Source organism: Haemaphysalis longicornis, unplaced genomic scaffold, assembly GCF_048455015.1.
Source record: "Haemaphysalis longicornis isolate Haplotype H1 unplaced genomic scaffold, Haemaphysalis longicornis Haplotype H1 scaffold_3, whole genome shotgun sequence".
Taxonomy (NCBI): Eukaryota; Metazoa; Arthropoda; class Arachnida; order Ixodida; family Ixodidae; genus Haemaphysalis; species Haemaphysalis longicornis.
Genome location: NW_027526335.1, coordinates 3,151,743 through 3,293,890, shown reverse-complemented (window position 1 = coordinate 3,293,890; position 142,148 = coordinate 3,151,743). Strand labels below are relative to the sequence as shown.

Sequence of the window (142,148 nt, the reverse complement as noted above, 5' to 3'; positions counted from 1 at the left end):
TTAGAGAGTTTTAGCTCACCGTCTCTGACGGCCCGCTCCGCTCCGATAGCAAGCGGGAGCACCATTGCGCATGCGTGGCACGCTAGCGCGCTACCGGCGATACCGGGCGGGGCCCCGCTCCGTTACCGGGGCCTCTTAGCGGACCGCCGCGGCAGCTTACGCTACCGTGCGGAAAACAACATGGCTGCCCCCACGATGCGAGCACGCTACGGCGAACTTTGTTTCTTCAGTGCAAACACGACCGACGAAGCCGCGAAACCGCTTCCGAATAGGCAAGGTGCCACACACCTCAAAGATCTGTAGAACGGAAGCGAAAAACGTCGCCCGAAGCACGGGGCTGCTTCTATGCAGCGCCGAGAAAGACAGCCTTGGCTTGGCTATTCCCAAGTTTATCGGCTTGTTTATTGATATTTAGAAAACCTATACCATGTCAGCGACTACATTATACAAAAAAAGGTTAAATGAGGACAAGAAACACGGTATTTTGCTTTGTTTGGGCGACCAAATACAAATTCTTATGTTTCCTTTAGGATGAAGTTTCGGTTTACACGCGCACGCGAAACGACCAGTCACGCGGATCATTCCTCGTTGAGGGGGATACGGTTATCGCTCAGCTAAGAGCCTTTGGGCTGCTGACGCTCCGGTTGTGCTGAGCGGGCTGTCGGGAGCATAGCGGAGCGTCAAAAACGCTCAGCTAAAGCTCTCTATTATTCCGGGCTGTTCACGTTAGATCGGGATGCTCTCCGTATCAGAACAGATAGCACATGCGGCACAGAAAGAAAGAATGGAACACGCGCTTCCTTGGCACACAGATAACACAGACCGGCGCCGCCGGGCGGTAAAAGCAAAACACAAATACACAAACCCAATGCATGGTTCGCGGCATTACCCCCCCTCTAAGAGTGCATCGACCCGATTCTATGCATAAGCGACAGTCCTAACAAATAAAAATAAAAGTTCGTCATCGTCTGTAGAAAGGTTTTAAGCGAACCACGTGGACGACTTCGGGCCGCGTGTGTCGTCGTGATGTGCCGGAGTCACCATCGGGGATCACTTTGTAGGTAAGTTGGCCAACACGTCGTAGAATCTTGTAGGGTCCGAAATATCGTCGCAGAAGTTTCTCACTCAGTCCGCGTCGTTGGATGGGAGTCCAAACCCACACACGATCCCCTGGGTGGTACTCGGCGACTCGGCGTCGGAGGTTGTAGCGGCCGGCATCCACCAGCTGCTGGTCCGTTATACGAACTCGAGCGAGCTGGCGGGCCTCCTCCGCACGCTGAAGGCATCCTTGGACGTCGGCGTTCAGGTCGTCGTCTTCTGCGTGAGGCAGCATGGCGTCAAGCATTGTATCGGCAGTCTTCCGTAGACGAGCTCGAACGGTGTCATCTGCGTGGTTTCTTGGATAGCTGTGTTGTACGCAAACGTGACATACGGGAGCACTTCGTCCCAAGTCTTATATTCAACGTCCACGTACATGGACAGCATATCCGCAATCGTCTTGTTCAAACGTTCCGTTAGTCCGTTCGTTTGGGGGTGGTAAATCTTGCCGGCTGAGGCTGGCTCTTGTTGGACTGGCTTGGCGGCTTTCAGAGGTTGTAGTGGGCATGAAGGGTGGTACCCCGCACCCCCACCAGATGTCACGAAGCCAGGGACGACGCAGTTGTTTTGGAAAGGAAACAAGTTTATTGGAGCGAACTTGTGCTCCCCTAACAACTCAAAAGAATACAGAGGCGGCGAAACAGTGGTCAACAAAGTGACGCGCGTCGGCGAACTCGCAGAACCGAATACCCCGGCGTCTGCTCTGCCGGCTTTTTTTTTTTTTTATCTTTCGGCGCGCGTCGTTCTCGAACCGTCGATTTGCATCGGGAACATTGTAGATCCAAGAAGATTATTCCGGGCTGTTCACGTTAGATCGGGATGCTCTCCGTATCAGAACAGATAACACATGCGGCACAGAAAGAATGGAACACGCGCTTCCTTGGCACAGAGATAACACAGACCGCTGCCGGGCGGTAAAAGCAAAACACAAATAAACAAACCCAATGCATGGTTCGCGGCAATAAATAAATAAATAAATAAATAAATATATATATATATATATATATATATATATATATATATATATATATATATATATATATATATATATATATATATATATATATATATATATATATATATATATATATATATATATATTGAAGAGGTGTTTATTGGCAGGGAATGGTAGCGTTCCAGGTGACGGTGTTCAGGTAGGCACTGAGACTAGCCGGAGCGATGATCACGTTGCAGCGAGCTATCAGAGATCGTGGCGCGTTCTCTCCGAGGCCGGTGCTACCTTCTCGTCGTCTTCACAGTCCCCATTCACTACGTACCCATTATTGCCCATGGCCACCGTATCAGAGCATACCCACACGGGGCATAGTGCGTCCTTCGCAGTGCCTGATAGCATACTCTAAGTGGGCAAATCTTTTGCACTACAATTACCCCCCGCGGACATAAGAAGCCATCCTGGCGACCTAAGGGCAAGATAAAACCATCGGTTCGTGGTAAGCCTTGAGACGGTCAACGTGCACAGTTTCGCGACCGCGACAACGAAGGTCCGGAGACAACGTGAGCGGCTCAACTACGTAGTTCACTGGGGATGCGCGCTCGATTACACGGTAAGGACCATGATATTTGGACAGAAACGTCTGAGCAAGACCAGGAACAGTCGAGGGTATCCACAGCCACACAAGAGAACCGGCAGCGAACTCATGGGGCGGTGTTCCATCGTCGTGACGCTGCTTCTGGCGAGATTGCTCCTCAGAAGTCAGGGCCCGGGCGAGCTGGCGACACTCTTCGGCGTGTCGAGATGCCTGTGACACGGGGGTACATTCAGATGCATCTGGTCGGTACGGCAGGATGGTGTCGAGCGGACATGACGGCTCGCGGCCGTAGAGGAGAAAGAAAGGCGAAAACCCCGTAGTTGCTTGAGTGGCGGTGTTGTACGCATAAGTTACGTACGGAAAAACTTGGTCCCAGTCGGTGTGGTCTGCCGAAACATAAGTTGCCAACATATCGCCCAGTGTCCGATTAAATCTTTCCGTGAGCCCATTGGTCTGTGGATGGTAAGAAGTAGTGGTGCGGTGGATAACGTTGCACTTTGCGAGCAGGGCTTCAATTACTTCAGATAGAAACACACGGCCTCGGTCACTGAGCAACTCTCTAGGGGCACCGTGACGAAGAATGAACCGGCGTAGGAGAAATGAGGCGACCTCGCGGGCGTTAGCGGCTGGTAGTGCGGCGGTTTCAGCGTATCTCGTTAAGTGGTCTACAGCGACGATGGCCCAGCGGTTTCCAGAAGCCGTGTAGGGGAGCGGCCCATACAAATCGATTCCTACGCGGTCGAAAGGTCGTACTGGACACGGCAGGGGCTGCAACGGAGCCGGTGGTTGGTTTGGTGGGGACTTGCGGCGTTGACATTTTTCGCAGGAACGGACGAACTTGGTGACAAAAGTGTACATTCTACGCCAATAGTACCGCATGCGGAGACGTCGGTATGTCTTCAGTACACCAGCATGACCACACTGCGCATCGGCGTGAAAACATGCGCAAATGTCTGAACGGAGATGGCGGGGAATAACGAGGAGCCACTTCCGGCCGTCTGCGTTATAATTCTGGCTGTACAGAAGCTCGTCACGAATATCGAAGTGAGTGGCCTGTCACCGTACAGCTCGAGGGGCGTTTGGCGAAGCGGGGTTTGTCAGACAGTCCAAAAGAGAAGTGATCCAGGGATCCTTGCGCTGCTCGCGAGGCATGTCGTCAAGTGACAGAGAGGACAGAATTCCGTCTATGGATGACAAAAAGGCACTGTCGGCGGTCACAGGAGAGCGTGAGAGCGCATCGGCGTCGGTGTGTTTGCGGCCAGATCGAAAGAGCACTCGAATATCGTACTCTTGTAAGCGAAGGGCCCACCTTCCAAGACGACCAGACGGATCCTTCAAAGAAGATAGCCAGCATAGGGCGTGGTGGTCGGTGATTACGTCGAAGGGCCTGCCGTACAAGTAGGGACGAAATTTGCTTATGGCCCACACAATAGCCAGGCACTCTTTCTCCGTGACAGAGTAGTTTTCCTCCGCTCTTGTGAGTGTCCGGCTCGCATAAGCAACGACGTATTCGTCGAAGCCAGATTTCCGTTGGGCGAGCACAGCGCCCAGGCCAACACCGCTGGCGTCAGTATGAAGCTCAGTGGGGGCCGACGGGTCGAAATGGCGGAGGATCGGCGGACACGTAAGCACAGAACGGAGCTTTTTGAAAGCCTCGTCACAGTCTGAAGACCAATGAGCGATGTCGTTGGACCCGTTCACGTTCAGAAGCTTCGTTAGAGGTGCCGTTATCGACGCAAAGTTCCTGACGAATCGTCGGAAGTACGAGCAGAGGCCGATAAAGCTTCGGAGCTGCCTGGTGGTGGTGGGCTTAGGAAACTCGGCGACCGCACGAAGTTTGTCAGGATCAGGACTGACGCCATCTTTGGACACAACGTGACCTAAAATTGTAAGTTGGCGGGCAGCAAAGCGGCACTTCTTGAGGTTAAGCTGAAGTTCTGCATCAGTGAGGCATTTCAAGACTTGTCGGAGGCGGGTAATATGCGTGTCGAAATCGGAAGAAAAGACGACAATATCATCAAGGTAACAGAGGCAGGTTTTCCACTTTAGGCCGCGCAAAATATTGTCCATCATGCGTTCAAACGTTGCAGGCGCGTTGCAAAGGCCAAAAGGCATGACGGTAAACTCGTACAAGCCATTTGGTGTTACAAAGGCCGTTTTCTCCCGATCAGCATCCGCCATGGGGACCTGCCAGTAGCCAGACTTTAAATCAAGGGAAGAAAAGAACTCGGCTCCTTGCAAAGTGTCGAGGGCGTCGTCGATTCTGGGGAGAGGGTAGACATCCTTGCGTGTTATTTTGTTGAGTCGGCGATAATCAACACAGAAGCGAATGGATCCGTCCTCCTTTGTGACGAGAACAACCGGTGACGCCCACGGGCTGTTCGAAGGCTGTATGACGCCACGTTCAAGCATGTCGTCCACATGACTGTCAATAACGCCACGTTCTTCGGCTGACACACGATACGGCCGTTGTCGTAATGGCGGGTGAGTTCCTGTGTCGATGTGGTGAGTAACTGTAGATGAGCGTCCCAAGGAGGATGTCTGGCAGTCGAAAGACGAGAGGAACTCTTGAAGCATGGCGAGAAGTCGGTTTCGTTCAGGCGCAGGAAGACTCTCGTCGATTGAGCGAAGGAAAATCGAGGTATCCGGGGCTGGAGCGGAGAGGTCGAGGAGAGCAAGTGAAGCGTCCGATGAGTTATCGGGAACGTCGGTGACGAGGAAGGTGTCAATCTCTTCTACACGACCCAGGCACTCACCACGAAACAGTGTAGCTGGAGAGGAATAGGGGTTGCAAATAAACATGGAGCTGAACCCATGCTGCATTTCTAAAACTGCGAACGGCAGCGGGAAGCATTGTCGGAGGCAAAACAGCTCGGAAGGGCTGAGCAGCACTGTGGCGTCCGGAACTGAGTCGCACAGAACGGGTACAAGTACGGCAGAGCTAGGAGGAACGTCGGTGTCTTCGGCGACAACTAGGCGAAAAGAGGCAGGGTGTTCGTCCGATGAGGCGTCTTAAACTGAAAATAACTCCAGCTGAGCACGGGCGCAATCGATGACGGCGTGGTGGGTCGACAGAAAATCCCAACCGAGAATGACGTCGTGGGAGCACGAAGTGAGCCCGATAAACTCAATGGGGTAAGTGATGTGTTCAATGGTGACCCGTGCTGTGCACGCAGCAACAGGCCGGATGTGTTGTGCGCTGGCGGTGCGGAGTGTGAGGTCGGACACTGGCGTCGTCACTATGCGTAATTTGCGGCAGACCGTTTCGCTGATTACTGACACGGCAGCACCGGTATCGACAAGGGCGATTACGGCGAGTCCTTCAACAATAACATTAATGGCGTTATGGTGTGAAAATCGAGGACTTAAGGTTTTCGACGTGGACGCAGCTCTTGCCTCAGGAACTGCGGCGACTAGTTTTCCTCCTGTGTTGGGTCAACGCGGGGACGCATTGGCGAGATAGATCGGCGACGCGGCGAGGACGACCTGCGGCTGTTGAATGTCGGTCGGGCGGCAGGAGGCGAGTTCGACGGCGGCAAGGGGGACTGCTGACGAAGTGGCGGCTCATACACGACGTAGGACGGCGAATGAAACGACTGATCGTATGAGACGGCTTGGCGGCGACAGTAACGGGCGACATGGCCGGCGACACGACACACGAAGCAGATAGGGCGGTTATCAGGCGTTCGCCACACGTTGGGCGCATGAGGTGCTGGTCGGGGCGGCAACACTGACGGAAGCTGCGGCGATCGTGGGGCGCAAAGCGGTGCCTGCTGGCGAGGTCGTAACAATGCTGCTGTGTAGGTTAGCGGCGACGATATGGGAGCAGCCACAGGCCCGGATGGGCAGGCCGAAGGGAGAGCATCGGCGACTTGTTCCCGTATCGCTTGCTGAAGTGTTGAAGACAATGGGGGCGCTGACACCGTAGCGGGTGCACACGATAGAAGAGATAGTTGACGCGCGATTTCTTGGCGAATAAAATCTTGAATGCGGGGCATCAGGGAAGACTCCTCGCTGCCGACGACCAATCCCGAAAGGGGCTCTCCCAGCTGTGACGCTGAGCGCCGCGTGAGAAGCCGCTGCTTGCGGAGCTCGTCGAAGCTCTGACACCAGTTGATGACGTCCCCGACAGTCTGTGGATCCTTACTCAGCAACATCTGAAAGGCGTCGTCGTCTATCCCCTTAAGGAGATGCTTGATCTTGTCAGCCTCGCTCATAGAAGGGTCTGCCCGCTTGCACAGGCCGATAACGTCTTCTATGTAACTCGTGAATGTTTCGCCTTTGTTCTGCGCCCGCTCTCGCAAAAGTTGTTCGGCGAGATGTTTCCGCACGGCTGGGCGGCCAAACACTTTCATAAAATCGGTCTTGAAAGCTGACCAAGACTGCAAGTCGGCTCCGTGGTTCAGGTACCACGTCTCAGCGAGTCGCTTGAGGGAGAATGGGACATTGTTGAGCTTCATCCTGTCATCCCATCTGTTATGTGCGCTCACCCTTTCATACGATGCCAGCCAATCCTCGACGTCCTGGTCGTCATCGCCATAAAACATGGGTGGGTCTCGCTCGCGGATTGCACCGGAACAGACGATCGGGGGTTGCGAGGGAGACGTCATTTCCCGAGGGTCGTCAGTGGACAGGACACGACGGAGATTTCTGCTTCGTAACTCCAGGCTGCGGTGAGGACGGGAACCCGCACACTCCACCAATTGAAGAGGTGTTTATTGGCAGGGAATGGTAGCGTTCCAGGTGACGGTGTTCAGGTAGGCACTGAGACTAGCCGGAGCGATGATCACGTTGCAGCGAGCTATCAGAGATCGTGGCGCGTTCTCTCCGAGGCCGTTGCTACCTTCTCGTCGTCTTCACAGTCCCCATTCACTATGTACCCATTATTGCCCATGGCCACCGTATCAGAGCATACCCACACGGGGCATAGTGCGTCCTTCGCAGTGCCTGATAGCATACTCTAAGTGGGCAAATCTTTCGCACTACAATATATATATATATATATATATATATATATATATATATATATATATAGGGAGTAGTAGAACTTTGAAGATGGTAGAGAACACAAGAGAAGAAAAACTTCGAACAAGGTAAAAGCACGATTGTGGCCTACGTTTCAGCAAAGAGGAGGAAAGCAAGTTCTCTTTGCTGAAACGTAGGCCACAATCGTGCTTTTACCTTGTTCGAAGTTTTTCTTCTCTTATATATATATATATATATATATATATATATATATATATATATATATATATATATATATATATATATATAACATCATAACCACACGCGGTCCACTCCACCCCTCCGCGTTCTGGTAATATCCCTCCCCCCCAAAAAAATCGAAATTCTGGATAAATCCCTGGCTTTAACAAGATCTGGCGTTCAAGGATCAACAGAGAGGATGAGCGCGGGTTCTGGCACCTTCGAGACACCATCAAGCGAGGCTCTAGTGCCCCGCCACAACTCCCTCATTAAATTCTTCTGAGGGAGGTAGACGGACCTGTACCTTTGACATATCTTCATTTATGCCAGAGGGAATAGTCTCGCTATTAAAGGGACACTGAAGTGATTTGTAAAAATTGCGGGATTACTAGCGCAAATTGTAGTCCGGAGTCCATAGGCCATGTTTCGACCACTCTGAGAGCGTTTACACGAATATATTTAATAGAAAAAATCAATTCGAAAATGCTGTCCTCCTCTCTGCATCCTCGCCCATTTTCTGTGGCGTTTCCGTACGACGTCAGGAGGAGATGACTTGGCTTGACTGCGCTACTGTACGGCTCGCCGACCTTCTGAAAGAGTCAATCGGCCGAGCGTTTAGTCCGCCGGCCGCCGATGGTCGTCGCAATTCGCTCGCTCAGTTGAAACTAAGCCACAACAAGTTTGTGAATGGAAGAATGGGCCTTCCTTTACTTAGTTAGTTTGTACACTTTATCAAGCTCTGAGTCCGGGTCGCTCCACACAAGCGCTGCACAAGTGCACATGCGACGCTTCGCTGACTGGTACGCCAGTAAGAAAATCTATAAGGCCACTTGAAGGCGGTAGAAGAGTAAGCGAAGTCAATATAGGTACTAATGAAATAAAATCAACTGAAACTTTTGCCGTACAGCGCAAAACTAGGGAGCAGGAAGCACTTTTTTGCGCTGGGTGAACAAGCACAGTGGTGAGCAGCACGACCGCACATGTGCGAACGCTTTTCCGTCAAAGAAATGCAATTGCTAGACGTGAGATATTGTGGAAGTTTGGGGGACGCTTACTGCACGAGCGCTATACAACAAATAGTCACATAAAGTACTTGAAATGCTAAAACTAAATAAAAGTGTAAACTGGTTATACATTATATACCTTATATAGCCAATATATATATCCAAAGAAAAAAAAAGGCTCGTGGCCGAGTGGTCTGAGGCGCTAGAGATATTGTTTTGCAAGTCGCAAGTTCGAATCCCCGAGGGTACGTGCTTTTTTTTTTTTTTTTTGCAAGTTGATTTTTTCGTTCTCGGCCTATGTTTTATGAACTGAGTTCACCAGTTTTGTGCCGTAACGTTCACTGCTCCACGAGCGAGTTCGCAGAACGTGCGCAGACTGACACTGACGCACTAGCGCGTTCTCGTTGGCGTGCTAGCTGTTGCCACAAGAACCGACTGCTTACGGGCAGTGGGCACAGGCCTGAATCAGCACACCCTTGGCCTAGTGCGAACACGCTTTTTACGATACAGGCATGAATGAGGCAAGCTCCGAATATGCGGGAAAAGCGCATGGCATGTGAGCGTCTGCGGTGACGCGGAGGGCGTTCATCCACTGTCTAGGCCTCGGCTAGTGATTTCTACGATTCCAAGCCGTCCTGGGAGGCTTATCTTAGGCATTTTACAGCCGACAACATGGCAGAAGCGTGGTACGACGATTACTGAGATATTGAGAATGCCCATCCAACGATGCCGTCGGATGTCAAGCATGTTGTTTTACAGAATCGAAACCGAAATTTGTTTGAATGCTAACCTTGGACATCGTCCAATCACAGTGCCACCTCCTCCCGACGTCACAGCCTTTAGTTGGTTCGGCCGCCACAGAACGCGCATGGTAGTTTTTCTTCTTTTCCGCTTTATAAAATAAATAACGACTTATCAATCGGATAAACGATGAAAAGTGTGCTAATTTGAGCCAGTCTACGCAGTGCTAGCAAAACCGGGAGCTTGACGAATTCACTTCAGTGTCCCTTTAAAAACAAGCCGGACGGAAGACGGATTGTTTTTCGCTTCATGTCAACAACACAAGATTCGTCTGCCTAACGATTTTGGTGGGTTGAACAAACGCTACGGCCCGTGTATCGACATGGACCGTCAGCTTCGCATAGAAGACAACGCGGTGTTTATCATAGTCTTCTTTGGTGGCCACAAAACAGTACTTACGGGATTTCAAGGAACGCTTCACTTGTGAGTTTGGGTGTGTGGCCTGGTACCTAAGAGAAAAAATGCTTATACGGGACGTTTGTGATCCGCAATCTGTGCTTCGCTACCTATCTCCTTACGTAGTGTAAATATATTCATTTTGTTTGCTTGTTATATTCAACTGTGGAAGCACTTGTAAAAAAAAATTCACCATCTTCCCGTAGGGAAACCCTGAGTAGTCTGCGAAGCAGCCATGGGGTCGAGGAGAATGAGGGGCGGGGCAGGAGGAGAATTAGGAGAGCGGAGCGCGCGCGCGCGTCATTTATACCGCGGAGCTACAGTGGCGCCCCCAGCGGAGTATGCAGCGACTACCGTCGCGCCTCTAACCCTAAGCTGCTTCGCATTATCGCGCGCGAAGCCGCAGGTTTTGCCATTCATTGCGCAATTCCGGAGAGGAGAGGAGAGGAGAGGAGGAGAGGAGGATGCGCATGCGCAGTTGGGGTGTGGACGCCGCACAACGGCGGAGGGAACAGGCGCGACCACAAGCTGCTCCGCATCCAAATATTGGCGCAGTTTGCACTAGTGGTGCAAGGCAGGAAAACAGCAGAGCTGGCGGCCCGCCTCCCTTCGTCAGAGACCCGGTTGTTGCACGTCACATGGATTTTCGAACTTGCCGCTCAAAGTTCTCCATGACTGGCAGGCCCGGATCGTTTCGCCCGCAGGCTTTTGACTGACAGCCCTGCATGTGACGGGTGCACCACGGACGAGACAATAGAACACCTCTTGTGTCACTGTGTCCGGTTTGCAACGCAGAGACTGCACCTGTCAACCGCTTTCCAGAAACTCGACAACCAGCCATTAACTGCGCAAACTGTTCTGTGTCACAGACGTAGCCCATCACAGTCGGAAAAGGCCACAAAAGCACTACTTCGGTTCTTAAAGAACACAGGCCTGTCTGAACGATTGTAGAGACACTCTGCACCATTGTTCATTTGTTATTTGCCATGGTTAGTTTACCGTTTCAGTTTAGGCTTTATTAGCGCCTATTGTTTTGTTTTTGTAGTTATCTTTAATTTTTTTTTCTTGCTTCTCAAGCTCTATTCCTGTCTTTTCAATGCTCTTTCTTTCTCTTTAAATCCCTCCTTCCCCACTTCCAATGTGTAGGGTAGCCAACCGGACTGTAACCTGGTTAACATCCCTGCCTTTCATGCACTGTATTATCCTTCCTTCCTTCTCCCAAAGTGGACCACGTCAGCACGCGCTAGAACTCGCGGCAACCGGCTTCGCGAACGCGGCGTCTGTGCTCCCCACGTCAGGCGCAAACGCGCGTGAACTGGCGAGGAGAACGGTACGCGAGACATCACGCCACGAACGCTGGGCAGAGTGCTCTCGAAGGCTGAACTGGCCGACTCCGGTCGCTCCTCACGAGGCGCCCGCTGACGTGAGCACGGTATTTTTTTCCTTAGTATATTTTTGCGAGTTCCTGACGTGGCGCATGGTCACGTGCGCTCGTTATTTTTTCTTGGTATTTTTTACGGTAAAGCTGGATGGCTGAACTAGGAGCTTAAACAGCTCTGCCGTTAAAACAAAAAGTACGAGTCGAGCAAGAAAACTTTCTTTGCTTTGAAAGGGTGCTTCACAGCATACACTATTGTTCAGCGGCGAAGACTGAATGTAGCAAAATAGTGTTCGCAAGACGGGTAGCAAAATGACAGGCGAGGCAAAAGAAACAAAACACATTAGAAAAAAAAGCTGTTAAATAACGTCGTCACAGATCTACAGGGCAGATAAAGTTCGTATCAGTAAGAAAATTTTCCGTGATAACCTCAGGGGCAGGGCTTTGTATTTTATGCGAGAGCAGGTTGCCTGAGAACAAAGGGCTTTTTGGAGAAGTATACACAAAATGATAGGGCATGTCTGGTCTGTGAGCCTGACAACGAAACCATTCTGCGCAGTGTGTTAATATATGATTGCATCTATACAAATATATATGAAGAAAATATTCGCCTTCACAAATTCCTGGGGTTCTGATGGACCTGAATTTTATTTCCAAATAGTGTACATGATGTAAGAGCTATTAAAAACACAGTGAGTTCCTAAATTTAGAACCGCAGGCAGGCCTTTCAATGATGATGGTTGAAGAATAAATACAGAGCAGGATCCCAAGATTACTCATTACGACGAGCCACGAGAAAACAACCACTCAGCACCAAAAAGAAACAAAAACAAGATCAAAGAAAGAAAGCATGGAAATGCTTGTTAACCGGCCGGGAAAATATGCTGCTAATTACAACTACACTCAACTCTTGCAACAAGCACAACGCCAAGGTTTAGTGTCTCAAAAAGATAGAAGATAAGTATGAAATTATTCCCACAAATAAACACAGATTCCTCTCATTAAAATTCACTCGGCGGTCAAATATTGAACAAGTTCCAAAGCGAGATAGAAAAAAATTTCGCCACCTTCCCACGAGGGGAACCCTGGGGTGATGCAATGCATCTCACGGGATTCAATTCGCGTTTCCGTTATGTTGGTTACCCAAATATGGTTGAAGTGTAGTGAAACTTAAATGATGCTTAATCACACGTAGAGTTCCAAGTACGTAAAGACCGTCTTCATCGGAAGATTAAACGGAGTCGTCGTCGTCAAGCGAAGCACGAGCAACTGTGTCAAGCGAAAGCGCGCGCTTAACTGAACGGGCGCCGAGCGCTCACCGCTTTATGTGCGCGCTTGAAGGAGTGGAGACAGCGGAGGAAAGTTGCGCATGCGCACACATGCGCGCACAAGCGCGCCGGAGCACATGCGAACGTAGGCGAAGCGCGCCAGCTGTTGTAATGATAATGAGCCGGAGAGAGCGCATAACGCACAGCTGTCGGAGAGAAGAACGGAGGAGAGTTTGCGCATGCGTAATGAGGAGTGCGGACTACGCCGGTCAACGCGGGACAGGCCGAGTATAAGAGATGTCTTGCATCTAAAAAGTTAAATCATATGTTTACCGTAGTTAAGAATGTCTATGCGGGATCCAGAGAAAGTTAAACGTAACGTAAAGGAAGTAAAAAGGCTGTAGAGCTGACAAAAAGATTCGAATGCTTGTGAAGGAACAGCAGGGACGGCAGTATAGCGCAGCAGAGCTACCACCTGTGCTGGGCACGATTTAATTTAAGACTACTGCTGATATCAGCGCTGAAAATAAAACAGTAGTGCAACAAAGATGAATTAGCTGATTTGGTGAGGTCACGCACGTCTTCATCCCTATACAAGGGGGGCCAAAAGGTGTAATGGCACCCCTTATAACAAGGTGTCATTTTAATCAATCAATCAATCAATCAATCAATAACTCAAAAAATCAAGCATTCAGTGTACTTCAGTTTGGTCGAGCATCAGTTTTGCATTTTATTCTGCTGGGCACAAAGTGATTTCGATTAAGTCGATATCAAGTGAGAGCTCATCAATTTTGTGAACGCTGCCTTCGTCACAGATTGCTCAAACAACAGCGGCAGGTTTCGCGTATTCGTTGCGCCACTCGAAAATGCTTTTCTGTCAAACCTTACAGTCATTAACTGCTACTGTCTTAAATCGATGCCGTTTAGTAAGAGTAACGAACAACGCTCTTTAAATCGGGTCCGCGGTAACTCGACGTTGTTGACACTGCCTGTCCCTTGTGTTAAACGAGGAGTGTAACGAGGCAAGAACGAAAGCCTTGCCTGGAGCAAACAGCGAGAGATACGGTAGCGAGAGAGTTGATTATTCAATTTCGTACGTAACACGGAGCAATCGGCGCATTGCTTCTCATTAGCGCCGTTTCTTCTGGACATTACGAGGCAAACGCATTCGCCCAAACCAATTGTTTCCAACCAGTTGAGTGTCAGCTTAATTGGCTCTGTCTACAACGGAGGCCGTCCTTCACGAAAGAGAAAATGCGCTCTGAAAAGGGCGCCCCTTCCTCTTTCCAAGAACGCCTGTCTCTAGAATGTTCCTGCACGTGTTGAAGTGTTCGCGCGTTAGCTCCTCTCTGCTTTGCGAAAGCAGCTTTGAAAGGACGCTAACATAAAAGAAGCTTCTCTCTTGGGCGAAAATAATGAACTATTGTCTGGAAAGTCGTGTGGCAACCGTGGCTCCATCACGCAGAAGAAATGTGGAGCTTTATGGTCTTTCCTCTGATCGTGTCTTGTTTTGAACAGAAAGAAGTAATATTAAACATCCCAGAGTACCATTCACATCTGTGCATGCGTGGCTGTGTGGCCCCACGTGTGCATTTTTGTGCATCTTGACGATGTCATTTCAACTGCAGAACCTCTATCGGAGGCAAGTCTCTTGCTGAAACAACCGGGGTCGCTAAAGCGCCGTGTCCCATTCACTTCGTTCGTCCTTGTTCATTTCGCGCTTACGTACACGATGAATGACCAACTCGCCCAAGAAACCACTTCGCTAAAGAAAACTCCGAACATTTCAGCAAAGAGACTTGCCTTCATCAGGGCGAAGGCCCTGACGAAGGCAAGTCTTATTGCTGAAACGTTGGCAACAATCATGGTTTCTACCTTGTTCGAAGTTTTCTTTTCTTGTGTTCTCTACCATCTTCAAAGTTTTATTGCGGGAGCGGGAGGCTTTGAGCCGTCGTCAACAAAAGGCGTCTGAGCACCTCGCGGATATCGCCCGGCGAGCTGCTTCGCTGAACAGGGTCCGGAATGCCAAGTGCGCGAAGCTAGCGTCCGAGACTGAGGAAGAGCAAGCCGTTAGGCTCGCAAAACGCCGGTAGAGAGATTACAGCTAAATCAAAGGTTAACAAAGTAAAACCAAGCTTCGCCAGGCTAAACCAAGTTTTCGCTTTGCATATCCAGGGTTAGTTAAGCCAAGCCGCCTGCAGCCTGTTTTTTTGCGTGTCTTGATAGCTGCCTGTTTCCGTGGCGCTCTTTGCGAGGTTATCATTGCAAAAACTATGCACATGGGGACCTGCCAGAAACACTCCAAGTAGAAGACACGACGCTAAGAAAGGAGCAGGAGACACCTTTTCGACACTTCCACGACAACACCGTCCCGCATCCAAAAAAACTCCATGCCACACATCCCGCGGTGTGCGCCCCCATGTGCAGGTATTGCGGTCTACCGGCCGCCTTATATCACATCGTATACGACTGCCCAAAACTCAGCACACAACTGGACCCATTTCCTTCTGTTTCAGTACGCTTTGCCCCCCTACGCATCTTCCCTTGTGAAAAACTGCAAGAAAGACACCTCTTCGCCTTCCTGAAAGACAAGTATAAGGTGCTGCTTTCTTAAACGAAAAAAAGAATACAGGATAAGGCATATCGCAGAGTACATAAACTATAGGCGGGGAAAGTCTCCCGCAGATTTTTGGAGTCTCTTGGCGTTCCTTTAAGGAAAAGCGCGAGATTTAATGAGCCGTGCGGCTCTGTTCCTCCGACGGACGGCGAAGAGGGCAAGCTATTTGTGAGGATGACGAGGGTGCTCGAGAAAGTGCGCCCAATCGACCCAGTGACAAGCGCCCCTTACCCCTCCATCTTCGCCTCATCAGAGCGTGTCCCGGATAGCGTCCTTGTTAGGGTCTCGTAATTGGCCCGCAAGCTTCGCTGCCTCAAGGCTTTCGATAGCTTGGGAGCGAGCCTTGGGTTACCCTTCGCTTAATAGGCGAGCATGTTTCTGGAAGTTCCACTTCGTTTTGGCGATACTTTTTATTTGCCGGTTACAAGGAGGACGGCTTTTTGGCAAGTTGTAAGGAGTGTTGTGACATTATCCAGCCCTGTTGTTGGGACACACTGCTCAGACTTTAGAACCATCTTGGTTGGAGGAGGAGGAGGAGGAGGAGGAGGAGGAGGAGGAGGAGGAGGAGGAGGAGGAGGAATAAACTTTTATTAAGCAGCAAGGTGCTGGTGTCAGGGGCACCCGCCCGGTGAGAGGAGTCCTCAGTCCAGGACCCCTTGGAGTCTACCGGCCTTCTTCGCTCTCTCAACCAACGTTTGCTGGTCGGAGAGGTCAGAACTCATCTCCACCCACTGCTGAAAGGAGGGATTGGGGTTTGGTGTGAGCTGAGGCGTGTGGGAGCACTCCCAAACGATGTGGTATAGGGTGCCTGTCTGCGGGCAGTATTTGCAGTTGGCAGTGTATTGTGTCGTGTACATGGCGTGAAGTATGCTGTTGTGAGGATAAGTGTTTTTTTAGAGTCTCCGTAGCGTGGTGGCGTCTTCTTTGGCTAGTCGGTGGTCCGGCGCTGGATATTTGCGACGAGCCTGTCTGTAGTATGACAATATTTCTGCGTATGTGTGAAGAGGCATAGACTTGGGATACGAATCTCTCTGTTGGTGTTGTTCCCTCTCTGAGACGGCCGAAAAGAAAAAAACTGGCCGCCCATCTGCTCACTTCGCTGCAAATGTGGTCGAAAGACGATAGCCTCGTGCCGCGCTTGCCACGTGAGCGCCTCTCATCTCTTTCCAGCCCACCTCTCACGCCTGGCTTCTCCCGCGATAACCCCGGTGGAGGTTTGCTCAAGCGAATTCAATTTTCCCGCCTTCCACTGCTCGCACGTTATCTATTGGAACCTTTAGTTGCTGCTGGTCTCTGGGTGCCGCCCCGAGGGTTACGCTCTGGCACGGGTTTTCGTATTTTCGGGCCAAAACAGTGTTTTAAATACGCATTTCTTTTTTTTCATTTCCTATCGCAAAAAGCAACCTGCCGTGTATCTTCCCTTCAATATTCTGAATGTTTTCTTCTTTCTCAACAACGTTGATAAGTATGAAGCATGTTTCCAAATTTACTGGTATCAAATGTTCTGCCTATGCAAAGTGCTTGTTCAAAAATTTCGTTTTGGCCATGCGGCTGTATCGGGGTACAGGCAGACAGGCAGACATACATAGACCAAAATTTTCAGGTTTAAATAGCCCAAGAAATACTGCCGTCTTTAAAGGTGGCAAACGCCCAGAGATGAGGTCGGAGCCAAGAAAAGGCTCATTAACGCAAGATCAAACGGAAGCCTGACCCGTTTTAACCTTAGTTCCTTGCTTTTTTGTCCGAGTTCCCGGCATCTCCTTACCGATTTTCCCAGCGGTAACAGAAACGGGGCTTGGAAGAGCTCAATGGAGACAGCAGTGATAAGCTATTTCATGCGAAGCAGCAGCAACGGGGGTACAGATGCACGAAGAGAATCTTTTAGAAAAGGCGGATTACGCTTTATTCATTCATATTGTAACATTTTTAATCAATTGGCAAATTAACATGACCACATTTGTCTGCTTTGTTCATTTCCTTACAAAATTCGACAGTTGTTTTGTGACGTTAAAAAAGAATATCGGCTGTGATTTGTCTCGCATCTTTCCTCATCGTGAGTCCCTTGAGGAACGAGTCAGACCTATTCTTGTAACCTCCCATAAGCATATTAACCGCAATTACCGCAGAAGTTTCTCGGTTAGAAATATCTGCAAGACTTATCCAGTACGACTGATCATTGCTCCCTCCCTGCCTTCCTTCCTTCCTTCCTTCCTTCCGATCACTCGTTATTAAGGCGAAGCTTTCTCGGTCTCACTGAGGGCAGTGCCGTAACCAAGACACACGGCAGGAAAGCCAAGTTTACACAATGGGAGAGCACATGATGATGATGAGCATCTACTCATACTCTAAGCCACTTGAACTTCTAAATAAATCGAATTCGAACAAATCAATCGTAAACGCCCTCTTACTGATTGATTGTGGGATTTTAATGCGCCGACGCAACGCAGGCGATGAGGCACACCGTAGTGGAGGGCTCCGGATTAATTTTGGCCACCCGGGGATTTATCACGTTACGTCGAAATCTCGAACGCACGGGCGATTTTCATTTTCGCCTCCATCAGAAAAGCGGCCGCCGCGACCGAGAATGAAACCCTCGGTTTCAGCGGCACAACGCCGTAGCCACTGAGCCACCGCGGCGGATGCGCCCGCTTACTCAATTTCGCGCAGAGAAAGCTTCGCGTTTCAACCGCCATTCTCGTTACATGAAAGGGGCTTTCCATGTTTGTACGTGTGCTTCTGAGCGCGCGCGGGTGTGCGCGTCTGTCTGTCTGTCTGTCTGTCTGTCTGCCTGCCTGCCTGCCTGCCTGCCTGCCTGCCTGCCTGCCTGCCTGCCTGCCTGCCTGCCTCCTGTCTGTCTGTCTGTCTGTCTGTCTGTCTGTCTGTCTGTCTGTCTGTCTGTCTGTCTGTCTGTCTGTCTGCGTGCGTGTGTGTGTGCGTGCGTGGGAGACACAAGCTGAGAAACCTCGCAATTACATTAATGCATTCTGCAACTAACAAGGGGAACAATGGGTAAATATGAACACTACGGTGAGTTTTCTTCATATCAGTCGCTTTGTTTTTCTAAATACAATTATTTGTCTTTTTTCACGGCGAACTGCTACTGAACTGTTGATCAGACATTCAAAAATGTGTTGAATGTCACCTAATTTTTCGAAGTTACAACAAAAACAATGCGATACATTTCTAGCTTTTTAGAATACTCAGTTATTGAGTGCCATTTTGTGTACATATCTCGAAAACTGAGAAACATTGTTTTTTTAATGACGTTGAAAGGTGGCCCTTTTTCCAATTTGTCATTTTTCGTCGCACTTTACGAAGCAGTATTTTGATTTTTTTTTCTAGAGCAATGAGCACAGTATGAGGTGTTCAACAGCTCCTCGTAAACAAGTCTAATAGAATAGACAGCTTAACCATCAGGTCGATGTGGAAAAGATGTTTTTTTTTTAAGAGTGCCACTTTTGAACGACAGTGCTTTCGCTACTAAGTTTGAGAAACATTTTCTCAAAAAATTTAAATATCACAAATTGAATTTTCCTGAATCGAGCAGAAAAGTTTACAAGTATATGGTCAAAAAATTAGGACAATTTGAAAAAAATTTCGATTCCTTTTACAGATTCCCAAAGTCGCCACACCAAGCAATGTGGAAAGTAGTGCGACTCGATCGCGTTCTAAATATTCTTTCTATTGAATCAACTATGGTGTTTCTCACTAGACTAATACCAGTTACATGGTGAGGATACAGTGCTCTACACAATATTAAAGTTTCATCTCAAATAAAAAATGGTCATGGCACCACTTTGGCTGTCCTTATCTGAACACACTCATAGTTATTTTATATTCTTCTTATTTTCTTAGTTTTTTCAAAATTTCCCCCGAACAATTATCTCCACTGACGTTATTATAGCGATTACGGTGGAATTATGGTGGAACTGAAGGGCGTTACACGGTTCACCATTTTCCGTAATTATTTCATATTTTTGTTATTTTCTTAATTTTTCAGAATTACGTCCGACCAATTACCTCCATTTTTCCCTTTTCTTTTTGTTTATTTATTAGGCTATCATAACGATTACAGGTGAAACTTTTGGAAAATCTGCATCGTGGAAATTCCATGCGTTATACGTTGTCATTTCCCATAATTTTTAATACTTTTCTTATGTTTTATATTTTCAAAATTTCTTCCGCCCAATTATCTCCGTTTACGTTATTATAACGAGTGAATTTGGAACTTTTGCGAAATTTCCATCATTGTTTAAATGCAGGGCGTTGCACGGTTCGCCATTTTTCGTAATTATTTATTATTTTTCTTCTTTTCTTGGTTTTGTTCGGCCAATTATCTCCATTTACGCTATTAACGTTTACAGGTAAAACTTTCGGGAAATCTGCCTTATTGTGAAAATGCAAGACGTTACACGGTGCTGGCTGTGGGGTACTCGGCAAAAAATGCTACGCATTAAAAGTAATGTGGCTAAATACCGGGGCGCGTACTGAAGCATATTTTGTCGGTAACAGCCACAGGACGCGACAGATGCGCCGTTACTCGAATGCCCTGTGAGAACGGCTCGCCGCGACTACTCCTCCGATAAAATCACTCAAGGGGAAAAACAAATTTAAAAGGAAATCAGATCAGATTTTCGCGGGTCTTATCCCTCATCCAATCAGTACCTTGAAATGTTTTTAAATGACAAAATGCCCTCTCCCCCTCAAACAAAAAAGAAACTCCATAAGGTGACGTCCTTTTCTTTTGTAACCCCCCCCCCCCCCCCCCCAAAAAAAAAAAACAGATTCACCGGCAAGGGCTGTCTTCGATAGATTTCAGTTTTGCCATTCTTACAACTTCTCAAAGCGCTTTTTGGATCGCATGCAGTTGATATAGCGCAAGTGAATAATATACGATGGCCTTTAGTTTTGGGGGGAAGATGTTTTATTTTCTTCGCATTGCATACGTAAAGCGTGAATCATATTTTGCGTTCACTGTGATAAGTTTTCCGTGTGTAGACTGCGTTGCTTCGTATTCCGGCTTATAAACCTCCTAGCACGCCAAATACTGCTCTGTGTTCATTTTTCGCTTTTTTTCTCTCTCTCTCGGCAGGCGATACGTTAACCGTTAGACGACAATCCGGGCGTGAAATAGAATCTTTCAGAGGTGGACCATAAGAACGAACGAAAAAGAAGAGTTCAAGAAGACAGTGAGTACCGGGAAATGAAAAACTCGAAAAGCTATTCTAATCTCCACAGCAAAGGATTCGGCAATAGGAAGTTGCAAGTTTGAAACGCGAGTGATTCGTCGGCAATTTGGATTCGACAAAAAAAAAGACGTGCGAAATATACAGTCTAACTTGTTCGTACGCGTACGACCTGCTGAGGCATTCCAGACTTAATTTGTTTTGTGCACAGCTCTGGGTGCAATAAAAGTATCCTTTATTTCACTCCTTGCCTATTTATACACATCAAAATACCGAGCGGAGATAACCCCAGGGCAGGTAAGAACTATTGAACAGGCTGGCTCTTTTCACGCAGACGTGAATGTCTTTAAGTGGAATAAATGCCATTTTTGTTTTTCTCTCTGTTGGAATACACTTTTCAAAATGCCGATTGGAGATAACCTATGTCAAAGAATAACTACTGCACAAGGCAGCTATTTGCACACAGACGCGATTGTAATCTCAAACCTGCCCAATAAGGGGCTTTTCGTTTTTCTCTTTTCTGTATACATGGTTCTGCTTTCGCACGCTTACAAGCTTTAAATGAAGGATTTTTTCTCATTTCACCGCTTTTTTTTCTTGGCCGTTCATGTAGGATACGCTTAGTCTAACTACTCGGGCTGGAAAAATATTGAACGCCGAGCTTCCGAAGCAAAATTACAAAGCAACAATCTGCAACACGCGGCATGCCGTTCTGGGGGGTTCCGGAATTATTGATCAATCGTTCAGCGTTCTTTACCACCTATATCGAACGCGCTTATGCACAGGTGCGTACTCGTGCTCCTGCTCTACCAAAAACCACACTCCCGCTACGTGATTCCAACCCACGACTGCGTGCGTGGTAATGCGACGTAACAGACGCGTGGCCGCAATGACGCGCCATTCCATTTCCAGACAGCCGCTATCCCGGAACTTCCTGTACGCACCCAGCGCCACCCGCCCGGAACTCGCCCTCGGTCCTTCTGAACAACGGCTAAAACGAACTCCGCCGTTCAGCCTCGGTAGCCTAGAGAAGCAGCCTTGGGTTTTCGTTCAAACGGCCCGGGTTCAAGTCTCAGCAGTATTTTTTTTTTCAAAAACTTCACGGAGATTTTTTTACAAGTGTTTTATGCCGGGGTCCACCAAGATCTGACTGACGTCATATCCGTCACGACTGACGTCATATCCGTCACGGAATCGACATCACCAGAAAACCTTCGACTTACGCGGCTGCGCCGGGATTATAACCACGAACTCTTTCGCCGCAGCGGGAGGGATGAAACGCGCTCCCGACTGCGCTATGAACAGACGCGTAAACAGGACGAAAAACGCGCCTTATATCCTTCCATTCAGATGGTGCTGTCGTCTAAGAGATGCGAAGCGAAGCAGTGCATCATGTCGCTAATGAGCGCCGACAGTTGACGCCTCGATGCCAGCGCCTACGTGTACGGGGGACGCGCAGCGTAACCTGCGGAGAAGCCTGTAAGGCAACGACCACGGACTAAGATTAACGCGGACTTGCGAATGTCACTCCCGTGGCACGGTCCCGTTTCGCTTGCACTGACGGTTTTCAAGCGCCTGTGGTTTCAGTCGGATTTACGCAATGCTCCGGCGAGTGCCATCCGGTGTCTAAAGTTGACGCGTCTAACGATGCCATGCCGACGAAATATGAATAGCGATGTGCAAGTACATATCGATGCACAATAAGCATCCAACTGCTCCTGTGAAGGCACATTTCACTTTCGTGTTTTATTGGTTCCTATGGAAGAGGGATCAACCACAATTTTGTTACTGTATACTGTTCTCTTAGCTCAATTCTGCAACTTGTCTTAGTAAATAAGGGTGGTTTGGTTTGTTTTAGGTACGTTTAGGGTGTGGGGCGCGGCATATCGATTCTTGAAACTTATATTGAATCTTGATGCAAAAAAGGCAGTGGTCTTGACGACATTCTCAATGCATTTCTACTCAGATATTCACAGTGGTGCGTTCGCTACCTTGAAATTATCTAGAATACATCTGTCTGCACAGGCGCCGTTCCCTCGTCGTGGAAAAAGCTAAAGTTCTTCCTCTGCACAATTCCGGCAATAAGCACTGTTTTTTCCAATTACAGGACGATTTCCTTAACCTCACCTTTATGTAAAATGCTTGAACACATAATCCTTAAACACATCATACACTCCCCCCGAGCCTAATAACATTCTAATTTTCAATACGTGTTTCGATGAGGGTTCAGTACGGTGACACAACTTATTGCCTTTTCACCTGACATTTCTATCAACCATAAAACTTGACGTAGGAGATAAGATTGATGCCATCTTTATCGATTTTTCTAAAGCCTTCGACACTTATTCATTCAAAACTCTTGTACAAATTAAATAAAATCCTCAAAAACCCACAATTAGTTGACTGGATTTCGTGCTTTCTTACGAACTGATCTCAATTTGTGTACTTTATTTCTGTTGCTTCTTTCGCGGCCGAAATCGCTTCTGGTGTTGCACAGGGCTCGGTCCTCGGGCATTTGTTATTTTTGCTTTATGTTAACGATTTGCCAGATATCGTTCTCTCAAACATTCGCGTGTACGCTGAATATTGTTTTTTATATCAAGTAATTCAATCGCCCAATGAGCACATTCTTCTTAATGATTCATTTACATCCTTCTGCAACTGGTGCCGTTTCTGGCAAATGAATATTAACTACAAAAAAACTGCGTTTATATCCTTTACTAATAAATTAGTTTCTTTAGATTAAAACTACTCATTTATTGAATTGTCCTTGCAGAGAGTTCCCCAATATAAATACTTTGGCGTGCTTTTCACTCATAGCCTGTCCTGGACCCATCATATTGATTACATTACCGCAAATTCTCTAAAAAAACTTGGTAACCTCCGGCGTACATTATATGTGGCCCCTAGTGACACGAAACTAGCTGTGTACAAAACCCTTATCCTCCCCGTGCTTGAATACGTGTCACCTGTATGGAACCCCTACAACCTGCGCGAAATCAAACAAATTGCATCGGTACATAAAAAAGCCATTAGATTTATCTTCGGGCGATATGACTGCTTTTTCACCTACGTCAGCATTACCATCTTTGAACATATCGCCGCTTTCATCGCGGCGGAGCATTGAATCGCTCAAGCTATTTCACTCTATAATCTACTCGTCGTGCAAGCTTTCAAAATATCTGTAGTTAACGTGTTCCAGGCCTTCTTCAACAAGCCACGGCCATCCTTTGAATATGGCACCATTTTACGCCAGTACTAACACGTTTAAATTTAGCTTCTTTACACGAACTGTTGAACTTTGGAATAACTTACCCGGTGACATACGCTCTTTGCCCTCGACTGAATTCTTGTTGTCTATAAACACCCTTTGTTTTTTTTTCGGTTTTTGTGTTTTGTTTTTCTTGTGCTTTCTGTGTTCTCTTCCTTGCCACCATGTCTTTAGGTTTTATTCATTGTATAATTTACCGCTCAAGAACTTTACTTCGCAAAGCATCACACCATGTGTGTTTTGTACCGGCCCCTTCCCCACTCTAGCCACAGCTATTACGGGTTGCAGTATAAACAAATAAACAAATAACTAAAATATAAATATCAGCACGTTTAATCGACGTTTTGCGTCGCACCGGAAGCGCCGGGCTTGTACCAATCTCGAAGCAGAATACCGCCGCAATGACACGCCGCTGTCATTTCGGGTGTTCGTTTCATTCATCTACCTTCATTAATCAATCGATTGATAATGAGGTTTAACGGGCCGACGCAACGCAGGCGATGAGGCACGCCGTAGTGGACGGCTCCGGATTAATTTTGACCACCTGGGGGTCTTTAACCTGCACCGAAGTCTCCAACACGAGCGTTTTCCCTTTTCGCCTCAATCGGAAAAGCGGCCGCTACGGCCAGGAATCGAAGCCGCGTCCTCTTGCTCAGCAGCAAAACGCCATAGCCACTGAGCCACCGCGGCGGGTCTTCATTATTCAAGACACTGAAACTAAGCGTATGGTTTCACTTGAGATTACTAGAGTCAGATATTTCGACGCAAAATCTCTTTCAAATATATTGCAATTGAGAGTTCAGTGATTCGGTCGAAATTAATTGTCGGAATACAGGGACTCGAAACGACAGAGACGATCGAAGTGAACTATGACACACCATCATCGTCTTCGTCGTCGTCGTCATATCGTAATCATAATTATCGCCACATGACAAGCGCTGGGTTACCCGCCGCGGTGGCTCAGTGGCTAAGGCGTTGCGCTGCTGAGCACAAGGTCGCGGGTTCGTTTCCCGGCCGCGGCGGCTGCTTTTCTGATGGAGGCGAAAAGCAAAAACGCCCGTGTGTACGAGATTTCGGCGCACGATAAAGATCCCCAGGTGGTCAAAATTAATCCGGAGCCCTCCACTACGGCGCGCCTCATCGCCTGCGTTGCGTCAGCGCGTTAAACCCCACAGTCAATCAATCAAGCGCTGGGTTGAGTATTCTTTCACTTCGTCTTACTCGTTTGGCGCTGTGTTATCCAACTAAGTTTCCTGTCATGGCTCGGGCATCAGCGGTACTCCGTGGACGCGTTATTATAGGGCTAACGTTTCCTGACCTTTTACCACCGTAGCAGTTAGGAGGCATGTCTGTCCCCTCTTGACCCGCATTGACCATCGTCATCAGTCCTTTGTTTCCACTACAGGACGAAGGCCTCTCCATGTTCCTTCAGCGGTTTCATTCTGGTCCTGCGATGTCCCAGTGAAATCCTTGCTTCCTAATTTTCTGATTCATCGCTTCACCGACTTAATGCCCCTCCGCAGCCCTGATGGTCCACCCATTGCCAGATGTCTGAATTACATTCCCAGCCCAATTGCCCTCCTTCCCCTTAATTTGAGCTACGATGTCTCCCACTTGAGTGGACATATAACGGGCCCCTTGTTACCCGAGATTGCATCCTTTCCACCATCGTTTTCCCGGTACCTCCCCCCACCTTGCAAACCACATCCACCTACTCAACCACAAAATACACTTCCCCATGCTCCTGAATGCTGCCGCATTTATATCTATCTCGGAGCTGTCAAATAGTTTCTGCCAGTTTTTTTTTTTTTCCGTACTAGCGCTGTCAGGTCATGGTGATGAAAATGCGTCCGCAGAACACAATGGCTCCCACCTGCGCATAACCACACCCGCGCCTACCGGTGTGCTTGCGTTTATCTCGGTGCCCGGACAGCCAATCTTCTCCTCTCGTAGGCCGAAGTCCACCTCCGACCAGCGCCTCAGGTGTGCGAAGACGGGTCCGAGTGAACATACACGCTCGTGCACTCTGCGCGAGCGAACGTTCCACGGCCAACCCGAGGGAGCAATCGGGGACGATGCAGCGGCACGGAGAGAGAGACGGGACGTCCAGCGTTCATCGGAGCATCTCTCGCGACGGCGCTATCGCCGACATTCCTTGCTGCGCGCCGACCAGCGGACCGCAAATATTGGACTCGCCGCAGGAAGTGCGCAAGCATTAAGACGACGACGGGTGCGGTCGGCCAACATAACCCAATTGGCAATGTGCCGCTCCGAGTGGTGAAATGCCGCCGGCATGGCGTCGGCCGAAGTACCGCGAGCAGGCGAGCTCCGACCGACCACGGCGACCCTTCTGATGGATTCCGCTGTGTTGCCTCGTATCCTTCGTTTTTCTCGGAAAATTGCGGGCCAGATTTTCCGAAAATACTGGTGTTTTTCGTCCGCGCTATTCAAAAGACGAAATCGGTGTTACGGTCATAGCGGTTCCTTGAGACTTCTGACCATGGCACTGACTTTTACGAAACGGGATGGAAATTCAACTGTCTCACTTCTTGAAGTTCTGCGGAAGACACCGAAATTAACTGATTGATAGGCCCGCATTGTGATTGGTAAGACGCCGTGAGCAAACACAAACAATTTCGGGCTTTACCTTCAACTCTGCAGCTTCTTGCTCTTTCCTTAATTAACAACAATACCGATTCGCTAACGAGCCCATAAACTTAAACCCAAACCCTTACTAAGATGAAACAAAGCGTTTTTCTGTTGCTGAATTCAGTATCGATTAGCCTAGCTATTCACGCCACCACAGTCACCTTCGCATCATAGCACAGCGCTGAGGGTTAGCTTTTGTATGGTTGGCTTTGCCGCACTGTGGTTCTTTCACCTTCGTCAAGCACGTCCTCGAAGCTCGCGCCTTGCAGCTTCATCTTCTCGATCCGGTAGCTAAACTTGGAGCTCCGCGCATCGACGTTCACGCCTTTCCGCTTCCTTCGCGCGTAAGAGGAGACGAGGCTGCCTGCACATTCGTGCAAGCAAGAGGTTACGCCTTTTTCGGCTGCCCTTGGAGACTTTGTTCCCCTTCGGCAATTTGCCCCATCGCTGAAACTGTTTTGTAATCTCGGCAAGTCGGAGCAGGGAGTGTAGACTCACGTGATCGGCTGTCCGATCACTGCGGTGTGCTGTCTCCACAGTTTCATTGCCATTTTTTTTCTGTCTTCATTCGCCTTTGTCTTGCCTCAGATTTCATCTTCGCGTTGGCCTTTTGTGGGGAATCTCTGACTCAGCAGCGCGTGTGATTGCGACGTACTGGATGCGCCAATGAAAACGCAGCTTGGAGGTAAACACTGAACCGAAAGCTGTATTAACAAAACTTCCTCAGCTCTGTTTGTACACTGGTGATATCCAATACAGTGTGGCCGTTTTTTTTTTTTTCTTCAAAGCAAACCAGATTTGCAAGCCCTTACGAAGCTAGGGAAAAAGTACGAGGCCAGTGTACACGCAAAATTCACTTAAAGTTCTTGCTTTAAAGACGCAGTATCGTATTTCAGCAAGTTCGTGTTCAAGCTTTCGGCGTGGCGAAATGTGCGATGTTCTTTTTTTTTTTTTTTGTTTTTTGCTAAGTTCCTGAAGTAATCAAGTTGTAATGTAATAGGACTTCCAAGATGTCTACATTGAAAGTAAGGAAACCGTGGCTTGAAATCAATTTTACTTCTAGAACATTCGCACCGCTTATACGTACTCCACTTGACTGGCCTGAAAAAGTGGTAGCTTTACCAGCGCCGTCCGCAAGTACTAATTGCCACAGGAAACTGTACTCGATGTGTGCACTCCTCGTGGTAACTACAAATACGGGGGCGAGGGTCAACCTCGGCGTTCCTATCAAACACCAACCAGCGGCTCCCTTAGGTGTCCCTGCAATCTTTTCGCGTCAGCAGCACAGCTTGAGCTACGCCCAGTTCGGTACTCGGAACTTCTTCACCGAAAGGGCCGCTTACAACACAGAACATATGTGGGGCCGCATTAGCAGTGATAGCGACAGGGACAGGGTAGTATCAAAGCAGATAATTAACGAGACACCCAGTCCTCTTCACCTCCTTTACTTCCTGCACTTTTAGAATACCAGCATTTCATTCTTTAAACCGCAGTAAGGGTTATCACTGCTCTCTGTCCACCGCCGTACCACTACCCTTTCCTTCTTTTTATGTTTTTTTTTTTTTATTTTTCACTTAGCTTAGCGCCTTACAACCTTCCCCCGACACACATTTTGCGCCGCACCAGGCATCCACTTCAAGTGTCCCCTTTTTGTACCAAAACTCGTATTTTTTCTTAAACTTTTTTCCCCACGCAGCCAAAGATCAGAACGACCCACCCTGCTCTATTGTTTCAATCAGCTGCCCATCATCGTTCACCGCAAGCCTAACAACTCGCATTTGTTGCTAAATAGAGTGCGTGAAAATGTATTTTGCTTTGTAGAAACCACACCTTATTTAATACACTCCCCCCCCCCCCCCGCCCTGTCGGGTCCTTGAGAAAATGAAAACGAAATTAAATGGTATAAAACACCAAACTAATTTCGCTAGAATAAGCAATACCAAGCTGATTTGGTGCAGGATGGTGACATTGCCTTCCGCAACTCGAATATTGCCCTTTTGGGCAGTGGCACTAGGAAAAATCCACGGCTGCATTTCAACCGCCACTCCATCGGTGCAGCTTACCGCCGTCCCAGGAAGAAGAAATAAGACGGCGAAGAAGGCGTACAGAAAAGAGGAGCTCACTCCCTGTGGCTACACCTTCGTTACACCCAACCCTTCCTATGCGACCACTTCGTCCGCCATTGACAGGAACATTTCCCGTGACCCTGGAATAAGTTCCTTGTATGTTTATTTGTCGAGGAAACCGCACTGTTTCCGGCAGGCGCCGGCCCCCCGGAAGGATCTTTCCACGGGCATAAACTGTCGCACGCGCTCACGATCCTCCAGTTTCCTTGGTCATTTTATTTCTTCGCCCCAAACCTTGCTGCGGTTCTGAACAAGGCTTTTAAAATGCCCAGCTGACAGATTGAGACGTACGAAGAAACCGCTATAAATGATCAACCCATTTACGGTTTTATTTTCAGACCTCCGATACTCCCTTTTTTTATGTAGAAGTACTTCTTGGCAAAGTTTGGGCGTCTTTCCAGACCGGTATGTAAATAGCAAAAATATTCGAAGAACACCAACTACTTCAATGAAGGACGCCATCACAAAATGTTTTCTTCTTCGGATTCCGGTTGCTCTAGTGGTCCCTAACGGCTGCCAAAAGGGGCTCGCTTAACAATAGAGTGAGTTCCCAAGAATCGACGGTACCTCTGAATGAACACGTCAGCGACTTGGAGGGCGGTGAAAGGCGGGAAGGTCTAAAAGGAAGGAAAAGTGGGCGCGACTGCCACGGTTTGTGCTTTCAGCCAGCGCAATGCTCTAAATTCACCTTGTTGAATTCGTGAGATCGATGAGGGGTGCGAAACACGATTTCCCACTTATTTGACGCATCTGTTTACTTCCTCCGTTGTCCTACGTTCTGGCCGCGCCGGGCAGCAGCGAACATGCCGATCGATGATGCGCCTTTGCGGAGCGTTCGCGAGGTTACAGCGCAGCGTTTCTTAATTGGTTTGCGCGCTCGCGTCCGAGCACGCTCGATCAGAGTAGGACGCACGCCATGGGGTGCGGCTTTTCTTTCTTTTTTTTTTTTTCGTGACCGCGCGCCGTGTCGTTATGCAAGATCCAACGTCTCCCATAGGAACAATGCCTGCAGACTTCATTCTCTTTTTAGTTTTCGCCTAACGGTAACGAAAGCACGCGATGGGTGTTTTAGACCGGTCAACGTAGCTGGCTCGGTTGTTCAAGCGATCCCACGGATTGCGTCAGCGCACAACACGGGCCTCTTCATATCGAGGTTGTTGGAAAGCTGGCGCTCTCCAGATGTCGAAGCGTGCGGTGTTTCAACGGTGCCAGCTTGTCGCCTTATCGACGCTGAAAACGCTCGCTCCTGCATTGTTCCGCAGCGTTGGGTGGGGGCTCTGCTCAATTTGCTCTGACAAAGTGGGTCATTTTGTGACAAATTCATTCCGATCATGCAAGGTGGCGAGGACGACCTTGGAGACGATGCTTACGCGAGTATGCAGAGCGGCAGAAAACGGAGTACTTTAGTGGGAAAAAAAAGTACAAGGTTGTTTTCTTAAGGGAATTCGTATCTAGCTTCAGCATACCTCTGCCATTTATGCGGTAATTGTTTACCTAATTATTGGCTCGTAGTTTATCAAATTGTTTCTCTCGTTAGTTCTGTGCGCATGGTAGCAGACGAAGTACTTCGAACACTCCCTCCTGCAGCGTCACACACCGACTATCCTAAGTTTTGCCTCGAAGCGCGCCTTTTTGCTCGCGCGGCTCCCTTCCCGCTAGGACCTTGAGCGAGAGGCGTCACACTCCGACAAAACGACATGTTTAGCAACGGCACGTGTCATTAGAAAATTATTACGCCGGTGTTTAACTCAGCTTCATACAACAGCGACATGCACCCATGACGCGAGTATTTAAGGGAATATGCGCTCACGCGTGAAAATTGTTCACCCGGTAGGCTCATTTCAGCAGAAATTTAAAGGAGGTGAAAGAAAAAACCTGCATCTCTTTGAAGAGCGCTTTTCAATTTGTTTCAACGTACCTCAAACCGTATTTTGTCCCTGCGCATGATCCACCAAGATAGTCTTCCGGGGCGCTTAGCGTGGACATGCGCACATAACAGGGCCGAGTCGAATGCCCCTTTTATGACATGAATCAGCTGAGAAGGTCGTTTTAAAACCAAGTGCAGAATAAGGGTCACGTGTTGCATATGCAATGAAGGGTGGCGGGGGTCTAGAAGCCCACGGAACAACTGAGCGATGTAGTGCGAGACCTCGTGCTCTTTTTCAACTAACCCCGCTATCGTCGCCTACCTTGCACCCACCTTGCTCTTTATGCACAGCCCTCCCTCGCCCGCCAAACAGCCTCACCAAAGTGGTTTTTTGCAGAGGTCGTTTCCCTCATCGGTTTGATTAGGGGCATAGCAAAAGCGCTCGGAAAGCACTATCACGTCCTGGTAGCAACTATTTAGCGTCCCATCAACCAGTTCATCAAGTATTTGCGAGCTGCAGCTTAAAAACAGTTTTAATGTGCGGCATTCTTTGCTGAGTACCCCCACAGGCAGGACAGTGTTACGCCCTGCATTTACACAGAAATGCAGATTTGGCAGAAATAACACCTTTAATCGTCATAATAGCGTAAATAGAGATAACTGGTAGGACAGAATTTTGAAAAACCAAAAATATAGGAAAGATAGAACAAAAAAGTAGCGAGAAAGGCGACCAGTGTAACGCCCTGTATTTCCCCACAAATGCAGATTTGGCGGAAGTAACACGTTTAAGCGTCATAATAGCGTAAATGGCGATAATTGGTCGTACAGAGTTTTCCAAAACCGAAAAATTTGGCTGCAAAGAATGACAGTCTAGAAAAGCGGCATTAGAATGCCACGAATTAGCAGACAATTCTCTGAATTTCTGCAGATTTTTTTCCGATTCTGCCACGATAAAAATGCCTGCATGAGTACCAATTACCCTCGCCAACACTTTTGTCTTTTCTTGGCTGCAGCTAGGAGTTGCTGTTGTATTGTCTTGAAGGTCGATATTTCAGAAGGGAAACAGCTTTTGGCGAGTAGTCGAAGGCACTGTTTCTTTTTCTCAGGCTTCATATAATCTAAGATGTCAAACTTCGGACAGTCAAACCACGGATAACTCACAGAGCCACCAATCGATGACGAGGTGCCATTCGCAGCTGTTGTAGAAAGCGTGATACTATCTCTGGGCGTCACTATCGCCGAAGGCGTTGCTGGTGGGGATGTCTGAATTTTTCCGCCAAGTTGAAAATATAAAAGTTTACAAACCTCAACCGTAGTGTGCTGCATACTCGTCAGTCTGACTGCCGCAGTGTTTCATCATGTCCGACGAGAAATGGACCACCCAGTCAGCGAAGTACGATGGACAAAACTGTGCGCCCACTTGAGACGAATACTGGCTTGTCAGCGACGAAACGTGCACATCGCAACTAACACATCGTATGGCAAAGCCCCGAATTGCCACAAGGCAAATGCTAGGACTCTGCACATCACTTTCTTGCAGGTATGTTTGAGGTGTTGCCCTTCTTGGTCTATTGAGTTGCCTGGACTGTTCCGCCGGGCTAGAAAGAGGGCCGGGTAATGTGCAGTCCTGGACTAGGGACCCCACCCATACAACAGCTAGCCCTTATTTGGCATCATGATAAACAGCGCAGAGAACGAGACTAGGAGCAGAAGGACACGGACGAGCGCTGTCCCGGGTCTTTCTGCTCCGCGTCTCGCTCCCTGCGCTGTTTATCATGATGCCAAACCAATTGGCCAAAATTTCTTTTCCTTATTTGGCCTTAAATAAAGTTGCGGAATCAGGCTGTAGACGAGCATTACGTGAGAATACTGGAGGATATCTACAATATGTCCTCAGCTACCATCGTCCTCCACAAGGAGAGCAGTAAAATGCCTATAAAGAAAGGCGTCAGACTAGGAGACAATCTCTGCAATGGTATTCACAGCATGTTTACAAAAAGTATTCAGAACATTGGATTGGGAACAGGTGGGGGTAAGGGTTCATGGAGAATACCTGAGTAACCTCAGCTCTGCTGATGACGTTGCCTTGTTAAGTAACTCGGGGGAGGAATTGCAAAGCATGCTTACTGCATACTAAGGAATTCATCGTACTAGCGAACATTCAGACAGGGACACAGCTAAAGAGAAGACGAAGCACACGCTAGCGTGTGTTTCATCTTCTCTTTAGCTGTGTCCCTGTCTTAATGTTCGCTAGTACGATGAATTCCTTACTATACAGTAAACAACTCGCCCAACTTAGCGCTTTAGTAATGCTTACTGCACAGCGGCTGATGCTTGCAGGGGCCTCCGACGTCGCGTCCCTCTGTTGCTCTGAGCTGGTCCCACATGCACCGCGGCTATGCGTGGCGTATTCCTCTGCCGACCACAAAGTTTGAGCCTCCCCTCGTAAAGATGTGGTCAGTCTGATGGTACCATTCATTCATTGTAGGGTTTAACGCGCCGACGCAACGCAGGCGATGAGGCGCGCCGTAGTGGAGGGCTCCGGATTAATTTTGACCACCTGGGGATCTTTAACGTGCGCCGAAATCTCCATCAGAAAAGCGGCCGCCGCGGCCGGGAATCGAACCCGCGACCTCGTGCTCAGCAGCGCAACGCCTTAGCCACTGAGCCACCGCGGCGGGTGTCTCTGATGGTACCAAGCCCTTGGTATACCTTCCTTGACGTAGATGTCGCATTCTGACTGGTCTTGTTTTTAGATGCGACGCTGAGAGGAGCATCTCTTGCCGGCGGCCCTGTCCTTCCTGCGTCGTCGTTGTCCGCGTCCGCACAGTTGCGTCTCTCCTCTACTCACCCCCTCTCCTCTCTCCGATAGCGAACGCTCTCGCGCAACATCTGCGGGCGCGTGGCGCAGCGCACTCTCACTCCGCCGGTGGGCGGAGCCGCGCGCTGTGTGCATGTGCAGTACTCTCTCTCTCCGCGGTCTCCTCTCCTTCGGGTGCGCTGCGCATATAAGCGGACTGCCGCGCTCCGGCCGGTCTCTCAGTCGACGGTCGCCCGCGCTTGCGCTGCATTCCCTTTGCGTGGAACCCAACGATGTGATTGAAACGCACTTCACGTTCACTACGCGTTTCACGCAATTCGACTAATCGACCCAACGGAAACACCCAACGGAACCCCCTTCAGCGTCGCATCACACCAGGGTTCCCGCGAGGGGAGGTGGGCGTAATTTTTTTTTGTACTGACCTTGCCTCACCAATGCTTGCCTGCCGATCCCTCTCAAAACTGCATTCTTATTCCCCCCTCGAAAACCTTAGTTTTCTCACAGCTCTCGGGGTGTTCGGCCTAGAAAGTGGCCTCTGAAGATTAATGTAGGCTGGGATCTACCACGGTAGTAATACTTTATTCAACACGCACGGTCCCAATACTAGTCTGGCTCTGTTGGCTGCAGTGGTCTCTTCTGTGGTCTTCATGGTCTCAGCATTTCAAGTACTTGGCGACTCCTCCCTGCCTCTCCTCCTTCGTTCCCGTGTTTTGGTCGCGTTGCCTTCCCTTGATTAATGAAAGATCCCAACTCCTTTCTTCTAGCCGCTGTCGCTTGTTTTCATTTGCAAGCTCCAGAGCCCCGAAGATCACCCATCGCCCCGTTCTTTTGGGGGTGGGAAATACAATAAACGTTTAATTCTCTCTCTCTCTCTCTCTCTCTCTCTCTCTCTCTCTCTCTCTCTCTCTCTCTCTCTCTCTCTCTCTCTCTCTCTCTCTGTATTCGATGTCTTGGAGCGTACTCACGAAGAGAGGGATCGACCATACCTTTCTTGCCCCAAAGTGCCATTGACCACAACATAGCCCAAAATTTTTAAGGCAAACGCCATGCGAATTTACTCGCAGAGATTTCAATTTACGCGCACACAACATGCCATACGTGCATACATTCGCGCCGTACACAGCAACCACCGTACACAGCGCGACACCCAGCAGTCACCTTCAACTCTTTGTACACTTGGACACCCCGCTTCCATAGCACAGCCGACGCAGTGTTCGCTCGGCGGTCAACAAGTATATAGTTAGAAACCGGCAGGAACGCAAACGTTTTTTTTTTTTTTCATAGTGTTAATACCCCATCCACCTCACTGCATGCATATGCTCCACCTGAAACGATGTCGCTGCTGTGAGAAGCTCACGACCAATTCTCAGCTCACAATTTCTCTGCGGCGTGAGAACACCAACCCTTAGTCCCACTAATCCACTCCAGAGGGAGCCCGTACCGATGGCAGCAGGTGCCACAGGCTCACGACCGATTCATCAACCCCCGTTGGCAGCGACGGCAAGGTACCCACCCACAGACACACTCTCGTGTCTCAACGGGAAATGGTGCTTACGCATCCTGATATAATATGACAGCTTAGCTCGCACTCCCCCCCCCCCCCCCAACCTTTTTTAATAACAAATGACGAAAAGCACCAAAATCCCTCGTATTACAACGCGAAACAGTGTGCTGGTTCCTCACTCTGTACGAAAAATATTGAAGGGAGCCCAATTGCAAAGAGCTCCAACGCAAAGCTGCGCTGCTTGTGATAAATGCTGCATCGAGCGTGTTTTTTTTTTTTTTTATCTGCGAGGGATGAAAAGAGAAAGAAGAAAACTCTAGCGCTATCGCCTTGTCGCTGGTAATAACTCACGCCAGTCTGAGCTGGTTATCAGACAGCAATTCCCACTGTCTGTAAACTTCCAGCCCACGGAGGCGTTGCTATCAAGCGAGGTGTTGCGGGCCCGGAGGTTTCACTCGCAATCTAGTTCTCTTCCTGTCTTATCTTTTACACCTTTCTTTTCCCGGCATCTCCAAACTCGGCACGGTGCGAGCAATCTTGCTAATCCCGGTCATCGAACGTAATTTACCGGAGTGGTGGTGGCTTTTGTTCATAAGGGTGTTCCACGCCCGACGCGAGTGCAGCGACGTGCGGCTTCGGGGATCAGAAGGACGGTTTACCTCGCGCTCCGCGCCAGCCGTTTCATTACCATGCACGCGTTGCAACGAGGAAAAACTGGTGTCAGGTATTAACCGTTCGATCCGGGAAAGTTATCGAGCCTTACCCTAGAAGCAGGGGCCGAACGAGCGGTGGCCGGACGCGTGGATTTCCGAGATTATCGGTGCGCGGTCACTTGTCGCAATCAGCAGTCTAGTTCTAAACTTAGAGCCCCCTGTGAGTTTGAAAAACTAAACTCGCAAAGGAAGTTAACGATTGTCATGATGTAACAATGAATGTGGTGCGTTTAGGTGCCCCCAATGTTTCGGCCCCGATACTGTATGCATGTGATGCTTATCCGTAAAATTCTGGCCCTGACGTCGATCAGACGATCTTGTATCAAACGTCGAGGCAGTCTCGTGATTCTCTATTCAAACATGCAACTTTTTCGGCGGCGCATGCATACATAGCGGAAGTCTTTCCCCTCGATGCCACATTTGAGTCATGTTCGAGTCATGTGCACTTTTGTTCCCATGTTAGCTGTGTTAGAGTCAAATCCACGGAAAGTAGTGAAGGGCCCACATCGTGTTTCTTGAGTTCAGAAATGCCTGGTACCTTTTTGCGTACGTAACGTAAAGAATGCCCCGTGTCGCACAATTACATAAGTTAAAACATACACGTATGTTTTAGCCTATGCAGTGGTTAGAACATACACGTATGTTTTAACCACTGCTTTTTTTTCGTGTATGCGCCCGTGGAACATTCCAGTGTTTATACCCATCGTAAAGTATTTCAAGAAGACCGCTTCGTGCTCAATATTTCCCATTTTTGGTTATTTCGCTTCGTTTTGAATCCTTTACTTTTTTCTGTGGATCGACCCTGACTAAAGAAATTGCGACGTGGTAATCAAGAACATGTTACCACGGATTGCGCGTGCCGCACCCATGTAGAAGCGCAAGTAATTCGACACACAAAAAAAAGTCCAAAATCCAAACTGCGTCGAGGGAATGGCGCAATGGGATAGACGCCGGCTTCATAACGCGAGAGACCCAGGTTCGATTCAGACCACGGCAAGCGCTTTTTTTTTTTCTTGAGGCGGTTCCGGTTCATTGATCATCATAGTCACCATAGTGACGTGCCCCTTGTGGAAACCCACCGTGAAAAGTTGGCTTTCCTGCAGTGCGTTTTGGTGTGACGGTCTATGGCGCCAGTGAAGCATACAAAGCTTCCCCTTAAAATTCAAAAGCGAGGGTGATGGGAAGGGCAGCGGGTTGACAGGCAACTGGTGCAGTAGCAAGAGCTTTCAAGACTATCACTTGCAACAACAAAGATGCGGTGCAGCTTCTTCGAAAATTAGTCCAAGCGCGTAGATTTCCATTTTTTCACTTTTACAATTTGACGCTATGAACGTTGTATGAAAATGGGAGGACATTTAACACACATCAATTATTTTAATATTAGATAATGTCAGATCAAATTTTATGAACACAGGAAAACCCTCAATGATCTGTCGGAAAGTTAGCTGGGAATGTTCATAACCTAATGAACGAAATTTCATTGAACGCAGCTGTTGGGCAAGTTGGTGCATTATTATTGAAGAGTGGACGACGACACAAATGAAGAACGGCGGCACGAGCGCTCACTTGCAACTAACATTTATTGAAACATCTTCTCGTATTTGTACATGCATCACCAGGAGCATGCGCACTGGAGTCCACTTAACGGAAAGCACCAGACAGATGACGGACAGAATGAAAGGGAAGTTTCCAAAAATTCAAACGCGGTAACACGCAAAAGCACAGATGTATCGCTGGCGCACTTGTCCCCTTTTTCGTTAATATAAAACGCTTCCAAGAGCCCCCTCGCTACTATACTATCACTCCTGCCGAGAATTCGAATATTCTCATAGTACAGTAGCGAGGGGGCTCTTGGAAGCGTTTTATATTAACGAAAAAGGGGACAAGTGCGCCAGCGATACATCTGTGCTTTTGCGTGCCACCGCGTTTGAATTTTTGGAAACTTCCCTTTCATTCTGTCCGTCATCTGTCTGGTGCTTTCCGTTAAGTGGACTCCAGTGCGCATGCTCCTGGTGATACATGTACAAATACGAGAAGATGTTTCAATAAATGTTAGTTGCAAGTGAGCGCTTGTCCCGTCGTTCTTCATTTGTGTCGTCGTCCAAGTCGCGCTCTATTCCTCAATCTAATGAACGGCGTAACAGGTCTTAACATTTGGCTTCAATCTCACAAACTTTGCCGCGTCATAAAACGAGTCCACTTCAACGCATTCAGCCACCTATTTCAAGACCCTTTTCTTTTTATTCCTGACAATATCCCTTCCCTCAGCCAATGTGCCGTTACAGGCAAAGCACGTCCGGTTTCCGACTGCCATTTCTCGCATGAATATTCATCGCCGTCGATTGAGGCAGCGCGGCGGAGGCGATTCTGCGCTCATACTGAACCATTTCTTACGCAAGGACGAAACGGTCTTCGCCCACGCAAAAAGGTTTACACGACAGATTCACGGACCAAGAAACCCCGCACGCGTGTAGCGAAACTACCCCTGACGCTGCGTGGGCGTTTATTGCTCGTCTTTGACACGATCAGTTCTTCCGTGTGCCCTTCCTTCTCGAGCATATTTAATCCCGCCATCTAGCCCGCATTCATTTCCGCCGTACGGTACGCCTACGTCGTTATACCGGATCCCGACTTATTAAGGGCTGCCCAATTAGGCACACGCGGTAATCCAATTCAGCGTATCGAAGAAGCAGCGCCCCAACTCCGGTTCCTTTCACCGTTCCCTCGTTTCCACTCCTATGCCGCCTTCAGTGCCTGAGAACACTGCAGCCGACTCCCCTCCGACTGGAGGACTGCCCGACGCTGTAGTGTAGCGGCTTTCGGCGGCATTCAGCTGCTACACTGGAGAAGTGCAAAAATGCTTTTAAAGACGATAGTCTTTCTTGGGCTACTTAAACCCAGAAATTTTGGTCTGTCTGTTTGTCTGTCTGTCTGTCTGTCTGTCTCTCTCTGTGACTCGATTCAGCCACCCGGCCAAAGTAAAATGCATACTGCGCAATAGTCTTATATGTTCACAGCCAAATGTGAGCGTCTAGGCCCGGTTTATATGTTCATACTTGTCAATTTTGCTGAACATGAACAAGACATTACGCAAATATAGGACCGAAAATTAATACGCACGGGATATTTACAGTGTTCCTTTATTTAAAAAAAATCATGGATGCATGGTTTTTCGATAGCAAATGATATTCTACATCTACTGCAGAAAACCGCCGCCTGCTGTTGCCCGCGTTACCTCCTGGCGTCATATGAGAAATCACGCGGCAACAGCAACGAAAGGTTCCACTAGCTCGGTTTAACGTTCTGCTCGAAACGCACGTGAAGCACGGCAACGCGGTTCTATAAACCTTGAAGTCGGCCGCCTGGATTCATGCGCGTCTCCGCCGTACTGCAGCTAGAGTGAACTAGAATAGTATTCTAGTTCACTCTACTGCAGCGCTGGCATCGAGGAACCCGGCCTGTAGCAGTAAAACGCGGTTAATTCAAACCGGTTTGAGCAAACCTTTGTGTGTTTACCTTGGGATGAGCGCGACAGAACAGGAACAGCATGAGAAGTGAGCGGGAAAGCAAAGGGGGGCATTTCCATGGCAAATGTCTACAAAGACTACCGTCTTTTGACGACATTTGCAACGAAAGGAGCAGATACGCGGCCAATTTTTTTTTTGCATAATATTTCGGTGCTCGTTCAATAGCTCTGAGTGGTTGGTTATAATTATTCCACAAATCTGCGTTTCAGCATACTACTTTATTGGTCTAATTTCCCATTACAGCCAGATAAAAAAAAAGCCAGGCATGTAGATAAGTTTCAGCATTCAGAGCCAGAAACAGCCTAGTGATCATGGCGCCGGCCTGTTTTTATATTGGTATACGTTTTCACGGTGTCCCATGAGCCATGAACCAAACTTTCAAAAAGAAGTGTTGCCAGATGGAAGTATGATTTCAAGACCATTTGGTTCGGAGTCGCGGGTATTGCTTATCATCAATTTGTTGTTTAACGTCCCATTTTCTAGCTAGCAAACTATCGCATTAGGTTCTTTATATTTCATGGCCGACCATGCGATTTTAGAGTTGCAGATCAATTGCTGCCACCGGCGGTTTGCGATGAGATCAACAGTACATGGCCGGAGTTTTTGAGGGGGGACGATGGTGCTAAAAAAGACCGACCGATATATATATTTTTTTTAATGCCGCACGTCCGCTTGCTTCCCTGCAAATGTCGTGGAACACTAGCGCATACTCTAGAAAACAAACGAAATAACTGCTACTCAAAAGTCGGGAGCAAAGTGCTTCCAATTGTTTTCTTACCTAAATACCTAAGCACACAAAGAAGCAGCGAATCGCAACGCAGTCCAGCAAACATACAACATGCCGGCATTATAGAAGTACCCCTTGAGCCACCGAACACTTCAAATTCTTTCCGGTGTTCGTCTGACACATTGATGTTCTCCGGTACTTTATCCTCTTACCACTAAAGAATGCTAGGAGGGTGAGAATTTTTTAAAACATTTTTATATGCTTCACACGCCAGTTTCAAATAAGCGCACCTGGGCGCTTCGTCCCGGTTTCAAGTGCGCTGTGTCTCGAGAATGTCAAAACATTAACTTGCCCATCAGTCCACACTCCCGAACGCTGTGCCAGTAAAGTTCTGCCAATTCATTTAGCTCGGGGAATATCAAGGCAGCCCCACCGCATGGCAGGGGCCACCCGCGGCGAGTTACTCCGGAACTGCAGTAACTTTGGCGTGGCAGATTCTCGCTTACCACTACTTCCTGCTGCTGGAATATTTCTTCTAGAATATCATAAATCAGCCTACAGTCGCTTGCTGAGTTGATTTATTGTTCAGAATAAAAAATCTCAATACCAGGACAAATCAGTGCAGCCCCGCTTCTTAAAATATAGCAATTAAAATAAAATAAGCTATATTCTTGACCTTTCTTCTTTTGTCGCTTGGAAGGAATGTTTTCTGTGTTTATTTTTTGTTATTTAATTGTTTAAAAATGTCCTTCCGATTCATTTCAGTATGAAAGCAACGCGAACACTTAACGCAGCAACGAAGCAACTGTCGCAACTGCCACTGTGATCGTCCTGAGAGCGCTTGATTTATGGGAGGCACTACTCGATTGATGGCTGAATTTTGATGAAAACGATGTTTAACAACGCCCTTTTGACTGGTTTCGCAGAATATTGCGATATGAGATATTCCCAAACAAACAGATTTATGTCAATGCAGTCAGTGGGTGTATTCCGGTCACTTTGACTTTCGTCGTTAACCATGGTCACGGTTAAGAACAGTGGTTTTCAAAACTTGTCGGTCTCCACTCAAATGTGCTGACTCAGACAGCTTTATCATGATAACTACACGTGTGTGGTTTGCAAGAATTTTTAAATATTCTTTATAAGTAAAGTCAGCTCTTTTTTTTTCTTTTAATATGGGTAACACATCACGTGCTTCTCGCTCCTCCGTGAGACATTCAGTCGTTCATGAAGAGCAAACCTGCTATATATTTACTTTAAAGAAAAATTCCATAGACATTTGGTGGCGCTGACTTCGCTAGCGACTGCCATAAAAATAGCAGTGGTTGCAAAATTGTTGTAAGCAGTCTGGCGAATGCATAAATAAATACGGATGTCGCAATGAGCGCGGCTTCAAAACTGTACTACGGCAAAAAATTAATACCCCTTTAATACTTTCTTCACTTACCAGAAGTGTGCAGGTCTATGGTGCCGTTAAGTCGCTGATAAGGCGATGAAAAAAAATGACAGAGCTTACCGAAATAAAAAAAAAACGCCTGACCTCATATAAAACTGACTAATTGCTCTGCGATACTGAAAGAACCCTCAAAGTTCTTTCAAGAGCCTGCCGAGAAAGTATTAAATGACCACGATCCTGCCGGCGACTGACGATCCTGCGAGCCCAGCACAAGTGCACAAGTGCACGCCCCTATGGAAGCTTACACGCAACGATGAACGGAGGCCAGTTGCCCGCCTCTTGTACGGCCGCTCTTCGTCGTCAACAGAGTAGGAACCGCACGGAACAATGCGGATTTTTTTTTCTCTCTCTTCACTTGACGGGCACCCGCCAATATTGAAAGGCTCGGCATCGGTGCAGTCCAACTCGCTGGCTGGCCACCGGCCACGCGCCCGCAAAGTGAAGCGCATCCTTTCTCCTGCCGCCGAGTACGGGGAGCGTACCTGGCCGGCACTGACGGGGTCCCGCGCTGTTTGCCAGTCCAACGGGAGGAGGCCGCCGTTGTTGACTCGCTTCGAGGTCGCCCCTCCCCCGCTAAGACTCTTCGCCGGCCGTCTCTCCGGTGGACGTGCACGGCTGACGTTCCTTTCGGACCTCCCTCAGCTCAGGGCGTCGTCGCTCTCTCGACGTTTGTTTGCCCGCTCTTGCAGCTCCGCACTTCTCCTCGTCGTACGTGGACTCGGGTACGCGTGGTTTGGAAGGCATCGCCCCGCTGCTTCTGAGCGACCAGTAAATCTGCCCACCCTTGACGTCACCGTTGCATTTTACTGCGTGTTTCTCTCCTTTTAGTTTTCGCTCATGAACAGACGGTTTGTTTCTTGGGACGATTTAGCTGACCACCATTCATAGTTCGAACCGATTTTATGCAGCACAAGGTTTTTTTTTGTTTACCTTGAATCATACACAACCGTTCAGCAGCCTGTTCAAGTGCATCAACATAAAAATGACCGGGCATCAACATTTTACCAGGCATCAACATAAAAATGGTGCCTGCTCAAATTTCAAGAAAATGTTAAGCGTATTTAGAAAGTACATAGGCATCTACGAGGGGAACATTTCTACAAATACGATAAGACGTCCTTCAAAAGTGTGTGCATAAAAAACAAATTTTTACGCGTGTCTCGTGTACAGTTCTACAAGTTAAAAGATTCTGCAAAAGAAAGTGTGCATCTTTTACGGGACTGTAAGAACATTTGACAGGAAACGGAGGAAAACCTCCTCCTTGCGGTGATTAATTATTGTTAATAATATTAATTTAAAAAAAATGAGCGTTGACGAGCAGAAGAAAGAACGATAGCAGCAGGAACAAAAGGTGCGCTACACATGTTCCACGCTGGCGTGCAAATTATTATGTGCGATTTTTAACCCACAGAATGCTTTTCATGGTGAATGGCTCGGGAGAAAAGGGCACTCACGCCTATATCAACGCGTGAAATTCGCCAAGAAATTGTCCGTAAGAATGTAGCTAACGTGAGCTCAAATACATCAGAGAAGACGAATAAATAAAAACAAGGAAAAAACAAAATAGTTTGGATATGCAGTTACGATATATGAGACTTTTTTTTTTTTCGAAATGAGCCAGATCCAGATACCGAAACTAACTCAGATAAAACGGTACTGGCAAGGAAAACTCTGCAACTTTCCCCTAAGAGAGGGGTGGCAAGAAAATAGGTGAAATAACGGCCTGCAGACGCGCACGCAAATCGTAGTTCGTATCGAAACTGAGCCAGATCCCGCTGCTTCGCGGACGAAAATGAGCCAAATCCATTTACCCAATGACAGTTTTTTTTTTTTTTTGGCTTGACTGTTCGGACTGTTTCGTGAGTGTTTTGAGAAGTATTTTTGTTTTGTTTTCCGGAGATGGCTTATCATGCACTAAGACAGCAATTAGGAGATGGGCGAAAAATTTGTCCCTGGATGTCAACGACGAAGTGAACGAAATCAAACTGAGAGATATGGAACAATGATTTTATTTCTTCTCACGATACCCTCAGAAATAACGCTGGTTGTATTTATTTTTTACTCCCATATTTACCATTTTAGTACTTAGCTAAATACCCACCGCTTACAAGCCCTGGCAAATCACCCCCCCCCCCCCCATATCCCCTCTGAGAGTACGAACTTCTTCATTAAGGTGAAGAAGAATATATGAGCAGCCTTCTTGTGAAGCGTTTCAGAAATTCATAGTAAGGCAATGAAAAGCTTGCTCACTTCGTGAGTGCCTTCAGGCGTGCCTGAGAAAATAATCCTATAGGGAAGAATTCGAAAGGGGCTGCTAATGGTGCCAAGGGAACTCACCTGCTCTCCATGTACAGGTCTACTGTTCTTGAAGCCCTTTTGCATGTGTTTAATGACTTTGTCCGCCAAAACGCATTCGCACCATTCTTGGAAGTCAATTCAAGCAAATTTTTCATACGACTACTGCCTCAACTAGAGCGTTTAGATTCAATATGCGCCAAATCAAAGCTTATCACCCCAATATTGCTGAAATTCACCGCATAATTTTTCATTACTTGTGGCCATAAACTTCCCCTAGCGGACATGTGAAATATATCATAAAATAGTTTTGAAAGCGTTGCAGTTAGGCCCGGTAAGAAACTCCCGCTTGTTTCTAAAAATCGCGTTAGGTGGATCTGGATCATTTAAGAAAAAACGCCTCATATGATGAACAATACGAAGAAATGACTGACAAGCGGGAAAACTGGCCGGTTGCCTCAAGGAAAATATGAAGGGCGGGCATAAGCCCCGCTGGCGACATCTCACGGCAGAAGCACCAAAACGAAAGTGAGGTCGGAAGTGGGAGGTGGGAGCCGATTAATGGTGAATCCTAGATACGTGCGTCGCATTGAGAAGCTGGCCGACTTGGTCAGGATAGCTGGATCGGTAAAGCATCCGAGTTCTGATCGGTAGGCGTGGGTTCGGTCCCCACTCTGAGAGCATTTTTCAAGACTTTCTTTCCTACATAAATTTAAAATGTTAACTTCATAATTCGTAGCAAAAAAGCCTAACTACTCCCTATGCCTCTCTTGACCGTCTGTAGACTGCCGGACTTCCTTTCTGTATTTCCTCAACGATCCCCTCATTCATAAACATATTATTCTGAAAAGCATAGCGAGGGCCACGGCCCACCGTTCTGGCAGCTTTGATGCAGAAAGGATTTCCCGGGATTTCCTGGCAGTCGACTGCTCATGAAAAGCTATAGACACTCTTTTCTTTCGACTAAAAACGACTTTCTTTTCGACTAAAAAAATTCTTCATCTCTTTCTGTGACCTCCCACAACCTCCCCTTTGCTTTCCGAGGTTTTCTTGATCTGCCAACCGTTATTTTCTGTCTTATTTCACGGAGCCCCTCATTTCCCATTTTCTGATTCGCTATATATATATATATATATATATATATATATATATATATATATATATATATATATATATATATATATATATATATATATATATATATATATATATATATATATATATATATATATATTGTGAGCAGTTAGTCGTGCGCCAGCCCTTTGGGACATTGACCGCTACCACAGTTACCTAGTGGCCACTATCCCATACCTCATCTTCCTCTGATAGTCATCCTCATCATCATCTTCCATCTCGGGGCTCGTGTCCGCCTCTTCGCCGCCAGCTGAGTGTGTGTTCCGCGAGGGATGCTACGCCTAATAAACGTCCTGTACCGGCTGTCCTTCAACAAGGCCCTTACAATATATATATATATATATATATATATATATATATATATATATATATATATATATATATATATATATATATATATATATATATATATATATAAGTTGGTTTCAGGGTTATATTTATACAGAAAATGCAACAAGGGCGAGGGCAGGGCAAGAGAAGGGAGAGTATGTACAATGGGATCATGGTTGGTGGGCAGCAAAAAAATGAGACAAGTGGAAAAGGGAGGCGAAGAAAAACATTATTAAAAAAGGGTAACAAGAACCCACAGTCACGGGCGGTACGAACAGGAGACAAAAGAGCCAAACAAGAAAAGAAACAACGAGAAAAAAATTAACAAGGTAATGCCCTTCCTCCCCCGTGGCAACAGGGGTGAAAGAGGGGTCAAAACAAGATGTGCCCATGCACTTGTTTGACATCGACGAAAAAATCAGTCCCGCGGAACGAAGAAGGTCCAGAGAAGATATGCCCATGCACACAATGGGCGAACATCTGCCCATACACACCCGTTCTAAGACATCAGGGCAAGGTGATTGAAACATGAGACACTTGGCTTCGGTTGGTGGGAGGCCGAAATGCAGCCGAAATTTTAATCGGAGGAAAGACACATCAATTTCCCATAACTTTCATTTATTCCAAACGACGCTGACTTAAACTTATGAATGACGTAGGACTCGCGAACATCGCGATCGTGATGCGTTTTAAAACTAGATTCAAGAATTGTGGCCTTCAGTTGTTCAGAAGAATGACCAGGAGTGTTAACATCGTTTGATATATATATATATATATATATATATATATATATATATATATATATATATATATATATATATATATATATATATATATATATATATAAGACAGAAAATAAGGGGTGGCAGTCAAGAAAACCTCAGAAAGCAAAGGGGAGGTTGTGGTGGGTCATAGAAAGAGATGAAGAACTTTTTGAGTCGAAAAGAAAGTGGTGAAAAAATGCCCGTCGGGTGGGATCCGAACCCACGACCTCCAGAATACCGGTCTGGTGCGATATACGTACATATATATACATACAAGTTGTGTCCGCATGCGTGCCTCAGCCTGCTTCCTATGTTCGTACTTTTCTCACCCATTTCCTGGGAGGCGCAATTAACACTACAGTTCGCGCTTTACGCAGCGTTGGTTTCAATGTGTCGCAGAATCCTTGTCCGTCGCTTCACTTTATCTGCTTCATCAACCCTCTTACCATTGCGATATCTATAGAGAAGTTATTCATTTACCCTTTATTACTTGTATCTGCGAACCTAGATATGATCCATGAACACAGAAATTGTTCCCTCTGTCTCAAACCTATGGGCAAGCCGAATGTCGTATAAAACCTGAGATTCCCTGCCCAAACCCGAGACGACCTGCGAAGCGTTAAAGTGCTTTGCAAACTCGGCCGAAGAAGAAATCATCATTGAATTCCGGGCTCTGTCCTTTTTCCTCTGCATTTCTCCCTACCTCCTTCTCCGTGTCACTCTAATTTTTTTTCAACCTGCTTCTTTTTTTTTCGTCCTTCTGCTCGAGTGCAAAGGCAAACTCCAATTTTACCCGGCTAGGGGTCGATTGATCGCAATTGAAATTGAAAAGCAGCATGGAATGGACGGCCAAAAGAAATCATGGTCCCAAATATTCGTGCGAACTGGTACACGCTGCCTCTTGAGAGGAGCCCGGTGCCACCACTCGAGATAATCGAACAGGACGCATCTCTGCAGCGACTTCCTTTTGCTCGCATCTATAATCGTTCGTATTTTTATACTGACTGCCGTCCCCGCCTCCTCTCACCCTCATGCTAAAAACAAGAGACAAACGCCGGTCTCACTTTATTTAGTTTGTTGCTTCCGTTTTCTTTACGTCAAATTCAGACCGTTCTGTCTTTTTTTTTTTATGAGATGAAGCAGCAAGCTGCATTCATACGTCGGCTTCGTTTACCTGAAAGGCGAAAACTAAATCCTCAGCGGGAACGTGTTTATGAAATCAGACGTTGGCGCTTTGCATAGTGCGTTAATGCAACCCGAATGTTGGAATCTAAACCGACCGACCGACTAAGCCACTGGACGTAAAGAGTATTTAAAATTTGGACACAGCAGAAAATGTGCAAAAGTGGGAGCCTTCTCGCGGGCACTCTGCGAACGACGGCGTGCGAGCTCGCAGAAGAAAACCGCAAATAGCGTCTAATACGCAGCGAGTGTAACTTCGGGATGTCACACACGGTCTGCCTCGTCGTCTATACTGCGAAAAACCTTCGCGATTTGACAGACTAGAACGAAGTTCTTTTATTTTCAATACGGCCATGCCTCCAAGACCAGCGAGCACAACAGATACGCAGTGTGCGCCGCGTATTCTTTTGCTGTGCCCGCGTGAGGAAGATGAGTGTATTCTGTTTTAAACCGGCGAGCGTTGCTATATATCGGCTCATAGGGTGATTCTCCGTGGAAGCTAGCGGACCGCAGCTGACGTGGTTATCGTCCGTGCAGGCGCCAACATTGCCAAAGTTTACGTTAGCCTCTCAGAAACCAATGTAACGGTTATATTATGAGAAGAAACGAGCTAAATTTCCCTAATTCGGAATTATATTTTGTAAATAGCCTCTAGTTACACGACTTGTCAAAACACTCGTCGAATTTACCGCTTTCCGGCCACCGGCGCAAGCTCTGCCTGAAAAGCGGTGGCTTCCGCCATACAGTCAAGCCCCGGTGCCCCACGATGCTTACAAAATATACAATTCGAAACGCGGAAACTGCCACATTCTCATTCAAACACGGCAGCACCCCGCGGCCGCCCACTATGGCGTCCCAGCTGCACGTGGAGCTGTTCTGCAACTTTTGCCCCTAAAAATTGATACTACGACTGTCAAAAGTCGACTGCATAATACTGAGAATATTTAAAAATTGCTTGCGCAGTAAACAGGTTACTGTTGTGTTTTATCAGTGAGTTGTGCTGAACAGCTGTCTCGACACACTTTGTATTACATACACTTCCCACACGGATTGTTTTTTTGCGCCCACATATTGTTCCTAAAATTGTCTATACAAATTTTAGGGTTTACACAAATCTTAGCCCTAATGTGGAATCGTCACGCCGGTAAAAACGCTGGGCCTAGGCACGCAATTTGGAGTGTTGTTCTCGTTGATGCAGAGGCTGAAAAAAACAGTATTTCTCGAAATATAGCTACGACGTTTTACATTCCTGAGGCCGCTGAATGGTTGAAACCATTTCCTGTGCCAAAACTTAACTCGCTAAAGCACTAGAAAATTTAATTCAAGGTTTTTTTTATGACTTAACCTGTCGTTGCTTTAAACACAATAACGACCGTCTTGTGCAAGATGGTCTTAAGCCCACTGCGGCAGCTAACCATGGCATAATTTTTAAAGCGCGTTTGTGTCGTGTTATTACGTATTATTTTATTATTTTTGTACACTGAACCAATCAAATAGCCTTAAACAGGCAGCTGACGTCTTTTCCCCCCAAAGAGTACGGGAGGAGCTGATAAAAAGCGTAGGTATTCTGCATGCGCTCAACATGTTATCCAGCTAAGAATGTTAACAAGGCATGCCGCTTTCTACTAGACTGCACGGCGCATGCGCGCGTCTCCTGCTTGCCCTTCGCTCTCAGTACACAGCGGTGTGAGGACGACCTCAGGGATGTCATCAGGTGCGAGGTGAAGTGCATTCAGGATACACAGAGGAAACACTGAAACAGTCCCGGACAGGTCGTTCGATCTTCTAATCATCCGGTACAGTATTGGCACGTGTGTTTACTTCTTCCTCGCTACGTTTAGCAGATGATTACTTGGACTATGGGGCTGAAAGCGCAGCTGCCGATGTAAAATTTCGCGTGCAACATTCGTTTCGCGCTGGGCACCAGCGTGGCAATGTACGTCCATGCTCTATCGAGACTGTGACGCAGGTGCGGAACGCGTAGGAAGCTAGCGCTAGTGGCAACAAACAGACTCGACTTATTTGAAACGAGACGAATAAACGACAACTCAAGGCGAATAGCCTTTGCACGACTGGGCCTCATGTTTACCTGCGATCGGCAGCCCAGATTTTCTGGAATACTCGTATTGGCAAGAGGGCGGCTCTACGGTGGGGCCAGGCAAATCTCCACCTGCCCGTTTTGCTTGGCCGGTACCAGCCTTATTGAGCTCTCAGTTCCCACTCCGAGCATGGCAACCCACCTGTCTCTGCCGATTTTCTTCTTCATGCATCGTAGAAAAGCTTCTTGCTGCTCGCTATTTTATTTCTCAAGCAAAAGAAACTGTGCTCCTCCTCTTCTTCTTCATATCTGCATGGCACAAAAGTACGACGGATCTCGCAGAACGTCGGGGGCCCAGATTATTTTCCAGCCCATTACGGAGCCGAAGAGTATTTCCCTGTCCATCGGCATGACGACAACAAGAAAGCGGACGGCCGCTTGGTGCTCGCACAAAAGATTTCTCCTCCCTATGCGACCTGGCTCGTCGATGTTATCGAACAGCGTGGCGCTGAAGTTGGCCCGGCTGTTATGTACGTCGATGAGCAGTGACTGGTGCAGTCCGAGCATGACAGCCGGCTTATTCACTCGGATCGTGCTGTCCCCGGAAGCCGGACTTCAGAACTAAAGAAAGGAAATCAATTACGGGCTTCTTAGGACACCACAGGCGGTTTCCTCACTACCTTCTCAGTATTTCTGCTTGTCAGGTAAAAGCAAATATGCGGCTTTCAGTAACTGAATGTTAGCGCTGTGAGACCAGTATAGTTTACTCGAAGAATACCTTAATACTGACGCTGTGTACAGCTCGTCATTATTTTCCCATTTGTTCAGGGGTTTGTCCTTAAAAGAAGGTATATTTTCTGCTGAGTTGTCAAGCTCCTTTCATGTTTTCTCTCGTCCACAAAAATGACCAAAGGCTCGATGTTATCAATAAAAACTGCATTTTAGAACAAAAAGTTTCCCTTCTACATCGTAAACACAACAAACATTGCATGGAAAGTCTGGCGGAAGGCTGAAATAAGAAATATAAGGATGTCGGACTATTGACAGATTAGTCCCTGCACACGCCTGACAATGGACAAAATAAACGAATTTTCCGTCGGGCAACAACATGCGATTGCACAAAGATTCTATACTGCCTTCAAGTCCAATCAAACAACTGACCTCCTGTAGCTAAAAGTTAGAATGTAATGAGGGCATACACCCTTTCTAATGGAGGCGAAAACGGTTATTTTACCCCTTCTTTTTTTGTGAGCATAGTAAAGAAAATAAATGAATACAAACACCCACACCCGTGTTAGCCGCACAAACACATTACTTGCAAGCACTTTCAGGTTGATACGTTTATTTCGAACAACGATGCGAGCATCACGATATTTCAGAAATAAACTCTGCACCCTTAATAAACTAACCTGTATAATTTTCATCCAAAACCATAAATTTTAGATTTCTTAGATGCCCCTTTGCTCTTAGGCAGAAAAAAGCATTTCAACTACACTGTACAGGAAGCCTGCTGACCGCCATCGCCCTCTTCACTTCTACTGCACACACTGCAGCCATTAAAAAACCAGCATAGCGTGCTCACAGGGTCACGGGTGCCACAGAATATGCCCCGAACACGAAGAATTTGAGAAACATGCACATGAACTAAAGTTCTCGTTGATTGGCCAAAAGTACCCCGAAAGAAATACTGACGGCGCAATTAGGCGTGCTCATGAACACAAAAAAAGACATTCTCGGTGAAACCCGGATAAGGCACCTCATCCTGACACGTAATTTGTCAGTTACCTACTCTTCCGAAACATTCCATGTTGACAGCTTGCTGAGACGAAATTAATATCATCGAGTAAAATTACCGCTCCCCTGCTCCTTTCAAGCAGCCTTCTCGTGTTGTGCACTGACGTAGACAAAACTTAACCGACCTCTCAGTCAAAGCAGAAACAGAGCCACCTAAGCGAGGTTAGGGCTACCGAACATTTCTCAAGCAGCTCTGTAAACTGTGAGCCCACATCGAAACGACTACTATTTCCCCGGCCGGAAAGTAACCCTTGAAATATTTCATAAAAAGTGACCTCAATGCTGACAACCTAAACGCAAACTTAGTTTAGAAACTGCCTTGCCTTCTATCCAGTCAGGAATACATTGGTCGAACTGAAAGACCTTCCAGCACAAAATTCAACAATCACAAGCACGACGTGCAGGGCCTTGTGGGCATTGCGCTCTCTAGGCACCTCCGCCTCTCAGATCACTCCTTTGAAAAAATCCAGTGTTAATTTAGTTCGGCTTTTCCAGCACGCACGAGCGGGAACAGAGAGAATCATTCTTCATACATCAGTTTCAGACGTTTGCTGAAGGGATGAACGAAAGCGCTTGAAGATACCTACGAGGCTTGAAGGGAATTTTTTTAAGTAATAAACGCTGAGAAAAAAGGTCACAAGTTATTTTGGGGCGAATGTCTCGCATTTTTATTTATTCTTTTTTTCTTAGAACAAGTATTACCAGCGACCAAGAGCGCCATGGTTGTTGCACCGGGGTGTGACGTTGGCAATAGAAGGTTTCTGCCCGGAAATGGCTCTTCTTGCAACGTTTCAGCACTCCAAGGGCGCTTCGGTGATACATCCCTTAGTCCCTTTGGCTCAGTTATGAGCGCCCCGCGTGGGGCAAACAACCTCTCCCCAGCCAAGCACCTTTTGCACATGAACCTTACACGACGTGGTGCAGCCTCGTCTTTCCTTTGTACCTTTCAGAGCGGAGCACTTAAGCGCCCGCTCCTGTGGTTTCACGTCGTCCGTCGCCGTCGGCCTCGTAACCGAGAGGGCGAAGATGACGACGCCCGTAGTAGAGCGAGTAGGAGAGGGGAGGAGCGTGTGGCAAAAGTGTGAGGGGGAGGCCGGTATGCCGAGGGTGCCTTGCGAGATGCGCTCCGCGACGGGAAGCACAACGCGATAACGCCAGGGCAGCGCGGGCGCGATCACTTCCCGAGACGAAGGAAGTGCTACCCGGGCAGAGGCTCAGCGCGGCCGACGTTAGAATCTAGAGGTGCGCGCCGCCGAAGCAGCAGCTCTACGCCATCGCCGAAAAGGCTCCGCAGTTCGCACTGCACTCAGAGTTCGCATTAGGGATTAATTTGTAATGGTCAGCCAAACTTCTTGCATGTTTGTTTAATCCTACATAGCTGTTCGGAGCTTAGCGCTGGCTGTGTGACTTTGTCTTAGCTTTTAACAAATTTACCCGAGTCTAATTCGCGGTTATTAACTTTTTACTGTATTTCCAGCTTGCAGAAATTGGCATCTCATGCGACTCTCAGCTCTCTGAGTGCTCGTACATTCTTTCCAGCAGTCGGTTCTTTCCAACAACTCTGCCTTTCATGATGCCGCGCTTTGGTCTTTTCATTCGCCAATTTCTGCTCTATGGCTCCCTTCTGTAGTCATTAGTCTGTTTTTTTTTTTCTCTCACTGCCTCTCTGTCTAATCTTACTATCTTCCTTCTAGACTAACGTAAGTATCTACGGTAGACACTGGTGTTGATGTTTGTTTTCATTTATTCTGGTTACTTCGCATACAAAAAAGGTAAGCAATAAATAACCCTTAGAAGAACTGCCAGTTGGACTTGTTGTATACGTTCATGATTATAACAGCGCAATTAAATAACGAAGCCGAAGCAAGAAACACAAGACGAAGCACTTCGTCTTGTGTTTCTTGCTTCATTTTCGTTTTTGAATAGCGCTGTTCCAATCATGAAAATAGCCCTACTTTTCTAGTGTACGCACTGAAGAGCGTGCATTCTCTTGCGCTGCTCAAGTTTCCCTTGACGCAGGTGAGACCTCTAGTCTAGATTTCCAAAACAGTAGATGTTGTTTTTCTCGCAGTTTTGCATCCAAGTTTGAGCATACTAGTACAGCAGTCTAGAATATTTTCTCCTACTATTTAAACGTATAATAAACCTCAGTGTGATAGATGGAGAACCCTATTGGCAGAAAATGGCCGCACTAATACGTCAGAATTGCGGAAAAAACGAACTTCACATGTATTTATAAACCATTCGGCTCCAATAATCCACCGCCTTGGCTTGACGCGCCTACCACGCCGGAGTGGAACGCAGTTTTGATGGCCGATATCAGCCTTCGGTATGCCAGACTCCAAAACAAAACGTGGGTTAAACTTTGCCGATATGGGTATTGCTTACAGTTGATGCTAAATAACTTTTAAGAAAATTTTAAACGCCGCAAATACACCTGCTAAGTGATTTTATTTCCAACCTATTCGCAACTTTCTCGTTGCACTTTACTGTGTTTGAAAGCACAAAAAACACAATATCTAAACCCGCCTCCCAAAATGTGAGTTTCTAAATCGCGCCTAAAGTGGGGCGAAACAAATTACGATCGTCTAAGCTGTTTCACTCTGCGGCAAAGCTCTGTCACTCACAGAACCTTAACGAGATGCGGCTTGTCAGTATAAGGGTCAGTCAGTATGGTGTCGAGAACGTACAACTCGGGCATAGCGATTTCTGTGAAACTGGGTGCATGGTGAGCCACACTGGTCATGTCGTTATTGATGGGCCGCTAATTAGTCTGAAAGCCGGTCGGAAGAGACTGGTCTGACCATCCACAGGTTTTACTTGTAATGACATGGATTTCAGTGTTTCGCAGCTGCGGCAGGGGAAACTGGGTTTCAAGCCCATCAGTCTTGACAAACGGGAAGCTCATTCGTATTCGTCCAAAACTTCGGAGACATAGAACTTGGTCGGATCATTTAACACTCTAGTCTGGTAGTTCTAGCATTAAAACGAGCCTTTCAAACAACGCTGCGCTGCAAATGTTTGCGACCAGTGAGCATACTGGTATTCAAGCACAACAAGTTGTTTCCAGCTCCTAGAAACCATTCCCCCTGACTTGCAAAGCAGTCAACCTTGAACCTGAATTACACGCGAAAAATTCGGCCACCTTCGCAATAGAGTTGCGAAGACTGAGGAAACAGCGGAGCTGGTGGTCTTTCTTCAACTAGCTTCAACTTGGCTTTTCTTAGGTGTGCTCATCTTATCGGTAAATCGGACACTGATGCCGCCGAGCGCACACCGTTACTCTCAACTAGGATGTCAGAGCTTACGTCATCACTACGTGGAGCCCGTACCCGACGCGCGCCTCCCCACACCTGCTCGTCGGCTCCTTGCCTCCTCGACCCTTTCTCTCGCACTGCTTGGCCCAGCATCTTCTCCACTTTGCTGCGCCGAGTTTTAAAGGAGCCATGAAGAGAAAATACAACTTCGTTTAATTTGAAAGAACTAGGATTCAGTATCTCACTCAGCTCCATTACAGCCACAAAAGATGTTTTTTAACAAAAAAAGCAAGAAGTATTTAAATTTTGCGCCACAGTGACGTGTTATGAGCAAGAATGACGTCATACGGGCCAACAATAAAATATAATTTTCGGTGCGTTAACTGCACGTTAGCATTCAAGTGATGCGGTCAAATGGAACTAGAGGCCCCATTACAGACGTCCAGTCATCTGTCGTCGCGACAGGTCAGTTAGGTGGCCTCTAATCGCACAAACAAGGTTCCGTGACGTCATAGAAAAGTTGCGGGAAATTGGCTAGGGGGTCGCGACTGCTTCGCACGTTTTCTTTAATATCTCCGTTATTTCTTCGAATATTGCGATTATATTGGTATCATTGTTATCGGGACTAAGCAGTCTTTCTAATAAACCCAACTTGTATTTTGTCTGCATGGCTCCTTTAAGCGGCGCCAGGCACGGCTGGAACTCGAGCTCAAACAGCTCCGCCGCTAAAATGTTAGTATCCACGCCATAAGCTGCCAGTGTGAATAAGCTCCGTGTGTATATATACCCAAATCCCGTCAAATATGAAATAAAGCCACATGGCTTAAGCTACCTTACAAAATGCAAACCAACCAGGACAGTTACGAAGAAGCAGTAACAAAATGGGTGAAAATGCCTCTGAAAGGTAATATCATTTTAACAGTTGCACAAAAGCTCTCTTGCCAGTGTTCTGAGCCTGCACTGACATTTAAAAGCTCGAGTCGCACCAAAATCGGCATATAAATTTCAAGAATTTTGTCAGAATCAAAACACTCACACCCTACTTCGCAAGAGATGGCGGGGGCGGAATTTTGAATAGTGTTCGTTGAATGCCCCTTTCGAGTGAGCCCTGTTTGGGTGAAGGCAGACGACAGGATATAACTAAAAACGAGCGAGGCCAGCAGCAGATTTCCGCAGATATTAGAGGTCGGGAAACCGGAAGTTAAAACGGGCACGAAATGGATATTTTTGAAACGGACATCACACTGAATTGCGGTACGCCCCAGGCGCTCAAAGTGTTTCTAATCATCAAAAACGCAAGAGGTACACTTTCCGAGCGTACCGTGCAGATATGAGTAAGCTATAGTCGCCCGGCGTGTTTTGCCACGCACCTGAACCAGCCAGCCTCTTTGAAACACCAGTGCTCGCGACACGATTACCTCGCGAAGCGTGAACCTTTCTTGACACGCGTGCTTCTCCCCCTGCGAAGCGTGCACCACGCACGACGCCTGAGCGAGAGAGGAAGCCGAACCACAAAAGCATGCAAACTACGCGCGGATCAGGGGTAAAGAAAGGTAGGTGGGGAGATGTAAGGGAAAGTCGTTAATCATTTCGCTACAGTTTTATAACATGTAAATCGACCGGTGAGCAGCAAATCTATGTTAATTAGATTTAGCGAAGCGGTAGGGTGCGCAGGAAATGAGCTCGTCGCGAAATGCATGCCTCGTCACCGGCATCATAATAATGCGACAAGCGTGGCGTTGAACCCATTGCACAGATTAAAAACAGGAATAAAACCCGGGAGGTTCTTAAACTTTGGCCCTGCTTCTCTCGCAGTACGGGTCATTATACCCTAGGCAGCGGTTGTTCACGTCAGATGGCACCTTCCTCATTTTTGTTCTGCTTTTTGTTATCATTCCAGTTAACCTCATATTAAAACTTCTCTGTTCACTTTTTTTTACTTCCCAGTCGCCCATGCGTGTACACATCTTTCACCTTCTGGCCGCTGTTAATTTTTCATTTCTCACTCCGATACATTTTCATTTTCGTGCGATTAGCAAATTCCTGGTATCGAATTTTGTTGCTTGACTGCTTAAGGTTCAACTTATGATTTGTTTCTACTTAGTAAGCTTTTTTAATACAACCCAAACAGTACAACGCATGCATGTATAAATTCATTGCAACCAAAACAACGTAAAAATCAGCTGTCGCCATTGCGCAGCTTCTAAAGGTGTTACCGCATCGTTTATATAAGTGTACATATAACAGTACTAGCAGACGTCGGGAGTTGCAGCCAGAACCAGGTAATATTGGACATGTTTACTTTAGAAAAAAAAACCATAGTCATGCGAGCGAAACCTACCCACCACCAAAGCACACAACGTACATCACACCCCAAATGTCATTAAATAAATGAACGAGTGCTTCGTGTCATTTGTGTCCAGTGCTTGCCCTTTTTTTTAATCTTTGTCGCGGCAACTTTTGGCAAAACTTCGCTCACTCGGGACTTCTCGGTAAGTCGTCGGCCATTGAACACACCCTGCTTCTCTCGTTTGAATTTGTATTTTTTCTCTCCTTAAATGTTACTTGGTGTCAGGATAAGGCTTCCATTATTTAAAGTTTTCTTATCTCTGAAAAAATACAAAACCAAAATGAGATGGCTAACGTACACTAAGCTAGAAATACAGCGTCAACCACTTTTCTTTTCATAATTTCTTTTTATAAACTATTGGTGCGATTGTACCAGCCAACCTTATAGCGAGAAATCCAAGCTACTTTTACGCAAGCGTTCAATTTCTAGCTAAAGCCGAAGGGGAAAAATTCAGCCGTAAACTGACCGGCTTCGCCCCTGGAAGCACACCATTGAAAACCTACTCACCGCTTTGCAGTTGTTTTCCGCCGCTTCCGCCGCCTTGATCCAAGCGCTAGGCGTGTCAAGGTTTCAGTCGCAGGACATGCAACGGCGACACTCGACACTTGAATGAGAACGGAACTACGTTAACTCTGCCTCTACACTAGTATCTTCGAATGCCCCTAGCAGCCCACACGTGCGGCGAGACAGACCGGTCACGTGCAACCGAAGCCACACAAAATGCCTTGCCGGCTATATTAGGAGACAGTAAAAGATAATGACCTAAAATGAGGGGAAACAAACGAATGTCGGGCAACGAGTTCCCCTACGCACGTGCGCAAAAAAACGAGCCAGGCGTCCGAGTGCCGTCAGGGCGGCCGAAAGTCCATCTTAAGTCGACACAGCGGCCGCGACTTTGACGCTCCGCTCGTAGCGCCAGCACTGGGACGCCCCGGCAGCCACAGCGGGGCTCACTTCTGGCGACTGCCCCCTCCTCCCCGCAACCCCTCTCCACTCTCCGGAGCAGTTCCCCTCTCCTTGCCCTCCGGTCTCTCCTCCCAGGATCCAGAAACGGCTCTCTCTCTCCTCGTTTTCCCTCTTGAGCTTCCATCCTCGACTCGGCGGCGGTGGGAACGCTGGAAAAGTAGGGAGCTATCCCACGGCTAATCCGCCTCCGGTCGGCGTCATCACCGGCAACTTCTCGGGATGCTTCTCCGCCGCTATTTTCGTTTCTAGCTCACCTCTTTTTAAGCTGCTTGCGTTGCGGTTAGATTCGGTCACGCCGCCGCACGCGAGTTTAACGTTCGCGGGTATTAAAGGCGGGAAATAGCGCTGGTCTTTTTATCCCTATCAAAGCTCGCGTCAAACTGGTGGCAGTTTGATCGCATGTTTTTCCTCCGAAAGCCCGAACGCACCTCAGGCGGCGCGAATGAATTTTAACGATTCTGACCAGCTTTCCAAGCGGCCGCGGTCTGGGAGACTTACGCGGGGTCGTAACTGGAGCGGAGGTCGTTAGGTGGAATTTAATTACTTCCCGGTGTGCCGTGCGTGTTTATTGCCGGATGCTCGGGAACTGGAATTTACATTTACAAACGAGAAACAACACAGCATTTATTGTTATATTTCACGGCCACACTGTGATACTGGTACGCGCAAAGCTTATTAAGACTGAGAAATTTCAAAAAGCAGCACGCTAATATATTAATTATACAAGTTTGGAATTATCAAGCAGTGAAGGTAAGAATTACATCGTTAATGGCAACAGAAATTTGTATCTTTTAGTCTGAAATAGTCGCAGAAGCTAGATCGACAAAGCAGTGTTTTTTTTTTTTAATCAGGTGTGTGCTACCATCAGCTGTAGCACCCTGTAATATGCGTAAAATGACTTCGCGGATTAAAGTACAGTTGCGCATACCAGACGCACTGGTCAGATTCCTTCGTCGTAACACACCTGATGCCCTGCCTTTAATTACGCACGCAATTTTCTTATATTTTGGTTGCCCGCTCTCGCAGTCTCCCCTCCACTGGGCATCACACCTTTTCTGCCAATCTGACGCCGACAAGCAACCGCGCGCACCTTGCCTGCTGGGTATTTTGCCTCGCCGCGTGGAAAACCTGATCGCTCGGACGCGCATGAGTCGGCCGCTTTAGACAGCAACCGACAGAGCAAAAACTGGCTGAAGTGTGCTTGTTTGGCCTCGCGGATCGCTGTTCGACGGAGCCGATGCGTCCGCTATTCATAATGATAACGGGCGAACATTGGAAGGTTGAAGAGGCAAACTATAAGTATAAAGGCAATACAAAAAAGGGTACAAGTGAAAAAAGAAAATACCCTCTTCTTCTCAGCTCCGTAAAAAAATGGTGCTGCCTGGAGGACTGGCAGCGGTAGATTCCTTGGTGACGGCGTCTAGGCTCTCGGACGCGGCCCGCCTCGCGTAGCGCCACTCGACATCTCGCCCGAGCTGGGAAACGGGCCGGGTTCCTTTGCCGCTCGTCCCGCACTCGAAGACGGGAGAATAACCGCAAACACACAAAAACACAATCACAAAACACTTGTTTCCCCTCCCAGGGACACAGTCTGGCTTGAATTTCACAGGTTCCTGTAATCTGTCTGCGCATCGGTGAATATTTGAGCGCATAACATATACGGATAATGCTAATACATGCATTTAAAAAAAATCTCGGGCATCTCCACTAACGTGTAATCTGGGGAAGGGCGAAGCATGGAGTGTGTTCCTGCCGCCTTGGCGTTTTTGCCAACGGAGATGAAACCATTGTGGGGTAGAGGTATACAGGTTTGCTGTAAAACTCTCTGGTCTTTGAAGCCCGAAGCTCTCTAGTGCGAGGTGTAAACGAGTTCCCCGGTGTTTTAGTGCCGTGACTACACCAGACGACCATTACGACGACGACGACGACAGGAGACGCCAACAGCCTCAGCCCCTAAGGGGCTTCGTCCCCAAACATCTTACACTGGATCGCAAACAGGGGCACTGAATCTGCTGCCAGAAGCGTTACCGAAAAGCGCGTATGAAAAAACCGCGTGCGGGAAACCTTTTTCATCCCGCCTGATCGGCCACTGAATATGGTCACCGTGATTCCGGAAGGGCTCACGCGCCCGTCCATAAGAAAGCGCGCGAGAACTAATTGCATGCGATTTTTTTTTCACTCATGCCAATCGGTCCTTAGACAAAGTCATCATTGTTTTGTATTATTAGTAGAGCCATTAACGCAAAACAATTTCTCTCGCGCTGGCTATCATGAGCATCATCAAAAACTCACTCCGATGGTTATCCAAGTGTGTCACTTGCAAAAATTGCGTGGTCCAGCATGCTGCTATCTATGCCTTCTAAACAATGACAGACTGCTAAGTTGCGCCAACCATGGCATATTGGGCGACAGCAGCTTACATTCCTGCTTGAAAGACGTAGTCCAATGCACCTCTTCGCGTATTTGCTGCTCTGTAGGTATGTAATACTTCGGAAGGCTACAAGCAGCGGATTCAGCAGTGGTAGTGGTACTAGCGGAAATCGTCTATTTGAGCAGTTGATGCGGGGGTGGCTCCCCAGTCCAGGAATCCATGAGGTGAGTAGGAAGCGTTCGCTCTGGAGGTCAGCAATTGCTGGAGACCCAGATGGCTGCTGGTCACCAGGTTCTCCCACAGCTCAGGGGTGGAAGGAGTGGATCGGAGAGGAGGAAGGCTGGGATTGTTCTGGCACTGTATTACAATGTGGGCTAAAGTAACGGGTTGTGAACAGGACCGGCATTCAGCAGAGTATTGAGTAGGGAACATACGATGCAGACGGACTGGGTGAGGAAGGGAATCGGTCTGTATTATGGAAGCCCAGTTGTAGCATGTTGGCCTTAGATGTGTTCAGGTACAGCGCCGATTTAGTACTTTTTCGAATGCTTTGCGCAATAATCGATTGATGGTATCCGTGTCACTTTTGGTGAGGGTAAGGGAGGGTGTGACACACGTCACACACTAAATGACAACAGCTTGAACCGGTAGGATAAGATTTTTCTCCTTCATGCCCCGGCGGCTGTAAGAAACCCGTCGAAACGTGTTGGAGACTTGGTTAAAAGCCTTCGAGAATTTTACCCGACTTGCACGGGAAATCGCCCCATGGAAAGGGGCGGCTAAAAAATCGCAGGTACAGCACTCGCCTCGTATGCGGCAGGTACTGGGTTCGAATCCGCATACCGCCGGGTACCCACCGGTTTCTTTAATGGGTAAAGGCGTCCCTGGTCGAGTGCGAACCCTTGACAGGGGAATCCACGCCTGGAAAGCTGCCTTTACCCTTTCGAGAGGCCCCTGACCCTGGTCCATCGGGCGGGGCCCCCGGCCGACATGCCGCGTTGCCGCATTGCCGGGGGTTAAAGAGTCTGGCTGCACGTCCTGCCACAGGCGGTTGCGAGTTGAGCGTCCACCGTGGCTGTGGAAGACACCATGTGCATTCGTGTGCCTTGGTGGCGCCGGGCACCAATCGGTAAAATAGGTACAAGCGACTCCCCGGCCTGGCGCTCGGCCCTTGTGTGGGGCTACAACGCTTGGGAAGTTCACCCGGCTTGCACGGGAAATCGCCCCTATGGAAAGGGGCGGCTGCAAAATCGCAGGAACTTTTTTTTTTCAAGAATTTCGATTAAATTTGGTCATTGCGTGTGTTTACCTGCATGGATAATGAGGCCTAAAATTCGAAGGGGGGAGCTGGGCCGCATGGCATAGCCGTCGAGGTGAATACGATGCATTCCCAGGATTCAGAATGTGCACACAGGTTTCTTGTAGTCCTTGGTGATTGATTGATTGATTGATTGATTGATTGATTGATTGATTGATTGATTGATTGATTGATTTATTTATTGATTTATTGATTTATTGATTTATTGATTTATTGATTTATTGATTTATTGATTTATTGATTGATTGATTGATTGATTGATTGATTGATTGATTGATTGATTGATTGATTGATTGATTGATTGATTGATTGAGTGAGTGAGTGAGTGAGTGAGTGAGTGAGTGAGTGAGTGAGTGAGTGAGTGAGTGAGTGAGTGAGTGAGTGAGTGAGTGAGTGAGTGAGTGAGTGAGTGAGCGAGCGAGCGAGCGAGCGTCATTGATTCGAACAGCCGTTTTATAAAGCATTGTCCAACACACTTCTGCCTCTGTCGGCGAATGTCTAAAGAGCTCAGTGGTCGTCAGGCATTTTCGACGACGATTTGCGTTCACTCTCAAGTTTGTTTTCTAAAAAGTGATTACATTTTGTGGTGCAACACATCATCTGGGACCACAGCAACACTGCTAGTAGCGGACCCATGCAATGAATGCATGCTTTTCATATTTATTTCCCGCATACGCACGCAGACGTCGTTGCGCACAAGGCAGTCGGCAGCGTCTGTGGCAACGTGCGCTGAGCAGACACCCCGTCCTACGCTCTTTTTATAGTGACCATCCTGCCAGCGTGGCATAGGCGGTAAGACATATCGACTAACTTCGCAACCGAGAGAATCCAAGGCCGACTCCGACCCCGGCTGTGTTTGTTTATGTCCACTATCCGAGCAGAGGCTTCATACGGACAAAGGCTTCATACAGACGAAGGTGAAACACAGGTTGGCAGGCCTGTAATACTTTCGAACTCAATTTCCAACTTCCTGGAGCTCCGGGACAGCGTATACAACCACAGAAATCGTACGCCTTGAGCTCAACACGCCCGAATAGCGAATTTTGGGCTATCCAGCAATGCTAGCAGACACATAGAGGTAAGAGCATAGCTTTGTTGGCACCTATCCGGAGCACGAGCTCTAAAAGAAAGGCGAACAGGTGAGCGACAATAACTGTCACGGGTGGAGTTCTGGGATTTCTTCATTTCGTGTCCATTTCAAAGTGCTCATATCCAACGAGCCCTGACTGGCTGAAGGTAGCCGGATGCGACGCAGAACAACAAAGTTTTTAGTGCACGTCAGAGGCCCCGCAACGGGAACTACGTTATGCTTGAAACAGACGCGAAACGAACATTTTTAAACAGGCACTGCTCAGAAGTCCGCCCCAGGAATCAAAACGGCCAAATCCAAGCTAACAATGCAAGCATCAGCTTCACAAGGACGCCAGTTGCATGTCTGAGCAGCAGAGCCATGCTTTGTACAGGCCGTGCGTTTTATATATTCGCAGTAGCCCAGATGCAAGACAAGAGTAAAAAAATGCATGCAGGGAAAACTGCGGCGTCAGCACACAAGATGAAGGCAAACACAGGAATACGACGCACCCGATATACCTTCCTTCTTTGTTTCCTCTCTGCGTGCTCGTTTGTATGCTTGCATTCGATCGAAAAATTCAAGTGCCACAGCACTTTATGCGGGCACGAAGACCAAGTACCACGAAGAAGACTGACCATGATACGCAGCGAATCCAAGGAACGATCCTGTTTTTTTGTTGTTTTTTTTTTTTTTGCAGGCATGCATGCTTTCTGTAATTAAATTTTCTGCTGTTTTTTGCGCCATGCTCTTTCTATACTTTGTAACACGCCCTGTAAATGGTGTTATAGCACCTATATTATCTGTTTTATGCTGATATTTCTTCTAAACAATGAACGAATGTTGCATTTTCACTTACACTTTTTTCTGTTCTATTTTCTGCATTTAGGCACCGGTTTCTGTAAACGCTGCCAGTGCATGCCGTCACAAGGGAGCTCCTATGAGCATTCTCAAACAAAGCAAATGCGCAGTTTTGTCTCTGTTAGCTACCTCTGCTCTTCTTTTGCAGGAGTCTGTGACTTGTCTGTGATGTGACGACAACATTTCACACCCTTGGCCGTTCATCTTGTGCGCACATATGCACCCACTGCACTTTGTGCTGTGCTCCGTGCTTTTTGAATAATTTCTGTATTATTCGAGGAGGAGGAACGAACACCGCCAAGCTAACCAAATTAGCTTTTTCCCCTCTTCCTACATCATTCTGGATGAGAAATAAAGGCACTAGTATGTTTGTGCGTGCATGCACGCATGCATGTGTGCGTTTGCGCGTGTGCGCGTGCGCGTGCAAATTAAACGTGCGCTTTTGAATGAAGACAGCATTGCCTGCCGTGCATATTCAATCGGATTGTGCGCAACGTTCTCGCAATCCTTGCTAACATAAAAGAGTTAGCGATGTGCCTGCAATCTGAAAACCGGTGCGAACTATTTGAATTAACGTTGCCACATTGCGCTTTTCGACGTTGCCACGTGGCGTTTCCACCATTTGAAATGGTACGGGGTTAAAAAACAGAATTGTAGAATGTCATATCATGCTCAAAAACGAAAATACGCTGCTTTCTTCCTGAGTGACGGGAGAGGGTGGGCTGGCAAGGTCGCCCTAAATAATTACGTTTACTTGGGAATTCACGCTTCGACACGTCCGCACCTTAGCGAGGAAATGGCGTTTCTCTTCCGCTTGAAAAGGAGGTTGTCTAGATTTTTTTGTTTTATTCGCCAGCAAAAGTGATAAACAATGCTGGCCTACAAACGATGAACGGGAAACGAAGAACGCGAGGCAGATTAATGTCCGTTCTGTGGATTAATAGTTAAAAAGTGGTCGGCACGTCAGCAAAGAAACAAGAAGCGAAAAGGATGTAGCCTTTTCGCTTCTCGTTTCTCTCAGTTTCAGGAAAAGTGCCATACGATAAAATAAGATCCTTGCGTGCATGAGCTGAGCAATCCTCGCAAAAGTTTTTGAATGCCGCAATGCCGCAAAGCTGTTCTCGCATTGGGCCGTTTTTCCGTGCCTAGAAATGCCCTGCAATGTCGACCAACGGGGACTTCTCAGAAGTTTTAGATTCCTCAACACTGTGCGTGCAACGATTCGCGGGGCACTGTGGCTAAAGAGTTTTCATAGGAGAGAAGTTCACAATGCACACTGCAGCTGTCCCTTTCGAGAAACGTTCTCTCGCGAAAACCGCAAGTTCTCACAACCTTCGAAGATGCGCATAACACAGGACGTGTTTGCTGCTTAGAAATTTGGCATCAATGAACCGACTGTTCCTCAAGAAGTGCAACTGCAACAAAACTGTGTTGTAAACGCTTGAAAATATTCTTTATTTATCAGACGAGCAGTAGCTTCTATTCAGCTTTTGATGAAAGCTACATTCGCTCCTAAATTTTAAAGGTATGGTCTTTTGTTAATTTGTACCAAGCGCCTTATCAACAGGTAAACCCCAAAACAGGACACTATGGCGACCTGTAGCAGATCTGTTATAGGCGCATAAGCACAAATCCATTTCTAGAGCTTTGTTGAGACACATTGACTTGCTTACGATGCTTCTTCGCGTTCTTGCGAGACCCCTTTGGTTTTTGTGCCCCTTCGCCCAAGGCGCACGCAGCGAACTAACACTGGGCGGCGCACCATGTGGCGTCATCGTTAAGCACATTACACCCCTCCGAACCGAGGCCCGCGCTCCGACGCCGTGCCGGTGTCGCGGTCACCCCCTACTGCACAAGCGCGGTGCCCCACGCCGGAAACTTCGCTGGCTTTGCTCATAACGAGGAACGGATCCGGCGGGTTCGAGCCCCCTTTGCGTACGCATAAGAAAAAGACAATTTGGCGCGAGCTCACCTCCAACAAGAAATAGAGGCGAGGCTCCATCACGCAACCTGAAGAACCGCTGCTTTGCGACGCACTAAACCGGCCCGGCCTTTCGATGATGCCATCGCGTGAAAGACGACGACCCAGCAAAGCATTTCGTGCACAGAAGCCATCGGGCAGGGGTTTGACGACGTCACCAAAAAGCCTGTTTCGATTGGCTTTGTTTCTCATTTGATATTATCCCCCGCAGCAAACGACCAGATCAAGGAAAGCAATTCCACACCCTGCAACTGACACCCCGAAATTACCGCTGTCTGCGTCATCAGGCGTGGTAACGCGCTTATTTTGGTCTCTGGGAAACCTTTGTTTCCATCCGCGTGATCACAGATGTGCTCAGAAGGCCTTGTTTAGCTACGTGCTGCGCAAGTTGAGAAGAGAATAACGCGCCGATTCGACTTACGAACACGGCATTCGTATGACCTTGCACTATCCGCTTTCCTGTCTCTTAATTTGTCCTCTCTTCTTGCTTTTCCATGTGTGAGCGAATACAGGAGCCCACAAATGTACACGTTAGAAAGACGGGCGCTAAACTACTGCTCGAGTGTCGGAGGAGCCTCTGCCAGAATCGTCACAGCTGCTTCTTTTGGGTTCCGAGGACTTCGCAGGGTCCCCGTGCCGATTTACAAGTGGGGGGCGGAGGCTGGCACGTATTGTTCGAAGAAAACGGGCCAAGATCGATGCAAATCAATACGGTTCCCCGGCGTGCATCATCCTCCGCGACGTAGGTATACACGAGCGACCGACTAGCCAAGCCAAGCCCGAAGCAGGCAGGTCGGCGGCCGTCTGCGCACATCAGAGCCAGCGAGTAACCAGAGCTCGCAGGCGACGCGACCGCCGTGAAGGCGAGAGGAGTAAGTAACGACAACACCGTGGTGACAAGAAAAAAAGAGAAGCGCACAGAGAACGGCACTGGTTTTCGTCGCTGAATAAAGAAGGCCAAAGTGCGTTCCCCCGCTAGGGCAGGATACGGCCAAGGAAAGAGCCGAGAAAACGGAAGCCGGGGGTGGAGCGACCGATGGAGGGCACGGAGACGCAAGCTAACAAAAGAAATAACAAGTGGGTAGGGGTCTGAGAAAAATAAAAGAAAAGTGAACCAGCCTCCGGGCTATACCATAGCGAAGATGCGTTAAATTATTAGCCGCAACGAAAAAAAGTCACGGTTTTGCTTCACTTCTTCCGCTGATAATTTGATTCTCTTATCGGAGGCTGTGCCCGCTCCCTTTTTTCCCTCGCGTTGTCGCGAGCCAGGGCTTCGATTCCTCGGGGCTCCGCGCCCTGTTCCTACCGCACGCGTTCCGAATAACAAGGACCTCGCCACTGGCTTGCGGAACTAACGCCATCTAACGAGCTACGTCATATCGGAAGGCCCTTAGTGCTAATAATTACAACTCGCTCCTGCGCTTGCTTAGCTTTGTTCGCTGCTCGTTTGAATGCCGTCATTTCCTGTCCGTCTTTCTCACCGCTACATAACTTTCTCTTTCTCCTAAACTTTAAATTCGTTTTCTTGTTTTTTTCTTTTTTCTTTTTCAGCACGCGGTCGTTCGAAAACCTGCCGCATTATTTCTAATGAGGAGCAGGTTCTTCACAGCTCTTCTGCGGCTCTGCCGCAAATTCTGCTTTTCGTTTTTCTTCTCCTTTTTACGACACTTCCTTCGACACGTACGAGTCTTCCTCGAGCAGTGGTTATTCTCTTTTGTCTCAAATAAACGCTTCACGTCCCGTTCTGCGGTCCGCAGAGCAGCATCGACGCCTCGGGACGATGTGTCCTTTGCCTTCCCTCCTTCCGCCCCCCCCCCCCCCCCCCCCCTCCCCTTGCTCTCCGTTCGAACTATCGGCTCTTCATCCCTGCCTCCGCGGGAAGGAGACAAATGAGTTCGACTCCATAAATACAATTTGCAAGGCTTCCTGGAATCGGGTTCGTGCATTTTTGGGAGAATTTAGGCCGCCTTTCAGACGTTGCTGCAGCAGACGATGGGCCCACGTTCACCGCAGAAAGTTGCAGAAAGGAATAACGACACAGCTTTAAATTTCTGCCTCGAAGCTACGCGAAACAAACAAAACAAAAAATTCACAGGATAGTCTCCCTACCATTGTGGCGTTGTTTTTCGGCTGGAAGATCAGAATCGGCTCGACGTTGAGCAGCCAGTTGATTTTCACGAAGGCGAACAGCGGAATTTGCTTTTTATTTCAGAAGCTCCAAACGCTTTACTACTTGACTCCGCGTGCTCTTGTTGTTTTCTACCGAGCACGCTTCTTCTCATTTGACAACCTGGGAATTCCGGATACCCCGTGACGGCGAAGCCGTGTCGTCGCTTGACACGTGATGCCCCGGGATGCAACACACTGCGACGGACGTCATTCAGATCAGCGACTAGGTCAGGTAGACGCGTGGAGCGTATCGCCGTAGAGCTCCTATGGGAGCAATCTGTGACAAAATACGAAATATGGTCACGAAGACAGGTGACGGACAGAGTAAAGTTCGAGAAGTACAACCTATCAAAAATGCCGCTTCGAAGAATTGCAGGATACTTAAATCTCTATTTTCAAAGAAACAAGGCGAATGCAAATTATGAAACTCACATCTAGACACGTATACACACCCGCATGCGCGGGTGTGCGTGCGTGCGTGCGTGCGTGTGCGTGATTTGATTGATTGCATACGGTTTAACGCGCCGACGCAACGAAGGTGATAAGGCGCGCCGTAGTGAAGGGCTCCGGGTTAATTTTGACCACCTGATGATCTATAACGTGCGCCGAAATCTCGTACACACGGGCATTTTTGCTTTTCACCATCACCAGAAAAGCGGCCGCCGCGGCCGGGAATCGAACCCGCGTCCTTGTGCTCAGCAGCACAACGCCATAGCCACTGAACCACCGAGGCGGGTGTGTGTGTGTGTGTGTGTGTGTGTGCGTGTGTGTGTGCGTGTGCGTGTGCGTGTGTGTGTGTGTGTGTGTGTGTGTGTGTGTGTGTGTGTGTGTGTGTGTGTGTGTGTGTGTGTGTGTGTGTGTGTGTGTTCATCAGCCGACATCAGGAGGCTGTGGTATTGATGATGATGATGACCATGACGGCGACAATGATCCCATGTAGCGCAATTATAAAGCAAAATAAACATGAGAGTAGCACTTTCATTTTTACAACTTTAATTAAACCTCAAAACCTTCTTCATAACGCAGGATGTAAAAATCGCAGTTATATAAAAAATTAGAAATAATTGGAGATAATGTGGTATCATACATTCAACGCAGCAGTATTAAACGTGCCTTCCCGACTCCTGCTTAAAAAATTGGCGATGGCCACCCAGTGCTCTACTCTTTAACCCAACTCACTTCCCCTCTTTTCTTGATAAAAGTTTTCAACAACAACAGCTTGCACTAGTGGTACAAGGCTGGAAAAACAGCAAAGCCGGCGGCGGCCCCACTCCTTTCGCCGGAGACCCGGATGTTGCACGTCACATGGATTTTCGAACTTGCCGCTGCAAGTTCTCCATGACTGGCAGGCCCCGGTCGTTTTGTCCACAGGCTTTCACATCTCTCCCAAAGTGGACCGCTTAGAAAGCCCTTAATGTTAGGCGTGATATTGGCTGACGCAACCTCCTCCTTAGTGGGAGCGTTAAACCCGCGGCAACCGGCTTCGCGAACTCGGCGTCTGTACTCCTCCATTCAGATGCGAAAGCAGGTGAACTAGCGAGGAGAGTGGGACTCTCTTCTGCGTAGCCCCGCTCTAGACAAGCAAATCCTGGCAGTCCAGCGTGCCCGCGACCGGACCGGTGGGCTAGACCTGCCGATCCCGACGTGGGACTAGCCGGGTGCGCGACGAGCTCGCGTCATCGCCGGACCCTCAATAAAGTTCTTTCACTCACTCACTCACTCAACACCACGTGATGAATCACGCCACGAACGCTGCGCAGAGTGTTCTCGAAGGTCGAGCTGGCTGACGCCGGCCGCTCGTCCCGAGGCGCACGCTCACATGCGCTCGGTATTTTTTCTTGGTATTTTTCCCGAGCTCCTCACGTGGCGCAAGCTCACGCGCAAGTCTGGTCGACGCCGGGCGCTGCTCACGTGCGCTCGGTATTTGTTCGACTGGTGGTGCTGGATGGTGGAACTACAAGCTTAAACTGCTCTTCTGTTAAAACGATAACATTCGAGGATGGGAAGGAGCGATATACATTTTTTTTTACAGCGTAAGCTGTGAATGAGAGACTGGTTGCGCTTACACTCTGTCCACCATCCTGCAAAGGGTAGTTCACTGCAAGCCCTACCATAATGCAACAAAGCCAACTTCAAAAGAACACGACGGAGCTAGATGTCAACCAAAACTTCTGTTGCAGTATTTTAGAGCAGAAACTTTCCAGTGGTGTTGTATTATCATATAACGGCATCGCCGTACTGCTTTGTTGTGGCCAAGCCTCCTTGTCAAATGTCGTGGCCAACTCGTACCCTACCTTGCCGCGGGTAGCAAACCCCATTAAAGACTCCAAGTTAGCGGTTCTCAATGTGGGATATATTCGATGTCGGCTCAAATGTCCTTGATGAATAACGAAAAAAAAAATAAAGCAAGCGTGGCTTGTGGCAAAGCCACCTGATGGGCTGTGTTTCGAAGGCCTTCGTGGACCCCCATTTGACAACGGCTGCCCCACCATGCCCCATTTTGGCTACACGCCTGTCACAAACCCTATTAAAATTTCTGAAAACAATGCCCACCATTTAAACACAATCAACCCCAAGAGCTTTCTGCATTCTTTCAAGTGAATAGACTGGTTCAAATGACTCCCTGATGGGACGTAAAAACGACCCGTACTGACGTCAGTGGGAGAATTTTGTGGCACCGATTTAGTAAAGCGACTTTTTCGCGCCCTCCTGTTAACTCTCCCGATTGATTACGGGCTTTTAACGCGCCTAAACTACACAGGTTATGAGGCGCGCCGTATTGGAGGGCTCCGGGTTAATTTTGACCCCCTGGGGATCTTTAACGTGCCCCGAAATCTCGAACACACGGGCGCTTTTGCTTTTCGCCTTCATCAGAAAAGCGGCCGCCGCGGCCGGGAATTCGAGTCCTCGTCCCCCGTTAACTCTTTCAGCTGACATCCCCGAACTGATAGTATCGTTGGAGAGTTTTGAATGCGCAATTCACAACGAATAAAATGCCTGCGCGCGTGCGTGCGTGCGTGCGCCCGTCCGTTTATGCGCGCGTACGTGTTTATTGTTTTCTTAGGAATTCGTCATTCCTTCGTCATTGACTGGTCAGTTTTGGGGCTTCCGGCTCTTTTAATAGCGAAGCTGTTGAGCAGATCGTTTTTTGTTTTTTTTTTTGTCCGCAGCTACAAATACCAAGAAAATGCCGAGCGCTGGCGCACACGAGCCTCGAGCTCACGTTTGGAAGCCAAGCATACCCATTTAGAGAGATTAGCAAATAATGTCCAAAAAAACCCCAGCGTAAGCCGCGTGCCTCGGGAGCACGTTCGTCAGGCCGAGCATACCCACTTAGGGATATTGGCCAACATTGGCCACAAAAAGACTGCAGCGTTCTCTGTAATCGTGGCAACACTTGCTCGCATAGAGTTTCATACGACTTGCTCGGAGCGAGAAAGACACGTCCTAGCGTTCGCCCATCGTTCGTTCGTCCTCGTGTCGTCGTGCGCATGCGCTCTGCACCTCAGAAAAGTCGCGATTTGAATGTCGAAACTGCTGCAGGTGATCACTGACTTCACGGGGCCCGGCCGCGGAAAAGGCCGCGCTTCGAGACGCTCGGTTCGCAAAGCGTCCGCTAGAGGCGATAAGTACCGCTTGCAGAGTGCCGTAAAAAATGACGACGAAAACGACGAGATAACTCTAACCTTGCTCAACCTAAGGACGTTTAAATGCCATGCCGCCGACGTCAGCCCCGACAACACAACGAACTCAACTTTGTGTCTGTCAACGATCACCCGTAAAAGCTTTGCCATTCAAGTCTTGTGCGAAAGTGCAAGCTTCCCTGAATTTTTTAACAATATTTCGTTGCTTCTAGTACTGTTTGACAATTTGTAAACAATTTTGGGGTTTTACGACCCGAAATCGCACCTGGGCTATGACGCGCTCAGTAGCAGAGGGCTCCCTATTAATTTAGACCAGCGTACGCAAAGATCCCAACACGCGGATGTTTTCGTTTTTCGCTTCCATCAGAAAAATGGCCGCCGCAGGCGTGATCGAACTCGCATTCTCGTGCTCAGCAGAACAACGCCTCAGCCGCTGAGCCACCACGGCGGATCTGCGTAGCAGTCGGGAAACTATGACGTGCCTATGTACTTAGCTCATGGAGGAAGAAAAAGTTAGGAGACGGCGCCGCCGGAGAAACGTGAAGCCTATACATAAAAAGTAAAATCGAAGTCGGCCCAGGCGTCACTGCACCACGTGACCCCACCGCACCGCCTCTGTATGGGCCGCCGCGCTCTTCAATTTCGTCTGCTCGAAACTGCTCTGCGGCCCGTTGCCGCGAAGCCTGCTATATGTTTTTTTTTTTTTTTTTCCACGGCTTTTGTCTTCCGCACGTACGCGGCACTCCTGCCCGCACACGGGCATGAGATCGCCGAGCAGACAAATGCAGGAAGGACGGGGAACAGCTACCGCCAACGAAACACGAGAGATGCCCCGGAGTCGGAGACCGCCGCCGCCGCCGGCCCACCCGACCTTGGAGGGCCGACTGCGGCGGCTTGAGAAAGGGAAACGGCGGAGGGAACGGCTTCAACGGACCTGGGCTTGCGAAGGCTAGCTGCGTGACGTAATGCCGTCTCCTAACTTTTTTTTCCTCCATGACTTAGCTTATACGTCACCGTTTTTTTTTCTTTTGTTATAAATACGTCAAACAGTTCCCTGGAATCTGATAAAACCGAGTTTTACTTCGTGAAAGCAAACCTGGACGCAAAAATTCTCGCAAACATGCAACTGCTTTTCACAATCTGTCAAGTGGTAATGCAAAAGCGCAGCAAAACTTTAATGGGTACTAAACAAAAGAATCAGGGTTTTGCGATACGTATATTGAACTCCGGGTACTGCCAAACTGTTTGGTTCTTTTCTTTCTTTTCTTTCTTTTTTGTCAGTAAGTGCACGAGAACCCATTAGAGAACTTTATCCTTCTTGCAGGTCGCGGTATGGCCTTGTCTCTCTCTCTCTTTTTTTTTTTTTTTCCTGTGCCAGACGTTTCTCTATTCTTTGTGCTGTTTATAAGGCAGCCAATACATCACAGGCACTCAGCCTGCCACCTCCCAGCTTTCTTTCTGTTCTTTCTTTTCTGTTTTCGTGACTCGGTAGCTCGGTTTTACGCAACTTTGTGCGCTTGATCGGTTCACCAAAACACGTTCGCACAACGTGTTTTGCTGAACCGATTTGTTTTGCAAACGCGCAAAAAGCGGCCTGTTGCTTCATAAGATGTAAATTCCCCCTTGTGGATACCGCTCACAAGATGCTACTCTGCACGGTCGTGCCACACCTGCGCATTGCCTATTTGTCCAACTTCGCGTGTAACAAACAGGAAGATTTATCTGCAGGGAGAGTTTGCACAACTAAATGGCGCTCTGCGCGACTACACCGACTCGGTTTGATTGTCTATTACTAGTCTCGTGGGCGACGGCATGAGTAGGCTTGGTGAGCGCAAGCCTTTGTTAAGAGTCACCTGCTGGGCATACTTTTACAGCACAGTACGAATTTATACGCACACCCCAACACCCCCCAACAGTCCCCCCCCCCCCTCCCAGAGGGATTTCGACACCCCCCCCCAAAAAAAAAAAAAATTCCACAACTAAGACGGGAGGCCCTGCAGTGGTGGAGGATGTCCGCGTATGTTTGAGGGAGGGGATGCAGGACCGGAGGGTCGCAGAGTGGTGCGTCGTCTTCCCCTTCTGGAAATGCCCGGTGGATAAAGTCGCGGGCGGTGGCATGTGCCACCGCATTCCGAGGAAGGGATGTATGGGCAGGAATGCATACGGTGCGCGTCTGGGGTAGTTCGGGCCGTTGGGAGAGTGTGGTTGCTGCGAGAGTGGATATGCTTCCTGATGCAAAGCGCCGACGAGCCGCTTGCGGGTCTGTGAGACGGTTATGTAGCAGGAAGGGGCGTGCGTTATTCCCACAGCTTCTTCGGCTGTGGTGACGCAGGTGGCGAGGAGGCTAGCCGCAGCGAGAGGCTCGGATGGCTGCAGCCGCGTGTGCGGGGCGAGTGCGATATCGTGCGGCGTATGATCACTGGCGTATTTTGTAGACAGGAGGCGGGCGCGATGTTGTCGTCGGCCTGTTTTGTAGATGGGGTGCATGTGCCTGGGTATCGGGAGAACGTGTATGACGCTTGGGTGAGCAGCCGACAGGCGCTGTATAGTGTCCACAGATTGGGGGAGGGAGCATCCTAGCTTGGCGAGTACTTGTCGCCCGGCTGCTGCGAGTCGTAGGCGTTGTAACTGGTTGTTGGTGTGCGCCTCTATGAGCTCTGATAGTGTGTTATGCAGGCCCAGTTGTAAAAGTCGTTCGGTAGATGTAAATGCGGGGAGTCGGATAGCAGTTCTGTAAGCCTTGCGGATGATGATGTCGATCTTCGCTATTTCTTGAGGTTTGAGGGCCAAGTATGGAGTTCCGTAGGTGATGCGGCTCAAGAGCATTGCTTGCAGTATTTGACAGGTATCAGCTTCTTTGAGGCCCCGACGGCGGGTGCAGATACGTTGGATGAGATAGGTGAGTTGGGATATCGTTTTTTGGAGTCTGGAGAGCAGGACTGCTCCTGAGCCATCATAGTGGTAAGGGATACCTTATATACGGAGATGCGTATTAAGTTCCAAACGCTTCGCTGTATAGAGCACCCACGTGACATGACTGTTCGAGAGATGCAGAACGGTAATTAAATGTCGCCGTTGGCTACGCCCCAAACCTAAAGCGACCTAAAAGATACCAAATAACTATCGTCAACAAAAACAACACTTAGATTTGTGTTAAAAAACATTAAATTTAGAAAAAAAAAGGTAACTAACGAAAAATTAAACATAGAGATAGACTTGCTGGGGCTCGAACCCAAGCCGTCAGCGCCAGTACTCAGTACTCTACATGTAGGCCACAGAGCCCGAACAGTAGGCTCCTTTTAGCAGGCCTCAAAAGAATAGCGCGCGCAGTGAGATCACACGTGTCACGTGGGTGCGCTGAGCAGCGAAGCGTTTGGGAACACGCACGCGTCCGAGCTCGTACGATAAGGAGGGCAGATTTGGATGGGGCGCACGTGAAGCCGCACGTTTGCAAATAGTTGGTGGTGGTATCAATGGCTTGCTGTAAATAATTGTCTTGGTTGCCCGGAGATCCACTGTTGCTCCATATTGTAAAGTCGTCCGCATAGAATGCGCGTGAAATGTCCGGGATATGGTCAAGTAGAGATGGTAGTCCCCACAGTGCAATGTTGAAAAGTAAGGGTGAAATAACTGAGCCCTGTGGGGTACCCTTGGCTGGTGTGTTAAACTTGTCAGAGGTGCGGGGGCCGAGATGGAGAGTCGCTGTGCGGTCTGTGAGGAAGGTCCGGACGTAATTGTAGGTTCTGCATTTGAGGGCGTGGAACCTGGCTAGAATGGCTGCATGGGTGACATTGTCTAAAGCCCCCTGCACGTCAATGGCTAGAATGGAGCTGGGCTGAGTCTCGCTGAGGAGGTTGGCAATGATTTCCTCTTTAAGTTGCAGGTGGATGCCATGGGTTGACAGGTGAGGCCGAAAACCAAACATTGTGTGGGGAAGTGAGTCAGTCTCTTCGAGGTAGTCGGTGAGGCGGCGTATGAGAAGGTGTTCAAAAAGTTTGCCAAGGCATGCGGTTAATGAAATGGGGCGAAGACTGTCGACAGAGATTGGCTTGTTGGGCAAAGGGTAATGCCCGCGTGGCGCCAGTGAGCTGGTATCGTGCCTTGAGACCAATGGTGGTTGTAGCAGTCGAGTAGCGAGTCGAGCTGTTCTTCATTGAGGTTGGGGAGGAGGCCGTCGGTGATGTGATCGTGGCCGGGTGCCGTGTTCCGGGTTAGGTTGGCAAGAGCTTGTGCAAGTTTAGTCCTCGTAAAAGGGGCGTCTATGGTTGAGTTATCAGGGAGGCGTGCGGCGGTAGTGCTTGCTCCTCCTGGTGCGAATTCGGGTCAGAATGTCGGCAGGGGAGCAGGGGTGGTTGGAAGCAGCCGGGTAACATTTTGTGAGGTGGCTGTTTTTGGAGGGGTGGCATCCATGGGGCGGCGTAGAATGCACCAGGTGCGCTTGGTAGTCAGGGTGTCGCCCAGCTGGTTGCAGAAGGCACGCCAGTTTTCGGTATCGAGTTTCTGTGCGTACTTTAAGGGCTTGTTGGGTTATCTGGGCTATGCGTCATTTGAGGGCCCTGTTGTGTTTTTGGCGGCGCCATCTGTTGAGAAGGCCTCTGCGGGCGGCCCATAGGTGGGCGAGGTGAGGCTCAGCCGCTGGGACGGTAGGAGTAAGCGATATGCTCTTGGTATGAGTTTGGTGTAGTTCCAGTAGGTGTTGTGACCACTCTTCGATGTTCTCTGAGGGGGCCGGGAGTGTCGTGGGGTCCTGTCGGAAAGCTTGCCAGTCGGAAAGATTAGCGGCGCCGATTTGTCGGTGACTTGCTGTGTGTGGAACGGTGAGGCGGATGACGAAGTAATCGCTGCCGAGTGTCGGGCAGGGTCTCCCAGGATAGTATAGGCACGTTGCGTGCAAAAGTAAGATCAGGGATGGTTTTAAAAAATCATCTCCACTAACGTGAAACCTGGGGAGGAGCGAAGCATGCATTGTACGAGTGTATTCTTGGCGCCTTGGCTTTTTACCCACGGGGATAGAGCCGTTGGGGGGTAGAGGTATACAGCTTTGCTTTAAGCACAAAGCGTTCTAGCGCGAGACGTTAGAAAACGCGATTGTCTCGGTGTGTTCTTTTAGTACGCGTTCCGTTCTAGCGCGAGGCGTAAACGAGTGTGCCGGTGTTTTAGTACTCGACGATGACATGAGATGACGACATGCATGACGCCCCTAAAATCATTCCTCCCACCCTGCTAGCAAAGGTGGCGCTCTGGTTGGATTTGCTGATTGATTGATTGATTCTGGGGTTTAACGCGCCGACGCAACGCAGGCGACGAGGCGCGCCGTAGTGGAGGGCTCCGGATTAATTTTGACCACCTGGGGATCTTTATCGTGCGCCGAAATCTCGTACACACGGGCGTTCTTGCTTTTCGGCTCCATCAGAAAAGCAGCCGCCGCGGCCGGGAATCGAACCCGCGACCTCGTGCGGTTGGATTTGCTATGTAGAGGTCTAACAATGTAATATTGAATTACAAGGACAGTGGCCCGATCTCTGCGTCACCGACTAAGGACACATACAATTGGTGGGTAGAGACAAAAGCGAGCTTTAGCTGACCGTTTTTCACGGTCCGCTCCGCTCAGATTGCAAGCGGGAGCGCCAATGCGCACGCGTGGCGCGCTTGGCCGCGAGCGGTTGCGCTGAGCGCGCCGCCGATACCGGAGCGGACCGTCGAAAACGGTCAGCTAAAACTCTCTAATTTAATTGTAGCGCGGCTAGGCCAATCACAGCCGCACAGGTGGCTGCCGAAGAGTGCGCGGCATTGCGCAGTCAGGGGTGGGGAGACGCCGCGCGTGGCGAGCAGTGTATGTACACGACTCGGGACAGGGTAGGAGTATGAAGCGGCGGGGCTGTAGCCGCACTCCTTGCGTAGATGGATATGCTTCAGTGTTCAACGCACGCTGTGGGAAGGCCAGCTTACAAATTTAGACCAAGCTTACACCGATCCACTGGCACCAAATTTAGCTTTTAATAGCAAAGCTGTTCAGGCCGACGAATCCGCCCGGCGTAGACAGAAAACCCCGCGAGCAAGCGAGCGCGTGCCTCGCGGCGACCGCTCGGCGTGACCCAGGCTTGCGCGTGGCTTACGCCACATGAGAAGCTCCCGGCTTCGTCGTCATCGTCGTGTAGCGACCGGCGCGCCACGGGTCCGCCGCGCCGAAGACGATGACGACGAATCTGTCAAGCCATCCCTTCACAACGCGTGGAGACGGCCACCGGCCGAGCTGACGAGGTGAGGACGCGCTACGCGGCTGTGCCGTCGGAAGACGAAGACGGATGGGATGACGATGATGGCTACTGAATAAAACACTGTACATACTTTAATGGTTTTTGCCTTACAGTGCCGTCCAAAGCGGCCATGCACTGCTGGGATCCGCTGTCAGTGTGGGGAGAAGCTGCGTCGACTGCTAGCTCTGCTGTTTCTCCAGCCTGGCACCACTAGGGTAAGCTGCACCAATTGTTTTGTTTCTGTGCTGTAGACAATACCTCTTCGTCCACTAATAATGAATATCGAGTCAGTAGTCGGCATAGAAATAGTTCAATGCATTTTTTTTTTTTTTCAACCTATTTCGGTTTCGATCACCAGCAGCACAGGCGGCAGTTCTGGGCAATGCCCAGGACTGCCGCTGTTGCGGCCGCAAAACTGAAAGTTGCGACGTCAATCAAAAACCCATGCCGTTACACGCGTCTTCCGCATCGCCTGCGCTTGTCTCACGCGGTCCGCATTGGCCCCGAGCTTGCGGCGGCAACCGGGACGCGGGAAATCTGAAAAGTAATTTTGAATATTTGTGTAATGAAACTTTATTTGCCGGGTTTAATTTGTAATTGGAACGCATTTGTGTTCATTATCATGGCTTCCATTGGTTCAATTCTTTGCCCCTTTGCCAAAGTTGACGACGCCGTTGAGAAACCCGCCCTGGCGAAACGAGACCACCAACAGCAGCAGCGCAGGCGAGTGTTTCCGCGTCCGGAAAGGGCCACCCTACGTCACCCAGAGGCGGCCGGTTCTCACGAGCTGGCGCTGGCAATCTGAGAAGCCCGCGGCAGGACCAATTAAGATTGGTTTTCGATGTGTTTCCCGAAGCGGCTGGCTGCCAAGAATTACTGGAAGGCATTCTAACAAACTATTGCATATTTGGTGTCAGTACTCCTGTAAAGTCGGCGTCACCTCTACACGCACGTGCACTGCCGTGAAGGCATCTTATAAGGGCAATAGAAGCCATCTTATGCCAATTTTGAATGCCCTAAGACCGGGTTTTTATTTTTCTGAATTTTTCATATGCTGAACACATGCCACTGAGCACATACATTTTGTTGCCGCCGGCGCGAGACCCTGGGATGTTAGACTATCACAAATTTGGGCCCTGACAAGAGACAGCAACACGTGCTGCGCAGTAAAAAAAAATGGCCAGTTGTGCGTTTGCTTCCGGAGCTTACAGCTCGCCGTACTGAACGCAGGTATTTTGCAAACGTGACAGTGGGTGTCCTACAATCTTTCCAATCGCTGTCACATACGCAGCTCTGACGGCGCTCATGCCAACAAACAAGCACTGCAGCTGCTCAACGTTTAGCTCACCGCCGCTGCGATCCACAAGCGCAACGGAAGTACAAATGCTGGTCTGGGCAAAACACGGCCGTGCCAAGCAAAGGAAGAGATCGTCTCGTGTCGGGCCGGCACACCCCTTTTAGCAATTAGCTTTCAACAAGAACAGCAATTCGACATCACGGTACCTATAGCCTATTGCTCACATCGCAGTCACCACGAAACCCCCCGGTATACTGAATGCAGCGTCCCGCGATAAGTTGACCTGTTTAGATCGAGCACGCACCCGCTGAGAAAGCGATGCATGCACGACGACACTGTGGATCGCCCATTCACGCACGCTGTACAGCAACAGGTATGGCAAAAAAAAAATAATAATAAAGAATGCGAGTAAAGCTCTTTGCCTCTCAAATTGTTCATAATACGAAAAGAACCAAAATAGAAGTGCAGTAGAACCTCGTTGATACACTTTAAAAAAAAATGCGAGGGAGAAGCGTACTATCCGGGAAGAAACGTAGTATGGGGCATTTTTAGTGTTCACAATTGAGAGCGTAGTAACTGGGAAATGGTATGAATCGGTAACGTATCAACGAGTGGTTCTACTGCATGTCATTTCATTTTGAAAAGGATGCAATGAAACCCTGGGAAGTGCCGGTGTTAGAGCAGGGTTCAGGGGCACCAGCAGTACCCCGTATACTGTCCTGCGAGATCTTTCGGTGTTAGCTTAGCTGAAGAAAGTATCACCATCGATTTTTTTTGGGGGGGGGGGTAAGGGGGGAGGGTCCAGCTACGAACAAGGCGATCTTTAGCCTGGCAAGCCTAGTACCTAGTATGCCACAGCGTAGCACACAAAAATTGAAGTTCGGCTTGCAGGTTGCTGTTCGAGTGCTGGCGATGTTTGCAATAACACTGAAAAGGTTCTAGCTAAAAAAAATTCACAGCATATCCACGGGGTGAATGATGATGAGTGGGCGAAGCTCCTGAGGGGAAATCATCGGTAAAACCGTGACTCTTCAGTGAAAGTTCGCCCACTACATCTGTGTCCGAACGTAACGTCTAGAAAGTCTCGCTTAAACCGCGCGTCGGCACCTTGGGGCTGAGCTCGCCTGATGCGTTTTGCAGACGCCTCACGAGCTCTCACTGCATCGGGGTCTGCCTGCCGATACACGCGCTTTCGCCGCTTCCCGTTCTCTGACGTTTCGGAGATCCTCTTCGCGCCGCAGCCGTGCCGCTTCGCGTACGGCAGGGTCCTCGCGCCGTTGCCGTGACGCTTGGGCCTCTCGTTCTCGAACGCTGGGATCTTGGCGGCGTCGTCGCGCAGCCAGACGACACGCTTCGGCCTCCCGCTCTCGTACGGCAGGATCTTGGCGGCGGCGTCGCGCAGCTTCACGGAGCGCTTCTGCCTCGCGGGCTCGCACATCTGCAGCCTTATCCATCGGGCGACTCCGAGCGCGCGCCAACAGCGAACGGATTTTATTACAACACTCCCCGCCATCTAGTAAACAATCCAAGAACTAAACTAGAGGTAGCCACGCCATCTAGTAAACAATCCAAGCGCATCTTTTCATCATATACAAGTACCGCCATCTAGTAAACAATCCAAGAACTAAACTAGAGGTAGCCACGCCATCTAGTAAACAACCCAAGAACTAAACTAGAGGTGGCTACATACATACGTCGAGGATGGACAGACCCACGCCTTAAGGAGCTTAGCCCCTAATAGTCCCACCTCTTGCATCCACTTGCAGATCTGCTTGTCAAGTATTAGGGGCTCGGGCTGTAGGTGTCTCATGCAGTCGTCGTAACCTTCATCTCACATAGTAATGGTACTAAAGCACCCGGGCACTCGTTTACTCCTCACACTAGAACGCTTCGTGCTTCAAAGACACAAGACTGAAAACAAAGCTGTATGCCTCTACCACCCAACGGTTTCATCTCCACTGGCAAAAACACCAAGGCACCAAGAATGCATTTGCACACTGCATGCTTCGCCCCTCCCCAGTTTTTCCATTACTGGAGATGGCCCGGGATTTTCCTAAATGAGACACCGACGCAGTGAACACAAACGCAGTGTTTGGTGTACTGAAGTACACCAAACGCTCAAGGCACCTCAAAAAAAGGCACCCAATGGCTTCGAAATTAGTGCGACAATGCATAATACAAATTTGACTCGAGGACTCACCCACAAAATAGTGTCCATTGCACCGCTACATCATGAGCACGCTTATTAATTGACAATGCTTAAACATAATTGCATTACACTGGAAACATTAAAACCACAAACACCTATGCACTCACCACCCCTTTTAGGGTGTTTTGTTTGAATCTGGCATGAGAAATTGTGTATTCTACTGGAACTGCCGCAATGAGCCCACTTAATCAGAAAAGCAGCTACACTACTGGTTTGCAGACACACTTGCAGTGTATAATTTGGCATGACAACATGGTATACAACAAATTCTGCTTTAGACCAATACGGGAACATCCTTGTATCTTGGGCAGTTGTGCCATTTACCACGCCGTCTCTGGCCATCAGCGCATTGGCGTTGGCTGATGGCAGAGGACTTGGCCTGCCATTGAACCAGGAAATGTGAAAAGATATACTTTTCTTAATACGTCTAACGCAATAGCATTATTAGGATCATTGAGTGATTTTTTGTGGGGTTAGGCATCTGTGGCTCCTGTGCCCCTCAGCCGTGCCTATTATCAGTGATTACACATCTGCGGGCACCGATATGCAGCAGGAATTGGGCACACTAACAAATGGTGTGGAAATGACGAGGTGCGTCTTCACTTAAAGTACGGCGGAAAAGAGAGAACGTGATTTCAGCACACGCCGAGTCTGCACAGTGCAGCTCACTGTCCCCTGGTCAGAATGCACACCAACGAGTCTTTGTTTTTGTGTGCCGCAATATAAAACTGCTGCTGCTAGTGTCTCTCAACTAACCTTGAGTACTTGAAGAGCATAAATAGGGAATGCAGCAGCACTGTTCCAGAACAATTTCTCTACAACGAAGGAACACTAGCGCACCTCTCATCTTAACCCCTAAACTTTTATGTGCTCTGCAACCTTTTTTGAATTCAAAAGGCCCACATTTCACTAAGCATTATTGCAAAAAGGTTTGCCAGTAACTTTGTACAACTAGTATAATGCAGCTGACACAATTGTGCAATGTGAATTGTAATGCAGGAGTCGCTGAAATTAGTTATACAGTTACACGTTATTTTGCTGGCTACGAGGGCTACGCTGTGCTCACTTAAGACAGGAAGTCATTCTTCAAACAAGACCACACGATTACAAACAGCAAGTCACTTTAGAATTTTATTACAAAAAGAGTGGATCTCTGTACACAAACCATGGAATGTGACTAGACATCTGAATGTTCAACATCTCAAAACTCCGCAAAAAAAAAAAAAAAAATGGAGAAAATAAGGGACTGCTTCAGAAGCTGTGGAAAGGGGCACCTTCCCTTTCTGAAAACTCCTTGCCAGAGTTAAAAAGAAGGCAATCGTTCTGAAACAGCCATTTCATCGAGGTAGAAAAATTGCCTTCTTTGCTCTGAAACGACTCAAATAAAGACTGCCCTCTTCCAAAAAAGAAAAAATGCAACAAAACAGATCCAGAGCACCACTACTTCAGTTCACTGATTAACAGCAGGAAGAATAAGTTAAAGCTCATGTGAAGAATATCCTCTGGGACACTGGAAGCCGGCTGTACACAAAGGCAGGACTCGGTGCATTCCACAGGTTTAGGGAGCGTTCACATCACAGGGCATGGGAGGGAAAAAAAAAAGTGTCAATGTCAGCCTGGCTTGCGAGTGCTAGGGCGACCGAGCTATTATCAACCAGCTAATTACAAAGTAGAAAAGGCAGATGGGATAGACGGCCAGTGCTTTCTTTGATGTCGGCTGACTGTCTGCCAGGAATGCTGTGGATGCTTCAGAAGGAGAAAAAGAACAAGAAAGTCTGATTAATGATCGCAGTGAGTTTCTGGAGCTCTGCAAGCAATTTCACACCAAAAATGTAATCCCCTCATAGCCGTAAAATAGAGCAACATTTCTGATTTACACCAACAGCGCCCAGGAATTGCATTCAAATAACTAAACAGAATGCATGCACATCCCTGTGTATAATACGCGCAGGGAGCAAGAGTGTGAGCAACTCCAATTCTGGCAGAACACCATTCTATTACTAGTATTTAAATGTCAACTAACCAAAAGGACGTCCATTTTTTGTTACAAGCAAAAGGATATGTTTCATAATGAGCTAGCCTTGGCAGTGCAGTTTGTTAGCTGCCCCATATTATTACTTTGGAGATCCTTTTCATGTTCTTGCGAAGCCACACAGAGTTGTTATTTTGAATGGATAAATGAATTTACTGAAACAGAGGACATAAAATGGCTCATGTGGGGATAAAGGATGAGATGAAAATACAAACAATCAACTGAATTATAAACCCATAACGCGATGGGTATTTGCAAAGCAAAATAATTTTTGTCGCCACTTCCAGTGCACATGCTTTTTTTTCCTGTCCACTTTGCTTGCACCACAGTAGAAAAAAAAAGCAGCATCGGGAACAACAAAACCTTAATGGGCTCCAACCAAAACTCCCCAATGGTAAAAAAGTACAATTTTTTTGTGTTGTTGTCCGTTTTTCATACTTATTAAGAAACAATGCTGCAAAAGACAGGATGAAGGAAGACAGTACAGCACCCATCTGTTGTACTGTCTTGCGTTGGCCTGTCTTTTGCAGCATTGTTTCTTAAGTATACTGCGAGCAGTGCCAACACAACAGGGACAAAGAAAAAAGGGCGAAACAGGCACTGTTTCGCTATTCGAAGTATGCAACCATACCAGCTAGCTCAACTTTCTTTTGCTGCTGCAGTTCTTGAGTGTGTTCCACCAACTCGCCCACATCAAGGTCCGGCTGTTTCTTTTTCAGCACATGGCCTTTTCTCATCCATGTGCCAAATGAGCCTCAACACTGGGATCCATCCTACGTTCAATGGCAGCGGGCTTTGTTGCAATAAAGCACCAGCAAAGTAGCCCTGATCAACAAGCAGCAACTCCTTCCAAGACATGGAAAGCACAACTTAAGTAAGACGTTTCATTGTGACGGAACAGCGCAAACTTAACGGGACAACAAAAGGACACAACACTCGTGTTGCGCCCTTCTCTCTTCCCCTTAGGTTTGCGCTGTTCTATCACAATGAATGCATACAAGCTAGCCCAGTTCTCGACCTTGCAGGCCCCACAGCATAGGGGCACGTGAACACTTAATCTCAGCATCATCGAACTCATTCTCCTAAACGAGCGGGGCAGCCGCGCTGCCTTTGCTCCTCGCATGCACTTCAGGTGGGGTGTTTCGAGGCTGGCCACCCGAGAGGGCCGACTCACCGAAGACGGCCCAGCCAAAGCCCAGCATGGTGACCAAGAAGCGGATGATGAACAGGGCCACAGTCTGGCTCCCCACGAGCAGGATGAGTTGGCATACCACCAGGGCCACACACGGCGCCAGGAGGCAGTAGCCCAGCACACACACGCTCTGGAAAAACGATCTGCACAAGGGCAGGGTGGGGTGCGTGAGCCGCCCAGCTCACTCAATTGCGTCACACTGGGTTGGCCCCCAGAAGCAACTTTTGTGCCACCAGTGCAGTGGCCACTCTGAATACCCACTGGTGACGTGGGTAAGCGTAGCCGACAGCACACAGCTTGTTCAAAACATGACACAGAAATGCTACACTAGTGCAGGTAAGGATTGGTTTGTTCATTAATTTCACATTGAAAAGCATCGAATTTAAGACTGGGCTACAGCCAGCCACAGCGGTGGAAGGCAATTCGGCACCCTTTGCCTCAGGCACGTGCAGTACAGTCCCCAATGAGCAGCCATTAGGACTTGTTGGGTCCATCCAGCTCCTGGTCATCATAGTGCCCCTAGTCAAAACACAAATCTCGAGATACAGCTGCTTGGCGTTGAGCGACATTCGCACGAGTGTTTCCTGCTAAGAGTCAGAAAGCAAAAATGGCGGCCTTTCCGTTGCGGGAAGGCCCCAAGGCATTGTAATGTGGAAATGCAGTGCGGCTGCTTACATTGTTCCACCCAGGAGCCTGCAGTTCAGCGTAACCACACCGGCGCCCACCCACACCAGGACGAAGATCTGGGCAAACTGGGGTGCGCCGTTTTGGACCTTTTCGTCCCCCGATTGCTGCAGCATCCTGGGGGAAAAAGCCGAACAGCACACCAAAGCTTGCAGAGTAGCAGCTCAAAGCAAAAAGCTAGAAAAATTGGGCCAACAGAAAATAGAATATTACTACGGGGGCGTACTGACCAATGCACTCGGTCCCTGAAAATGAGGGCTCAATTCTTAACCACTAAGTGAAATCTTTATGCAGGAAATGATCATGCCTTAGAATTCTGCTGCAAGTGCAAATGGATAAAAAGAAGCCATCCATACAACAGAGCACCTGCCACACGTGGCAGGTTGGCCTGGCACGCAAGTTCTCTCAAAAGGTGAAAGAAAATACTCTTGTCTGGGTGCAATATTGTGTGGCCTAAAACTTCTGCAAGACTGGAAGCAAAGCAGACATTGCAGAATCTTGGCGCGTTTTGTGTGATACAGGAACCTTGGAGTGCAGCGTAGCTTTCTGGCAGTGGGCCACAGAACGAGTTACAGTCCTCAGTGCCAAAGTTCCACAAAATGAGCAGGACACTCACAGCCACTTAATTTAAGCTTTGCAAGTTCTCAAATCCGGATGAGTCCAGGCGCGCCTTGAAAAGAGACATTTGTTTCAAAGCACACTAACATTTTTTTGCCTCTTGTGTTTCCGTCCGCCCATGAAAGATGGAAAACACAAGAGCCACAAAAAGCATCTGCACTCAGGAGAGATGTGCCATCATATGGTACTGCTCAGAAAAAATAAAACGTGCTATGCTAAGCACTTAAGCTCCACTTTGCTGGCACCATGCCTAGCTCCACTGCTGCCCAATGTGGCCATAACAATAGATGCATCTATGAGTGGTGCCAAACCTCCAAGGTTCTGCAATGTGCTGCAGACATGCACAGTGAACGCAAAGACTGCTGCCAGCAGTTTGGGCCTTTGTTAACACTATGTGTAATTCAGTGCCCCCGCACTCATGGAGGAAAGACAGTTGCAACAAATGCTTCTGCACACCACTGCGACCCACTAATAGGTTCCCGATTAAAGCTGCCTACACAGTTCCTTTCCACGAACTAAATGTACGGCAAGATGTCCTTAGCCTACAATGTCACGATTGCCTGAGTTTATTTACCACTCCAAACAAATTTCAGGACCCCTTTGTGTTTTGTACAAGGCTCCAAAATCTATCAACCAATCAAAACACCCACGGCTGCGTCGCAATGCAAACTACGTGCAGCAACAGCGGTCACTTCTAATAACACCTAAGCGCCCTAAAATCTGCATTTTCCACCAGGGCTGCATCGTGCTTATATTATGCTTTCGCTACACTTTTGTAGTACACCCCAACAGAAACTTCATGGACCTATGATAACTCCTAGATACCTGAGACGTTGCTGAATAAAAGGTAAATCTTAAAGGAGTACTGACACGAAATTTTTATGTTACGTTTTTTTCGCTGCTATGCGTGCCTACCAGCCCACTAATCATAGAATGACAGATTAGACGGTCGGGCGCAGCGTAAACATTCATTTACGGCGTCGTTTATTCGTGCCAGTTTCGGTTTCGACTGAAAAACACCGAGCGGCCGCCATGACAGCATGTATAACATGACGTCACCATTCTTGCCGTATCGCTGCCTCTCTGGAAGCGCGCGCGAGCGAGCGCACGCGCGCGCCCAGACCGGCTGAGGTTTTCGCCGTCCCCACAGGCCCGGGCAGCATGACGTCAGTCCCAAAACCATGACGTGTACACACGCCCGAGCAGCGCGCGCCAACCACAGCCAGCGCGTCGGCTTCGTCACGGGAGCCCCGACGTCGGCAGTTTAGGGCACGTAGCAGATGATGTCACGTCGGCCCGCTCTGGGCTTTCTCGTGAAGGCGAAGATTAAAATGGATTTTAAATGTGTTTCGCTGAACGGTTGCTGTTGAAACTTGCTGGGAGATATCTCCTGATAAAAAGGAAGCGTTTTACATAGTTATCTCAGCTTTGAAATTTCGTGTCAGTACTCCTTTAAAACAGTTTGCATGCGCAACCTGTAAGATGTAACAGAGGCCACCAAAAATGCACCTACTTACAGGGCAAGGAAGACACAGAGGATTAGAGGCCCCCACAAGTCCCCTGCAAGGATAAGACAGTGAATCAGCATATGACCACTCTAATGTTAAGCACAAGTAGACGCCAGAAACGGTTGACTCACAGTCCCTCAGAATCGTGTTCTTCTGCTTGGGGTACAGGACATGGCCGAACTTGACACCAATTGCTTTGAGGTCCCTCAACTGGAAAGAAAACATCGTTACGAACGCCTGATGCAGAGTAATCAGAAGTAGCATCCTTGTTACAGTGGAGCTGTTACAGGCCAGCTGCCCCGTTTTATTTTCATTTTGTTTTTTGAGTTTGTAGACCGAGGAAAGCTGCTTCCCTCCTCCTCACTTTTGGCCACCTGCTCACCTCCAGCCCTTTGTGTTTTGATATGAGGTGGCAAACACTTCCCCTTAGAAATGGGCCGACTTCAAAAAGACCAGTACCCGCCGCGGTGGCTCAGCGGCTAAGGCGTTGCGCTGCTGAGCACGAGGTCGCGGGTTCGATTCCCGGCCGCGGCGGCCGCTTTTCTGATGGAGGCGAAAAGCAAAAACGCCCGTGTGTACGAGATTTCGGCGCACGTTAAAGATCCCCAGGTGGTCGAAATTAATCCGGAGCCCTCCACTACGGCGCGCCTCATCGCCTACGTTGCGTTGGCGCGTTAAAACCTACAATCAATCAATCAAAAAGACCAGTGCCAGCTTGGCCTTCGGAAGCTGGCTCCCCCACGTCGTGCGTTGCACACTGAAGCTTCCTTACGAGGAAAAAGGCGCCGATGAGAGTGAACGTGGCGCAAAAAAGACCACTGACGACGATCAAGCCGCAGATGCCAAGTGTAAACGCGCTGCCCGTAGGGACCCCAAATGTCCCGAGGTGGAAAAAACACGACGTCGACGTAGATACAATCCCGCTGAACACTTCCCCAGTGCGACAGCGCAATTTGCGCTGTGGCCAAGCAAAACCCACAAACAGCTCTGCCCACCATCCACCTTCACAGAGCGGAATGTCACTGAATTTCTCTTTGCCACTGTAACTGCGATAATCAACATGAGAAATGTTCATATACATTACAGCCAAGGTTGTTCATTTTTCTGCTGCTTTTTCTACAGTGCGAACTTTTACAGGCTGGTTCACAGAGCCAAAAAGTGACCGATTCAGTGGACAACTGTTGGAGCTTCTACGGGCATTAAATATATTTTTATCTACCTCCTTTCCTGGCGAGAATGATGCGACACAATGATTTATGACGGTCATGATGGAAAGTGGACACAATAAAAGAAGTACATTTCCAAAATTCAAAGAAAGATAGACAAATTAGTGATGTGTAGAGACATCGTTAAGTTGGTTTGAGTGAGTGTGCCACCTCATACGGTGGCAGATCAGAGATTTCTTTTCACCACTCATTTAGGATGATCATGCGGAGCTACTTTAGAGTGCATATAACTGCAATAAAATCCCCCAACATCCTGCGAGCAGCATCAAACATTTCACTCACGCTACCCGCGGGGGTGCCACCTTCCTAAGGAGATCATTTTTTCATGATGACCACCGGCTATCCCATCGGGGAAAATAGTTTTTATTTGTTTTCTAAATGAGAAGGTAAGCGCCCAAGCCATTATTGCTATTGAACAAAATAGGCCACAAAATGTAACCTCCACGTAAAGTTTGAGCACGAACCAAAGAGCAGTTTTCCCAGGGAAAATTTTTAAAGACGCTTATCTATTGTTGTAACACTGTTGCTATGTATTTTTATGTACACCTTGATGTTATGCCCCTCCTGCTTGGGCCCTTAGATGGGCCTGCAGCATGTAATAAATAAAACACCTTGTAAGATAACTCCGTCAATGCTCGTTGCATCGACTCATTCTTGAGAGAGAAAATTACTACAACTGCTCTGTGTGGGACCCAATGCATCGGATGCTTTAAGCTGTTGAACACAGTGCCAAATAACTTTTTTTTAATTAGTGCGCACATTTGTTTTCACAGCGTGTGTTTCTATAATCACGAATTTTTATTTCCTCCTGGCTATTCCACAGGGTTTGAAAGTGTCCTCAAAGCTCCCTTCACAAGCCAGTGGTGATAAAGGCCACTTCTGAAAACATTAACTCAGGATGTCTTCTAACAGCAACGTTCCTCTGCTTACAATGTCTGCAGGTTGGAGAGCCATTTGACAGAAACATGAGGAAGCTGGCATATTTAAAGTGTGAATTAAACCCCCAAGGTATGGCTCTGACAATCTAATAATGTTGCGCCCACTAGCAATTTGAGACATTGACAGCCAGCACATTAAACCATAGCGATATATAGCTGACAGTCAGTATTTTACCGTCAGCAGCACCGTTGTATTGGTTTTGAACACGTACACTTGTATCTCGCTTACCCCAGGATCTAGCACAACCTAACGCAGCGGAGCCCAACCCAAAAAGGGTGTCCAATGAACAACATAAACAGACGCAACAGAAACGAGCAGGAGACTCTTATTCCCAGCCACCTAGTAGCTAAATGAACGAATAATGAGCAACTTCCATGAATAAAACAAGAACTTGAATTTAACATCACTTCTAAAAAAATTGTAACGAATCGGAATCGAACCACAGCTTTGAGTGCAGTACTGTACAAGACACAACTGCGTAACGCTAGCACAGCCGGCGGTGATCGGCACTCTGAGGTCTAAACACTCGTTACACTGAAGCACGTACGTTCAGTCAATCAAGAATCTGTGTCAGCAAAGTATCTTGCAAAAGATGCTGCCGGCAATAAGCCCCATCCTACTTTCGTTCCGGCTTGACATGGGCACTAGCTCTCTCCGGCAGAATTTTTATTTAAGTCTATACTCACGACGGTCGTAAGCACAGGTTCATCAAGCGTGTTGAATTCCTTTTCTTCCTGTGGCGTTGTAGCTGTTGCAATGTCACCTTCCAGAGGAGCCTCATAGTCTTGGTACGGGGGCCTCTGGTAGCCACTGGAACCAGACTGCGGGTGACAAGTAACGATCGTGCGTCCGAATAGCGAATATTTGTACCCGGGATCCGCATACACGATACCAAACCAACTCACCATGCTGAAAACAAACGTCCTAACAAGGTTTTGTAATTACACCAGCGAGAAATAAGGACACAAATGGTCCTTCTTTTTCATTTTTTCCAGCAACTAGGCACCGAACCCGAAACTGGCACCGGGCATATTTTGGGACGCCGTTCAAAAGTAGAATGACAAACCCGGTGAACAAGGCTCCCTTAATGCCATAAATGTGAACCAGCCGCAAGAATCCTCAAAACTGATCCCGAATCGCTCGAACGAAGAAGAAAAACGCACCGTTGACACGTATGAAACAGCTCACCTGCAAAATTGCCTTGTGTTCAGCCATATTGGCTACCGAGCCACTGTTTTTCAGGCCCCATCTCGCATTTTTGTCTCAAGTATTATTCATACGCTGTAGCATGCAGCAACGTTCAGCATGAAAAAAACTTGCCTTATAAAAGCAAAAATAAATGTAGGTTTACACTGGACAACTAGTTAGTTGAAATAGTTTAAATTAGTAATCAAATTTGGTCGAAGACAATCCCAGCCATTCCCAGCAGACGACCATTAATTTCTTTCTCTATGCTCTAGTTCTGTTCTGTGGTTCGCTCTAGTTTGCATGCGGAGAGTGGCGACTGGTGGCGACGTTGCTGTGCAAAGGCAGTTGAAGTGTTAGAATTATGGACTCAGACGATCTTTTTTCCCCGTTTGGCGGGAATGAGTCGCCTCAGAAGCGCTGTCGAAGACACCCGAAATTTCAAGCTGGAGGCGAGACAGAATCGGAAAAGTTTGTTCAAGAGATGTTGACCAAACAGCTTGACACACGGTTTTCAGTCAAACAGTAAGTCTACTCCGCGCAAGTTTACAGTTTTAAGCACTTTCTCAGTTCTTGTTGCTTTCTTTTGTAACCACCACGTGAAATAATTTGCAGTCTCAACGAGCAACAGCGGCATTTTACTACGGCTGGAGACTACGCGGAGCTCCCTGTGGCAGGGACCTGTTCCTTAAACGAGTACAAGGCATTTGGTTCTCAGGCAGAACAGAAACAAGCGTTATTGCTACGCGGACTCACGGGCGAAGAAATCGGCTTGTATCTGCACTCAGAAGATGTGGCGGTAAGTGTCGCTCGCCGTCGCCTTTCTCTGCGATCTTCATTCACGCGTCTTTAATTGCTTCACATGCTTTCAAACTGTGCGATTACGAATTGTTCGAGCTTGCTCTGCACAGTCACATTTCAAGAAGCGCTGGTGTTACATTTCAGACTATCAAGCAAAAGCACCCACTGATGGATCCAAGACTACTGGATTCAAAGCTGGAGCAGATACGAGACAAAATAAAAACCGGCGGGCAATTGGGCATCGACGATGCATCTCGAAAACGATTTGTGAATGGACAATCGGAGGAAGAAGCTGGCCAAAGCTCGCCACGGATCGCAGTTCTTCCAAAAGATCCCATGAGCCATATAGCATATTTTTCGCAGAGACTAATGGAGAGAGTTATGAGCAAGAGAAAAAAGAAGAAAAAACAGGGTTCAGAAATGCCTTCGTCACCGACAGCCGAAAACAAAGAGCGGGCTTCGAACGGCGGCTGCGAAGAATGCCCGCAAGTGCAGCCCCTGCCCGATCCGGCTGTTTACCATGTCGTGGTGCCCATTCCTGAGAATGAAATAGCAGCAGAGAGGGTCAGTGTCGACGAAATAAGGAAACTGCCACGCTTTCAAAACTACAGTCCTGGAGCTACGAGTCACGTAAGCATGTGTACCTTTTCAGTAGTCCTCAGTTTATTTATTTTAAGCTTCACTCAGCTCAAATCAAAGCAGACCTCTCCAATTTCAGGATCCATAAGTTGTATCCAGTCATGTACAACCCACACATTTGCACCGCCATCTCACAAAATTGACGTGTCGCACTGCGCCATCCTAGGAAGAGGCGTAGGGTGCGTGAAGGAAGACACTGCACAGAGACAAGGACAGACGCAGTCCTTGTGTTCTTCGCGCCCTTTGCACCGTTTGCTAACATGCACCAACTCGCCCAACAACAAGTCCTTCTAAATAAACATCTCAGCTTCCCGAGGTGTCACCATCTCCAGAACCATTCATTGCAACGCTAAGGCTACATTTTGTGCAGTCTGCCTTAATAATATTGTTGGCTCTGTCCACACTTTCCCCCCTAATAACTGTATTCAGTTCATTTAAAGCTTTCATAGCTGTTATGGGTTGTCTTTTTTGCTCACAATTACGACTTGACTTGTGCCTTTAAAGGGACCCTGCAACACTCTGAGCAGTGCAAGTAAACCTGCGCAACTTTAGATTGCACTGCCAGCAATATTTGAGCCAAATATTACACGTGCACATGAAGCGGTGAGCGTGCAAATCGCCGTGAAAGATGCAGAAAAACCAACTGCGCTCTCTTCAATTTTTCTCATTATGCACCCCTGGCATAGCCTAAACAGCGTCATTGCGGCCATGGCTGTCCTATTGGCTGTCGCTGGTCAACTTTTCAGCTTATTTCTCGCATTTCCTGTACAATCCGCCGTCGTTGGCGCTGTGTGCCAACCTCTTCTATACCTGAACCTGTACGCAGTTTCAGCGTTCTTTGTGTGTGTTTGTTGAGTGCACACGGAATTTGAGTGATGAACTCAATACTCCCCTTTCAATGAGACCACTCGACAACAAACATTTATTGCTTCAAAAGCGCCCTACCAGGTAAGCGCACGCTTGCGAGCTGGCAGCCATGCCTGCTTTTTTGTGGCTACAGACCGGAATAGACCCCTCCATGTTGCACAGAAAAGGAGAAAGCTCCCCAGCATGCGATGTATCGAAGGCAGCCGCTAAAAACGCCGTGAGGCCCCCCCCCCTCCCCTTTTTTTGAGAGAGAGTGCGCCACTTTCGTCACATTTGCGGTCAAGTTCAAAGGGAACAATTATGCGCGATTTCTCACCGCGCGTAGTTTCGGTGATAGTGAATAAATTTTCATAATTCTTGCGGGGGGGAAGTGCTGGGACAATAGACTTTACGTCAAAAACACATTCCGAGTAGTCGATGGCGAGTGCTGCAGAGTCCCCTTTAATAATTCAGTGAAAACGTTCCCTTTGTTCTAAGGCTTAACCAACAATGTGTCTGTCCTTCTCGACGTTTTTGTTTCACACAGGTGCTGTACCTGAAAAACCTTCACCACAAAGTGGACATTCGCGAGTTGATGGCGCTGTTTTGCCGCTTCGATGAAGAGGCTTGCACTGTGAAGTACAGACTTCTCTCTGGGCGGCTGCGGGGACAAGCATTTGTCACATTACCGAGTAAGTGTGCGCCAGTCACGTAAGCGCACAACGCTAACCTCCCTTCAAGCACTTCTTTCTTCTCAGAAACATGATCGCCCGTGCCTCTTGCCTTTCAGGTATACAGGCAGCATCCAGGGCCCTGGACCTATGCAATGGCTATGTTCTCAGGGGAAAACCTATCATCATTGAGTATGGAAAGAATGGGACATAAACATATGCACTGGGTTGTGCTTCATTATTGTTCCTGTCAAGCGATGGCATGATACATGGCGGGGCAAAGTGTTGCGACGCATTGCTGCCGACTAGGATGCTTCAGGCTTGAGGCGCTCGGTCCAGTCGTACGGCTTCCACCACTTGGTGAACTCCAACACCTTCTTTCTCTGCTCTTCAAAATTCTCACGCTGCTGCTTCAACCACAGTCTCGGCTCCAAGTCCAGCATCCCTCCTACCACCTCCTGGAAAGCCATCGAAATGGAATAGCTGAAAAGTCTTTCAAGAAGATAAAACCTGATCTGATCACGTACTGAACTACAAAAGCTTCTGTGGGATCTCGCCATACAACATAATTGCTGGCCAGCATGGGATTCGGCAAGGGGGCACAAAAGGGGCACCTGCACAACTCCCCCCCTTAATGCAATGGGTTTGCCCCCCCTGGAGTCAAAATACTGCCGACAGAAATGCTGGTCGGCTGCACTGCATGGCAACATTTAGTCAATGCCCAAGTTTTCAAATACTGCAGCAAAAAACTGTGTATTATGACCGATACATCCCACAATATCGTAATAGGTTGTGCTTCAACTTTCACATTCCCACCACTGGAATAGGAAGTACTGATGTTTGGATACAGTACAGCCGCTGATGCGCTTTAATCACTTTCCAAAAACACATTTCCTGATTCAATAAAAGCTCAGCACCATACTTAAACCCTGGGGTCACTTCACTTTTTGCAAGCACTGCACAAGCACCAAGAGAAATTACTGAGCTATCGATGCAACAGCCTTAGCATTAAACAGTATTCCACAATTACATTGCGTAAGCCATGCATGCAAAGAATGCATGTCTCCCACAAACATGTTCAGTGCAATACAAACCTGCCTTGTTGGAACAACCAACAGATTTGAAAAGATTAAAATGTTTGATGGCAATGGTGGTGTTGACATGCATAAAATTTCACAAAAGAAATAAACTGGAGCACTGAACTAGCCATTCATGCGACAACGCTCAGAATTCACTCGCCAGTGCGACGCTGAAAGCAAAGAAAGGACGCCGTGCCTTGCCAAAGTACGCCGGAAAGTCCTTCTCATCTTCAATGACGTGAGCAAAGCCTCCTTGAAGACCAAAGTCGACACAAAAATACGGCAGGCCTCGGGGAACCTGCAACAGTGGCAACATGTTTACTGTGAAAAGGGTACACACAACCGTGTGGTGTTCTCCATTCAAATTTTGGCGGCTCTATGCGCAAAGGCCACATCAGGGCTATGAGGTGTGCCACAGTGGAGGACTCCAGGCTAGCTTCGGCCAACTGGGTATCTTTTAACGGGCGCCGAAGGCTCGACACGTGGGAGTTCATCAAAGATCAGCCGCCATGGCTGGGATCGAACCTGCATCCTAGGGAAAAAGGGTCAAGGACACACAGTGATGAAAAACTTCAATCTTTGCAGGCACTGGAATTCTGAGCTGCCTCCGTCCACTCCGAAATGTCTGCAAACCTTCCTTGCCTTGTGAGAAGAGATGCAACCACAGCGACACACCGTTCCAACACAATGTACAGCCACGGAGAAATGGAACACAAAAATACCTGCGAACCAGAGGAAGCAGTCCAGTCAGCACTTGGTAAATGTGCCTGAAGGGCAGCATGATTTGACTGTTACTAGCCATAACACTTGATTTTGTGAATTCTGGTTCACATTTAATTTGTCCACAACTACCTTTTTGGTACATGGTCCTATGTAAAATCGAAAAGGGGGTGGAGAAGGGGTCTTTTTTTGTTGTTGTAAGCATTCTGCTGAATCACTTTTGGGGGGGCATTGGTGTGTCAAGACAACCTGTGTGGGTGAGCACAGCCTCGGAAAAATCACGCCAAGTATCCTAAAAGGAAAACTGAACACTACAGCTCACCGTCACCAAAGCTCTACACTCCCCCATCTGAAGAGATACGAGAATTGTGGCACCCTGTGTCACATGACTCTCTTCCACGTGCCCTACTTCTGTGGCAGTTGGGAAAGTAAACAAGGGAACTTCACTGCAATTATTTGGTTTTCTTCTAGTGTAAAGAACCGCTGCCAACGTGCACTCGTGGTTGTGAGTGACACGGTACTTTCGGTCATGGCCGACACGCAGTTCCTGGATGATGGACAGACAATTCCCAGTTCTAGCACGCGCTCAAACCCTCGACAAGTGGTGGCGAAACAAGAACCCGCAAGACGATGCGGTCAAGCGGAGACAGGCGTTCCCTTCGTGACGATGTGGTGGGTGATCGTGTGCTTCATGGGGGACTCTCCCGTGCGGGGCGTTGTGGTTGCAGGAAAATCTGTAAGGTAGAGCAGGGCGATGCTGGGGGACCAGGAGTAGTCCGCGACGGGGTCAGCCAGTTCCACGAACTGGTCAAGTGGGGGGCCATCGGTGGCCGCAAGTACCAAGACCATGTTCTGCAAGAGGCGGCGGAAAAAGGGTTCAGGTCCTGGCCTCGATTGCCCAACAGCTGCCGCATGCGATGGAGCAGCTGGGGGGGCCTGTTGCACTCCGCCTCAGATTTGCGCTGGACCACCGCAGCCTTCAGGTGGTCATATGGTGCTACCGGATGCGAGGTATCAAGGATGTTAGCCAGCTCATCTGCAATGCTGCTTGGCAAGGAGGTCACGATGCTGTAGTATTTCATCCCCTGACTAGTGATGCGATGCAGACGAGAGCAGGCCTCGACTTGAAAAAACAGGGTCCGTGAGTTCCACGTCCAACAGCTGACCTGGAAAGTCTGGCGGGGCCGAAGTGTCCAGCATGGTGCGGTCCGCGTTGGTCACACTCCTGCCGTGACTGTTGCAGAGACCATCAGACGCAGCAGCGCGTGGGCTCAAACTGGTCTATTCCACCAGCAGGAGCACACGCCTCCTGCCTTCGTCATCGGCATGGCGAACCCCTGGCACGCGGGCTGCTACGCACCCACATAGGCAGCTTTCAAGGAAAGATTCACAAATTTCCTCTACAGAACCACTCGATTTGACAGATGCAGCAGTCTTTGAGTAGTGCAAATAAAAGTGCGCAATGTTTAGATTACACTGTCAGAAATAAATGAAGCCGTACGCTCGCATATCTCTGTGAGAGGTGCGGGAACACCAACCGCACTCTCTTCCATCTCCCTCATTAGGCACCGCTTTAACTGTATCATTACAGCGGTGGCTGTCCCACTGGAAGTTGCTGGTTAACATCGCGGTTTATTTCTCGCATTTCCACGACGACCACCATCGCTGGCGTTTCTTCGTGCAGAGAGACAACAGGCGTTTATTGCTCCAACCATGCCCTACTGGCCTGAGCACACACGTGCTGCAAGGTACCAATGCCTGTCCTGCACGAAACCTGTTTCGACTGCTCCACGTTGCGGAGAGGACGTCACGAGCCGCCCACCTCTCCGGGAGAGAGCGCGTAGCCTTCGTCGAGTACTCGAGGGTTGAGTTGAGAGGGAACCATTATTTGAAATCTAGCGTAGCTCCAGCAATACTTAACAGATTTTCATAATTCTTGCGGGAGGAGATTGCTGGGACAATATACTTTCCCCAAAATGCATTCCAAATAGTTGGTGGTACGTGCTGCAGGGTACCTTTAATCGACATGGAGCATTGCCCAGGCTGGAAAGGCTGTAGTATAATGATATCACAGCCTGCTGTGTAATCACATCAGAGGTACGGTGACTGTAATTTCCCAATTTGCATTCACTTTTAATGCAAGAAAGTTAATGTACTGCTTTTTCACTCTCTTTTTATTAATGGTTCTCTTTCCTTCCATGATATTTATCTGGTGCTGTAATGCCGTACTGGTAGCGACTATCTAAACCACTATGCAAATGTCGACAAACGCTGCCTTACCGAACTCCGCAGCCCTTTTTTCGACAGGTCTACCAGTTTCTTGTTCTGCGCCCATTCACTCTCGCATTCCAGTATGGCTTTCTGAAAGGGGAAAAGCAAAACACCACGAAATCAAATTTCAGTCACTGATGTTCCTAAAACCTGCACGCAAGCAACATAAACTCATCCCTGAAACAGGGTTTCAATGCACCAGGCAACTAGGTAAATGAACGCCCTACTGTACAATTTCGATAAAGCACCCCCACCCATGTGAGACCCCCTCCCCACCTAAATCCACTGCTAATTTCAAATTTCCGTGTCCAAGATCCACCTCACCCAGGCAACACTGGTGTCCCATGGCCAGTGTATATAATCCAATCCAATCCTCACTAGCAGACCATGATACATGCGTGTATGGTCCCTAGAAATATTTGCCAGTCTGCCGTCCCCGCGCCGCTGATGCACGCACAGCGCTGCGCAGAGGGCGCTGTGAGCAATCGGAGCGAGGGCGCCCTACTGCCACAGAGAGCGGGCGCGAATCGTGGTTTGTCAGCCTGTTAGAGCGCTGAAATCCAATGTTTCGAGGTACATCAGCTCACAATTGAGGCTGAGATAGAACTACTATTAAACTCTAATTTCGCGGCACGGATTTTTCGCGAATCGGGCTACGGAGCCTATTTTCGGCCGCTGACCTTCGCGAGTGATACCCAATTAAGGTTGAAACCGCAGCAATGAGAGTAGCCGTTTCGCTACCGCCGGTGGAACCGTTATTTCGCGCAATGTTGAGACAGTGAGATCACGTTCAGAGAGAGCCTGGCGGCGCCAGACTTAGTGTTTGTTCCAGTTAATTGTGAAAACTACTGGGTTATCCCCGAAACGTCATGCATTGAAGGTGGTCAGCATGTAGCCGGCCAGGCTATAAGCTCGAAAAAAAGGAAAAAAAGCTGTCATGAAATACTTTACCAAAAAAACTCGTCCCTAATTACTTCGGGGGGAGGGGGAAAGGAGGGGGGGGGGGGGGGGGGGCATGTAAAGCAAGGCATATGATCACTGGACTAAAGCCTCAAGAGCTTTTCTTACTTTCAAAAAGCCGCAAATAAAATGATTGGCCATAGCACAAATATTCTCCCTCGTTGCTTTCCCCGTGTGCGTCTCGCAATTCACTGATCTGAGTGTGCGGGCTATAAAGAAAAAGCCCTGTGCAATGAAGAATGCAAGCGCAGTTACTGTTTGGCACCATGATTTTATTAAAAAATGTGGTTGATCCCTTTTTCATAGGAATCGGCAAAACACGAAAGTGAAAGGGGCCTTCACAGGCGCACTTGAATGTTAAAGGAATTTTATTCTTGTGCGAAGGGTTCGCGAGCCTGACCCTACCAGACGAAGTGACACCGACACGCAAGAAACTTAGAACAGGGGAGGGTGCGTCAATTCACGCACGTCCCCCGTACACGAAGGCGCCGGGCCGGCATCGAGGCACCAACTGTCAGCGCTCATTAGCGTCATGATGCGCTACTTCGCTCCGCCTCTACTAGACGGCGCGCACCATCTGAATGAGTCATAGGGGAGGACATAAGGTGCATTCGTAGCATATGCTCACGTCTCGGTTTGTAGCGCAGTGGGAAAAGCACCACGTACCTCCCGTTGCGGCCAGAGAGTCGTGGGATCGAAACCGGGTGCCGCTGCGTCGATGGCACTTTTTCTGGCGACGTCACTTCCGTGACGGATATCACGTCACCAAAATCTTTGTGCAGCCGGGCATAAAACACTTTCGAGTTAAAATAAGTTTCGCATGCCCCTCAAGTTAGCGAATTTTCCAAATCGTGGAATTCACAAATATTACAGGCGCGCAAATTAAAAGGTTTGATAGTACCCCAGTTTCTGCATGTTGACTGAAAGGGCCGAAAAACATCGTATGCATGTGTACACACGAAATATTTTTATTCGTCAATAACATTTAAAGGGACACATAAGCGACTTGTAAACATTGCGGGATTACTAGTGCAAATTGTAGTCCGGAGTCCATAGGCCATGTTTCGACCACTCTGAGCACGTTTACGTGAATTTATTTAGTAGAAAAATCAATTCGAAAATGCTGTCCTACTCTCTGCACCCTCACCCATTTTCTGTGGCGTTTTCGTGTGACGTCAGGAGGAGATGAGCTGGCAATTGGCTGCGCTACTGCACTGCTCGCCGACCTTCCGACAGTCAGTCGGCCCATCGTTTAGTCCGCTGGCCGCCGACGGGCCGTCGCAATTCGTTCGCTCAGTTGAAACTACGCCACAACACGTTTGTAAACGGAAGAATGTTCGTTTTATTTTGTTAGTTTGTACACTGTATCAAGCTCCAAGTCCAGGGGCGGTACTCTCGTAACTGTCCCATTTGAAAACGTCCCTTTTGCGCCCCTTCCTCGTGACGTACTTCCGGTTAAGCAGTGAGCGTTGGCAGTGGGTTTGTTGCGCTTGCGTTACGTCACTTCCGGTTGTTTGCTTTTAGCCAATCAGGGCTTGCCAAAAGGGACACTTTTGAAAGGGGCGCAAAAGGGACAAAACTCGAGAATACCGCCCCAGGTCGCTCCACACAAACGCTGCACAAGCGCACATGCGACGCTTCGCTGACTGGTATGCCAGTAGGAAAATCTACGGCCACTTGAAGGCGAGAGAAGGGTCAGCGAAGTCATATAGGTACGAAGGAAATAAAATCAACTGAGACTTTTACCGTACAGCGCAAAACTTGGGAGCAGGAAGCACTCTTTTGCGCCGGGTGAACAAGCACAGCAGTCAGCAGCACGACCACACATCTGCGAACGCTTTTCCGTCTAAGAAATGCAATTGCTAGATGTGAGATATTGTGAAAATTTGGGGGACGCTTACTGCACGAGCGCGATACAACAAATAGTCGCCTAATCTGCTTGAAATGCTATAAATAAATAAAGTGTAAACTGGTTATACATTATATACCTTACATTTCCAAGGTCGGCAGCGCTCGCCCGTGGCCGAGTGGTTTGGAGCGCTAGGTATGCTATTGCAAATGAATCCCCGAGAGTACGTTCATTTTTGTTGACTTTTTCATTTTCAGCCAATGTTTTCTATACTGAGTTCACCTTTTTTGGGCCGTAACGTAAACTGCTTCACGAACTAGTTTACAGAATGCACGCAGGCTGACACTGACGCGCTAGCGAGTTCTCATTGGCGTGCTGTTGCCATAAGCACCGACTGCTTGCGGGCAGTGGGCACAGGCCAGAATCAACAGACCCTTGGCCTGGTGCAAACACGCTTTTTACGATACAGGCATGAGTGAGGCAAGCTCCAAGTATGGGGGAAAAGTGCATGGCATTTGAGCGTCTGCGGGGACAAGGAGGGCGTTCATCCACTGCGTAGGCCTCGGCTAGTGATTGCTACGATTCCAAGCCGTCCTGGGAGGCTTATCTTGTGCATTTTACAGCCGACAACATGGCAGAAGCGCGGTACGACGATAACTGAGATATCGAGAATGCCCATTCAACGATGCCGTCGGATGTCAAGCATGTTGTTTTGCAGAACCAAAACCAAAACTTGTTTGAATGCTAACCTTGGACATCGTCCAATCACGGTGCGTCTCCTCCCGTTGTCAGAGCCTTTAGTTGGTGCAGCCGCCGCAAACCGTGCATGGTATTTTTTCTTCTTTCGTGCTTTGTAAAATAATTACCGACTTATCAACCGGATAAACAATGAAAAGTGAGTTAATTTGAGCCAGTCTACGCAGTGCAAGCAAAAACGGGAGCTTGACAAATTCACTTCAGTGTCCCTTTAAATATTCCCAACTGAGGAGACTACGAAGACGGGCGATGGGGCCTGATTAATAAACGATCCGAATTGGTCAGATCCCCTGCGAGCTTCCAAGCATATATTTGACTTGCAAACGAAGAGACGTCACGGTGGTTCCTAGGGGCCACAAAAGAATTTGCGGAGCGCCCACACACCACACAAATGTTTTCACACGTTTACATATACATGGCAGTGTACGGCGGGGGTATACACAAAAACGCTTCTCTTTAAGGTAACAAGTCGAAATTCCGCGTAAAGTGCCCCCGTTAACACAAGATGCCGTGCCGATAGTGTTTCCAATGCCCCCGAGTATGTGTGGATACTTTTTGCCTGCAAGAGGTTATAGAGGATAAAATGCAGCGACACTATTCCGTTGTTTGGCTCGATTGTTCATAGTAGGTAAAAACATACTCCCACCAATTCATGCTTCGGTAAAAAAACTCTTCGTATCCGCAGGAACCAATTTATTTAGCTAATCTGTTTTGTAGATAGAAAAGAAGAGAGGATGAAAACGCACAGTTGAAATCGGCTGAAGCCGCCCAGAAGGCAGCACGGCGGAGCGCCGACCGCCACCCACTGGCCGGCCACGCTCCGATTGCCTGCATCACGGAGGAGCCCCCTTCGCGGCCGCCGGACGGCAGACTAGCAAATTTTTCTGGGGACCATAATGCGTGAGGAAGAGTGAACATAAATAGGAAACTCAAAGAAGCCATTGCGGCTGCAGGTGTTCGATTTTGTTGCCGAGGCCTAGGCCACTGTACTTGAGGCACTGGATGGATCGGAGGAAGGCGACCTGCGTGCTGGTCTCGCAGGTGTTAGAACCGTGGCACCCGAAGATTGGGGCGGGCTTCAAAAGGAATGCCGCAAACTTTTCTCTGGGGTTCACTCGCAGGAGTCCTTTGATGGTTGTTGAACAATGACTACACTACCATTCTTTGGCAAAATGTCAAGTCCATGTGCATTTTACTGTTACTTTTCCCTGGCGGGAGATCTTTGTCACCGCCATCTTGAATTTTGGTGCAGTTCTGGGGTAGCGCCCCCTCCCCACTTTGCCAGTGATCTCACCTAGCCTACAGGTGGGCGCTTGCTCAGAATTCAGGAATGGAAGCAGGGTCTAGCTTTTTGGAGCAGGCACGGGAGCAGAAAAAGTCTTATTTTGGAGCAGCTTTGGAGCAGCAAAAATCCCATTTTGGAGCAGGTTTGGAGCAATTTAGGGGCTATTTCGGAGCACTTTTGGAACACATTGACAGCCATAAATAATGCGGCTGAGTACACTTTAATTAGCAACAAATCCAAAAACTTCACGAAAAATAGAACTGGCCAGAATTATTTAGAAGGTGCGCAATAAATCAAAAAATTTTTTGCTCAACTTCATGAAATAAAATAAAAATGGCAGATACTAGAAACAGTAATTGCCTTAGATATGCTAATAATTTCAGTTGAAAACAGGTGGAAAGCACAACATAATAGGTAGGGGAAAAGCTTTAAGTGTACTTAACCAAGCCATTGCACTTCACTGCAACACCACTTACATAGATCACTACGACAATGTGCAAGAGTAAACACCAGTGCCAAAAGAACCGCAGGTGGCAATTGGCTTGCAGCACCTTGCCGCTAAACACAAAAACATAACACAGCCACGTAATGAGATCTGCACACAAACACCACTTTAACAAGGATTCTGTTCGCCTTCATAGACTGAAGAGCCAAGTCAACTGTTTTGGTTCGCTCAAGCACAGAGGGCAGTTTAGAGTTCACATCCCCCAGCAAAATATTGCCACTCTCCACTTTGTTCATGTCTTTGGCAGCCAGACCTCTTGTGAACTTGCAAGTAGAGCTTTGAGAGATGACAGTCGGTTTTGGAAGCTCGACTTCTGGTTGATCAGCCATGAGGGAACCACGAGTGCACCAAACTGCCGCGGCTATGGATGCGGCGCGGATGTGGCTGCGTCTATTGTGTAGCCAGTGCTCAGTGTTCCCCAGACAACGACAAGACTCGGCTAAATTTGGCGTTTTGTGCTCTCAATGGACAATAATCGCGCAAATTGCCGTTTCTGCGCAGCTTGGTGCAGCAGGGCTAATTGGTGCACAATGGCGCAATAGGCGCAGCAGTTCCACCCCTGAGAATTTTACAGTAAATTCCTACGCACCACCAGGACATGAAATTGCTAGTATTTTTACACAGTGAGACATGCACAAGATGTTTTAAGCATGGGAATGAAAATTGCAAACTTGCGCATTTTGGAGTTGAAAAAATTACAAAATGCAGTCAGGAAACAGAAAAAGTAATTTTTCGGAAACTTCCTTTAAAGAAAAAACCACACCAACAACTTTCCCCAACCGGGCATAATCACAGCAGCTATGCCAGAGTGCGGGAGAGGAAAAGGCAACTGCTCTACTCTGGGCACCACACCCAACTTTTTCCCGTGCAACCTTCTACACTTAATAAGGGATATACTAAAATAGCCAATGCCAGCAACAATACACCAAACGTAGCTGCATGCAAAGCATATCCCTGCCTGTCTGCACGGCACAAGGGAAATGCGAGATTACTCAGCTGCCATGCATATATATGCCTCTCACCTTGAAGTACATTGGTGCCAGGTTCCCAATGTCCACTGGCACTGGTATGCACTCTATCACCGTGTGAGGGTGGTAGCGGAAGGAAATGGCAGTCTCCATGAAAACCGTGTCCTTGCCCATCTCCTCGAACATTCTGGTCAGGCCTTTCCTAAAGACCTGGGCTCATGCAGGGAGAAGAGGAACAACAAGGAGACGTGAAAAAAAAAAAATTGCAAACGGAAGAAGAAAGGAACACTGTTCATAAATTGGAGACACAGCATGTATTTAGCATCTTGTATAGCAGTTAGCAAACCAAAGCACGCAGCTACCATGCTGGGCCCCAGGTAACGACTGCAGCTACTGATCCAAACGAGCTCTCTATGCCCTATTGTACACAACCTTACTGACAATAATAACAGGTCATGAACGTGAAAATTTATTCCTGGAATAAAATGTCAGTGTCATTCCATGTGCCTTTCATTACAGGCCACATGCGACACCTAAAGAGGATTGACTGCTCTGGATTAGTTTTACTGGCACAAATGAGGACAAGGGCGTGAAATTTCTCAAGAGCCAGCACATTTCGATGCGTCTGGATCATGCGGCACAGCACAGAACTGCACTGTCAAAGGTCGCTGCACCCGTCAAGCAATTGTAAAGCCTGCAAGCAAGGAGTCCTACACCGTTTCAATTCAGGTTTCTGGCCGCTTTAATAGGTAGAGCAACTGCTTCGAGCAAGACCATCTGACATTCAAACTAGAGAAAAAAGAATTCCTTCTTGAAACCCCCGGCTTACAAACAGACACATACCTACTTCAGGAAAAAAAACATGCTTCTATTTTGATGAAACTGTCTGTAAAATTTGCAGTTAAGATCAACGAGATTCAGCAAGAAAGGTGTGTACTACACGCTGAAGTAACTTCTAGGTAACTACTGCAGCTTCCGTGCTACCAGCTGCACTCGACACGTGCACAATGCACTAGAAATGAAGTCAGCGCTCATTCACCGCCGTTCCTGTATTTGTTCAGGTGTGCACACAAAAACTGTGTTCGCTGTTCTGCTTAGCACACTGCCCATAGGCAAAACAAAATGCCATAAGCAGATGCCAGGACAGGTGACAAGTGCTGTGATCCATCCACCTTCAGTGGCGACTACCTCGGTGTGAGCTGTCAATATTGCTTACCAACAAGTAGCTCTCATCAAATTCACCAGTTCGGTAGCCACCAGCGAGTGAAAGGCGCAACAAGTGCAAAAACTCTCCTCGGTGCTGATCCAGCACAGTTATAATTATAGCCCAGAAAAGAAGAAAGACGGGCGAGGTATGATTTTGCAATCGTCAACAAAATATGCACGCGTGAACACGTAGGTACCCTGATTACAAAATCATTAGCATTAGGAAGTGACAGAAAGCAGCAATAGCTCGAGAAAAGAAGGCCACATGGTTGTTTGCAGTAGTCAACAAAAGGCTCCCTCATTTCCAATGCTCGGAAAGGCTCACAAGATCCCAAGACATGAAAAGGATGACCTGGTAAACAGTAAATACAGTACAGACTGGTAGTTTGTAACCGCAGTCCCAGCCTGCAGCTATTGCAGGCGTTTTGCAGTAGGCATGATGGAGATCTTGGATTATCAATGGTTTACCACCAACACAGTGAGCCCTGCATATTGTTATTCTCTTGACCAGCTGCCATTTGGTTCCATTGGCACTGCGTAAAAACAGAACCTACAGTTGTCTTATGTACACGGACATACAATGAAATGTAAGAAAACGCACCCTTCACGTGACCCACACTGCGAATCACGACCAAGCCTTAAGGCTTGGCTGTGCAGAAAATCAAACGAACTTCATTTCCAGAGGAGAATTATAGTAAATATTTGCACAGCTTGTAATGTAATGCTTCATGCGCACATCATGAATTTACCGCCCCTACATAAGTACACCAGCGTTGTCTGCTCGCCTGTTTGTCACGTAGTTAGGAAAACACCCCTGAGACCGCGCCACAGCCCTGCTGCACGTAGTGCTCCTGTGTAAGCTTTGCCAGAGTTGCACGTGGCAGGAAAGCTCGCTTCCACTGCTGTGCACCAAATTCCTTTCCCAGTTGTGCGCAGGTTGGCAGCCACGGCTTTCCCGCACAGCAGCTGGCTGGCAGCACAAGCAAGCGCCGACTTCGCCCCGCCACTGCAACCGATGCGGCAGCTCCTACATGCGCGACAGGTGGACGCACAAATCTGCTCCCCTAGGAGAGCTTCATACACGAACTCTTGCTGCACGGTTTATTCTAGTGCCCTATGCATGACCTGCAATGTAAACGACAATACTGGCACAGCACAACCTTGCTATAGTGAAATGAGAACACAATGGACAAGTCGTAGCTTCATGGCTTGCGGTTGGCTTAACAATCTCAGGGCAGGGAGAGGGGCTCAGAAGCCTCAACGCTGCAAGTTTCCTTTGCTTTGCCTTTCCAGTTTCCAGTGGCAATTACTTTGCTGCCCGCCCGACCCTCATGCTAGGTACTGTTTGCCCACCCCCCCCCACCTACAGACATCCGTGTAATTGGGACGCTACTTTGTTTCAAGCAGATTTCGTGCCAAATGGCAGACACGCATCACGTCCAATTTCTACCCTCATATCACGTTCATGAGAACGGGCACGTTCACTAGCAAGGCACAGCACATTCAGGGCAACATGACAGGCTAGACAAAGCTGGTAAGGGTGTTCTAAATACAAGCCCAGACAATGGCATATGCACCGAACCAAAGGACAGAGGGACAATGTGGGCTTGGCCGTCACAACTTTCTGCACTCCACATCAGCGCCCACACCAATGGGAGAGAAGGGTGTGGCACTGACGCCGGAACAGCTTCAAGACAAATCCACAGCTGAACTACCTCCCGCATTTCCGTTAGCTGGTCTTCTATTTCAGCTCACCTGCACTTCAAGCCAGACATCTTCATCGAGCAATGTGCCGGCAGCAACGTGTGCTTGGGGGACAATCAAGCAGTGACCTTCAGTGAGCGATTGATGCGGTGGCAAGCATAAGTAGGTCTGGAAAATGGGGCACAATACATTACCATCACCTTGTGAGACAACACCGAGTTTGAACTACAAGACAGCAATGCGCCGCTTACCCTTATGCCTACGGCAATGATCAGGTGTTTCTTCATTTCTTGGCTGTCAAAGCAGTATTTACATTTCTCCAATGCTTTTGACATGTGCTTGTGTTCTGTTACGAGAAACAAAAACAAACGGCATTTTTAAACTGTTTTTCCAAGTGCAGTTAAAAGGAACACACAGACAACTGAAATGTGAGCTTTTCATCTATAGCTTGCAACTGCATCTTTGCAGATGATGTGCGTTAACAGTTTACATGAGCATACACTGTAAGATTTGGTCCAGTCAGAATCACTTGAGCGAAGTTTTGAACGAGTTGAACAATTTGAATTGTTTCATGGGTTCCCATGGCTTTATTGGCGGTGAGCGCGAACACGGGCGGCGCTGCGAAGCGCGCCTCCGTGACGTCGGCTCAGGGATTCTTGCATTTGTCGTCTGCACTCGGGCTCGCTCTCCCTGCTGTTCCTTAGCGCTCGGTCGACGTCTGATGCTTGTTCGCACCAGAATTTGCATGTGCGTAACTTTTTGTCATAATAATAGGCTTAAAATCGCATACACTAGCTCAAGGTATGAGTTAAAGTATAGTTTTGGATACCGCTACGACAGAAACATTGCCGGCGCCACCCCATTCCTTGCGAAGCCGGTCCTGTGCAGAGCGCAAAGATTCGGAGCCAGGCGTCGGCTCCTGTATTAAGAAATCTTTCGAACCAAGGGAATAGCCAGCTGCTAGTAAGCGACAACAGCGAAAATACCAGACCAAAACAAACTGTAGGCCTTCAGGGTTATCGGCTTCGACAAAAGGAATTACGAGTCCCGGTAACCATATGTTGTAAGGTAAAACAGTTTTTGCAACTTTGCCGAACGCTCGAAAGTATTGTATCACATCTCTTTACGTTGTCATGGCAGGAAAGTATATGCCGACATGCACTATGGGCTGCAAAAACTGTAGGCTGAGTTCCAAATAACCCACTGTGCGCAAAGGCTGGTTTTATGCCAGGCTTCTAACAACTATGGAGGTTTATTGAGCAAAACCAGTCATGTCTACGGTAAAGATAAAGTAACAAAATGTTTGTTCAGACCTGGAGGGATATTTCGATACATTTACCGCAGCCATATCTTCCCAATATTCGGATATGCTTTATAGGAAAGAAGGAGGAGGAGGAGGAGGATGAAACTTTATTTAACAATGAAATTATTTAACAATGAAATCGAGCTGGTTAGTGGGCCGGGTCCTCAGTCCAGGACAAGAGAGTAAGAGTAATTTTCTTCAATTCATAGAACGCCATCCCGAGTAGAATAGGATTTGTTCTTTGTGCCTCGAATGGTTGGAAACCAATAAAGAGCTGCTTGCATTTCATCAGTTTCAATTCTTGTAATATATGCACGTATACTATTTATTGCGTTAGTTAGTGAGTATATCTTGCCTTCAACACCGTAATCATGTTATCATTATTTGGGTTGAAAGTCAGGTCATTATGGTAACAATGGCTAGGATAGAAATTCGGAGCACAAAAGCCGCCTTCGAGTACTCTGTACAACGCTGTCTGAGGCGCGATCGCGGAAGCGAAGCAGAAACCTTCTCATTGTATTTGCATGTGAATAAACAACGCACGCTGCGGATGTGCACCTTCTTGCACGCAGCCGTAACGAAAACCAATTTGTGAAGAAGGGAATGTATGCCAAACAACCTGAAGAAAATATCCACACTATCTTTGTGAGCCTCCCAAACATCCCTAAACCTCCTAATAAGACGTTTGTGACGGTGCAGAAAAATTAATGCATTGGGCACAAAAAAAAAAAAAAAACATTCATCTGAGACAAGTCAACAACAACGAAAGAAATACAAGACAGCCATTTTATTTCCTGCTGTGCGATGCGCGTGTAGGGGTCCGCTGCTTGGTACGCAGCATTAGACTGTGGAGTCTTTATAAAAGCATCTCAAAAATACTGCAGGGAAGCCTATGCATTTTGAATGGTTATCGATGAGCTCTGAGCGCTGATCGTCGCGAATAAGCTAGAAAGGACGAGCTACGCACGATCTTCGGACCGATGCTCTGAAGAATGTTGTTCTCTACCTCCTCGTGTGTTGCAAACTTGTGGGAGATACGGCTTGAAATTATTTAGATGTGTCAGAAGCTGGCAAAAATAACTGAATTACTAGAACTGCGATTTTAATGCAATCAAGCAACAAAGCGGGCGATTTCTAGCACAGACACTGCTGCCCCTCACAAGCGGAGTGCAGCAGACGACAGCGACGCGGGTCCCTAAGCCGACGTCAGAGCCAGGGGGCGCCACTCAAACGTCTCCCCGCCAATAGGAGACCAAGCACTTCCACACAAATTTATGCTTAAAAAAGCTCAAGAAATGTCTTCACAAAGAGGCACCAAAATGAAAGCTACACCCGCTGAAATGTCAAACTTGCAGGATGGGAGCACTGTTTACCACATAAAAACCGTTGGAGGTAAAGCCTGATTTGTTGAAGCGCACATTCATTTTAAACAAGACAAATCCACAGAGGGACATTATGAAGATTGCAGCAATGGTTCTTTCGAGGCACTAACGAGTGCTGCTACAAATGCTGCATTACTATAAAAATTGCAGTCCAATGGTGGTATTGAGTTGGTTCTAAGCTACTAAGCTAGACCATGCAGATATCTGTTCTACAACACTGCAGGGGCAGACAAGTGGCTAAACTGAGTAAAACCCGTTCCTCTGAAGTTTCGATAAGCTGAGCCCGCCCTTCTAGCTACGAAAGAAAAGAAAAAAAGAAAGAAGAAACTGGTGCAGCCTGCACTAGTGGTGCAAGGGGCTGGGGGTCAGCCTAGTTGCTTCCGGTTTTGGAGTTTTTTTAGCTTTTGCTAGGTTTTGGCTAAGTGCTGAGGGGAGAGGCCAAGTTTCGCTGCGGTTTAGGCACGATATTAGGGGTTGGATCGTAGCCGTCTCGTATGTTCTCGAGCAACGACACGACAGCATTCATGCTGCGCTGCTTCTTCCTCTGGAGTTACACACTTCTTCGGCTGACTCACGTTCTGCGGGAGTCTAAACTATGTGCTCAGCGCACAGTCACGAGGCGTTGCGTGTCGCCAATGCAGCGGCGCAGTGACATCATAGCTAGGCGAGGCTGGGCTTCACCTACGCAGTTGCACAAAGTTATGCGAGGCTCAGCACAACGCTCATGCCGGGCCGGCAGCTTGCACCAAAGAATTTTTTTTTTGCTAAAGCCACTGAATTAAGCTCAAGCTTGAACAGCTCCACTGTTAGAAAACATTCATACCAGTGCTTCTCCGGTTATTTCAGTTTTGTTTAATCAGAAGTGGCAGCCAAAACGTGGCCTGAATTATGCCAAACTTCAGGCAGCTCAAATATATTATATCGCAGGCCCTTTAAGCAGAATTTACAGCAAGTTTACAAATGCGTGGCAGTCGCTTTTCTGATGGAAGCAAACAGCGAAAACACCCGTGTGTTCGCGATTTCGGCGCACGTTAAAACCCCAGGTGGTCAAAATTAATCCAGAGCCCTCCACTACGGCACACCTCATCACCTGCATGTCATCGGTGCTCTAAACACCCCAATCAATCAAGTTCACAATGACACCAGAGATAAACCACTTAAAAGACACAAAGGTAAGGCACTGAACAAAACCAGTTCTAGCAGCAACAAAATGATGCTACCATGAATGGCTTTCATTCTGTCTCTGGCGTCTTGCTTTGCAGAGGAGTCGTACTGGCTAGCCTTGTCCATGGCAGCATCGTCAAAGTCATAGTCATCATTCGCCGAGACTCTGACCTGCGCAAAGCATTTCCCGGCACTTCAAGGTTAGCAAGTGGCCACACATGTGCTGCGCTTGCAAGGTAAGTAACGCATTGCACACGCGACGGTAAGCAGACGGGGCAACCCACCTGGCCAGCGAGGCGTGCAAACTCGGCATTTTGATCCTCAGCCGTGGTCATCTTCTCTCGCTGGAACTGCCGAACACAAAACAAGACATTGCAGATAATGGGACCCCTCAGTGGCTTTACGCAGAGCTCACCATGTTCTTCAGGGAATGCCGGTCGTCGTCAGCAAAGTAGCGCACCCGCTCACCATCCCTGTCGTGCGTCGCAACCTAAATAAGACAAAAAGTTTCAGGCATCAGTGGCTGGTTACATCCGGGGCAGCACTGGCCACTTTATAATTTAAAGAACTGTCACGATGAGTTGACGTTCTTCGTACTTACCCAAGGGTCAAATAAACTCCTTAATATTACAAAATACACCTGAATCCACCTTCTGATTATTTTTGTTCACAGTCACTGCTGTGTTCTATGTTGTGATGGTGACTTCAAAGAGCTAAAAACATCGCTTAGAAATAAAAATATCAACTACCCGTATGTCAGAATGACAACGAAGGAACGCGAAGTTTTCCAAAATCAAGTCCCACACCAAACGAACCAAAAACAAAAGCGAGTGGACCCGCATCCCACCACATTCCCATACACGCCAGGTATTTCTTATCGGGACGGTTTCCTGCAGTGCGACACTGTGCCCCACCGATACGGGCATTCCATGCCTTTCCCTAGCGTTCAGCCATCATTGTCAAGGGGTGGTGCATTTTCTGTCTCATTTTGCACGTTCACGCAGCCCTTTCCAACTCCACGCTGCTTCAACCGTGCCAGAATGGCGCATTGACTTCATAATGCGAAAGACCCAGTTTCGATTCCGACCACAGGACGTGATTCAGGGTCCGTATGATACCTGCTGCACCTCTCGAACCAGTTCACAGCAGTGCAGTGCCAGTTCTGCCATCTTGCATAAAGTGGAACCAGACCTGCGCTTTTTTCGTCCGGGAGTGCAGGCAAAGCCATGAACTCATCCTGCACCCGACTGCACCACGGGTGAATCGAATGACGCAGTTCAGGTGCCGCGAGCTGCACCACTGAAACAACGGGCAAAGTGCTGCACCGCCTTAACTAGTTCAAGTGGTGCAGATGATTTTTTCTTTCCTCCCTTCCTTCACCAATCCGACAAAGTTGGGTTTCTTGCAGTGCATTGCAGGTGGACTAGACGACATCAGTGAGAAGCTGAAACATTCGCTTTAAAAAGAACAAGAAGTGTACCTTTTTACGTGTTTCGAGGGCAACGCATCAACTTCCAACCTATTACCTTGATAACACACCTCTTGAATCCGTGACAAACTATAAATACCTTGGGGTGCACATAACAACCAATCTGACCTGGACTGTTCACTGTAATTACGTATTTTAAAAATGCTAACCGAATGTTAGGTTATCTCCGCCGCAACTTTTCAACGGCCCCTTCTTCCTTGAAACTTCTTTACACTACACTAATACGATCTAAACTTGAATATTCCGCTGCAGTATGGGATCCTAGTCATGCTAACCTAATACACTCTCTTGAAATGGTACAGAACGACTCAACTCGTTTTATACTTTGTAATTACAACCGGACAGCAAGCATAACAGCCATGAAATCCAGCCTTAACTTGCCTGCACTTTCATCCCGTTGTAAAATGTTTCGTCTCCACTTGTTCCATAAGCTGTTTCATCACCCATCGCTGCGGGACGGTCTTATCTGGGCTCCCCCTCACCTCGCCTGGACCACTCCCATAAGGTCGGTTTGTCTGTTTGCAGGACTCCCGCTTTCTCTCAGTCTTTCATACCACGCACCTCTGAGGACTGGAACCGCCTTCCCGCATCAGTGGCAATCATTGAAAATCACCTTCATTTCAAAAGTGTGTTAGCTAATTATGTGTAATTTACGTCATCAAAGTATTGTATTACCTGATGTTGTGTAGTTCCTGTACAGCATTTATTTTCTTGTCGTTTTTCCTTTCTTGGTCTAATTTTCATAATTCCCGCACTTCTGTTTGCTATAAAGCCTGTTAGCTAAAACTGTATAATTAGGAACATCTGCTCGATGTAAGACTCACAGCTGCATTTTGTAAAACTTTTCTGTTTTATTTTGCAACCCCTCCCGTCTGCAATGCCTTTTGGCCCTGAGGGTATTGCAAATAAATAAATAAAAAATAAATAAACACGCTTTCTCACTTTGCACAAGCTATCCGTACAAACAAAGGAAAGTATTCATGCGCTACAGAGCATAAAAACAAGAACAAAATCTCTGTTGGGCCAGCATACCACAAAAAGCTGGCTCCTTACCTTTGCTTTCTTTTTAGACGTCCCAGCCACGACCTCAGGCTCAGCGAGCGGGTGTGCGAAGCCACGGCCGTCAGTCTTTGTCAAGATGACCACCTCCTCGCGGGAGCCGCGCTGAGCACCGTCGGGGCAAGCTGCAGCCCCTGCCGACTCCCTCGCCTTCCTCGCCTCCTCAATCTCCCTCTTCAGCTTGTTGTACAGCTCCGTGTTTCCAAGCATCTCGGCCTTGATGAGCTTGGCACCAAGGGCGTTAAGCTCCTTGTCCGAAAGCATCCTCGCAGGAGGGCCAGAGTCTTCCCCTGTGCTCACTGCAGTAGGCTGGCCTTCCACCCGGGTCTCTGTACATGGGCTGGCTTCTTTAGTACTCGTAGATGTGGGGCGTTCGCTGTGATGGGAACCTCTGCCTTCAGTACTACTCTCGGACTTCGGTTCATCATGCTTGCCTTCAAAAACAGGAGAAGAAACAAATTCACAATGCTTTATTGCACTCCCATGGCAAAGGTAATGGTAACATGTACGTGGCAAGCATAGATCGGACTATTTCGGAGGCTAATGTAGCAGATTTCAATCACGTTTGTGCTTTAAAATCTCCCATGCCAAGCAAAAGTCATGTACCGCATAAAAAAAAGTGTCTGTCCAAACTGCCGCAATAGTGGGATTGAGAGCAGCTCGTGCGTAAGCGTCAGCCTACTAAGCTACTGTCGCAAACGAAGCACAAGACCTGCAGAGATTGAGAGCCTGCAGCCCAAACATGAGACATCGCATGCGGTCCCCATATCAGGGCCTCCTGGTCCATATGGCCACACCTAGCCTACACTCAAAATAGCGCTCGTCCCATTTCAACGCCCCTAGTAGCTAGACTGAGAATTTCTTGACTATGCTGTGGGACCCCATTGAGACGGCAGCTGATCAACAACTGCTAAAGAGACCACCTATTAAAACTTGAGCAACTGCAGTACAGAAAGCACTCTGCTTTTCACTATTTTTACTTCCAAAGAACAATTGCGTCAACAAAATGCGTCCTTTTTTTTTCTTTAAACTTAAAGAAGGGAGATACCTTTCGGCTCCTTGTAGCATTCCTTTTTCATCCAGCTTGGTTTGGACGAGGTTGCCGACGATCGCTCACTCCTGCAGTCCCCTCTGCTGGCTGGGCGATGCCTCTCCCTGACATCGTCATCGTCCGCGGGTCTTAAGAACTTGCCTCGTTCTTCGGAGTGCTTTCTTGAACTCAATGGTCGACTGCCTTTACCGAAACATCGTGAACATGTTCAATGAGCATACCAGCCTGACTGAACTCTTTCGCTACCGCGCCTATCAAAATCAATCAATTTGATCGATACTTTTGGGAGCGCCTTTTCATAGCGTTCCAGGCGTTTCTCGAACAAGTAAAGCTGTTCGGAGTTAGATCAGAAAATGGCCTTTCAAAATCAGTTTTGTTTTCATTTTTGCAACGGAAACGGGATTTTTGACACGCTTTTGAATCACCTGGGTGTGGAAAAGGGGCGTGGTCATCGTGCGTCGCTGCTACCAACGAAGAATGCGTGCAACTCGTAATTACTCTGCACCAGCGCTTTTTTTTGGCTATCAGGGCGTGAATGGGGAACTAGCAAACGATTTTCAATCGTCAGGTTCGCGCTCTGACAGTAAAATCCCAGAAACCGGCTGAAAATGTCAAGCAGTGCCTGGTTGCAAAGCTACTTTATGATTTTAGGCAGTTTTATTGCCTTTGCGCACGTTGTTCTAAGTACTGTGGTAGTTCTACTTACCCCAGGACCATTTGCAAACAGTTTACAACAGTTTCGGTTTCGTTTCTGCATCGCGAAATTCATATTTAGCGCTACTACGCAGTTACCCAACTTCAAGGCTACCTGCCATGGCACCTGGAGCGTCCGCGACTGATCCTCGAACAAAGCACGGCGCCCCTGATTTCCTCCACCCTAACCCGATTTCTGCGATAAGAACTTCAGATGCAAGTCAAAAGATCACACCCAGTCGCCAGATATCTGTTCCGCCCGAGGACAGCGCTTCAAACTGGCCTTACACTGCCAGCTGTACGACTTCCAGTTTCGTTTCCATGCGAGGGTATATCCGGGTGTCTAATGTTGCTGCTTAGTTGAACTGTCTATTCGGACGGAGTCTCCGATAAGTTTTTGTACTGTTTCATTTGAAAAATGTTAGGTGGCGCTGAGGAGGCTCGTGCTGATCTTTTTCATCGCGCAACTGCTACGCGGCCAAAGATTGCACGGCACGATTCTAGCTCATCGTACCTCATTTTTGCGAGCAAGGCTACAATTGCGAGTAAGAAGATGATATCAAAGCTCGGCTTTATGTTTTGAGAGATAACTGACCGTGAACGACAACAAGCATTAGCCACGGCATTCCGTTTTCAACTTCATGCATGTTTTTTTCCGCATCGTGTGCTAGTCCCAAATATTGTGCTCGCTGTAAATGCAAATTCAGCCATTGACATGATGTTTTTACGTTATGTTGGGGCAAATTGGTGCCTCTGATAATGACAAACCACCAGGTTTATTCCAGGAAACCACCCGAAATTGCACATTTTGAATTGGAGGTTGGGCTTCACCGCATGACACGAGCACCGTGCATGCTAACATTTTTTTTTTATATCTGACAAACTGTTCCGCGCAAGTCGACATTTTTTCTAGGGCGTGTTTTTGAAATTTTTCCCTACAAAATGTATACAGTGGAATCTCGGCGATACGAATTCGGTTGATACGAATTTCGCTGTGATACGAATTTTCAAAATTCCCCTGCGAAAATGCATTGTATGCAATGTAAAAAAATTCGGATGATCCGTACGCATTTACCACTCCGGTGCGGGTGATACGAACACGCGAGCCACAAGCAGACGACTGCGGCGTGGACAGGAGGCGGGAGCGTTGGTGCGGCCTTGGTTGCGCGCGGGCACAAAAGCATTAGTCCTCCCCCGCTGATGGTAATCCTCCTCGTGGGGTGTTTACAATAGCGGCAGGTGATGGGCTGTTCCGAACGAACAGAACGTTTCGCCCTCTGGACGCCTCGTCTTTCTCCCTCCGTTTTATCTCCTGCTACAATCTCTCCTCTCTGTACCTTTCGTTTCCGCTGGCTGCAGCTTGGGTGCCTCCAGCTTCCTTTTTTGTATTACACTTATTGAATAAACCGCGGAAATCAGGTGTTCCCTCATTTCTGACGGTGAATACCTTCGCCATTTTGCCTTCTCCGCATTCCTCGCTTCTGAGGTATAGGCTCCGTGCGCTGGTATGGTGGCGACACCAGCGCCTGAATAACTAGCGCCATCTACGGCCACTGGAGGCATTTATCGGATGTTGTCATCGCTTGCGCCATTCCCCGTACCGCCCGTGCTACGCTGGTATGACTGCTCAAACCAGTGCGCTCCTTTTAACGGTTTTAGAGAGATGGGATATATTGGCTCGTTTTCTTTTTCATATAAGAAAACCTGAGAACGTGGTCGCCAGCTACACGCCGCAAACGATGTTTACTGCATCCGGGAGGAGCTAGTGAACGCTAGGGAGACTATGGCATTGGGCACATAACAGGCGTGACCCTGGGCTGCCACTTTTAATTAAAGGCGGGTACAGTGAATGGTTGTGAGTTCTGTTGTAAACACGTGGCTCATGCATCTCTGCACTTTATTATGAGGTCAGAGAGTCTAAGCGAGGTAGGCGGGGGAAGCTACACGCGCAAGGCCGGGTGCCACGGCTCGTGTAAACATGTTGATGCAGTTGCTATGTTCGTCAAATCATAACTGTGAGCACCGGGCAGCTATTGCCAAACTATAGCGCCGGTATCAACGCCGGTGTTCCAGCTCTGTCCGAATCAACGAAATGTTAGTCGTATGGAGTTGGCCGCGATATCTGCGTCAAAGCAGCCGCCGAGGCCGCACGGGCACAACCTCCGCGCGTACAGCTAGGAAGGGGTAAGCAGCGATGAGCACCATAACACACATGAGGCGGAATAACCGACACCGATTGGTAAAGCATAAGCAACACGTAATGCCAAAATGCCGAGGAAGCATAAGCTCAGCGACAAAAAGAAAAACGAAAACGACCGACACCGTCACTGTTTCAAGATGATTGACGCGCTTATTAATGGCCCATTCGTTTAGTTGCGGTGGTTGCCTGTGGGATCACTGCAGTTTCGTGTCAACCGTTACGCTGCGTCATATTCCGTAGCACTCGGGTAAGATTGCGGGGTGTATGCTGGCGCGCTGTTTTTGTTCCCGATGAAGTTCGCATTGCCTATGCAAGTTTCGCCGGGCGCCGGCTGTCGCAGGTCCCCTCCGAAGTTGATAGCAGGTGTGCACAGAAACAAGATCCTAGAGTATAAACCACATTCACACAAAACAGCAAAACGAACGCTTATAGCAGGAAGTCGATCGGGGTTGTTTACATTGCCCGTCGCACTGCACGGGTTCATCGCTGTCGCCTTTCCGCTTCATTTCAAGGGAACTGAGATAAACTATTTTTTCGTCAGCCTCCTCGCGACCTTTTTAAAATGTTGCGGAGCCGTAGACCCAGCAATACGTACAGAAATGCGCACTACCAGCTCGACTTTTTCACAACAACTGCGGAATCTCCGCCCGGTAAGCCGCTCTTTCGGGGTGACCAACATCCGATTTTCGACGGCGCCGCTGTTCGCCGGCGTTGCGGTCGCGCTCGAAACACCAGCGCACGGAGCCTATATGCCCCGCGCTCTAGTTACCCCGTTGTCGCCTTGCCGTGTTGCCTGCGCCCCTTTCGCGTTGATTATGTTGAACTGTGAACCGCATGGAATGTTTTCTGCTCACTAAAACGCGCCGCCGCGAATACCACCCGCATGCTGCGCGCGGCGCGGCAAGCGGCGGCATTGCCCGTGGCAACATGGCGGCATCACCGGCCGCAAAGTGGTGCGGGTAGCTGGACCGACCGCTTCTGACCGCTCTTTAAGATGCCACTTAAGGAAAAGGCTAGGAAAAGCGCCAATCAAATATCCGCAACCGTGGTAAGCCTAAACATCTCCAGCGGGGCCGGCGGGCTGTCCGGAGCGTTTTCAAACTGTCGCTATGAAGAGCGCGCCTCGCCATTGGCACAAGTCGGCAGGCCCCTCCCACTGCCGCGCGCATCGGCCGTCATTTTCCGAGCAAGGTAGAATCTGTAGCGGGGGCGAAATCGTCAACGCGGGCGTAATAACGCACACGCAACGCCGATGCACACTAATCGCATGCGGTTCGTGCGCGCACGTCGCGTCGACGATGAGCGCGCGTTCTTTTAACTCCCGGCTTGACGATTCGGGTCGGCACCCCGGAGCCAGCCTCTGCCTCGGTTGCCGCGAACGGCAGTGGGAGGAGCCTCACGACTTGCGCCAATGGGGAGACGTGTGCATCATGGCGGCAATTTTTAAGCGCTCGCAGCAGCTGGCTGGGCCACCTCCGCGGATATTTGGCGCGGATGGCATTTTATAGCGCAGTTTTCTCCCACACTGTGAGCTCCTTTCCCAAATAAGCAATTTAGTTTACACCTTCAGCTGCGTTTTAACAAAAGGTTACAAGCGGTCACTGAAGCTACTTGCACCTCTTCACGACATGAGCCGACGCCATGTTGCCGCCGCCTGTCATATGCGCGGCACTATTGCATTTTTTTCGTTTTCTGATGATACGAATTTTCGGGTGGTACGAATATTTTTGCCGCCCCTTGAGATTCGTATGACCGAGATTCCACTGTATTCTAATTTTTTTCTACTACCGGTGGTTTGATAAACACAACTCCTTTTTTATCATTTTTTTCGACAACTTGACAAAAATTGATTTTGATATTTTTTTTACAACTACGATATATAAAAACCTTTAAAAACTGGTGTTATTGGAAAGGCCGTTAAATAATCTGCATTTTGTGTTCCTGCAATTAGTGCCTAACCCATGTTTTAGCAGGAAAAAAAATGTTTTCTTGGACCCCTAAAATTACTCAATTTTCGGCGGTAGCAAAAGAGTTAAAGAGCACAGTTTGTGGGAAAAGTGTTTTGTGGTGATACTTGCATTTTTTCTGAGCGCCACCTGAGCTCTCCCAATCATCATCTGAGCCTGGTCGTTGCATTATCCCAAAGCCTCTGGATGGAGGGCGCCTATGGTGATGCCTTTCCCTGGGAACGCCAGCTCTCAGCTCAGCTTCCGCAATCAGAGACTCCAGCTTTTCCAAGGACTGAAACAAGAACAACTTTGTGAAGCAGCAAGATTCTCTGAGCCCTGTGCACGCCCTTAGCTCAGTCGGCCGCTTCCATGTCTATTTTTCTCCTCTGCTTTCACACTCACGGCCCCAACCTTCAGCACATTCAAAAGAACCATCGGAACTTCATGTTAGGTGGTCTCACCAGTTCAATCTGTGCTTCCCTCTATTACACCTTTGCTGCTACACAAATTCAATTGATGTACCTTAACACTATTAGAACATTAGCCCTTTGCAGTACACAACTTTTACCCACTTACCAGCCGTTCCGGTCCGCAACCATTTTGGCAGTTTCTGGCGGCATGGAGAAAAACACAACCTGTGCAAGAAAAACTCACAGGACATCTATTTTTTCTCTTGATTTCTGCTTGCAACAGCTTTACCAACATTTGAGCAGTGTGTGAAACTGCTCAAAGCATTCTCCTGGGTGTAGGCAAGGGTTGTTACTGTAGGTTTTGCAGAAAAGCACAGCTTTCCTCCTGCTTCCTCTTGTTTTCCCATCGCTACAAACAGTGCAGTCCTTGCTGCTTCAGCCTGGGAGCTTGTAGCTGAAATGGCGCATACCATTTAGCCTGTCCTCGCCCCCCATATGCGCAGATGGGCCCCGCTTCTTAACTCGAGCCCTCAGATCACCCACGAGCTATTGGATGAGGCTGTGGCAGTAGTGCAGGTTTCCTGCTCTTTCTTCGCACGAATCTGCAGCTGAGTGCGCCTCTAAATATTTAAACTATGGACAATGTAAACCTCTAGATGCCAGGGGAAAAGTCTTTCACCACCTATTCATTGTCTTTCGACAAAATGCGTAGCTCACAGAGTGATGATCTCCACCGCCATCGTGGTGTTCGTCACCCGCTTCTGTCAGATCCCTGCCCCCACTAACTGATGGAGGCACATGATGAGAAAGCAGTCATGCTTCTCAAACAAACAGTGCACACATGAAACCGACCTGGAATCCAGAAGGCCTGTGATGAACACAGTGCTGCACCCTAGCGCAAGAACAAAAAACTTGAACAAAGTTCACTCATCCCTCAAGATATGGTGCATCATGTACACAAAATATGAGGGTTCATCGCAGGGAGAAAAACCGCGAAATTTAACCTTGGGCACCCAAGTCGAGTGTACCCCGACAGCAGACGGCTGTATTGCGTTTTACAACGGACTGCAAAAGGCTAAGAAACAGAAAAATAACAGGCTTTTCACTCGTTAAAAATCACTGGTGCACAACTTTAGACATCCTAAACTCACCATTCATACCAAAAGGATTGGCCTGATGGCCAAATCTGCAGTGCTTCAACGTGAAATTTGGGTTTCTAGAAAGGCTGGTTCACTTAGTGCTCCTGTTGACTTTGCACTGCCTACATATTTATCTCTGAATGTCCCCCTAACTAATGGTGACAACCTCATGCCTTTGTCTGTCCTCAAAATTTCCAACGCAGGTTTTTAAAATCTACGAGGGGCCATAAACTAAGGGAAGAAAAGTGGGAAGTGTGAGCATTTACTATTGCAGCAATAACTTGTTTTAAACAGAAAAGGAGTTTGGAATTAGAGACACCTGATTGCAATGCACGGGCCTGCATGCACAAACGCTGTCAGTATTATTTTAGTGGGACTTCCAATGCACCAGAACACAGTGATCCTTTACCCCGTATCGCTCCGACGCCACTTCCTCAACAGACCGACCCTCTTCAGCTGCTTGTTCCCGTATGCGTTGGTGAGCTCGTCGCAGCCATTTCAGGCCACCATCGCCAACCGTTGACTTGGCCAAAGCCGGCTCCGCTGGCTTGTGCTCGTCCAGCTCAGGCAGTCCCGTTCCGCCAGCTTTCCAGAACGGGTTCAGCTCCCGCTCGTGTTGCCCAGGCTGCACCAGCAGCACACAGGCATGAGCACTGGTTGTAACTACAAACATCTACTGGACAAGCAACTACACAAAGCTTTCCCGCGACATCACCACAGCCCTTTCTGGAGTACTGCTCTCAGCTTTCCCAGTGCTGCTCGAGATAGCAACGGCAGATACGTTCACAGCCTTCCACCGTGCAAGCATGCAGTGCTCCAACATGGCAGCTACAGCGACGTCAGTGCAAGCTATGTGTACCATATTCAGCTTTTCCAGACTCACTTATACAGTGTCTAGTGTACAGTGTCAGAAAGAGGTCTCGGCTAAACTACCTTTGTGTAAGCAAGCGAATCGGCCTACGGAATGATTTTCGGAGAAATTGTGATGTCGTCATCCTCAGTAAAGACCGTGCTAACTCGTGCAATACAACTGAGACTCCGTGACGTGGATACCCACCTGATCGATGGTCCGCAGTGTCCTCTCTTTCTGCCCTGTCGCTCCACCTTTATCAGCTCTTCTTTGCGCTTTGTACTCCTTGGCGGAAATCGTTGGGATCACGTCTTCGATGTTCATCCACGAGTCTCTCTGTAAAAAAGCGTGTATCGTGAGGAAACCTCTGCCTTGTTCGGCACCACAACCCATCCTAGTAAAACTACGCAATACTTTGTCTCGACACTTTAATGTACGGGCTGCTCACGCTGCCAGACACGCCTCCACAGCTCCTGGCCAGCACCTCCTCCGGATGGCCTCTGGACGGTTCTTCGGTCCATTCCTCGCCGCTACTGCTGCTGTCGCTCTTGCTTGAATCCTGAAGGCAAGTGGCGAGTTTTGCAATTTACTGGCGGCGCAGGAGCAATTTTTCGCCTACCGAACGTCGAGAGGTTTTCTTGGCCTTCGAGGAGTGCTTCTTGCGCTTGTGTTTTCGTGACCTTTTCCTATCCTGAAAACCCCCAGAAAGCAATTATGACCAAAATCGGTGGTCGTGTAAGCAGTAGCGGATTTTTGCAACTTACTGATTTCGAAGCCTCCATTAGGGTTGAGTGAAATGTCCACAAACTTCAACGGTGTATTCACGCTGTGGACTGCCTTGTTACTTTCGGGCGCTGGTCAAACGTCTCTCCCTAGGCATTAAACTTCACGTAAACGTATGGACTCTACGAGCACGGTCGTTTGCACGTATGTGCATTATTACAGGACTGACATTATCTCTCAGAAACAAAATAACGGTTGCAATTCCCAACTGCGATCACAACAATAAACTAACCGTGCGCGAAGGGCCCACCATGAGCTTATCGGTACGGATACGGATCTGTCTCCGGTTGTCTTTTCGCTCTGATGATGATGATGATCAGTGACTCTCCCTTTTAATCATGCTTTTAATCGGGGGGGTCGGCGGCGTCGGTTGTCAGCATAGTATAAAACTCTTGTCAGCAACCGACTTGCCTATTTTATTACGCTTACTTGCCCTACTCCTAGCTAACCTAATAGATTTGCTTCCTCCCCCCCCCCCATCTCCCCCTCATCCCTATTTTAAAGTCTCATCGCTCCCACCCCCCTTTTTTCTCCCCCCGCTGTTCTACATATTCTCATCCGTATGATTACTCCGCTTGCGTACCCATCCCTTCCCTACTTTCCTCCAGTCACCTCTGTGGCTTTGAAGTTGAGGTTACCCCTCGCCCCAAATCCCAAAGCCTCCACCAGCGTCATTTCCCCCTCACCCCGCGGTGGTCGTGCTCTGTGCAGCCCCTCACTGCCGCAGCATGCACATGTTTCATCCTGCTGCCTGCAGATACCCGTGTATGCCCGGGTTCTGCACCCCGCCCGTGCTTCGAAGAGCAATGCACTGCCTCTCGTATTGCCATAGAATCCTTCCTTCCTAATTTCCAGTTTCCAGGGGGTTTTTTTCGCTTCCATTCTCTGTGCCCACTTTGTCGTCTCTGCTGCCTTTACCTGCTTTTTAACTGAACAATTGTGTATGCCCCACCTTCCCCGACCGACTTTCCGTACCGCGTGGTGAGCTGTCTGGTCCTCCGTCTTCACCGCGTGTCCATATGCTCCTTATATACAGGTACTTACTGCGCTTTGAGCAGCGACTTTGTGACGTGGAAAACGAAAATGGGCCGCGAGGCCTTATACAGGTAAAACTGCGCTTTGAGGAGCGATTTCGTGACGTGGAAAACGAAAAATGGGCCGCGAGGCCTCGCGGCCCATTTTTCGTTTTCCACGTCACGAAGTCGCTCCTCAAAGCGCAGAGCAAGATAAGGCACGTACCTTATCTTGCTCTGCGCCTCCCACGCCTCGAAAGACCGCCGGACCAGCCCATATCTCCCTGTACCGCTTCATTTAATTGTAGCTTTTCTGGGCCCCTTGGGCCCACCTGCCTACCGCCCTCTGATTTACCATCGATCCAGGCCCGCTTGGGTCTCTGCAGGTGCATGCACAGAACCGAATTTCCGAAAGTTAATCCTGGCCCCTTTTCAGACTTCCCTTACCACCTCGTATTTGTATACCCAGGGGGCTCTTGCGTTCGGTCGCATGCGCGTGCGTGTAATCTTCGAATTCGCTGTCGCTCCGCCATACGTATACTGTTTTGTGCGCCGCGCCGTCGTAAAAGACCATGACCCCCGATTTTTCTCTGCTAAAGGATCGCTTCTTCACCGTCCGCCGCCATGAACAATATGTAGTCTGCATGAGTCCTGGAACTCGTTGATCCACTACCTGCCCGTTTTTCATGTATGATAAGTCGAACCCCATGCGTACTGACTTCTAGCTTCCTTTTTAACCCCGCAATTCCCCTGACCACTAAACGGAGGCCCTGGGCCGCTCGGACGAAGACTCCCAGCGCCCACTGGTCACCCGAGCACAAGCCGTGGTGGCGGAGAAACTCTATGGCGGCCCTCCATGGCGGCCCCTTAGGCCAGTGGCATGGAGGTGATGGAGGCATGGAGGAAGAAAAATGCATGGAGGAAGGCCAGTGGTGTCAATAAAAGTTTTTTCTCTCACACACACACAGGTGATTCAAACACGTGTCAAAAATCACGTTTTTGTTTCAAAAATGAAGCTGCCAAAATGAAAACAAAACTGATTTTGAAAAACCATTGTCTGATCTAACTCCAAACAGCTTTATTTGTTCGAGCAACGCCTAGCTGAAAAGGCGCTCCCAAAGTATCGTTCAAATTGAACGATTTTGAATAAGCGCGGTAACGAAAGAGTTGTGTCCCATCGGGCGCCGCAGGACACTCATCGCCGCAAGCCAGGGTGTCCACTACTGGTGGGAGCGGTAGCCGAACAGCGACGGTTCATCACCTATCCGTCTAGACTGGTCTAGCCTTGCAACCCAATAAGCGATCTTTGTGTTCGTTCGTTGGTTCAAAAAAAAAATCGTTATTGCGGCAGCCCGTTGTGCGAAAAACCGGCGGTGTCGTTGTGTAGGGGCCGAGACCGTGACGGCACATGAGCAGAACCGAAGTTCACGATTAGTTCAGCGCAGGTGCCGCCACTGCAGAACTGGCCCTCCACATTTTTGGTCTGCTTCTGCACCTCCCCTCTGGGAAGTGCAGGGAACGTCTCATCCTGCACTTTCTGCAACGTCGGCAAATCAAAAAGAAAAGTGCAGGCGGCACGCGCTGCACTCAAAAATCGAGGAGGCGCGACCCCGTACGCCCGTACCTTCGATTTGAGAGTCTAATAATTATCACCAGCGCACAATCCATAGCATCCATAGTGCTTACGCCTTCAAAGTACGCTAGCTTTGTTAGCATTGTTATTATTATTATAATCACCAACTAGTAATCGGAAGGTTTAAATATGGCGCTAATGGGACGGGCGCGCGCAGTGGTTACACCAAAGTGCTTTCCAAGCCAACCCAAATCGAATCCAAGACGATTAATCGTCTGTTTTGGATCCCTGCGTTACAAGCGCGTTGCCTAGCTGCATTCGATTTCGAGTTTGAAAATATATCGCACCAACGCCGCATTTTTATGCGACCGTACGCAGTTGTGAAGGCGAATTAATGGAGGCGCCTCTGTTTCCTTCATTGCAGCCAAGGATAGCTGATCAGCCGTGGTTCCACGTTGATCGGCCTTGCGACGATGAGTCTGAACTCACGCAGCTTGAAAAGGAGCATCAAAGCGCCGTGCGTACAATCGCGTTGAGAGATGTTAACGTGCCACCTTACTCTTCGCACTCTTTTTCAGCTCACCAGCATCGCCCAAAAGCACAGCGACCTGGTTCCGATCGGAAAAACTGCCGCGGAAGTAAGCTTCGCCGGTCGTCGCATTCTTTTACTAGCTTCCGCTTCAGTGTGTGACGTCTTGCAAATTATTGCTCTCTTTCGTTCGCGCATTTTTATTAACGCGCGTTAATATTTCGCACCCAGTAGTAGCTGGGACGGAAAGTTTTCCTCAAAAGAAAGTTTGAAATGAGGACGTTAAAAAACAGTTTAGAATAGGCCGTGAGGGAAAATACGGGCTTTGTGAGTATTGCGCAGGTTACATGTTGCCGACAACGTGAAACCGTTAAGCAAACTGAGAGCATTTCGAGTAACGGCACCTACTCAACTGTGCCTTTTTTTTTCTTATCGTTTTTCAGCCGTTTGCCGATGCTAGGTACGTGTGTGACGTTTTTAAGTTTACATGCTTGCGAAGCTTCCGCTTGCCATACCACTTGAACTAACTATAGAAACAACCTAAACCATAAGCGTTCATTAGAAAGGATGACTTCGTGTAAATGGAGCATGCGTGTTTAGTACATGTCGCTCATCAGGACACACACACAAATTGTATTTGAAGCCAGACTTGTTCTTACGTTATTCCTCTTGGAGTCTATATGTGCCCTGAAATATTAATTGTACCTTGAAAAACACCAACTTTTACAAATGAGTTTATCTGGGTGCAAAAAACAACTTGCCAAAATTTTAATATTGCACACGAGTTCCTTTTCCAAAAGCTTGGCAAGGTTTCAAGTGGAAACCCGGCCAATACTCAACTTCTTTGAGTTAGCATAACTCATTAACTTCCATTTTGAAATCCACAGCTCATTCATTGTGCAACAAATGTCCTCCGTATACCAAAAGTGAGAAAGTGGGCTGCAAAAGGAATGCATGCTGGGAGCACAAAAGAGGTTAATAAGTGCTTAAATTCAAATAGAAACGAAAGATTGGATCTATCAAGCGTAAATCTTTACGTGGTGCAGCAGGGCACTTCCATGCTCCTGCATAAAATTGAAGTCCTGAGCAATGACAAACATTGGTGGCATCAAGGAACTATGAAAATGCTGACAGGCCCCGAGATGATGCCTCGTTGTGCCAATGGAGCCAATCAATAATAAGCACAGCAGTCGTCCCCTGTACAACATAAAGTAAAATGTAGCAGCATATGTGTGCGAGTGGTCCGTGGCATTGCAGTAGATCAGGGCCAGCAGGAAAAATGTCCCTTCCTTCTAAAAGTCATGGGACCATTTTTATATGAAACAACTGACATTTCTTCTTTATGCCTGCACTGAGCCAGGCGGGCTACTCATTACAGTCAAGGCCGTAAGGATTTGGTTGCCTTACTTTCACATTACTGGAAATGTTAAGGGTGCCTGTATGGCCTAAGGTGTGTTGTTGAAAAGTTGCAGGACGAGGATGAAGAGGACGATGAAGATGACGACAACGAAGACGACGAAAGTGACAGCAACGAGGACGAGGATGACGAACTGGACGCCGACGACATGAATTATGACCAGGATTCCCCTGTAAGCTTCCCCCATTGTCAACTTGTGTCATGTGCACACAGCTGCTTTTTGAACACCACAACTTGCCATTGCGGTGTCATTGGAACATAGCCAGAAATTACCCACAGAACACAAAGTGTAGAACAAGGAAAGGCAGAGTAATGACGGGGCACCTGCTGTCTGCATGTCTCTGAATGGACACAACTGGCCACGCCCAAAATTTTTTGTGTGTGTGTTCTGACACGTCCTTGGTGATGTGTTCTTTAAACTTCCAACTTGATGGACAAACTGGACCTATTTTTTTGACCCCCAGCTTCATAGTGCACCATGATGTGCCCCAGTGAAAAGACTTGCTCTAGTTTTTTGCACAATTTAAAGTTACAAACATTTAGTGTTACGTACAAAAATGGGGACAAACATACCAGGTTGTACGTATCACAAAGTTCTGCAACGTGCCAAAAGACGGCCGCACAAGGCAAGCATGCGCCATCAGAGGAACCACCGAACTGCCCAAGTTGGCTTGTCAATCAAAGACACCATCCTCTGCACAGTGGGAGCTGTGCAGCTGTTGCTATTCTGATCACATGCATTGTTGCGATAGCGATTAAATTGTGAGCATGAAGTTGGAACAAAAAGAAAGTGGCCGCATCTCCACTCCATGGGTGATGGCGAGGGTGCTGAGTACGGGGACTCGAAATGACATCCGATTTGCGCCCCGACCGTCATTCGATTTGAGCCCCGAGTTGCACCTTGATTATTCCCTAAATAAAACTGCAACTCACGGCGCAAATCGAATCTCGCTTGATGGTGGTGTGTGCACGGATGGACGCGGACAGACATTGGGAGGTGCTAAGGTACTCCGCACTGTTACAGGCGAGGGAGTAAACCGTTTGACTTGGGTACTAACTCACGGTCGTAGCCCAGTGGGTAAGACGAGTCTGGTCTACCAGACACAGGCTCGAATCCTACCGGTTCCTATGTGATTTTTTGCGATTGTAAATGCTATGCGCACGGACGTGGACATACATTTTGTGGTCCTAAGGTACTCTGCACCTAAAAGAGTGGACGTGAAAGTCAGTGTTGAAGTGGGCAAGTTTGCCGCAGAGACATTTTGCGCGATTTAACAAGTTTGTGTCAATGCTGCAATAAGTTGTGCAAGGTATTTTGAGTGGCACATGCAGTTCAAGAGCACTAGAACATCACTGGCAGGCGACTTGTGGACGGGGATCGTTAGAGAAAAATACAGAGCGTTGCTACCATGTTCAGAGTATCGTACAGAGCAGTCCGCATAATCTTTATGCGTGGTTTGAACGTGCGTTCTGTTTTTGCCAAGTTTGTTCCTGGCTGCTGACCCAAGAGCAGAAGCAACACTGTCTAGGTCATGTAGAGGATCATTCATTATTGGTGGTAACTAGGGTTTAAAGGAGCCATGAAGACAAAGTACAAATTTGTTTTATTCGAAAGATTTGGTGTTTTATATTGCCCCCAGCACTTGTCCGGCAGCAAACGATAGTTTATTCACTAAGAAATTAATCAATTTATGTTAAAATTTTGATTCTCCCGCCAAATCCTGTGTTTCGTGAGGTCGTCTGCGATGACGTCAGAAAAGCAGGCCTTGAAGTGAACACAAACGCAGCACTAGGCATCCAGCGAACTACAGAGCCTTGTTTACCGTCAGTCCTCCCAGCTGGCGCTACCATACCGTGGCTGACATTTGCCCACCTTTGCTTTGTTTTTGACCTTGTTTGCACCTGGCTTGTTTTTATTATGGTAGAAAGTACTCGTGTTGTGAAACACGGGGTATACTCGACAAGCAGGGTCAAGTAAGACAATGTCGCGTATGCTAATCTTCCTGTGTCGTGTCAGACAACCCGAAAGCGCCATACTGCTGTGCAGCTATGACAAGCCAAGTGTGCGCAGTACCAACTACAGCATGCTCTGGTACTTCAATGTTTACGTGTACTTTTGTAGCTTCCATGCTTACCCCACCATTCTTACTTCTATAAAATGAATATATGCTTCACATTTAAGCAAAAATATCTCGTGAAGGAAGATTATAAGCCCTGCATAACTTGCATTTGCTGTTGCCGGCCTCCGCCAATCGCAGAGCTGTCTGGTATGACATTGTAAGTTCTGTTGCGAGAAATGAGCTAGTGAGTCGCATGGCCATTGCCGTTTTTCTTAATTATGTAGCTTATTTGAGCGAAGTTTACGTTAAAAGTGGTGTCAGTATGATTCTAACAAGGCAATTTTTCGAATGAACCAAAGTCGTGTTTTGTCTTCATGGCTCCTTTAAAGGGACACTGAAGTGATATGTAAACATTGCGGGATTACTAGCGCAAATTGTAGTCCGGAGTCCCCAGGCCATGTTTCGACCACTCTGGGCGCGTTTACGCGATTTTATTTAGTAGAAAAACTAATTCGAAAATGCTGTCCTCCTCTCTTTACGCTCGCCCATTTTCTGTGGCGTTTTCGTGTGACGTCAGGAGGGGATGAGCTGGCAATTGGCTGCGCCACGGCTGCGCTACTGCACGGCTCCCCGGCCGACAGAGTCAGTCGGCCCAGCGTTTCGTCCGCCGGCCGCCGGCGGGTCGTCGCAATCAAGGAGGTTAAAAAAAATTGCTTGGTCGCAATTCGTTCACTTAGTTGAAACGAAGCCAGGACACATTTGTGAATGGAAGAATGTGCCTTTCTTTACTTGGTTTGTTTGTACACTGTATCTAGCTCCAAGTCAAGGTCGCTTCACACAAGCGCTGCACAAGCGCACATGCGACGCTTCGCTGACTGGTACGCCAGTAGGAAAATATAAGGCCTCTTGAAGGCGGGAGAAGAGTCAGCGAAGTCAATATAGGTACTAAGGAAATAAAATCAAGTGATATTTTTACCGTACAGCGTAAAACTAGGGCGCGGGAAGCACTTTTTTGCGCTGGGCGAACAAGCACAGCGGTCAGCAGCCCGACTACGCATCTGCGAACGCTTTTCCGTCTACGAAATGCCATTGCTAGACGTGAGCTACTGTGGAAACTCGGGCGACGCTTACTGCACGATCGCAGTACAACAAATAGTCACCTAAACTGCTTGAAATGCCAAAACTAAATAAAAGTGTAAACCGGCTGTACAATATATACCCTATATTAGCAAGGCCTCCGCGTCCCGCTCCGTGGCTCAGTGGTCTGGGGCTCTAGGTATATCACCGCAAATATTTTGCAAGTCACGAGTTCGAATCCCCGCGGGTACGTGCTTTTTTTTTTGTAAGTTAACTTTTTTGTTTTCCGTTGATGTTTTCTATATTGAGTTCACCTTTTTTTTGGCCGCAACATTCATGGCTACACGAACTAGTTCACAAAACGCGCGCAGGCTGGCACATGCATGGCGCGCTAGCGAGTTCTCGTTGGCGTGCTGTTGCCATAAGCACCGACTGCTTGCAGGCAGTGGGCACAGGCCAGAATGAACAGACCCTTGGCCTGGTGCGAACACGCTTTTTACGATACAGGCATGAGGGAGGCAAGATCCAAATATGGGGGAAAAGCGCATGACATTTGGGCGTCTGCGGGTACGCGGAGGGCGTTCATGCACTGCGTAGGTCTCGGCTAGTGAATGCTACGACTACAAGCCGTCCTGGGAGGCTTATCTTGTGCATTTTACAGCCGACAACATGGCAGAAGCGCGGTACGATGATTACTGAGATATTGAGAATGCACATCCAACAACGCCATTGGTTATGTTTTACAGAACCGAAACCGAAACCGAAACTTGTGTGATTGCTAACCTTGGGCATCGTCCAATCACGGCGCCTCTCCTCCCAACGTCACAAACTTAGTTGGTGCGGCCGCCGCAAACCGCGCATGGTAGTTTTTCTTCTTTCGCGCTTTGTAAAATAATTACCGATTTGTCAACCGGATAAACGATGGAAAGTGTGCTAATTTGAGCCAGTCTACGCAGTGCATGCAAAAACGGGAGCTTGACAAATTCACTTCAGTGTCCCTTTAAGGGTACTTACTACCCAGGGACAAAGCAACGAGTCTTTACAGTGCAGTAGCGTGATTGGCATGCCAGACTGCACCAACAGACAAATGTTGCTACACTTCTGCACTGCAGCTGTGCCAAACCTCAAACCTTGGTTTTTGTCATTTGTACAAATGAAACAAGCCTCCCGAGTTTGTAATGCAACCAAAAGCGACAACGGTTATCGCGTGCTCGTGCAGCCTGTACAAATGAAACAAGCCTCCCGAGTTTGTAATGCAACCAAAAGCGACAACGGTTATCGCGTGCTCGTGCAGCCTGTACAAATGAAACAAGCCTCCCGAGTTTGTAATGCAACCAAAAGCGACAACGGTTATCGCGTGCTCGTGCAGCCTGTACAAATTAAACAAGCCTCCCGAGTTTGTAATGCAACCAAAAGCGACAACGGTTATCGCGTGCTCGTGCAGCCTGTACAAATGAAACAAGCCTCCCGAGTTTGTAATGCAACCAAAAGCGACAATGGTTATCGCGTGCTCGTGCAGCCTGTACAAATGAAACAAGCCTCCCGAGTTTGTAATGCAACCAAAAGCGACAACGGTTATCGCGTGCTCGTGCAGCCTGTACAAATGAAACAAGCCTCCCGAGTTTGTAATGCAACCAAAAGCGACAACGGTTATCGCGTGCTCGTGCAGCCTGTACAAATGAAACAAGCCTCCCGAGTTTGTAATGCAACCAAAAGCGACAACGGTTATCGCGTGCTCGTGCAGCCTGTACAAATGAAACAAGCCTCCCGAGTTTGTTATGCAACCAAAAGCGACAACGGTTATCGCGTGCTCGTGCAGCCTGTACAAATGAAACAAGCCTCCCGAGTTTGTAATGCAACCAAAAGCGACAACGGTTATCGCGTGCTCGTGCAGCCTGTACAAATGAAACAAGCCTCCCGAGTTTGTAATGCAACCAAAAGCGACAACGGTTATTGCGTGCTCATGCAGCCACTTTTTGTGTGTGCGAAGAGGAAAAGAAGCATGTTATAAAAGTGAGCAAAACACAAAGATAAAAAAAAAGGACAGACGGCGGTCATGTTGTCTGCCTCCTTTTTCTTTGCTCTAGCCGAGAAGCCAGCCAAATCATGTGTGTTGTGAAGGTGGCTGCTGTCTCCTAAACACCAGTTTCACGGTTACTGCCCTGTTATCACACAGTTTGAGCCGGTTAAGCATGTTCACAGTTAATACGCCTGTCATCTGATCGTGTGGTTGTGCTTGACCCGTGAATGTCGGCAGCATTAGCTCGCAAATGTGGAATGTAGGTAACTTCATAAACAGGAAACTGGAGGTGTAGATGAGGGGCCTTTGTTGCTGGCTTTGGTAGGTTCTGACGTGCGGTAGAATAGTTCAGCCACCATAGCTGCACCATGCTTGCGAGGTTAGGTGCGAGAGTTCACAATCAAGGTAAAAAAATAATCTGATATCTAAATTTATTATGTTTCTGTTGCGCATTGTGTGAATCACAGGTTCTTTTTCTTTTATTGTTGTGCCTTATGCTCAGTCATTTTGAAACAGACTTCAGCAGCTGGACTGCAAGATTTTATTTAAAGTTGGCAACTTATCAAAATACATGTGCAAATTTGCTATGTGAAGTTTGATGGCAGAGGTTATACAAGCATGCCAAGCCAGCAATGGAAATTACATTGCTGGAGATGTTCACATAAATCATTTCATTGATGCTAGTTGTACAGGAAAAATGTTATTGCTTAGTATTCCTAAATTGCTGAATTTATGGAACTGCATTATGTGATCCTATAGGGCTATGAGGTTCCTTTAAATATTGTTTACTCGACCAATGCAGACATACTAAATTGATGTATGTAACGTTATTAAACCTGTTATGGGATTGAAAGAATCATCAGCATTTATTTTCACTCTGTAAACTTTCTAGGTGCATTATCCCAGCTTGTTAAGGAGCCTACAGCATTAAGTTTTGCCAAGCAACGTGGCATAAGTGAAGTTTAGCCAACGGATTAAAAAAAACCTTAACGTTGCAAGTTTCTTGTGTGATTTATACTCAAATTTCTCTCCACAGTTTCATGCCAAATACAAAGTTTTACAACCACTGTGTGTTAGATTAAAACTTTAAATAAAGCCACTTTCATTAGGATAGTTTGTCATTACAACTGCTTTTTACTGTCTTACCTGCGAGGCACCTAAAACATTGAGTTAGAGCTTCTTCATTACAGGTTAAGAGCTAAGCAATAATCAAGCAGCAGCGCACCTTAGCACTTTTTGTAATGCATATTTGTTTATGCCAGAGTGCCATTGCAGCTCCACAATGTTTTTTCACCTTCTTTTCTTTGCAGATGTTTCACTGACCACCAGAGCTTCAATAAACAGTTGCATCACGCACTGCTAGGTTGTCGGGCCTTTCGTAGCTTCAAGAGAGAGAGGGATGGGAGCGGCACGTTTTTTTTGCTACAAATACATTTATTGTCAACAACGCTCTGTCACCCTGTACATGTGTGGAACAACAAAGTGGAATGTTCAACAGAGCCACCCTGTTCCCCTAACCAGGGCTTGAGAAGGGTCCACGTGTTTTGCCACAGTCCCTCTTGAATGGCGCAGTCATTGCAGAGGGAATGTGGTCGAGCCAGGGCACGCTCTTCCAAGTAGCAGCCACTGACCGATTTGAGCTCGTGTGAAAGGGCTGCATGAAGAACGGTCTCAGCACTCTCTGCTGGAGTCTGTTGGAGTGAAAAATTCACTAGGCTTAGTCGGAGTCAAACAGCAGGAGCAATGCGCCTATTCTTCCGGGGAAAAAAAAAAAACTATTCTGTTGTACTGGTGCAGTGTTTAATAAAACATCCGTAGTATTATGCAGCTTGTCGATGTACACAGCTGTGTTGTAAAAATATGCAGGGGGAAGAACATGGCTTGCCTTCACATCACATACGAAGGAAAGCCGTGTCAACAGAATGCAAGGTGCCTCCCTCCCGGGACATGTATCGTAAAATGGCTGCCACAACACAATCGGACACAATACCACCAGGCATAAGCAGCACGGAGGTTTTGAGCCGATTAAAACCCACCTATGGGCCACTTTTCCTAAACAAGTTAGCGTGGCGATGTGTTGCCATTTCCAAAACAGCACAGGCGGGAAAAACCGAGGTTCTCCATACTGCTGGTTATGCACACGGTTTTGCGTTGCAACAGCACTCTTCATTTAATTTTGAATTTCTCATAACGGTTTCTCTAAAAACATCAGCAGCGTTTGCACGAAGTAGCTCCACGCCTGTGCACTGGCATTTCGAGCTTACTGCAATAATGAAATCCTACTGCAGTTCCGTACAACAGAGCTTTGCACACCCACTGCTGGTTGCTTACTCCTGTGAATTGTGCATAACACAATCACGGGGGCGACAATGAATGCCAAATAAAGCACTCGCCTTGAAGAGAAGGCCAGCGACCAAAGGGGCCCACCAGACCCTTTGGTACAGGTGGGTGTTCACAATTCCCGGATGAATGGCAGTGACAGTCACGGGAAGGCCTTCGGCATGCATGCGTTTCCCAAGCGTCATTGTAAACAGCACCTGTGCAAGCTTTGACTGAGCGTAACCACGGTAACAGGAGTACATGCGCCTGTAAAACAAGGACACAGCTCTGAACCACCAAGGCACGCAGTACACCCGTGCTTGAAGTGTCCTGCACTGCAACTCGGTTTATCAGTGGAGCAAATCTTTAGCAGTTAGTAACCACTAGCACCGAAAATAGCTGCAGTACAGATTAAGAACAAGCTGGTTAACAGCTGAGGCCTTATTAGACTGTACTTAGTTTCTCATTTGCGGAACTGTGTTTGGTAATGCAACAAAAATATTTTCTCTCGCTAGTGGCTGCATTTACATTTTAATGGTTCTGCTGAAAAACGTGTTTCCAAACCTCATCTTTAACTACACTAACTGCATTAAAGTTACCTAAGTAAGCCAACATTTTCTCAAAGAACACATGCTTGTTGCATCTCAAAGAACAAACTGCACGCAAATTAACAGGGACAAGAACACATGAAAACATCACAAGCGCACACTCGCAAAGAGTTTATTATTACACACACAAAAACTTTAAATGCCAAAGTGCCGAATCGACACGCCCCACAAGCGTCACAGTTCTCGGCACACTCAGCCACACGTACAAAAAAACCAAAACAAAACCACAAAACAAACTTTGAGGCGCACGAATGGCACGATTGGGCGCTTGGGCATTTAAGGCTTTGATGTGTGTAATAATAAACTCGTTGCAAGTCTGCGCTTGTGCTGTCTTCATGTGTTCTTGTCCCTGTTAATTTGCGCGCAGTTTGTTTTTTGAGATGCATCTTTACCAACTCGCCCAACTTTCAACCCTTTTACATGCTTGTTGGTACCATTTATCACGTGATGCAAATGCAAAAAGGCACATGCCGTGTTCAGTTGACAACTAGAAAACAGCTGCATTGTGGATACCTGTTGCACTGCACTGATGTAGGCAGTACCACTTCTAAAACCCATAGGTGACAAGCAAACATGTCTGCCACATGAGATTACCGCACACAAGAGAAGCCTATTAGAACCTGCAAAGCCAATCAGGGCTGCCTTCTTGCAGGTCCAACAACTAGAACAATGAATGAATAACTCTACACATGCAGCATGTAGCACTCAAATCAGCTTGGTCATGCCCAGAACAGCTTACCGGTTGTTGAGATCATCCACATTTATGCTTGCCGCCTTATGAGCGCACGACGACACGTTGACGATTCTCGCACTCTGGCCACTGCTTCCAGCAGCAATGAGCCGAGGCAGGAGCAAAGCCGTTAGCAAGCAGTGACCCAGGTAGTTGATGCTCATGTGCGACTCGAAACCATCTTTCGTTTCCTGGTAAGGCACAAGCATCACAGCAGCTGGGAAAAGGGGGAGGAACAAGGCACAAGCCCACCGTGACTGCCTTTGTCGTTTTTTTTTCGCTGTCCTTGTAATGTTACCATTGCAAATAAGAATGTCCACTTCGGTTTCGCTTTCAAGAATGTTCACTGCAAATGACTTCACAGAAGCCATTGAGCTCAGGTCGAGTTGCAGAAACCTCACTGCAAGGAAAAAGAAAAATAGTGAATGCCCAAACAGTGGCAACTTTTTGATGCAAAAATACCCACTTCCATACCTTGAGCTTCAGGATTGCCTTGCAGCAGCATCTGCTTGCGTTCTTCATGAAGTTTAGTTACCGGACTTCCTAGTACAAGAAAAATGCGTTAAGTTTGGAAAAGTGCTGCTGCAAACATTTTATGCCCAGCTACAAGCTTTTTTGGAGGTGGGGATGCTGGTGTTATATTCTACTAGAAGCGAAATGTTTACCATCGATCACGCGAGCGCCTAGAGATAAAAGCACCCGCATTGTCTCATGGCCTATTCCTCCTAATCCGCCGGTAATGACAACGGTTTTTCCTTGCATAGGTCCATCTGAAATGACAAGGAATTAATTACACCGAAGATTTTAAGTGGCAACCACAGCGAGGATTACGGTTACAGCAGCGGTTGCACTTTTTACCACGGCATGACCCCCCCCCCCCCCCCCCCCCTTTTTCCGCATTGTTTCGAGGGTGGGGGAGGCTTTTAAAGGAATATTTTCTCGGATCTCTTACACGACAAACGGTCTCGCAGCGTGAAGTAGGCTTTCACTCGTAAGTAACACTCCCACAGTAGATACTGCGCAGAAACAACGTACAACCAGACCATATCCATGACGAAAAACGCCCCACAGGTGATGATCCAAGTCATGGCTTGACAGTCTAGTCCTTCCAGCTGACTCCACATACATGAACTACGCTACGCAGCCACGTAGGTGAAATGGAAAAACCAGTTGAGACTTTTCAAGCACTGCTGTTTGCACAAAGTGTTTGAAATGTCCGCGAACACGCCGTGCCAAGATCGCTGTCGGCAAGCCGCGCGAAGCGACGGTGCCAATTGTTCCTTCCTTGTAGAAGGCCTTGAGGCAGACACACACAGTACACTAGCTCTTCAAAAAGCGTAGCAAACGCGGTGACAAGGCAAGGTGACAACAAACTACGCACACTGCGCACACTACCACAGAACAGGGAGGATTACACTACTACCTCCTCCGGTCTAGACCCGACTAGCTGTGCGCCGCCGCGCCGCGTCGCCGCCGTCGCCACCTGGCCTCGCCGCTCTGCGCCGCCGCCGAGGTCTCCAGCGTGAGGTAGTACCTGTGGTGCCTGTGGTACGCCGCCGCCGCGCAATAATGGGTGACTGAGGGGGTAATCTTCTGAAACACGAGGAAATATGGAAAGCAAATGCATTACTCCTTTGGAATTTGACTCGCTTCACCTTGTGCACGAAATGCCTCTCACTCTCTCAGCGGCGCTGTTCGTCGTGAAATAACTGACAGTCACGTGAAACATGAACTCTATGACGTGAAAGACTTCACTGGCAATCCTCCAATCCATTCTACCTCCCCCTCTTCTCTCGTCCGCACCACCATCAGTCCATCCGTTCCGTCCGGTACGTAGTTAGCGTGTTGACCGGGACCCGTCTGGGCATTCGTCATGGTGGGGGGGATTAGTTCCGCTGGCCTGCCGTCGCCCTTCCGCGCGTGCAGGCGCAGACAGGTCCCGGTAAACCCGGTAGCAGCGAAAAAGACCATAACTGAAAATTAAGCAGAAAGGATTCTATGGCAATACGAGAGGCAGCGCAATTTCGCGAGAAGCACGGGCGGGGTGCCTGAGAACCTGGGCATACAAGGATATATCTACAGGCAGCAGGATGAAACATGTGCATGCTGCGGCAGTGATCGCGAAACTATATTTTATATTGTCAGGGGCTGCACATCAGAGATACGACCACCGCGTGGTGATGGGAGAAACGACGGAGGAGGGGGGACCTCAACTTCAAGGCCATATGTGACGAAGAGGCGACTGGAGTGGTGGTGGAAGAAAAGTATGGAAGGGATGGGTACGCAAGCGGGGTAATCATACGGATGAGAATTTAGAACAGCGGGGGGAGAAAAAGGGGGGGCGCAATGAGAGTTGAGGGGGAGATGAGGGGGAGATGGGGGGGAAGCGAATCTATCTGGAAAGGGGTAATGGTACTGGAACTCACATCCTCTAATGCCGTGTTATGCTTAAAGTCAGATATCCTGTCGGGACTGGAAATTAACCAAAAGCCAGTCGGCAGGTTAGCACTGGGAGCTCACATGTAAGACTACAAATGAGGCGGTACAAGGCGGTATGGGTTGGGCTTCATTTGAGGCGAGGGAAGCGCAAAGAAAATAAGTTTTGAGGAGAGACTTAAACACTTAGATGAGAACTGGGCAGCCAGAGTGCACAGGTACCTAGCTGTACCTTGTGGACACCCAATGGCGGAAGAGGACGCGGAAGCTGACAGCGACGATCATAAACAATGGGTTAAAAATCAAGTGAAGGAAACAGAGACGTTCATGTGGTCAGAGAGGATGGAAAAGAAGGGATCACTGGAAATCTATAAAGCAATTGTACAATAAGAGATCCGGAAAGAGAACTTTTATGACATTAACAATAAAGGTACTGCGTTGCTCTTTGAGGCGCGAGCTGGGGCCGAATTCTCTAAAACGACGGGGCGTCGCTTTGAAGCGACGGGTTAGCGCCATTGAAATGCATGTGTTGTGGGGTTGGGGCCGTCGCTTTGCGTGCGCCTCATGAGGTGACCCTGAGAAAAGCACTGTGGCAAGGGCGCGAAGCGACACCCACTGCCCCCCGTCGTTTCGCTTGTCGCTTCGCGTCCTTGCCACAGTGCTTTTCTCAGGGTCACCTCATGAGGCGCACGCAAAGCGACGGCCCCAACCCCACAACACATGCATTTCAATGGCGCTAACCCGTCGCTTCAAAGCGACGCCCCGTCGTTTTAGAGAATTCGGCCCCTGGCTGCTTGAGAACTCGAACTTACATGAGCAAATATTCGTCCCAGGATGAGATGTGTGGGATGTGGCGGGGATTAGGAAACAATCGACCACATATACTAATAGAATGCCAAAAGATTTAGCCGGCTAGAATTGGTGGGAAAGTCCTACTTCCTGAGGCACTGCAGGCTTCGCAGTTGATGGAAGCATTATTAACTGGTCAGCAGTAGGTATTACTAGGCAGCGGCTAGAGTATAGGCTCCGGACAGTGCCCAGAGGGCGACACGGAGCCCGCGACACCCAGCGCCCCCTTCGGCAGATATGCGCAACACTGGGTCGGTCCCCGCAAGCCGGTACGCTGCTGGCTCGGGGGCGCTCTTCTTTTTGCAGTGGGGATTAAGCATATTAGTCGCACCTTTTGGGCTTAAAACGAAGTAAGAGATTGTAAAGTAATCCTGCCACATAGTGGAGAAGGATTTATTCGGTTGAACTCGCGTATAAGAAGGCATATAAAGGCCGCATAGGAGTGATGCCCAGAAGAGAAACGTTTAACAGCCTGCCTGCGGGGCAAAACCTTCCTTAAGATCAGCATATGCATGTTTCGCTTCAAAAGAAAACGCAATTTATATTGTTCAATTCACAAAAGAGGAGGCTTTGTCTGCAAATATATCAGACGTTGCGCGATGTTCCCGCGCGGGGTATTCCATCCATGTGAGTGCACTTGCATGCGACTGCAGAACTACTAACCGGACCACACGGGAGTTACATATAGGTCTTTGATCCGAATGTGATGCTCCATACATGTAACAGCATGAAATTCACGTTTGTTGAGGTATAGCGAAAGTGCGGACGTTAATAAGTGCCCGCTTCACCGAGAAACTTTTGGGCTTCCAGTTGTAGCGCAGTGCGTTAGTTGTATACGCCCCCCAAAAAGAAACTCTTCACGAGAAGGCTATCACAAGAAATTCCTTTGGGCAGGGATGGAATGGGGCAGGGTTAAGCAGAACATCTAATAGGCGTATCAGAATAAATCACGAAATATTCATATTCGGGTATTTTTTTTTTTTTTTTTGTCCACGCCAACGGGTTCGGCAGGAGACCTCCGTAGGAAGGAATATTAGTGCTTTTATTACCGTCAACACCTTTACAACAAGTCACGGGAGAAAAATTTAGTTCCCTGAGTACACCTTTCACTGGTCCAGAGTGACCGCAATCACAACGGATGGGATAAATAAAGTTTGTCCTCCTCCTGTTCTTCCCCTGTCCTCCCCGAACGCAAATGTTTTTTTCCTGTGTATACATTGTTCCAACTTTTATTGCGGCATGTCTTAGCTCTATTTTTCTTTGCTTTTCAGTGGCTTAGACAACAATTTTATTGTTTCTTTTGCAAGAAGAGGCGGTGATTTTATGCTATCGAAAAGCTCGCGAAACATTTCGACACATTAACGCCTACAAGTGTCCGCGCCCCATATGTGGTTTTATGTATTTAATTCGGCGGTATAAGTACGTGGAATATTAGATGAAGCAGAGTAGAACCGCTGGGTGATAAAACTACAATGCTATAACTGTGCTCGGGGGCCCTCTTTGTTACCAAATTCAGAGCGCACTTATGTGTATTGACCGCCTGCTAACCAGCCTACTAACAAGCTCATCGTACACCACGACATCATGTAATCCGCTCGATTAATGTGGGCCTTTCAAGATTCAGTAACCATGCTCGGTATCTGCGGAAAAAAAAACAGAGAAGAAGAATCCACGGGAGAATGCAAAGCCTTGAACCAGGGCTCGGGGGGGGGGGGGGGGTTATAGATTTTGCGAAGGGGGTAGTTTTGCTGAAAGCAACAGTAAGTATTGCTTACGTGCCACCTGAAAAAGATTTCGGGAGGGGTTTGAACCCCCAAACCCCCCCTCTGGGTACGGCCCTGCATTGAACACATGATTCCCAGTTGTGCTAGCCTACGGCTCGGCAGCGAGGCGACAGCATTTTATCAGTGCCCCGTTTTATTTGGAGGCTTCCCCCGACTGCACAACATTTTACATGACTTTGTTGCACTATGTAGTACATACACGCGCAAATGACGTTATAACAAACGTTTTTTGCAAAGTTGCGTTCACTGGCGCTGAAGGCTGCCGGCGCGACGGGACCGACCCGGAGTTGCGCGTGTCTGTCGCGGCTGGCGCTGCGCTCGCGCGGCAAAGTTCGCTGTCCAGAGCCTATTGGTGTAAAAAAACTCCCACCTCCCCTCGCGGGAACCCCTGTGTAGATGCAACGCATAGGCGGAGCGCATAACGTTGAGGGGACTGCGTAAGCGGGTCCCAGTCGATGACGACGTTGGCGTACCTGTAAAGCGGCGTGGACTCTAGGTGTTTGAGCCAAGCGTGGATGTTGCTTCGCCGGAGAACGGCACACCGGTTATATCGGTTATATGCGCAGCGCGCCCGAAGGAGAGGAAACCGCGGAAGAGAGAGTACTGCACATGCGCCGGCCCCAGCGCGTCTGCCGCGGCTATGACGCAACACAATCCACTTTAATCCAATCCAATCCAATCGAATCCAATCCAATGTCCCTCGCGAGAGAGTGTTCGCTATCGAGAGAGGAGAAGCGGCGGAGAGCGCAGCTGGCGCGGCGAGGAGAATGGGGGAGGGACGGACAACGCCGACGACGACGACGCCGGAGGGACAAGGCAAGTGAGGGCCCTATTCTCGACTGCACAAATTGCCGGCAATTTAGGCAATTTTCCGGAAGTCTTTTCTGATTGGCTTTCAATTTTGGTCACGTGCTTCCGGTTGACAAAGCGGTTGTGTGTGCTGTCGTCATTTTGACGTTTCATGTCGTCTACGGACACCAGTTTTAAAGTTTGCCGTATTTCTCGTTACTAAAGGCGCATAATTCTTGGCCGGCAATGAAAAACCAGACTAAATGCAGTGGACATGACAACGTAAGCCTGTCTTTGCTATTCAACAACAATACTGCTTGTAATACACACCCCCTCTGTGATTGGCTGAGAAGGCGTGACGTAATTTAAACAGTTGGCGGGAACGATTACGTCATGCATTGGCAACTTCAGCCTGCGTAAAAGTGGCGTAATGCTACGTAACAGCTTAAAAATGGCGGCTGTTTTTGTCGCAAAATACAAGCAAAATAAGGCAAAATATTGCCCCGGCTTACGGCGCCGCGAAATCTGCGGCAATTTGCAGCAGGCGCAGTTTCACATGCGCGCTATTTAAAGCATGTTTCCTACCGAAATAAATTATAGTTCCAACTGCTTCCAAGTCAGTGATCATGGAACATACAAATAACGTGCAGTATTTTGCTTTTATGTTTGGCGATGAAATAAAAATTATTTGTTTGGCGTAACCGCAACATAAGAGGGCAGTACAAGCCTCTCCATGACAAAGAGAACCCAATGCATGGCATTTGTCCATACTTGTCCTAGTAAGCTGTTGGATCACATGATCGAACTCAAGAAAAAAATAACAATGAAAAGTGACTATTTAGTTCATTACAGCGCTGATTGCAGTCGAGCTTGACGAATGAGTGAATCGGCGACATCGGTGCGCTCCGCGGTTATCAGGCGCAGCGCTTTGCTGCTCTTATGTGTCATAGAAGCGATGGTCGCGGCCGTCTTTTTCTGTGATCACGCCATAAACTTGTAACATAGCAGCAGACGATGGCGTGGCGGCGGTGGCGGCAGGGAAGGTGATAACGCAACAAAGCTTGCATTGAAGCAGAGAGCCCAGCTATGTTAATAAAAGCGATTGAAAGAAATAAATAGATACGGTAAAAAAATTGTGTGATGTTCTTTAGCTCGACATCCGCCTTTCGCTCGCTTTTGGATCAACGTTACTCGATCGCCTTGTGGTGTTGGCGCCAAATTTGACCTCCAGAAATGTGTTTTTCTTGTCAACCTCAGCTACCGTCTTAATTTTTATAGTACGTGCCAAGTGTTTTTATATCTTTCTTGCACAATATTTGATACCTTGGTAGCGATCTTTATGAGTGACTCGTCAAATTACACTGCATGTCGTCATAGC

The 142,148-nt window shown here is 48.2% G+C and overlaps 6 protein-coding genes across 19 annotated transcripts in view; 2 read left to right on the top strand and 4 right to left on the bottom strand.

Annotated features, from left to right (window-relative positions):
• LOC144173872 (gamma-aminobutyric acid receptor alpha-like) overlaps positions 1–65,160 on the bottom strand; it is a 127,552-nt gene extending 62,392 nt beyond the window's left edge. The window contains exons 1-4 of one of the 7 annotated variants that reach the window (XM_077702163.1): positions 64,866–65,160; positions 58,620–58,788; positions 56,816–56,861; positions 10,058–10,107 (exon numbers count right to left, since the gene is read on the bottom strand). The gene's annotated coding sequence lies outside the window, so the exon portion shown is untranslated. Of the gene's footprint in view, positions 1–10,057; positions 10,108–56,815; positions 56,913–58,619; positions 58,789–64,865 lie in introns of all 7 variants that reach the window. The other 6 variants (XM_077702162.1, XM_077702158.1, XM_077702159.1 and 3 more) reach the window with 6 other exon arrangements.
• A 16,394-nt stretch (positions 65,161–81,554) lies between these two features.
• LOC144173870 (protein YIPF6-like) lies at positions 81,555–90,057 on the bottom strand. 2 transcript variants are annotated; one of them, XM_077702156.1, is made up of 7 exons: positions 89,838–90,057; positions 89,336–89,470; positions 86,616–86,694; positions 86,494–86,536; positions 84,350–84,475; positions 83,657–83,817; positions 81,555–82,196 (listed from the first exon to the last, which is right to left on the bottom strand). In XM_077702156.1, the coding sequence occupies exons 1-7, from the start codon at positions 89,862–89,864 to the stop codon at positions 82,081–82,083; spliced, it is 687 nt and encodes a 228-aa protein (XP_077558282.1). In that variant the 5' UTR covers positions 89,865–90,057; the 3' UTR covers positions 81,555–82,080. The 2 variants fall into 2 exon arrangements, with proteins under 2 accessions (XP_077558282.1, XP_077558283.1); XM_077702157.1 differs by lacking the exon at positions 89,838–90,057 and adding an exon at positions 89,555–89,793.
• A 29-nt stretch (positions 90,058–90,086) lies between these two features.
• LOC144173869 (RNA-binding protein 41-like) lies at positions 90,087–93,029 on the top strand. Its single transcript, XM_077702155.1, has 5 exons — positions 90,087–90,359; positions 90,450–90,633; positions 90,780–91,265; positions 92,668–92,812; positions 92,911–93,029. The coding sequence occupies exons 1-5, from the start codon at positions 90,199–90,201 to the stop codon at positions 93,003–93,005; spliced, it is 1,071 nt and encodes a 356-aa protein (XP_077558281.1). The 5' UTR covers positions 90,087–90,198; the 3' UTR covers positions 93,006–93,029.
• On the bottom strand, positions 93,013–121,858 carry LOC144173868 (CWF19-like protein 2). Of its 3 annotated transcripts, XM_077702152.1 has the most exons (17): positions 121,548–121,857; positions 121,403–121,474; positions 121,232–121,342; positions 120,991–121,119; positions 120,343–120,558; positions 118,510–118,676; positions 113,540–113,721; positions 112,486–112,925; positions 110,359–110,433; positions 110,228–110,293; positions 110,000–110,114; positions 106,346–106,440; positions 106,146–106,262; positions 103,239–103,394; positions 96,871–96,951; positions 94,067–94,168; positions 93,013–93,249 (listed from the first exon to the last, which is right to left on the bottom strand). In XM_077702152.1, exons 1-17 carry the CDS (start codon positions 121,563–121,565, stop codon positions 93,097–93,099), a joined length of 2,295 nt encoding a protein of 764 aa, XP_077558278.1. In that variant the 5' UTR covers positions 121,566–121,857; the 3' UTR covers positions 93,013–93,096. The 3 variants fall into 3 exon arrangements, with proteins under 3 accessions (XP_077558278.1, XP_077558279.1, XP_077558280.1); XM_077702153.1 differs by lacking the exons at positions 121,403–121,474; positions 121,548–121,857 and having other exon boundaries at positions 121,198–121,336; XM_077702154.1 differs by lacking the exons at positions 93,013–93,249; positions 94,067–94,168; positions 96,871–96,951 and adding an exon at positions 104,859–104,923 and having other exon boundaries at positions 103,244–103,394; positions 121,548–121,858.
• Positions 121,859–124,394: 2,536 nt separating this feature from the next.
• Positions 124,395–132,611, top strand: LOC144173867 (anaphase-promoting complex subunit 15B-like). 2 transcript variants are annotated; one of them, XM_077702151.1, is made up of 4 exons: positions 124,395–124,669; positions 124,731–124,790; positions 126,154–126,270; positions 132,566–132,611. In XM_077702151.1, the coding sequence occupies exons 1-4, from the start codon at positions 124,547–124,549 to the stop codon at positions 132,575–132,577; spliced, it is 312 nt and encodes a 103-aa protein (XP_077558277.1). In that variant the 5' UTR covers positions 124,395–124,546; the 3' UTR covers positions 132,578–132,611. The 2 variants fall into 2 exon arrangements, with proteins under 2 accessions (XP_077558277.1, XP_077558276.1); XM_077702150.1 differs by having other exon boundaries at positions 124,397–124,669; positions 126,148–126,270.
• Positions 132,612–132,709: 98 nt separating this feature from the next.
• LOC144173865 (polyprenol dehydrogenase-like) lies at positions 132,710–136,356 on the bottom strand. Of its 4 annotated transcripts, none has more exons than XM_077702149.1 (7): positions 136,336–136,356; positions 135,578–135,682; positions 135,387–135,455; positions 135,211–135,312; positions 134,922–135,129; positions 133,649–133,841; positions 132,710–132,946 (listed from the first exon to the last, which is right to left on the bottom strand). In XM_077702149.1, exons 2-7 carry the CDS (start codon positions 135,672–135,674, stop codon positions 132,710–132,712), a joined length of 906 nt encoding a protein of 301 aa, XP_077558275.1. In that variant the 5' UTR covers positions 135,675–135,682; positions 136,336–136,356. The 4 variants fall into 4 exon arrangements, with proteins under 4 accessions (XP_077558275.1, XP_077558272.1, XP_077558274.1 ...); XM_077702146.1 differs by lacking the exon at positions 136,336–136,356 and adding an exon at positions 135,865–136,329; XM_077702148.1 differs by lacking the exon at positions 136,336–136,356 and adding an exon at positions 135,948–136,329.
• Positions 136,357–142,148: the final 5,792 nt, after the last annotated feature.

Coding starts and splice junctions, on each gene's coding strand:
- LOC144173870 (XM_077702156.1), bottom strand. CDS start 89,864: ATGGCTGAACACAAGGCAATTTTGCAG. Junction 89,471..89,837: donor AACACAAGGCAATTTTGCAG/GTGAGCTGTTTC, acceptor TGTCACCCGCAG/TCTGGTTCCAGTGGCTACCA. Junction 84,476..86,493: donor CTCTGTGTCTTCCTTGCCCT/GTAAGTAGGTGC, acceptor TTTTTCCCCCAG/GATGCTGCAGCAATCGGGGG.
- LOC144173869 (XM_077702155.1), top strand. CDS start 90,199: ATGGACTCAGACGATCTTTTTTCCCCGTTTGGCGGGAATGAGTCGCCT. Junction 90,634..90,779: donor TGCACTCAGAAGATGTGGCG/GTAAGTGTCGCT, acceptor GTTACATTTCAG/ACTATCAAGCAAAAGCACCC. Junction 92,813..92,910: donor AGCATTTGTCACATTACCGA/GTAAGTGTGCGC, acceptor CTTGCCTTTCAG/GTATACAGGCAGCATCCAGG.
- LOC144173868 (XM_077702152.1), bottom strand. Junction 118,677..120,342: donor TGGCGTCGGAGCGATACGGG/GTAAAGGATCAC, acceptor TTCTTGTTTCAG/TCCTTGGAAAAGCTGGAGTC. Junction 110,434..112,485: donor CGTCTAAAAAGAAAGCAAAG/GTAAGGAGCCAG, acceptor TGTCTTATTTAG/GTTGCGACGCACGACAGGGA.
- LOC144173867 (XM_077702150.1), top strand. CDS start 124,547: ATGGAGGCGCCTCTGTTTCCTTCATTGCAGCCAAGGATAGCTGATCAG. Junction 124,670..124,730: donor AAAAGGAGCATCAAAGCGCC/GTGCGTACAATC, acceptor ACTCTTTTTCAG/CTCACCAGCATCGCCCAAAA. Junction 124,791..126,147: donor TCGGAAAAACTGCCGCGGAA/GTAAGCTTCGCC, acceptor GTTGTTGAAAAG/TTGCAGGACGAGGATGAAGA.
- LOC144173865 (XM_077702146.1), bottom strand. CDS start 136,036: ATGTGGAGTCAGCTGGAAGGACTAGACTGTCAAGCCATGACTTGGATC. Junction 135,683..135,864: donor GCTGCGAGACCGTTTGTCGT/GTAAGAGATCCG, acceptor TTGTCATTTCAG/ATGGACCTATGCAAGGAAAA. Junction 135,456..135,577: donor AGGCGCTCGCGTGATCGATG/GTAAACATTTCG, acceptor TTCTTGTACTAG/GAAGTCCGGTAACTAAACTT.